Raw genomic sequence first — 143,255 nt, 5'->3', positions numbered from 1 at the left:
TTCTCCACACCCTCTCCAGCATTTATTGTTTCTAGATTTTTTGATGATGGCCATTCTGAACGGTGTGAGATGATACCTCATTGTAGTTTTGAATTGCATTTCTCTAATGATTAATGATGTTGAGCATTCTTTCATGTGTCTGTTGGCCATCTGTATATCTTCTTTGGAGAAATGTCTATTTAGGTCTTCTGCCCATTTTTGGATTGGGTTGTTTGTTTTTTTGTTATTGAGCTGTATGAGCTGCTTGTAAATCTTGGAGATTAATCTTTTGTCAGTTGCTTCATTTGCAAATATTTTCTCCCATTCTGAGGGTTGTCTTTTGGTCTTGTTTATGGTTTCCTTTGCTGTGCAAAAGCATTGAAGTTTCATTAGGTCCCATTTGTTTATTTGTGTTCTTATTTCCATTTCTCTAGGAGGTGGGTCAAAAAGGATCTTGCTGTGATTTATGTCATAGAGTGTTCTGCCTATGTTTTCCTCTAAGAGTTTGATAGTGTCTGGACTTACACTTAGGTCTTTAATCCATTTTGAGTTTATTTTTGTGTATGGTGTCAGAGAGTGTTCTAATTTCATACTTTTACATGTACCTGTCCAATTTTCCCAACACCATTTATTGAAGAGGCTGTCTTTTCTCCACTGTGTATGCTTGCCTCCTTTATCAAAGATAAGGTGACCATATGTGTGTGGGTTTATCTCTGGGCTTTCTATCCTGTTCCATTGATCTATGTTTCTGTTTTTGTGCCAATACCAAACTGTCTTGATTACTGTAGCTTTGTAATATAGTCTGAAGTCAGGGAGCCTGATTCCTCCAGCTCCATTTTTTGTTCTCAAGATTGCTTTGGCTATTCGGGGTCTTTTGTGTTTCCATACAAATTGTGAAATTTTTTGTTCTAGTTCTGTGGAAAATGCCAGTGGTAGTTTGATAGGGATTGCATTGAATCTGTAGATTGCTTTGGGTAGTAGAGTCATTTTCACAATGTTGATTCTTCCAATCCAAGAACATGGTATATCTCTCCATCTATTTGTATCATCTTTAATTTCTTTCATCAGTGTCCTATAATTTTTTGCATACAGGTCTTTTGTCTCCTTAGGTAGGTTTATTCCTAGATATTTTATTCTTTTCGTTGCAATGGTAAACGGGAGTGTTTTCTTAATTTCACTTTCAGATTTTTCATCATTAGTGTATAGGAATGCAAGAGATTTCTGTGCATTAATTTTGTATCCTGCTACTTTACCGAATTCATTGATTAGCTCTAGTAGTTTTCTGGTAGCATCTTTAGGATTCTCTATGTATAGTATCATGTCACCTGCAAACAGTGACAGCTTTACTTCTTCTTTTCCCAATTAGATTCCTTTTATTTCTTTTTCTTCTCTGATTGCTGTGGCTAACACTTCCAAAACTATGTTGAATAATAGTGGTGAGAGTGGGCAACCTTGTCTTGTTCCTGATCTTACTGGAAATGGTTTCAGTTTTTCACCATTGAGGACGATGTTGGCTGTGGGTTTGTCATATATGGCCTTTATTATGTTGAGGAAAGTTCCCTCTATGCCTACTTTCTGCAGGGCTTTTATCATAAATGGGTGTTGAATTTTGTCGAAAGCTTTCTCTGCATCTATTGAGATGATCATATGGTTTTTCTCCTTCAATTTGTTAATATGATGTATCACATTGATTGATTTGCGTATATTGAAGAATCCTTGCATTCCTGGAATAAACCCCACTTGATCATGGTGTATAATCCTTTTAATGTGCTGTTGGATTCTGTTTGCTAGTATTTTGTTGAGGATTTTTGCATCTATATTCAGCAGTGATATTGGCGTGTAGTTTTCTTTCTTTGTGAGATCTTTGGTTTTGGTATCGGGGTGATGGTGGCCTCGTAGAATGAGTTTGGGAGTGTTCCTCCCTCTGCAATATTTTGGAAGAGTTTGAGAAGGATAGGTGTTAGCTCTTCTCTAAATGTTTGATAGAATTCCCCTGTGAAGCCATCTGGTCCTGGGCTTTTGTTTGTTGGAAGATTTTTAATCACAGTTTCAATTTCAGTGCTTGTGATTGGTCTGTTCATATTTTCTATTTCTTCCTGGTTCAGTCTCGGCAGGTTGTGCATTTCTAAGAATCTGTCCATTTCTTCCAGGTTGTCCATTTTACTGGCATAGAGTTGCTTGTAGTAATCTCTCATGATCGTTTGTATATCTGCAGTGTCAGTGGTTACTTCTGCTTCTTCATTTCTAATTCTATGGATTTGAGTCTTCTCCCTTTTTCTCTTGATGAGTCTGGCTAACGGTTTATCAATTTTGTTTATCTTCTCCAAGAACCAGCTTTTAGTTTCACTGATTTTTGCTATTGTTTCCTTCATTTCTTTTTCATTTATTTCTGATCTGATCTTTATGGTTTCTTTCCTTCTGCTAGCTTTGGGGGTTTTTTGCTCTTCTTTCTCTAATTGCTTTAGGTGCAAGGTTAGGTTGTTTATTCGAGATGTTTCCTATTTCTTGATGTAGGCTTGTATTGCTATAAACTTCCCTCTTAGAACTGCTTTTGCTGCATCCCATAGGTTTTGGGTCGTCGTGTCTCCATTGTCATTTGTTTCTAGGTATTTTTTGATTTCCCCTTTGATTTCTTCAGTGATCACTTCGTTATTAAGTAGTGTATTGTGTAGCCTCCATGTGTTTGTATTTTTTGCAGATCTTTTCCTGTAATTGATATCTAGTCTCATAACGTTGTGGTCGGAAAAGATACTTGATACGATATCAATTTTCTTAAATTTACCAAGGCTTGATTTGTGACCCAAGATATGATCTATCCTGGAGAATGTTCCATGAGCACTTGAGAAAAATGTGTATTCTGTTGTTTTTGGGTGGAATGTCCTATAAATATCAATTAAGTCCATCTTGTTTAATGTATCATTTAAAGCTTGTGTTTCCTTATTTATTTTCATTTTGGATGATCTGTCCATTGGTGAAAGTGGGGTGTTAAAGTCCCCTACTATGATTGTGTTACTGTCGATTTCCCCTTTTATGGCTGTTAGCATTTGCCTTATGTATTGAGGTGCTCCTACGTTGGGTGCATAAATATTTACAACTGTTTTACCTACTTCTTGGATCGATCCCTTGATCATTATATAGTGTCCTTCTTTGTCTCTTGTAATAGTCTTTATTTTAAAGTCTATTTTGTCTGATATGAGAATTGCTACTCCAGCTTTCTTTTGATTTCCATTTGCATGGAATATGTTTTTCCATCCCCTCACTTTCAGTCTGTATGTGTCTCTAGGTCTGAAGTGGGTCTCTTGTAGACAGCATATATATGGGTCTTGTTTTTGTATCCATTCAGCCAGTCTGTGTCTTTTGGTGGGAGCATTTAATCCATTTACATTTAAGGTAATTATCGATATGTATGTTCCTATTCCCATTTTCTTAAATATTTTGGGTTTATTATTGTAGGTCCTTTTCTTCTCTTGTGTTTCTTGCCTAGAGAAGTTCCTTTAGCATTTGTTGCGGAGCTGGTTTGGTGGTGCTGAACTCTCTCAGCTTTTGCTTGTCTGTAAAGGTCTTAATTTCTCCATCAAATCTGAATGAGATCCTTGCTGGGTAGAGTAACCTTGGTTGTAGGTTTTTCTCCTTCATCACTTTAAGTATATCCTGCCACTCCCTTCTGGCTTGCAGAGTTTCTGCTGAAAGATCAGCTGTTAACCTTATGGGGATTCCCTTGTGTGTTATTTGTTGTTTTTCCCTTGCTGCTTTTAATATGTTTTCTTTATATTTAATTTTTGATAGTTTGATTAATATGTGTCTTGGCGTGTTTCTCCTTGGATTTATCCTGTATGGGACTCTCTGTGCTTCCAGGACTTGATTAACTATTTCCTTTCCCATATTAGGGAAGTTTTCAACTATAATCTCTTCAAATATTTTCTCAGTCCCTTTCTTTTTCTCTTCTTCTTCTGGGACCCCTATAATTCTAATGTTGGTGCGTTTAATGTTGTCCCAGAGGTCTCTGAGACTGTCCTCAGTTCTTTTCATTCTTTTTTCTTTATTCTGCTCTGCAGTAGTTATTTCCACTATTTTATCTTCCAGGTCACTTCTCCTTTCTTCTGCCTCAGTTATTCTGTTATTGATCCCGTCTAGAGTATTTTTAATTTCATTTATTGTGTTTTTCATCGTTGCTTGGTTCCTCTTTAGTTCTTCTACGTCCTTGTTAAATGTTTCTTGCATTTTGTCTATTCTATTTCCAAGATTTTGGATCATCTTTACTATCATTATTCTGAATTCTTTTTCAGGTAGACTGCCTATTTCCTCTTCATTTGTTAGGTGTGGTGTGTTTTGACCCTGCTCCTTCACCTGCTGTGTGTTTTTTTGTCTTCTCATTTTGCTTATCTTACTGTGTTTGGAGTCTCCTTTTCACAGGCTGCAGGTTCGTAGTTCCCGTTGTTTTTGGTATCTGTCCCCAGTGGCTAAGGTTGGTTCAGTGGATTGTGTAGGCTTTCTGGTAGAGGGGACTAGTGCCTGTGTTCTGGTGGATGAGGCTGGATCTTGTCTTTCTGGTGGGCACGTCCACGTCTGGTGGTGTGTTTTGGGGTGTCTGTGGCCTTATTATGATTTTAGGTAGCCTCTCTGCTAATGGATGGGGCTGTGTTCCTGTCTTGCTAGTTGTTTTGCATAGGGTGTCCAGCACTGTAGCTTGCTGGTCGTTGAGTGAAGCTGGGTCTTGATGTTGAGATGGAGCTCTCTGAGAGATTTACGCCGTTTGGTATTATGTGGAGCTGGGAGGTCTCTTGTGGACCAGTGTCCTGAAGTTGGCTCTCCCACCTCAGAGGCACAGCCCTGATGCCTGGCTGGAGCACCAAGAGCCTTTCATCCACATGGCTCAGAGTAAAAGGGAGAAAAAATAGAAAGAAAGAAAGAAAGAGGATAAAATAAAATAAAATAAAGCTATTATAATAAAAATAAGAAAAAAATTATTAAGAATAAATTTATTAAGAAAAAAAATTTTTTAATTTTAAAAAATAGATTTACTAATTTTTTATAATAAAAAATAAGAAAAAAATTATTAAGAAAAAAATTTATTAAGAAAAAAATTTTTAATTTTTTTAAAATAAAAAATATGAAAAAACTTATTAAAATTTTTTTAATTTTTTAAAAATAGAAAATAAGGAAAAAGTTATTAAGAAAACATTTATTAGGAAAAAAAGTTTTTTTAAGTAAAAAAAAAAAACAAAAAACGGACGGACCTAACCCTAGGACTAATGGTGAAAGCAAAGCTATACAGACAAAATCTCACCCAGAAGCATACACATATACACTCACAAAAAAAAGGAAAAGGGGAAAAATTAATATATCCTGCTCCCAAAGTCCACCTCCTGAATTTGGGATGATTCATTGTCTATTCAGGTATTCAACAGATGCAGGCACATCAAGTTGTTTGTGGAGCTTTAATCCACTGCTTCTGAGGCTGCTGGGAGAGATTTCCCTTTCTTTTCTTTGTTCGTACAGCTCCCGGGGTTCAGCTTTGGATTTGGACCCGCCTCTGCATGTAGGTCGCCTGAGGGCATCCGTTCCCCGCCCAGACAGAACCGGGTTAAGGGAGCAGCTGATTCGGGGGCTCTGGCTCACTCAGGCAGGGGGGAGGGAGGGGTACGGATGCAGGGCGAGCCTGCAGCAGCAGAGGCCAGTGTGATGTTGCAGCAGCCTGAGGCGTGCCGTGCGTTCTCCCGGGGAAGTTGTCCCCGGGTCACGGGAGCCTGGCCGTGGCGGGCTGCACAGGCTCCCGGGAGGGGTGGTGTGGAGAGTGACTTGTGCTCGCACACAGGCTTCTTGGTGGTGGCAGCAGCAGCCTTAGCGTCTCATGCCCGTCTCTGGGGTCCGCGCTGATCGCCGCGGCTCGCGCCTGTCTCTGGAGTTCGTTTAGGCGGCGCTCTTAATCCCCTCTCCTCGCGCACCAGGAAACAAAGAGGCAAGAAAAAGTCTCTTGCCTCTTCGGCAGCTGCAGACTTTTTCCCGGGCTCCCTCCCAGCTAGCTGTGGTATGCCGACCCCTTCAGGCTGTGTTCACGCCGCCAACCCCAGTCCTCTCCCTGCGATCCGACTGAAGCCCGACCCTCAGCTCCCAGCCCCCGCCCACCCCGGTGGGTGAGCAGACAAGCCTCTCGGGCTGGTGAGTGCTGCTCGGCGCAGAGCCTCTGTGCGGGAATCTCTCCGTTTTTCCCTCTGCGCCCCTGTTGCTGTGGGATCCGCGCTGATAGCCGCAGCTCGCGGCCGTCTCTGGAGCTCATTTAAGTGGCGCTCTGAATCCCCTCTCCTTGCGCACCGCGAAACAAAGAGGCAAGAAAAAGTCTCTTGCCTCTTTGGCAGCTGCAGACTTTTTCCCAGACTCCCTCCCGGCTAGCTGTGGTGCGCTAACCCAATTCTTTCTTTATGCCTGTCTCCTTACTCCTTGAAGAAGAAACCATCAAATTCATCTCTATATCCTCAGCATCCAGCAAAGACCTGGAGCAGAGCAGGTGCTCAGAAAATACCATGGGGAAGGGCCACACTAGAAGCAGATTTTTAAGAACAAGGTGGAGATAGCCAGGCAGACTCAGGCCCCTTCCAGGTTAAAGACTCTCCCACTAAGTGCTCGTATACCACGCTGGGTTGCTCGATGAAAGGCAGAGCTGGGCTTAGGCCTGGGGAAGCTTGACAGGCTACTGTTGCTGCAGGAACTTAGTGGCTGGTTTCCTCCGCGGGGCTTCACTCTCCCCCCTTCAAATGGAGCCTGCAGTCCCCGACCCTTGGGTACCTGAAAGGGGATTAGGAAGAAACAAATCCTGCAGGGATCAATTTGCAGGATCAATCTCTTGCCCTAGTCATACCAGTCTCCTAATTCTTTAAGCATTCTAATCTTGTCCCCATCCTGAGGCCCTAGCTTGGTATAGTTTCTCTTTCTGGAACATTCTTCCCTGCACTTTGATTTGGCTAACTCTTACGCATCCTTAAGTTCTACTATGGGGTCTTTTCCTCATAGGGGATTTCCTTGACACTTCCCTCCCCACTCCCTGAATCTGAATTGGAGTCCCCTTGCTATACACTATCAAAGCCACTTTATTTTTTTTCAGAGCATTTGTCACACTTTGTAATTCGAGATCAATTTGGGGAATAATTTGCTTTATGTCTGTCTTTCCCAGTAGACTGTAATTTCATGAGGTCAGAGATTGTGGTTTTTCACTCTGATAACCCCAGTACCTAGCCCAATGTCTGACACATAGTATGCTCAACAAATGTTTGTTAAATAAATGGATAAAATTATGAATAAATGAACGTCAAACTCTAAAGTCTTTGTTCTTTCCATCAACCCATGCTTCCTTTGGTGCTTACTATGGCACCTGGCACATAAGTGAAGTTCAATAAAAATTTCCTCCCTTCCTCCCTCCCTTCTTTTTTCCTTCCCTCACTGACCCATTCCCTGGGAAACTTCTGCTTAGATATGCATCTTCTCGTGCGAACTTCAGACACTAAGACTCCAGATGAGTCAGCGGGAGAAAAGAGCGTGGCTGGGCCACCCCAAGCTCAGAATAGGCCAAATTAGGAGGCAGACAACAGGCTACCTGATCCCCAGCATCTCCCACTTCCACCAGGCTCAACTGTAAGTGTGGGCAGATGCCAAACCACAATAGGTTCCAGTGTCCAAGGCTGAACCTTCACCTAGCAACCAAGGCTACACTGAGGGTAGAGACTCAGGTGTACGGGGCAGGTAGGGTGAATAACAGGAATATTAAAATGTCTCTCTGGACCACCCAGTAACCCCAGGGGAAGCTTGTTGACCTGGCTGGGGAACTGCACTCCACTCTCCGTCTAGGGGGGAACTCTGTGGGGTCGTCTCTGGAAAACAACTGGGCAGAATGTCCATATCACAGCTTTCAAAGCAGAAAAGGACATGGGGATCCACCTAGTTCCACTCCATGTCCACTGTCACTGGTACCCGATGCCCCAAACTCCTCTACAGCTTCCCCAGCAAGTGTTCTCACAGTGTCTGCTTGCACATCCCCAGCCACAGGGCACTCACTACTCCTGAAGAGGGAAAAACCTGGACCCTCTGCTATTTCATCCAGGTATCTCTTTCCACTAGACCATGCAGTCAAAGCTCAGATCCCATCTTGGGGATGGCCTTGGTCCAGGGTACTGGTCTGTCCCTCAGTCAGGGGATATGGAGGTGTGGAGGGCTAGAATCTTTTGTCAGACCTCCAAAAGTTCGATGGACTTTGCTTAGGACCCTAGTATAGAGGTCCAGCCAGAGGCCAGGCAGAGCGGACTGTACAACCTGCCAACCTGATGGGCAAGGTGCTTATAGACGCAAGAGCTTTTTGAGGGTGGGGACAACATCTCTCTTGTTCACCATTCCTATCATGTGGCTGTTGCCCAGTAAAGGATAGGAGTCAAGCTGTATTCATCTTTGTGACCAGCACAGTGCCTGAGCTTGTCTGTCAAATGAATGGAGGGATGAGTTCTCCTCCTTGGGTAAGTTACTTCACTTCTCTGAGATTCATTTTCCTTATGCTTCAAATGAGCATCATAATCCTTGTCTCACCTAGCTCCTGAGGACAGTCATTGAGAGGGGGAATGCAAAGTCAGTTGGCATACTTTGGAAAGGATCTGAGAAATCATTGGTATTATCTTTCCTTTTATCCACCTTTTATTTCCTTCTATTTGCAGAGGAATGTCGACCTCTTCTAACTGGTCCTCCTGTCTCTGGCTCCACACCTCTCCTCAGCAGGACCTCCCTCCCCCAACGTTCCTCCACCTGAAGCTTACAGGGGTCCCCCAGCCATGAACAAAAGACTCCCGTCTCAAGGGCCCTCTTCCACCATTCTTGACCCCGTAGTCTGGCTTCAGCTGCCCTTGCCCCCCCCCTCATTTCTGGAAGGGTCTGGTTTCCCACTGGGCCCTGGAAGGTATCCCTAAAGCTATTCTTGTGAGCCTCAACAAAGATCACTTCTTGGCAGCTACCACAGTAGTTGATAAGACAGGAATTGGGATTTGTCACCAAGAAGGCTAAAGCTATAAGCAGCCTGGAACTGGAAGGAAGAGTGTGTCAGCTCAGAGATCAGACAAAAATAATCCTAGCTATCGCTGAAATAAACTTCTCAAGGAGAACAAAAGGGACCCCCTTGGAGAGAGAATTTAGCACAAGATGAACTTTAAGAGTGCATCTCAACAGTCTCCCTGCCTCTGTGCTGGGCTACCTTGAAACCATCTCAGACTAAGGAGATTCTCTGCACTGTTTACAACTTGGCAGTTTAAAATAAATTGGAAACAACCTAAACAGCCAACAATAGGGGGTTGTTTAAATTAATACAGCTCACCCACAGGATGGAACACTGGACGTTATTTTTTTGGAAGCTCCTTAATGGCATAGTATATATAATATATAATATAACATCATAATATATGAAAGCCTGAAAAGAAATACACTAAAATGTGTACACTGATTTCCCAGGATGGTGGAGTTAAATATGATTTCTATTTTCTTCCCTGTACTGTCAGTACTTAACAAATTTTATCCATTAAATATATGTAATATTGAAGTACGGATCCAGGCTACAACATGAATGTACCTTGAAAACAACATCTGGGGGAGTGGCTTCCCACAAACTACAAAGCAAATACTCAGCATATCTCTACTGGGTACCTAGGACCGAAGTAAATGATGAGTCCAGTGCCCCCGATGGATCTTGGGAGTGGAGGTGGAAAGCTTATTTGGTAGAGGAACGAGACTAGTCCCAGCTCTGCCTTGGTCTCCCTGAGTTACCTCGGGGGCATAGTACTTGAAAACCCCAAATTCTCAGAACTGAAATGGGCTCTTAAATACCCTCTAGTCCAAAGAGCATGGATAAGTGCACATGGGCTATGCCTCCTCTCTCCCTCATCCATGGCAGATATCACTGGTCCAGTCATGGAACTCTTTCTCCCTTATTACAGATGTCCTCAAAATCTGCCTCCAGACAGTGTTTCAGGTAGCCAGTGCCTATTGTGCAAATTTTTATCCCTAATCTATAAAGAAGATGTGATATATATACACAGTGGAATACTACTCAGCCATAAAAAAGAATGAAATCTTGCCATCTGCAACAACATGGATGGACTTGGAGGGTATTATGCTAAGTGAAATAAGTCAGACAGAGAAAGACAAATACTGTATGATATCACTTACATGTGGAATCTAAAAAAGGCAACAAACTCTTGAATATAACAAAAATGAAGCAGGCTCACAGACATAAAGAACGAACTAGTGGTTACCAGTGGGTGGGGAGGGGCAATGTACGGGTAGGGGATTAAGAGGTACAAACTATTAGGTACAAAACAAGCTATAAGGATATATTGTACAACATGGGGAATATAGCCAATATTTTATAACTATAAAGGATATATTATTAATTATTAATATTAATTAATTATTCATATATCTTATAACTTTAAAACTGTGAATCACTACATTGTACACCTATAAATTATATAATATTGTACAGCAACTCTACTTCAATAAAAACCCTTTTATCTCCAGGACTTGCATGTGGGACCCCTACATCCCTGACCAATGTGTGTTCCACTTACTATCTCCCTCTCATAGTACTTCTCTATACAACTGGGGTTGGGAGGCAAATAAAATAATTTATCTGAAAGTACTTTCTAAACTGTTAAATGTAACAAATATATGTGGGAGAAGGATGACTGTTATTATAGAAATTTGGTGACTTATCAGTCCATATATATTTCAAGTGTCCAGGCTGTGTAAGGCTTTCTGGAGGATGAGAAATACACAGAAGAACACATGATTCTAGGAGAGAAGCTAGTGAGCAGAGGTGGCCAGTGAGAACGGATTCCAGACATGCAAATAAGCACCAGGCACAGGTCCAGTATCTGAAACAAATCAGGTGGTGCGTGAGGATTTGCTGTTTCTCTGCTTTGTTTCTTCTTTGCTTTCTGTCTCAGCTTTTCATGGTCATGACTGCCATAGGCTGGGGCCATTCTGGAGTTCTGGAAGTATCTGCTACAGGAAATATACACATAAATTATTACAATTTGAAAGTTGGAGTAATTTGTATATACTTGCAGAGAGATGAATACACAGCCACCAGACTTGTGGCTCCCACTCTGGGCCAGCCCCATTTCTTCTGGGCAGGATGCACCACTCCTTTATAAATTGTTTTGAAACATCTTTATGGTTTGTGAATATTTGTCTGCATAGGGAGCTTTGGTAATATTGTGGGTGGTGTCCTCTCAGAAGTGTTTGGTAAATGGCTGAATCCCAGGGCGTGCTTCGAAGGCACGTGCAGCCTTTAGGGCAAGGCTCACCAGACACAGCGGGCACCACCACCCATGGCGAGCAGAGGGTGTCTCTTCTAGACCAAGACTCTGAAAGGTGGGAGGGCCTGGGCCCTTCTGCGATAATAGAACAACATCTCCCACAGCGCACTGGGACCTGATCCCCAGCGTGGGAGCTTGAGCCTCAGGCTGTTTCCTGTTTTCTACCTTCCCTTCCTTTTCAAAGGCCTTGGCATTCTCATCTGCGACATGGTGATACTGACACTGCCCCACAGGGTAGCTGTCAAGGTCCAAAGGAGAAGGTATCTAGAACAGAGTACAGGGCTGCCTGTGGAGGGGCCGCAGTAATTGACCACTTCCTTTCTTTTCTCCAGGGACAGAGCCACTCAAAGGCCTTTGCTTCCCTAAACTGCAGCCTCACTCTCTGAGAGAGCCAGCCAATGGACGTGAGGAAACCAGCAAGTTACGGTCAGGTCTTAGTCAAGAGAACTTACTTCCACTGCCAGAGGCTTTTTTTTTTTCTTCAGAGTTTTTATCAAGAATGAATGTTGAATTTTTTCAAAGGCTTTTTCAGAACTATTAATGTATTAATATAGTAGTTTATATTAATAGATTTTCTACTATTGAATCATCCTTGCATTTCTTCAGAAGCCCTCCTTGGTCATAATATTTTCTTAATGTGCTGTTGAAGTCTGTTCACTTAAGTTTTATTTCAGATTTTTTTGCATCAATATTCATAAGTGATATTCATCTGAAATATCCTCCTTTTAAAACTATCTTTATCATATTATAGTATATATCATATCATATTTAGATGTTAGTGTTACACTCACTTTGTAAAAAGAATGTGGAAGTTTTCCTTCATTTTCTCTGAAGCAATTTACGTAGCACTAAGGCTATCTGCTCTCTTTTGCAGGATTTCCCTATGATATCATCTGGTTCTACTGACTTTTGTGGGATCTAATAATTTCCTTTAATTCTATTATAACTGCTCTGCTTATGCTTTCTATCAACACTTGGGCCCATTTTGGTAAGTTGTATTTTCCTATGAAGTGATGCATTTCATCTAGGTTTTCTAATTTATGTACATATAGTTATACAAAGTAGTCTTTTATTACCTTTTAAAATTTGCTGTGTATTAATAGTTATTTCTTTCCTGTCATTTCATTTGTGCTTTTTCCCTTTTTAAAATTAAATTTGTTAATGGTTCATCTCTTTTGTTGATTTTTTTCAAAAAACAAAGATTTTGATTTATTTAATCTCCTGTTTTTCTATTTTCTGCAGAGGCTTTGTTTTTATCCACTGCCCCACTCAATCTCTCCAGCTGCCTTTGAGGCAGATGTTATCATTAGCTCCATATTAGGGATGAGGAAGCTGAGGTAGGTCAGCAAGGTGAAGTGACTTGCCCAAGGTCATAGCTTCCACAGACAGCTCTGTCTGTCTTGGAAGGCCAAGCTTGCTTGGCTCATGATGCCACATGAGAGTCACAAGAGAGTTCCTGCTCGCTGAACTACTATGTTCACAGTAGCATGAATGGGGGTGATCAGGAAAGCCTCCCAGTGAGGCCCTGGGTCCCATAGAATTCCCATAGAGCTAAGTAAAACAAGGGAAAGGAAGCAAAAAGGCAGTCCAAATATACATGGCATGATGGGTTGAACACTGAGTAAAGCATCAGTCATGGACGGAGGCTACAACTTTTGTCCCTACAGCCGTGTAACCATAGGTGGTTTACCTTACTTCTCTTCGTCTCAGTTTCCTCATCTACTAAATGGGTCTGTTATAGGATCTTTGTATAGGGCTGTTATGAGAATTTCATGAGCTAATACATGTAGAGCTCTTAAAATAATATCCGGGTGATAGTAGACATCTCAATAAATAGCAATTAGCACTATTACTTAACAGAAGAGGGAAGATCAAGTGAGGTAGGTTATAGACTGGGGCCAGGTTATAGACCATCATGGATGCCCACTGTCTAAATTTGGACTTTCTCTTATAAATAATGGGGAACGATTGATGGTTCTTGAGTCAAGGAGTGTCATGAACCAGAGCTGTGTTCTAGGATGACCAGAATAGCAGAGTCATTGTACAGACTCTCCTAGAGAGGACTGAAAATTATGACATTTTCCTGATGTCCAAAAGAGATGGGAGCAATTAGTACTTTGGGGATTTGGTGGGGAGGAAGCAGGAGTAGCCTGAGTACCTGAAACCTTTGCTCTGGGATTTGGTCTCATGGGAATGAGACAGCCTGTGAGTGGAGGCGTCTCTGCTCTCTGTGCCCTAACCCTACCACTCCCTCCCTGACTATCAGACACTCAGGGAGCCTCATCCCTAGGAGACTGGCTGTTGGAAATGTCATGATGTTTGGGTGCAGGGAGTTGCGAGCAAAGACTTAGTCCCCCTAGCTTAGGCCACCAGCATTCCTAACCTGGATAGTGATACCGGACTCTGTGTGTCTATCATTTGCCAGTTTACACTCAGATATTGCCTCTGCTCCTCCCCCCACTCTGTTCTGTGTCGGGTTTGGCCAATGGGAGGCACTGGTGGGAGACTAGAGGACAAGACTAATTAGGTCTTTCTCCGCCTCTGTTTCTGCCTGGGGTGGTGGCTCTGGCAGTAGCTGTGTCTCCTCTGTGCTCCATCTCTCACCAGACAACTCTCTGTGCTTCTAGCTTCCATTGGATTGGCCCAGCTTCCAGGTTCAAGTAACACCCCTTTTCCCATTGTTCCCCCAGCCTAGGGGCGATAGCTGTCTCCTGCTGCTGCTAAACTGTGGGCTGCCTCACTCTCTCTTGTTTGGCTTCTCAGCTTTTCTGTCCTCTATGTAACCCAGTCCCCATGTTAAATTCCCTCTGTTTGGAAGACACAGAGTGGGTTCTGTTTTCTTAACTGGACTCTGCCCAATATACCTTCCCTATTGGTCTCTCTGAGTTGGCTCTTGCCTTCTTCCAAATCATCCTTTCCACAGAAGCCAGAATGATCTTTCTAAAATGCAAATCAAACCATGCACTCCCATGTACAGAACCTTCCGGTGGCTTCCTGTTGCCCTTAGATTCAAGTCCAGTCTCTGCCACGGCTTTCATGAGCTCTACTTGTCACATGTCCTCCACTAGCCGTCTCTTCTGCTTTCACTATGCTCTAACCACATCGGGCTTCTAAAACACTCCAAATGTTTCCAGCCTCAGGGCCTTTGCCCATGCTGTTTCCGCTGCCTGAAACAGTCTTCTCCTCCACACCCACCCACCCCACTTTTACCTAATTAATTCCTGTTCATTCTTCAGATCTCAGTTTGTAACTTTTTTCCGGTAAGCCTCCCTGGCCCTCCAAGATAGATTTGTTCTCCCTATGCATGCTTTCATTATGCCCCATCATTTCCCATTATAGAGCTCACCACAAATAACTGTAATTAACCATTTGACAGATTTACAACCTGTCTCATCCTCTACTGTAAACTTCATAAGGGGGAGGGGCCACATTTCTTTTGTTCATCACTGTATCCCCTGTGCCTAGCGTATAAGAGACACTCAAAAATATTTGTTTGGATGAAAAAAATGACCGTCCATCTCCGACTTTCCCAATGAGGTCAGGATGGCAGGGCCAGCTGGGCCTTTTTCAGCTTTTTGATTTTGCCCTGCCTGCTGAGGCCTGGGGCAGACAGGGTGGGTGCCTGGCACCTGACAGCAGGAAAGTCCTCTGATCCTTCTTTCTCCCTCTCAGCGGTAACTGTTTCCTGACTCTCTGGGAGAGAAAGAAGCTGGCAGGGTCCCGAGGCTCAGCTGACACTGTGGGACCCTAGACAGGCCTGGCTTCTTAAGTTCCTCTCCCAGTCTGGAGAGGCAGCTGGGAGCACCTGAGGGAGGACAAAGGAAGAAAGCTTTAAGAGCAATTCAGACAGGGCTTCTGAGTGTATGTGTGTGTGTGATTGTGAGCATGTGTGTATGAGCTCCTGTATGTCTCTTTGTGAGTACTTGTGTCTCTGAGAAGGGTTGAGGTGTGTTGGCAGCTGCATGTGCAGGTCAGTGCATGGGGGGAGCAAGACCTCATGTGTATGTGTGTGTATGTGTGTGACAGTATGTGAGTGAGGGCATGTGTGACTGTGTGAGAGCAAGGAGGATGGGAGGGAGGGAGGCAGGAAGATGGGTGAGAGGCTGGCCTGTTTGCTGTCCCAGAGAGTTTGAATTATGGAAGGTTGGTCACCAACAAGAGGGGTGCTTCTGCCAGAAGAAGGTGCTGCTGCAGCGGGGAAGGAGAGGAGAAGAAATATGTTGACTTCTCTCTACTCCCCTTGTTGTGGCAAAAATAGAAATGAGACTTTTCTGATAAACAAGGAAAATAAGGAAACAATAAACAGGCTGGGGAAACAGCATAAACAGGCCTTAAAGAGTTAAGCAATCTTGGTTATTCTTTAGCTGTTACTACTAACAAACACTTGTAGCTAGACTTGTCCTTCACAAAGCTAATTACTCTCTGACTCCATATGAATTACACTCTGCACCTGGCATTCTTCTCCCCCTACACTCCCTTGTAGCACTCTTCATTTCAGAAAGGTAACAGGCCAAAAACTTCAGGGACACCAGACTCGGGTGCTGAGCCACCTGACACCAGCTTTGGCCGTGAATTTACAGAAGAAAAGGAAAAAAATGCAAGACCTTCATTACTCTGAGCCTTATTACCTACCTCAGACCATGAGCCCTGGCTATAAAAACCTTTCCCTATTCCCCAGGGAAGGGGGGGGGCACAGTCCTTGAGGTGCTAGCCTCTTTGCCTGGCAAAGAATAAAACTACTCTCTCTTTCCTCCAAACTCTGTCTCTGTGCTTCTATTCGACATCAGTGCACAGAGAGCCAAGATTTTGGCATCACCTTCCCATCCCCTGCAGGTGCCTCCCATTGACTGAACCCAACAAGAGCCAGAGGGCCAGGCAGACAGGCGATGTAGTCCCTAAGGGTCAGCTGCCCCCTGCTTCCAGGGGGTAAATAGCAGGGGAAAGAATATAGCTGGGAGAGGGGGTGAGGAACCAAATGGAGTTAATCAAAAAAGGCTTGCTGGAAGAAGTGAATTTTGAGGGAGAGGACAGGGAGCCAGCCCCTGAGAGCCTAGCAGTTGAGTTCAGATTGAGTGGCATGAACAGGAAGTGTCAGGTTTGGGCCACTAGCCTAGTTCTGGGCAGGGTTGCGTAGAGGTCAATAAATGACACCATGCAGTCATATATTTTGGGGGAAGTTCTGGTCACTGTGCAGAGAGGGAGATGTCAGGGAACGCAGGCAGAGCTGTGAAATGGGGTGGGGCAGCTCCCTCCAAGAGGGAGTCATCAGAGCAAGCCATCTGGGTGGGCACTGCTGGGCTGCACAGGGATTGCTCTCTCTCTGAATAAGAGCATCCTCCAGAGGTCTTAGAAAACCCTGGAATGCCAGCCAGAGAGAGCAGTACACGGTGGGAGATGTGGATGGAGCAAGTACATTCAGTTTCTCTTTGCTGCCCCGACACTGAAGTCACTTTAGGAATAAGACAGACTGGGACCTGGGACCCTTTACTGGAGTGCTTGCATCTGGGTAAACATCTCCTTGAGCAACAGAATATAAAGAAACTATAAGGGACTAAAGATAACTGCATGCAAGCACAGTTGGGGAAAATTATGAACAACAAGATACAAAAAGGCCAAAACCCAACTGCCACTTCTGAGGTGCTGGGAGCAAAAGCAGGGTACTGAGAATGATCCCTGCACAAAGCACCACCAAGGGGGTGGGCAGACCACCTAAGCCACCCCTCCACCCTGACCCACTGATTCGCCCCACCTTCACGCCATTTAAGTAACCAGCTCGCCCCGCGCCGCCCAGGGAGCAAGCAAGGGCACCTGTTACCTGTTCTTGCTCCTTCGTGCTGCAGCACAAGTCCCAATAAAGCCTTGCCTGAATTTCTTGTCTGGCCTCTTATCAATTTCAAACACTGAAACAGTCACCCATGAGAGGGTGTGGGAGCTTGTGCCTGGAGGAGATGGCCTGCTGCTAGTGAGTCCACGCAGAGCCAGGAGTCAGGGAGCCTGGCTTCTGGGACCGGTTTCGCCACCGACTCTGATCTTGAAAAAGTACGTTCTGGCCTTTGAACCTCAGTTTCTCCATTTATAACAGTGAAAGCTGTTCACTGTTATACCTTAACGGGTTTTATAAGGAGGAAAGGGTGAATGGATGAGGAAGTATTTTTAAAACAATGAATCACCAGGTCAATGGGAAGTATGGTGAGAAACAGTAATAATGCTGACAGGAGGCCCTGGGGTCTCTCTGAGCAGGGGAACATATTTGTTCACCAGATGAATGAATGCCTCTGTATAGACACACATTTCTGTGTGTACCGAAACCTGAAGTATTCATAAGCTCGAACGCTCTACAGGGGTGGGAACATTTTGATCTGGAACGTATATACACTCTTGGGTGGGCATCTCTGTGAGAGCTGCAGTGTCTGCAGAGGGAGCAGCCTGGAGGAAAGAGACGCAGCCTGCTCAGAGCCAGCCCCGGATGCACACACTGTGTTCGGTCTTATTGAAAACCTCACTGGAAAAAGCCAAGTGGCAGGCAGGGTCCCACAGCCAATTCCATCCTGCCTTAGCCGCTCTTCTTCCAGTTTGCCTTTGAACTTCTCTGGGAAATACATTGCCTTACTATGAGTTGAGGCCCTACCTGGGTTTGAGGAAGAGGGCTTAGATGTGAAAGTGAATGAGATATCATGTTATAATCAAAAGACCACTGGACCGGGAGGCAGAAATTCCTTTCCACTCCTGTTGTGCCATGTGACCTGGGCTAAGTTCCTTGCCCTATGTGGGCCCCTGTCTGAGAAGGTAGGAGAAGTTCTAAAGACCAAGTGAGCTGAGAGCAGCTGAGACTATCACACAGTGAGGCCAAAGAAACCAGAATGTCAGAGTTTGGAGCAGAGAAAGGTTTATTGCAGTGCCATGCAAGGAGATGGGTGGCCCATGCCCCAAAACCCCAAAACTCTCCAAAGGGTTTCAGCAAAGCATTTTTAAAGGCAAGGTGAGGGAGGGGTGTGGTTGGTTGTTGCAAACTTCTTGGTATAGGAATCCTTTGTTTTTGCAGCTGTCCATGTAGGTTAGGTCAGGTCACGATGTTCCTGCAAACCTCCAACAAGACAAATGTTATTCTCTGCTCTGCAACTTTTAATCTCTATATGGATGGAAAAGTGTTATGCCCTTAAAGGCCCGAGCCTTGAGAATGGGCTATCCTGTACATTTCAGGCTATAGGCAACATTCATAACTGGAAGCAAAAGCAATAGAATACAAAGGTTAAAGTAAAAGAAACAGATCTAATATGGAGTCAGATTTATTCTTCCCTATTACAAGACCAGATGGGGAAGGGCCTGGAATTCCTGTCTGAGAAGTGAGGCAGGTGAAGGTGAAGGGGAGCCCTGGACGCATTTGTCGAGGCGGGGGGTGGGTAGTACCTGCTGCACTTAGGAAGATGCGAGCTTCAGCATGGCCCCTACTTCTGCCTGAGTGCTTGTCTGCTGGAGATGTGGAAAGGGAGTTACTGTCAGACTGTGGGCTCTGTGAGAGGCTGAGAGCTCCGGGGGAAGGCATCCAGAGCAAAGCCCCATCAGACTCCCACACTAGCCTTTCATTCCCTTGGGGATGCCATCTGAGTCACTGACTGCTCCAGAAATTGGGCTTTCAAACTGAATATTCAGACTATGCCTGTACACAGGCAGGCTTCCCTGCTGCCCTCCTCTTCCACCATCTAAGCAAGTAGCCAGAGATTCTTCAGTGCTCCCTCCACTTCAACACACTGCCTCCCCAGAGAGGCCTGCTCCTCTCGCCCCTCAGTGTCCTCTCCCCCTCCACTAGGGGCCTTATCAGCCACATGTGGTCTCTAGGCCATACAATTTGAGGCTGAAAAGGGGTTCACAGATCATCTAGGATAGTGGTCCTCAGTCTTGCTTGCACATTGGAATCATCTGCAAAACTTAAAAGGAATACTGATGCCTGGGTTCCACATCCAGAGGCTCTGATGTCATTGGTTTGGGATATGACCTGGGCATCCAGTGATTCTGATGTGTAGCCAGGGCTGAGAACCACTGATCCAGGGTTTCCTAAACATCCCTGATGATAAGAATCACCTGGGGTACTTGTTAAACGTCCACATTTCTGGGCTGTACCTCAGAATCTAGATGGACCTCTTTCTGACTGGATGTAGGATTAGGGTTCACAGCATCCAGGCAACTCCCTCTTGCTCCTTCTCTTCTCCTCCCCAGAGATGAGCCTCATGGAGAGCTCTGTGTGCAGGTTGTGGGTGAAGAGTTGGTGCGGGGGCATCTCACAGAGCCATTTGCCTTGGACTGTTTTATGGTAGAATGCTCATTGAGCAAGAAGCAGATACTCAAAGCCTTAACAACCATTAAGTATAGATGAGGTCTCAGTCCTGGGGGATGCCCCCTTCCACTTTTTTAACAGCTGCAAATCCCAGGATGACCTGGGCAAAAAAATAGGAGAAAGGAGTTGGAATGGAGCTCCCAATAAATCTAGCTTTCCCCTCCTGCCTTGGAAGAGACAGTGCTGGGCAGATAAGCAGGAGATTGGGTGTAGGGGGAGAGAAGTTAGGAAGAGGGAGCGGGAAGAGGAGGGGTAGGTGCAAGGTGCAGGGTGGGCACTGGAGTGTGTCCCCATGGGGTAGGCATTGGAGACACAGAGCCAGAGGCACAAATGCCAGTGCCTGAACCTGTAACGTATCCCTTTAATATCCAATGCCACAGAGAAATGCAGAGTGGCAATTTTAGGGCTAGCCATAGTACATTCTCAAAAAATATTTGTTCAGTAAATGAATATGCCAAGCTTTAGGGTGCTGAGGACACATCTCAGGGGCAGCTGTTGAAAGGCAGGCTGGCTGAGCTGAGCAGACACTCCCCCTTCACCAGAGCCCATCTGCTTTGATTTGTTTCATTTTTTTTTTCTGAGTTAGATTTCATTGAACCATAGGATTTTTTTTTTGAGTGTAGAAACCACAGATGTGTTCTGATGTTTTCATATTACAGATAAGAGGAAATTGAAACTTAGGAGAGAGAAGGGACTTGACTTGGTCACACACAGTCAGTGAGAGAACAGGTGCTGGGGCCATGGCTGTGTGAGGTCTAGATTTCAGGCTCCCTAAAGCTGTCTGAGGGTGATCTTCACCAGCCCAAGCCTCCCTCACCCAAACTTCTGTTCCTCCGTCTTCAGTCTACTTAGATAACCTGGGGACTGGGAAGAAAACATAAGGGAAGGAAAGGAAGGAGGGATGGAGGAGGAAGAGAAGGAAGAAAGGAAGGGTTCCCTGCACTGTGTTTTCTGAAAGAAGGGGAATTTGGGAGCAGAGAGTATTAGAAAAGCAGGGTTGCCTTGAAGAACAGCATAGCTCTTGGAGGAACTTGCAGAGAAATGCTGTTCTTCAAGGCTGGACTAGAGAGTAAAACAAGGTGAGACTGAGAAAAAAAGAATCAAACTTAATCCTGAAGGGTCCCAGGCTGAACTCCATAATGGCTCAGGGCACTTAGCGGTGCCTCTGCTGTGGTGTGAGACAGTCAGGAGCCTTGGGCATCTGTGGGCAAATAAGTCCATCTGTAGACAGATAAATTGGACTTCATCAAAATTAAACACCTCTGTGCATCAAAGAACATTAACAGGTAAATGAACAGATTCCTTATAGATTGAGAGAAATACTTGCAAATTATATATCTGATAAGGATTTAGTATTCAGAATAGAACACTTACAACTCAATGACAAAAAGTCAAATAACCCAATTCAAAAATGGGCAAAGGACGAGAACAGACAAATGGCAAATAAGCCCAGGAAAAGATATTCAACACCACTGATCACTAAGGAATGTAAATCAAAACCACAGTGAGATACAACTTCACACCCACTAGGATGGCTATAATTTTCTTAAATAGGAAAACAACATGTGTTGACAAGCATGTGGAGAAATAGGAATCCTTGTACACCGTTGGTGGGAATGTAAAATGGTGCAGCCTCTATAGAAAACACTCTGTTGCTTCCTCAAAAAGTTAAACATAGCATTAACATATGACTCAACAATTCCACTCCCAGATATATACCCTGAAGAATTAAAACCGGTATTCAAATAAGCACTTGTTCACAAATGTTCATGGAAGCACTATTCACAACAGTCAAAAGGTGGAAACAACCCAAATGTCTATTAACGAATAAAGGAATAAACAAATTGTGGTTTATCCATACAATGAATTACTATTCAGCCATAAAAAGGGAATGAAGTACTGAGCTATCTATCTATCTATCTATCTATCTATCTATCTATCTATCTATCTATCTACCTATCTAGGAAACTTGGATGAACCTTGAAAACATAAGCTGAGTGAAAGAAGCCAGACTAAAATTCACATAATTTATGATTCCTTTTATATGAAACATCCAGAATAGGCAAATCCATAGAGACAGAAAAGAGATTAGCAGTCACCAGGGGATGGAGGGAAGGGTGACTGAGTAGTGACTGTTTAATTGATATGGGATGTTCTTCTGGGGTGATAAAATTTTGAAATGCAAGAGAGGTAGTGGTTGCACAAAACTGTGAATGCACAAAATGACAGAGTTGTACATTTCAAATCGTTAATTGTATATTATGTGAATTTCACCTCAATTAAAAAATCATGAGAGATCACAGCTGTCCTCTGTGAATAGGTGACATGCCATCTGAGCAGTCAATTCCTCAGATCTAGTATTGTGTGGCCTTCTGAAGTCCTGAGCAACACATTTTCTTTTTTTTTTTTTAACATCTTTATTGGACTATAATTGCTTTACAATGGTGTGTTAGTTTCTGCTTTATAACATAGTGGATCAGCTATACATTTACATATATCCCCATATCTCCTCCCTCTTGCATCTCCCTCCCACCCTCCCTATCCCACCCCTCTAGGTGATCACAAAGCACCCAGCTGAGTAATGACTTGAGGACATAGGGAGGGGGAAGGGTAATCTGGAAAGAAGTGAGAGAGTGGCATGGACTTATATATACTACCAAACGTAAAATAGATAGCTAGTGGGAAGCAGCCGCATAGCACAGGGAGATCAGCTCGGTACATTTAGCAACACATTTTCTACACACTCCAAGCTTAGCTTGATAAGCAATAGCAGTTATAAGAGGCAAATAGTGTTCCCTAGTTAACCAATCTGGTTATATCCAATTCAAAGTATGAAAACTAGGGCCACCCGTGCCTTTCTCTTTGTTGTTGGAACCCCAATTTTGTTCACGATATTCAACTTCCTCTGCATGGTCATGTGCTTCAAGAGATGGGTTCTGATTGGTCTAAACCTATCATAGAGGCTTCAACCCCTGGCCTATGATTGACTTAGCCATGGGCATGTGACACAGTTCAGACTAATGAGATACTTGGGGAAGCCTAGTGGGGGCCCTTCTGGGGTTTTCTTGCTTTATAACAGAGCTACATGGGAAGAGATGATCTCTCCTGTCTTCTGTGGGTTGCTATTCTACTGGAAAGGATATCCAGAGCAGTGGCAGCCATCTTGCAACAAGACTCAGGATGAAGCTACCACACGGATCAGAGAGGGGCCAAAGAGAACCACAGGGAGGTGAATCCTGAAATCATCTTGATACACACCCTCATCCTCTGTAGTAGACTGAATAATGGCCACCCACAGCTATCAAGTCCTAATCCCTAGACAAAGGATCTTTGCAGATGTCATTAAGTAAAGGATCTTGAGATGAGGAGATTACCCTGGATTATCCAGGTAGGCTCTAAATGCAATCATATGTATTCTCATAAGAGAAAGGCATAGGGAGTTTTGAGAGATACACAGAGGAGAAGGCAATGTGGAGACAGAGGCAGAGGTTGGACTGATGAGGCTATAGGCTAAGGAACGGCAACATTTGCCTGGAAGTCACTAGAAGCTAGGAGAGAGGCATGGAACAATTCACCCCCGGAGCCTCAGGAGGGAATGTGGCACTGCCAACACTTTGATTCCAGACTTCTGTCTTCCAGAGAATAAATTTCTGTTGGTTTAAGCAACCCAGTTTGTGGTAATTTATTATGACAGCCCTAAGAAACTAACATCCACCCCCACCCACCCACCCCATACACTTTTTACTTCCCTTGGGCTGATTCTCTACTGACTCATCCCAGCCTGAGTAGAGGTGGCCTCCCCATCAGCCCTGTCCCCTGGGCCAATTTCCCTGTGGTTGCCTCCCCCAGCTCCTGCACTTCATGGTAAGCTGGACTGTGCCAACCAGGACTGGTGCGGAGGATTGTAGTGAATCCTTCCTGCCCATTCCCCCACCCGTAGCCAACCCACCCAACCCAGGAGCCCCTGGTGGCTCCACCGTTTTATGTATGTACACACACTTAAGCTCCTGGCCTTCCATGGCCTCCCATTAGCTTCCTGGCACCTGACCCATGGACTATCTCCTTATTTGTTCCGAAAGTCCTGCTCCTCCATTTTCTCCCTCTCCCCACCTTTTGCCTCCCCAGGAACACACCTCACCAAATCCCAAGAACTGATCCTGTCCACCGATTAGAAAGGACTAGACACAAGAAGTGGGTTCTGGGGGTGGGTGGAGGGAATAGGAGTAGTCTGCCTTCACCAACCAAATCTACCACCTCCCTTCTCTGGATCCCTGGCTCTTCATCAGTCACATGACAACTTTGGAATCAGGCAGATGTGGGGTTTAAATCCCACTTCCCCCATTTAGCAGCTGTGTAATCTTAGGCCAGTTCCCTAATCCCTCAGTGCCTCAGTTTCTTCATCTAAAAATGCGGATAGCAATATTGTTAAAAGATCTTTTATCTGGAGTGGCTGATCCTTCCTTTGCTGCATTAACAATATTTCCAGAGTTGAGAATGTTTACTCCAGAACAGAACAATGTTTTTTTAAAGAGACAAGAAAAAATGTATTTATATATGCATAATTTTTGTTAACTGTGAAAACACATAAAGAACTTTTCACTGTCACCACTAAATATGCATTACCCATGAGACTGCCACTGTGGTATCACTGAGCTTGAGTGCCATCCACACTATTCTGTCTGCATTACATGAACTGGGCCACCGTGATTTTAACCAACATTACACACCATCATCGTGTAATGAATTACAGTGATCAATAAATCATCATTGGATTATTGTGATGGTGTTGTTTCTTAAGAAAAATCGCTATCCATTAAAAAACATCCCCTTATAACAAGTCTTTTGCCGTTGGGTTTAGGTTCCAAATTGGTGACCTTCTACGGGGCTCCCTTCTTTCTAGGATGGTATCAAGGTAGAAGATTCAAGTTCCTGTACATAAAGTCCCCAGTCAAGCACCAGGTCCACGGAGCCCCTTGGCACACGTGAACCCTTACACTGAGGAGGAAGGGAGGATCTGCCTGGGGCTGCCCATTCCCCTCACCCTCAGCGCTCCTCTTTCCTGTCTCCTCCCCAGTGAACAGCAGTGGCTGGTTCCGCCCTTCAGGCTTGATTCACAAAGTGAAGTAAGTATGAAAGTGGGTTATAGAGGACCAGCCATGCAATGAGTAACTCCCAACAGGAAGGGAGCCATAGGCTCACCTTCACCCTTTCCCTGGATGTGATAGTTAATCTTATGTGTCAACTTGACTGGGCCAGATATTTGGTCAAACATTATTGTGGGTGTGTCTGTAAGGGGTCTTCGGACGAGATTAACTTTTGAACCTGTAGACTGAGTAAAGCAGATTGCCCTCCCTAATGTGGGTGGACCTCATCCAGTCACTGGAAGGCCTGAATAGACCAAAAAGGTTGCCACACCCCCTCCCCTGCCCTGGGAGTAAAAGGGAACCCCTGCTCAAAAGCTTGAGCTGGGACATCAGTCTGTTTTGGCCTTCAGACTTGAACTGGAACATTGGCTCTTCTTGAGTCTCAAGCCTGCCAGCTTTCAGAGTGGCACTTATATCATCAGCTCTCCTGGTTCTCAGGCCTTTGGACTCGGACTAGAGCTAGCCATTGGCTCTCCTGGGTCTCCATCTTGCTGATGGCAGATCTTGGGACTTCTCAGCCTTCGTAATTGTGTGAGCTAATTCTTTATGATAAATCTATCTACCTATCTATCTAGTTATCTACCTATCCTATTGGTTCTGTTTCTTCAGAGAACCCTTACTAATATACCAAGTCCCCCATTTCCTCTAAGACATAGACTCCCTTCCACCTTGGCAGTCCTAGGATTTAGGATCAGGAGATCTGGGTTCAGATTCTGACTGTACCACTATTCTGCTATGGTTACTGGGACAATTCATTTGCTGTCCATCGCTGGCCTCAGTAGATTAGTCTGTAAATATGGGAATAATAATACCTGCCCTGCCACCTTGGTGGGCTATTGATGCAGCCAGGCATAAGACAATGGCGGATCTACAATAATTGGCCTCATGGAGCCATCTTCCAGGGACTTGGGCCCAGATCTTTCCAAGCTCCAGCTACTAGGACATGATTCTGCACTGAGTTTGCCTAGCAGGCAGCTCTGACCCTGTTCTCCAAATCAATTCATCATCTCTCTCTCTCTCCCTCCCTCCTTCCCTTCCCCCACCTCTTCAGAGATTTGCTCAGCCCTGTCACTCTGAGTGGGCCAGGTGGTCCAGCCTCTTGACTCACAAACCTGTGAATGAACAGTATTTCCAGGCAGCCTATTTGCATTAACCCTCTCAGTAAGATTGTTATTTGCTTCTAATTGCCAAGAATCCTTCCTGGCTGTTTCTTATTAAAGAGACATTATTTGTTTAACACCCAGAAGGATCTGGGTCCAGGGAGCCCTGGAGGTGTTTCTAACACTTTATTCTTCTCCTCTTTCTCTCCATCTCTCTCCCCTTTTCTCCTTTTCCTGGGTCCTCTCTTCTGTTCCTTGTAAAAACCATCCTTGGCATCTGTAAAAAAAAATGGCCCAGTGTTGGCAGTGGAGGGAGACTCACCTTGGGGACCTCTCACTAATTACTGCTACCTCTACTCTCTCTGGACTCCTTACACACACTGGTGAGACCCAGTTAATGCTTTGGCCTGTAGGGGGACCTACAGGCCAAAGCATTAACTAGCATTTTTACAAATTATTTATTTATTTATTTATGGCTGCATTGGGTCTTCGTTGCTGCGTGCATGCTTTCTCTAGTTATGGTGAGCGGGCTTCAGTAGTTGTGGCACACAGGCTTAGTTGCTCTGTGGCATGTGGGATCTTCCTGGACCAGGGATCAAACCTATGTCTCCTGCATTGGCAGGCAGATTCTTTTTTTTTTTTTTTTAATTTATTTAACTTATTTATTTTTGGCTGCGTTGGGTCTTCGTTGCTGTGCGTGGGCTTTCTCTAGTTGTGGCGAGCGGGGGCTACTCTTTGTTGTGGTGCGTGGACTTCCCATTGCCGTGGCTTCTCTTGTTGGGAGCATGGTCTCTAGGTGCATGGGCCTCAGTAGTTGTGGCTTGCAGGCTCAGTAGTTGTGGCACACGGGCTCTAGAGCACAGGCTCAGTAGTTGTGGTGCACGGGCTTAGTTGCTCCACGGCATGTGGGATCTTCCCGGACCAGGGCTCAAACCCGTGTCCCCTGCATTGGCAGGCGGATTCTTAGCCACTGCGCCACCAGGGAAGCCCCTTTATTTCCCTTCATTCTCTGCCCTCAGTGTAGATAGAATGTATAGCTAAGGCTTTCCTACAGGTGCATGGATAATAGCAGAGAAATGACATAAAACTGCATTATCTGGCTTATAAAAGAAGCTATCCCTGAGGCCCATGCCAGTCCCATTTCAGCTCCTGGCTTGCCTCCACAACATAGGTGCCGCCCAAATGCCCATAGATCTGATAGAGCTAAAGAGGTTATGTCCTGCCAAAGGGCCATCTCTAGCAGTTTGGGTTTCTGTATCAGAATCTGCCACTTCTCCAGATCAATGACCCCAGAAGTGTCTTCTTTCTAGGAGAGAACACACCCACATATGGAGTACCTGAATGCAACACAGTAACCCACGATTCATACATTTAGCACACATTTGGCAGACAGAGGAGCTGTCCTTACATTTCTCTCCTTTTTCTCTCTCCTTTATCCCTCTCCTCACTGCCACCTTTTTACCCGGTATTTACCTTGTTTCTCGCATCTCACCCACAAGAGCAAGATCATTTCTGCTTCTGCCTTCTGATGGCCTTCCCAGTGCTGGGGTGGGAAAGCCTTCCCAAATGTCTTCTGCTGCCCTCAGTGGGTGGCCCAGTTCAGGTGGTTGGCTTGCACCCCTTTCTCCAGGGTCACAGATCTGCCCTGTTCAGCTGATATTCCCAGTCATTTGCTCAAAAGCATGTGCTGACCACCCCCCCCCATCAGCCCAGGCCTATGCTAAGTGCTGGGGACTTGAGGAACTGAGTCCCAGTTCCTGCCTTTCAACAATCCATAGTTGAGAAGACAGGCACACAAACAGTCAATAAAAATGCAGTGTCGCCAGTGTCATGTGAAGGCAACACAGGGGCACCTACCCCAGAATGGGATTGGGAGGAAGACAAAAGAAGGCTTACAGGAGGAAATGAATTCTGGCTTGAGATCTGAAGAAGGAATAAGAGTTAGCCAGGAAAAAAGGAAGAAGAAGGGCTTTCCAGGCAGAAGGATCTGCATATTCAGAGCCAAGGAAGAAAATGAAAGCACGACATATTACAGGAACTGCAAGAGGTCGAATGTGGCCGGAGCAAAGAACATAAAGGAGGGTAGTGATGGAGGAATAGGCACCTGTGCAGGGGCCAGTTCTGGTATGTCACATCAGAAATCTGAGATTTTATCCTGAAGGCTTGAGGGATCCACTGAAGGACCAACTTCATGGACCCTTGACTTTGGTCCCAAGGCAGAGAGGGTGAGTGACCCAACTGGCCCTGTGCCCTTGAGAGTTGCACACCCAGCTGACATGGCAGAATGGCCTAGAGATGAAACACCAGGGCTCTGGAACCAGACTGCCTGGATTGGAAAACCTGCTCTGCCACTTAATACATAAGTGACTCTGGGAAATTTCTTAAATCTCTGTAGACCTCAGTTTCTTCATCTATAACATAGGGATAATTATAGTACCAACCTCAGAGGGCAGTTGTGAGGGTGAAATGAAATAATACATGTAAAGCGCCAGGCACCTCTGAAGTACTTGATACATAGTAGCTATGATTTTTGATTTATTACACACATAAATATACTCTCACTATATGCCAGGCACTGTTTTAATTATTAACTAAATATTAACTCTGTTAACCCTCAAAACAACTCTATGATGGCTGGCTAAAATGAACTGCAAAAGCTTCTGGGAAAATAAGACTGACAAGGACAGCAGTTGGCCTGAAACTGAACAGAGTTCCCATAAGGATGGGAAGTCAGGAGCAGTGTGACAGTCTCCTGAGAACAGAAGGTTCTGGCTAGACTGGTGTGACACGTGTGTGTGTGTGTGTGTGTGTGTGTGTGTGTGTGTGTGTGTGTGTGTGTGTGTGTTGGGGGAATGGGGCTGTCATGAGAGACAGTGCCCTGTACCAGGCCAATCCCCTTCAGCCCCAGAGCCAGCTTGGCCCGCAAGTAAGAGAACAGCTGTGGAGCTGTGGAAGGGTCTCATGTGAAGAGTTTTAAGCTCTGGAAAGAAGAGGTCCCTTCCCTATATAACCTGGCTGGGCCTGGCCCAAGTGATGGGTGAAAGCATACCCCTAGCCCTGTCCCCTGTCAAATGTGGTCTGTTTAGAAGGCCTAACCTGGGAGCTATCTGGACCAACACCTCATTTCATCCTGGAGAGCACTGCCCTCCTGTCTCCTTCTCCACAGCCCTCAGCTGGCCAGAGGCCCAGGCCCCCTCCCTTCCCTCTCACAAATAGGCTGCCTCTTTCCCTTACAAGGCAAGTGGCTGAAGACAAGGACGTTGCCAGGGCCCTGCAAGGGGCATGCAGAGCAGCATCCAACGTAAGCCCTGTCACCTCTGTTAGGGGAGCCGACCACATGTGTGATTTACCCCCGGGTTAGGGCTACAGGGTGGTCTGTGTCTGGACCCAGGTCTCCTGCCCTCCTTCAGCCCCACCAGCTCCCAGACAAGCAGTTCAGCCAGTACCCACGTTCTGAAGGGCTGTAAGTGCCTGCCTGCCTCTGCCCTTGCCCTGTGACTGGTGGACTGGTGTGCCCACCATACAATCTGATGCCAGCAGAGGCACAACAGGACACACCATAACCCAGTAAATGAGGAAGGGAAAGGATGTATGTTAGAGACTCCTGTGTGTTTGTGCAGGGACATGTGTGTCTGAGTGTGTGCACCTGTGTATTTGTGTCTGGGGTTGTTCTTCTGAGCCACTGTGTGGACACATGCTTGTGTTGCCCTGTGTTTCCATGCATAACCGTAATCAGCACATATTTTCTTCTTCTTTTTTTTCTTAAGTATAGTTGAATCACAATGTTGCGCTAGTTTCAGTGTACAGCAAAGTGATTCATATATATATATGTATATATATATATATATTCCTCTTCAGATTCTTTTCCATTATAGGTTATTACAAGATATTGAGTATAGTTCTCTGTGCTATACAGTAGGACCTTGTTGTTTATCTATTTTATATATAGTAGTGTGTACCTGTTAATTCCAAACTCCTAGTTTATCTCTCCCCCCCCCTTTCCCCTTTGGTAACCATAAGATTAATTTCTATGTGTGTGAGTCTGTTTCTATACTGCAAATAAGTTCATTTGTATCATTTTTTAATTTTTATTTATTTATTTATTTTTACATCTTTATTGGAGTATAATTGCTTTACAATGGTGTGTTAGCTTCTGCTTTATAACAAAGTGAATCAGCTGTACATATACATATATCTCCATATCTCCTCCCTCTTGCGTCTCCCTCCCACCCTCCCTATCCCACCCCTCTAGGTGGTCACAAAGCACCGAGCTGATCTCCCTGTGCTATGCGGCTGCTTCCCACTAGCTATCTATTTTACATGTGGTAGTATACACAAGTCCATGCCACTCTCTCACTTTGTCCCAGCTTACACTTCCCCCTCCCCGTGTCCACAAGTCCATTCTCTACATCTGTGTCTTTATTCTTGTCCTGCCCCTAGGTTCTTCATAACTATTTTTTTTTTTAGATTCCAAATATATGTGTTAGCATACGGTATTTGTTTTTCTCTTTCTGACCTACTTCACTCTGTATGACAGACTCTAGGCCCATCACCTCACTACAAATAACTCAATTTCATTTCTTTTTATGGCTGAGTAATATCCCATTGTATATATGTGCCACATCTTCTTTATCCATTCATCTGTCGATGGACACTTAGGTTGCTTCCATGTCCTGACTATTGTAAATAGAGCTGCAATGAACATTGCGGTACATGACTTTTTTTTTCAATTTTTGAATTTTATTTTATTTACTTTTTTATACAGCAGGTTCTTATTAGTCATCAATTTTATACACATCACTGTATACATGTCAATCCCGGTCGCCCAATTCATTAAAACCCCACCCCCAAACCCCGCAGCTTTCACCTTTCGGTGTCCATACATTTGTTCTCTACATCTGTGTCTCAACTTCTGCCCTGCAAACCAGTTCATCTGTACCAGTTTTCTAGGTTCCACATACATGCGTTAATATGCGATATTTGTTTCTCTCTTTCTGACTTAGTTCACTCTGTATGAGAGTCTCTAGATCCATCCACGTCTCAACAAATGACCCAATTTTGTTCCTTTTTATGGCTGAGAAATATTCCATTGTATATATGTACCACATCGTCTTTATCCATTTGTCTGTTGATGGGCATTTAGGTTGCTTCCATGACCCAGCTATCGTAAATACTGCTGCAATGAACATTGGGGTGCATGTGTCTTTTTGAATTATGGTTTTCTCTGAGTATATGCCCAGTAGTAGGATTGCTGGATCATATGTAATTCTATTTTTGGTTTTTTAAGGAACCTCCATACTGTTCTCCATAGTGGCTGTATCAAGTTACATTCCCACCAACAGTGCAAGAGGGTTCCCTTTTCCCCACACCCTCTCCAGCATTTGTTGTTCGTAGATCTTCTGATGATGCCCATTCTAACTGGTGTGAGGTGAAACCTCACTGTAGTTTTGATTTGCATTTCTCTAATAATTAGTGATGTTGAGCAGCTTTTCATGTGCTTCTTGGCCATCTGTATGTCTTCTTTGGAGAAATGTCTATTTAGGTCTTCTGCCCATGTTTTGATTGGGTTGTTTGTTTTTTAATAATGAGCCGCATGAGCTGTTTATATATTTTGGAGATTAATCCTTTGTCCATTGATTCATTTGCAAATATTTTCTCCCATTCTGAGGGTTGTCTTTTTGTCTTGTTCCCTTTGCTCTGCAAAAGCTTTTAAGTTTCATTAGGTCTCATGTGTTTATTTTTGTTTTTATTTCCATTACTCTAGGAGGTGGATCAAAAAAGATCCTGCTGTGATTTATGTCAAAGAGTGTTCTTCCTATGTTTTTCTCTAAGAGTTTTAGAGTGTCCAGTCTTACATTTAGGTCTCTAATCCATTTTGAGTTTATTTTTGTGTATGGTGCTAGGGAGTGTTCTAATTTCATTATTTTACATATAGCTGTACAGTTTTCCCAGCACCACTTATTGAAGAGACTGTCTTTTCTCCATTGTATATCCTTGCCTCATTTGTCATAGATTAGTTGACCATAGGTGCGTGGGTTTATCTCTGGGCTTTCTATCTTGTTCCATTGATCTATGTCTCTGTTTTTTGTGCCAGTACCGTATTGTCTTGATTACTGTAGCTTTGTAGTATACTCTGAAGGCAGGGAGTCTGATTACTCCAGCTCCGTTTTTTTCGCTCAAGATTGCTTTGGCTATTCGGGGTCTTCTGTGTCTCCATACAAATGTTAAGATTTTTTGTTCTAGTTACGTTAAAAATGCCATTGGTAATTTGATAGGGATTGCATTGAATCTTCAGATTGCTTTGGATAGTATAGTCATTTTCACAATGTTGATTCTTCCAATCCAAGAACATGGTATATCTCTCCATCTGGTAGTATCATCTTTAATTTCTTTCTTCACTGTCTTATACTCTTCTGCATACAGGTCTTTTGTCTCCCTAGGTAAGTTTATTCCTAGGTATTTTATTCTTTTTGTTGCAATGGTAAATGGGAGTGTTTCCTTAATTTCTCTTTCAGATTTTCATCATTAGTGTATAGGAATGCAAGAGATTTCTGTGCATTACTTTTGTATCCTGCTACTTTACCAAATTCATTGATTAGCTCTAGTAGTTTTCGGGTGGCATCTTTAGGATTCTCTATGTATAGTACCATGTCATCTGCAAACAGTGACAGTTTTACTTCTTCTTTTCCAATTTGTATTCCTTTTATTTCTTTTTCTTCTCTGATTGCCATGGCTAGGACTTCCAAAACTATGTTGAATAATAGTGGTGAGAGTGGACATCCTTGTCTTGTTCCTGATCTTAGAGGAAATGCTTTCAGTTTTTCACCCTTGAGAATGATGTTTGCTGTGGGTTTGTCGTATATGGCCTTTATTATGTCAAGGTAGGTTCCCTCTATGCCCACTTTCTGGAGAGTTTTTATCATAAATGGGTGTTGAATTTTGTCAAAAGCTTTTTCTGCATCTATTGAGATGCTCATATGTTTTTTCTTCTTCAATTTGTTAATATGGTGTATCACATTGCTTGATATGCATATATTGAAGGATCCTTGCATCCCTGGGATAAATCCCACTTGATCATGGTGTATGATACTTTTAATGTGTTGTTGGACTCTGTTTGCTAGTATTTTGTTGAGGATTTTTGCATCTATGTTCATCAGTGATATTGGCTTTTAGTTTTCTTTCTTTGTGACATCTTTGTCTGGTTTTGGTATCAGGGTGATGTTGGCCTCATAGAATAAGTTTGGGAGTGTTCCTTCCTCTGCAATTTTTTGGAAGAGTTTGTGAAGGATTTGTGTTAGCTCTTCTGTAAATGTTTTATAGAATTTGCCTGTGAAGCCATCTGGTCCTGGGTTTTTATTGGTCGGAAGATTTTTAGTCACAGTTTCAATTTCAGTGCTTGTGATTGGTCTGTTTATATTTTCTATTCCTGGTTCAGTCTCGGAAGGTTGTGGTTTTCTAAGAATTTGTCCATTTCTTCCAGTTTGTCCATTTTATTGGCAAAAAGTTGCTTGTAGTAATCTCTCATGATCCTTTTTATTTCTGCAGTGTCAGTTGTTACTTCTCCTTTTTCATTTCTAATTCTATTGATTTAAGTCTTCTCCCTTTTTTTCTTGATGAGTCTGGCTAATGGTTTATCAATTTTGTTTAACTTCTCAAAGGACCAGCTTTTAGTTTTATTGATCTTTGCTATTGTTTCCTTCATTTCTTTTTAATTTATTTCTGATCTGATCTTTATGATTTCTTTCCTTCAGCTAACTTTAGGGGGTTTTTGTTCTTCATTCTCTAATTGCTTTAGGTGTAATGTTAGGTTGTTTATTTGAGATGTTTCTTGTTTCTTGAGGTAGGATTGTATTGCAGTAAACTTCCCTCTTATAACTGCTGTTGATGCATTCCATAGGTTTTGGGTTGTTTTGTTTTCATTGTCATTTCTTTCTAGGTATTTTTTAATTTCGTTTTTGATTTCTTCTGTGGTCTCTTGGTTATTAAGTATTGTATTGTTTAGCCTCCATGTGTTTGTATTTTTTACAGTTTTTTTTCCTGTAATTGATATGTAGTCTCATAGTATTGTATTCGGAAAAGATACTTGATATGATTTCAATTTTCTTAAATTTACCAAGGCTTGATTTGTGACCCAAGATACGATCTATACTGGAGTATGTTCCATGAGCGCTTGAGAAGAATGTGTATTCTGTTGTTTTTGGATGGAATGTCCTATAAATATTAATTAAGTCCATCTTGTTTAATGTATCATTTAAAGCTTGTGTTTCCTTATTTATTTTCCTTTTGGATGATCTGTCCATTGGTGAAAGTGGGGTGCTAAAGTCCCCTACTATGATTGTGTTACTGTCGATTTCCCCTTTTATGGCAGTTATCATTTTCCTTATGTATTGAGATGCTCCTATGTTGCGTGCATAAATATTTATAATTGTTATATCTTCTTCTTGGATTGATCCCTTGGTCATTATGTATTGTCCTTCATTGTCTCTTATAATGGTCTTTATTTTAAAGTCTATTTTGTCTGATATGAGAATTGCTATTCCAGTTTTCTTTTGATTTTCATTTGCATGGAATATTTTTTTCCATTCCCTCACTTTCAGTCTGTATGTGTCCCTAGGTCTGAAGTGAGTCTCTTGTAGACAGCACATATACGGGTCTTGTTTGTGTATCCATTCAGCCAGTCTATGTCTTTTGGTGGGAGTACTTAATCCATTTACATTTAAGGTAATTATCAATATGTATGTTCCTATTACCATTTTCTCAATTGTTTTGGGTTTGTTATTGTAGGTCTTTTCCTTCTCTTATGTTTCCTGCCTAGAGAAGTTCCTTTAGCATTTGATTCATTGTCTACTCAGGTATTCCAGAGATGCAGCATACATCAAGTTGATTGTGGAGGTTTAATCCGCTGCTCCTGAGGCTGCTGGGAGAGATTTCCCTTTTTCTTCTTTCTTCGCACAGCTCCTGGGGTTCAGCTTTGGATTTGGCCCTGCCTCTGCACATAGGCCGCCTGAGGGCGTCTGTTCTTCACTCAGACAGGACAGGGTTAAAGTAGCAGCTGATTAGGGGGCTCTGGCTCACTCAGGCCAGGCGAGGTGGTGGAGGGATGGGTATGGAATGCGGGTGAGCCTGCGGCAGCAGAGGCCGACATGACAGTGTGATGTTGCACCAGCCTGAGGCACATCGTGTGTTCTCCCGGGGAAGTTGTCCCTGGATCACGGGACCCTGGCAGTGGCAGGCTGCACAGGCTCCCAGGAGGGCAGGTGTGGATAGTGACGTGTGTTTGCACACAGGCTTCTTGGTGGCTGCAGCAGCAGCCTTAGCATTTCATGCCCGTCTCTCGTGTCTGCGCTGATAGCCGTGGCTTGCACCTGTCTCTGGAGCTAATTTAGGTGGTGCTCTGGATCCCCTCTCCTCATGCACCCCTAAACAATGGTCTCTTGCCTCTTAGGCAGGTCCAGACTCTTTCCTGGACTCCCTCCCAGCTAGCTGTGGCGCACTAGCCCCCTTCAGGCTGTGTTCATGCAGCCAACCCCAGTCCTCTCCCTGGGATCTGACCTCTGAAGCCCGAGCCGCAGCTCCCAGCCCCCACCAGCCCCAGCAGGTGAGCAGACAAACCTCTCAGGCTGGTGAGAGCTGGTCGGCACCAAATCCTCTGTGTGGGAATCTCTCCACTTTGCCCTCTGCATCCCTGTTTCTGCGCTCTCCTCCATGGCTCCAGAGCTTCCCCCCAACCACTCCCCCCACCGTCTCCACCAGTGAAGGGGTTTCCTAGTGTGTGGAAACTTTTTCTCCTTCACAGCTCCCTCCCAGTGGTGCAGGTCCCATCCCTATTCTTTTGCCTCTGTTTGTTCCTTTTTCTTTTGCCCTACCCAGGTACATGAGGAGTTTCTTGCCTTTTGGGAAGTCTGAGGTCTTCTGCCAGCGTTCAATAGGCGTTCTGTAGGAGTTATTCCACATGTAGATGTATTTCTGATGTATTTGTGGGGAGGAAGGTGATCTCCATGTCTTACTCTTCCGCCATCTTGAAGCTCTCCCCCATATTGTGGTTTTAATTTGCATTTCCTTAATGACTAGTGATGTTGAGTATCCTTTCATGTACCTTTTGGCCTTTCATATATATACTTTGGAAACTGTCTATTCAGGTCCTTTGCACATTTTTTAATTGGATTGTTTGGTTTTTTGCTGTTGAGTTGTATGTGCTCTTTATATATTTTGAATATTTACCCCTTATCTGATATATGGTTTGCAAATATTTTTTCTCATTCTGTAGGTTGTCTTTTCACTTTGTTGATTGTTTCTCTTGATGTATAGAAGCTTTTTAGTTTAATGTAGTCAAAGTAAACAAGTCAAACTTGTTTATTTTTATTTTGTTGCTTGTGCATTGTGTCATATCCAAAAAATTGTTACCAAGACCAATGTCAGGATGATTTATTCCTATGTTTTCTTTTAGGAGTTTCACATTTTCAGGTATTACATTTAAGTCTTTAATCCATTTTGAGTTAATTTTTGTAAGTGGTGTAAGTTAGGGGTCCTGTTTCATTCTTTTACATGTGAATATCCAATTATCCTGGCACCATTTCCTGAAGAGACTATCTTTTCTCTATTGGGTATTCTTGGCTCCCTTGTCATATATTAGTTTACCATATATGCTTGGGTTTATTTCTGGCATCTTGATTCTTTTCCCTTTTTTTGGTCTGTTTTTATACCAGTACCATACTGTTTTGATGATTATAGCTTTATAGTACAACTTGAAATTAGGAAGTGTGATGCCTCCAGCTCTGTTCTTCTCTCTCAGGATTTCTTTGGCTATTCAGGGTCTTTTGTGGTTCCATATAAATTTTAGGAGTGTTTTTTCTACTTCTGTAAACAGTGTTATTGGGATCCTGACAGGTATGCATTGAATCTATAGATGACTTTTGGTAGTATTGACATTTTAACAATATTAATTCTTCCAATCCAAGAACTCAGGATACCTTCCCATTTATTTGTGTCTTCTTCAATTTCTTTCATTAATGTTTTATAGTTTTCAGAGTAGAGCTCTTTCACCTCCTTGGTTAAATTTATTCTTAAGTATTTTAATATTATTGATGTTATTGTAAATGGAGTCAATTTCTTTCTTTTTCAGAAAATATGTTGTTAGTGTATAGAAATGTTACTGATTTTTGTATGTTAATTTTGTATCCTGCCAAAATTATTGAATTCATTGATTAGGTCTAACAGTTTTCTGCATGAGTCTTTAGGATTTTCTATATATAAAATTATGTCATCTGCAAATAGAGGCAATTTTACTTCTTCCTTTCTAATTCTGATAACTTTTATTTCTTTTTTGCCTAATAACTCTAGCTAAGACTTCTCGTAGTATGTTGAATAGGAGTGGTGAGAGTGGACACACTTATCTTGTTCCTGATCTTAGAGGAAGAGCTTTCGACCTTTCACCATTGAGTAGAATGTTAGCTGTGGGCTTTTCATATATGGCCTTTATTATGCTGAGATATACCTCTTTTATGCCTAATTTGTTAAAGATTTTTTATCATGAATGGATATTTTATTTTGTCGAATGCTTTTTCTGCATCTATTGAGATGATCTTATGATTCTTTCATTCTATTAATGTGATATATCACATTGACTGATTTGTGTATGTTGAGCCATTCTTGCATCCCAGGGATAAATCCCATGTGATCATGATGCATGATCCTTTGATGTGTTGCTGAATTTGATTTGCTAGTATTTTATTTAGAATTTTTGTATCTATATTCATCAGGGATATTGGCCTATAGTTTTCTTTTCTAGCAGTGTCCTTTTCTGGTTTTGGTATCAGGATAATGTTGGCCTTGTAAAAGGAGTTTGGGAGTACTTCCTCCTTTTTGGTTTTTTGGAAGAATTTGAAAAAGATTGGTGTTAATTTTTCTTTAATTGTTTGGTAAAATTCACCAATGCAGACATTTGGTCCTGGGCTTTTCTTCATTGGGAGATTTTTGATTGCTGATTCAATTGTCTTACTATTAATTAGTCTATTGAAATTTTCTATTTCTTCCTAATTCAATCTTGGTAAGTTGTATGTTTCTAAGTATTTTTCTATTTCTTTTAGGATGGCCAGTGTGTTGGCATATCATTGTTCATAGCAGCCTCCTATGATCCTTTGTATTTCTGTAGTATTAGTTGTAATGTCTCCTTTGTTATTTATAATTTTGTTGATTTGGGTCCTATCCCCTTTTTCCTTGGTTAGTTTAGCTAACAGCTTGTCAATTTTGTTTATCTTTCCAAAGAATCAACTGTTAGTTTGGTTGATCTGTTCTGTTGTTTTTCTGTTCTCTATTTTATTTATTTCTGCTCTCATATATATCAGTTCCTTTCCTCTGCTAACTTTGGGCTCAGTTTTTTTTTTTTCTTTTTCTAGTTCCTTAAGGTGTAGTGTTAGGTTGTTTATTTCAAATCTTTGTTGCTTCTTAATGTAGGTGTTTAATGCTATGAACTTCCCTCTTAGAATTGCTTTTGCTGTATCCAATAAATTCAGGTCTATTGTATTACCATTTTCATTCATCTCAAGAAAGTTTTTCATTTCCCCTTTAATTTCTTCTTTCATCCCTTTTTTATTCAGCGGAGTGTTTAACTTCCATGTATTCATGAATTTTCCAGTTTTCCTCTTATTAACTTCTAGTTTCATGCTATTGTGGTCAGAGAAGATACTTGGTATGATTTCAATCTTCTTGAATTTGCTGAGTGGTTTTATGGACTAATATATGTTTTATCCTAGAAAACGTTCTATGTGCACTTGAGAAGAGTGTGTATTCTGATGTTGTTGGATAGAATGTTCTATATATGTATGTTAGATACATTTGGTCCATAGTGCTATTCAAATCTGCTGTTTCCTTATTGATTCCTTATCTGGATGATCTATCCATTGTTGAGAGTGGGGTGTTAAAGTCCCCAATTATTGTTATATTGTTGTTTATTTCTCCTTTTAGCTCTGTTAGTTTTTGCTTTATATATTTAGGTGCTTTGATGTTGGGCACGTAAATATTTACAATTGTTACATCTTCTTGATGGATTTGACCCCTTTATCATTTTGTAATGACTTTGTCTCTTTTTACTATCTTTAAAGTCTATTTTGTCTGATATAATTAGAGCTACCCTGATTTTCTTTTTCACCATTTTCTTGAAATGGCTTTTTCCATTCCTTCACTCTGTCTATTTGCATCTTTAAGGCTAAAGCAAGTCTCTTGTAGGCAGCATATCATTGGATCTTGTTTTTGTTTTTTTTTTAATCCATTCAGCCATTCTATGTCTTTTGATTGGAGAATTTAATCCATTTACATTTAAAGTAATTATTGATAGGTAAGGACTTACTGTTGTCATTTTGTTCATCGTTTTCTGGTTGTTTTCAAGATCTCTTGTCCTTTATTGCTTGTCCTGCTATCTTTTTTCCATGTTTTGATGTATTTTGGTATTAGTATGCTTTGATTTCTTTATCATGTTCTTTTGTGAAATGTTCTTTTTGTGTAAAAACCTGTAGAGGTTTTTCCCTTGTGGTTACCATGAGGCTTATATAAAACATCTTAAACTTGTAATACCCTATTTTAAGCTGATAATAACTCATGGATAACAACTAGCTATGGTTATACTTACTACATTCATTTTTTAACTTTTAAACTGGAGTTGGAAGAGAATTATGCACCACCATTACCAGTTACAGGATCTAACTTGGGATGTCCTATTCAAATAGAACTTGATAATAATACTCTTTTTTCAAACTGAAAATGTAATGGTTTGATTTTAGACCTTATAAAAGTATCTTTGTGTCAAATACACCCCATTAAAGCAGTCAGAACAAAATATTCCTGGTGTCCAAATGCATTCATCTAAGCAGCCAGGTCAAGATGTTATGTATGTGTGTGTGTGTGTGTGTGTGTGTGTGTGTGAGCCTCCGAGTGAGTCACTGGCTACATGCTCTCTTTTATGAACATTTGGGCCAGTCCAGGTACCTGTAGGCCTGGGGGCCTTGCTCAGTGTACACAGAGTGTGTCCATGTGGAGAAAGGTGCCCATTGCCATTGCCTACAGCAATAGCCTTGTCAGAGTGACTCCACACTTGACCAGGGTGTGGAAGTGAGGCTAATCCATGGGAAGAAGAGCTACTATTTGTACTTCCCTCCTCACTGTCCAGCTAGCCTTCCCAACAAAATCCCTCCAGTGGGAGGTCATAAAATGCTTCATAAAAGAGAAGGAAGCCTGGGGCCAGTTGTTCTCAGACTGTAATCCTATTAGGGAGAAATGGAATTGAGGACTGTGGGCCTTGTGGGACCCCAGTCTTCCAAGATTTTAAGACGGAGAGAAGCCAGGAACCCAACCTCCTCGAGTGTCAGCACTGGCATCCTGGGCAGTCTGGAGGAGCTGGGGCTGGGAAGGTAGAATAAGGCTGGTCAGGCAGAGTGCAGGCAGACCTAAGGTAGGACTGGGCTGACAATGAGGGCTCAGTCCTGGGCTGAGGGTTCATGGACTGGGCCAATTCAAAGATGAGACAGGCTCCAATGTCCTTGACCATCCCTGCTGTATCCTTGCTATGGGTGGGACCCTTAATTCTCCTGCCTAGATGATTGCAGTATCTCCCCTGATCTCCCTGCAGCTCTTCTTGCCCTCTCCAGTCCACAACCCACACAAGCATCCAGAGTGAGCCTTCCAAAACACAGGCCCAATCTTGTCACTCCCAGCCTGAAACCCTCTGCTGGTTCCCTTGAGTCTATGGCAGCAGTTCCCAAATTATGTGGCCTGGGATGATCATTGGGATCTGGTGACAAAAGGGGTTCCAAGGGCAAATAAATTAGGAGAATGCTTCCTTCAACAAAGTAAAACAGGTGTCTTTATTGTAGAGCAGATCAGCATCTGTACTATGCTAATGTGTATGTCATCTACCACATCTTTCTCATAGGACATAGTGTTCAGCAGAACGCAGTTAGAGAAACACTGGCTCTACATGCCATATACGACCTGGTGCTTGCATGTACCTCCAGCCCCCTTGTCTTCACTCATGCTGTCCCCTAAACTAGAATGCCTTCCTTGGCCCTCCCATTGCCTGTCTAATTCATACTCATCTTTGAAGACTTTTAGACTGTGCCTCCTCCAGGAAGCCTACCCTGGCTTTCCCCACCCACTCCGCATCCTCACTCTCCAGGCTGTGCTTATCTCTGGCTTGTGAATTACTACCATGTATTGAAACAATTTCCATATTTGCCTCCTTCATGGGATTTTGAGCTCCTTGTAGGCAGAGTCTGGGCTTTATTCAACTCTGGGCCCAGAGCCCAGCACAGGGCCTGCCAGTTCTCAGTGAACGCTGGATGGAGAGAAGGGACAGAAAGAGCAACAGAGAAAGAAGGAGAAAGAGAGCTTAAGAGGAGTAGAAAGAGGGAGTGAGAGAGCAAAAGCAAGTATATGAAAGCTTTTGTCAGGAAGCACTCAGAATGCCCCAGGTTCTGTGTGCCAAGCTAATGGACTTTAAACAGAAGAACAGTACATTATATAAGATGCTCTATGCAGCTTTGCTAGAAATGGCTGATTGCTCTTGGCTTATTGGCATCCAATGAGGCTGCAGCCCACACACAACCTTTCCACTCAAGCCAGCCCTCACGGGCCCTTCAGCACACCCACTGCCCAGGTAAGCCTCAAGCTCAGCCCTGCCCTTGTCCCTGAGTCTGCTCTGGCCTTTGGGGCCTCTTTGGCTCTCCCTCCCTGGTTCTTTCAGGACCTTTCCCTGGAGTGGCTGTGAGTGGTTTCTTTCCTTCTGGATGCGGGAGCAAGATGGAGGGGAGATAAGAAAAGGCTCAGCGAGTGTTGGGAAAGGCAGTCTCCTGCAGCTGTCCACCTCCCACCCCCGCTGGGCCTTGGACCTGGAATACTGTGCTGGGCTTACGGCCTTGTGAGGGGCTCTCTCTCTGTTCTGGGTTTGATGTAGATTCCTTTGTTCTGCTTAAGCTCCCACATCAGTGGTCCTCAGGCACGCCCCCAGCTTTCTGTATTTCAGACCCTGGAGAGGGAGAGGGGAAGGATGTTGTCCTTCTGCTACAGCACGAAGTGGGGCGCCTGTAGTCACATTGCATGAGTTGGCTGCAGAACAGAACTTCCGGCCCTGGGGGACCCACACTCTGCAAGTGCCTGGATCTTGTGCAGTGTCTTTCTCCTCTGTTGCTGTAAGTAAAACCTGGTGTGCCTGTCCTCTGTTCTCAGCAATCTGGAATCATGCACTGGCCTCCTCCCCCAGTGGCACTTATTTGCCTTTTAACCTTGGCCGCTCAGCCTGAGCACCCTGCGAACAATGACACAGTGAGACCCCTTCGCACATTAGTTGGTGGTTTTCGCCCTTTGTATGTGGACGAACCAGGACAATACAAGGTTGAAGGCCTGGGAAGCCCCCACTCAGAAGGAGATGTCACCTCAGATGTCCACAAAATTCTTGGCTACGTTGACAGGGCAAATCTGTGACACTTTCCTGGAGGCTGTCTAGGATGAGGGCTGCAGTCTGGGGAAAGGCTGGCAGGAGACCGTGCCTCCGACTGCACCCCACCTGGGAGCTGGGTCTCCTGCCTGGGCAGCACCAGCCTGCTGCACCCCCTTGCTGAGGCTTACCTCCTCGCAGGAGGCTGGTTGGCAGTAAGCTCACGCAGCTGCTCCTGGACACCGTCTTGGGGCTGAGATCTTTGTACGTTCTGTAAGTTCTTGATCCTATCCACCCTTCTCCCCACAATTGCTCCAGCCAGGGAACAAAGAATCTGGAGTGTGTGTGTGTGACTTTGTGTGTGCCCACATGAGTATGTGTGTGCAACGCACATGTCCTTGGGCATGTGTGTGTATGCACAGGCCTACCTGCACCCAGGAGAGGGCCAGGGTCTTCTTCCCAGGGAACAGGAGACCAGAAGCCCCCAAGTCTACCCCCTGGGACTGGTGGAGGGCGTGGAACACGTACCCTGGTTCAGCTTCCTAGACCCTGTGGGCTTGGAGGAAGAGCCGGGTGTGGGGGTCTTGCTCAGGGTCATATAGTTCAGAGCAACAGAGCTAAGACCAGACCCCCCTACGGCTCCTGCTTCATGGAGCAGTGTTTTTTTTCTACTACCCCAGAGCAGAGAGAAGCATCTCCATCCTGCCTATCCCTGGAGCACTGATGAAGCCCACAGGAGCCAGTGGACAGAGTGAGGCTTGGTTGGATGTAAAGGGCCATGTGGCTGTGAGAGGTGACTCTGAGGCACTGTGTCTCCCTGGGTGTCTGGCAGAGTGTTGAGCCCCAGGAGGGCACTCAGTCCTGTCTACTTGCTTGCCACCTTCTAGGCACCTGCTCGACAAGTCTCTCCCTACATACTGCCCCTTCTCTCTTCACCCAGCTGCCCAAGCTTCACTGTCTGGGAGGGCTGCTCCTTCAGAGCTCTGAGAGCAGGGCTGCAGGGTACAGTCGTTTCCCTACAGCCCTTCTTTTCTTCTCCCTTCACCTTCTCACTCTTGATCTCCTGGCTTTACAGACTTTGGTCACACTGGCCTTGGCCAGTTAACCCCAATCACGGCTGGAAGGCTTTGCGTTAGACCAGGGGTTTTCAACCCTGGCACCACTGATGTTTCAGGTGGAGAAATTCTTTGTTGTGGAGCCTGTCCCGTGTCCTAAGCAGCAGCATTCATGGCCTCTCTGTGCCATTCTGTGTGCCACTAGCACACGCCTCCCCTCTGCCCCCTGGTTGTGACAACCGAAAGCACTTCCAGATATTGTCAAATGTCCCCTGGGAGGCAAGATTGCCTTCCGTTGAGAAGCACTGGGTTAGAATGAAGGCAGCTACTGTGGTTCTGCCTCCCTTTCCTGGGGAGGCCTTCATGTGGGTGGTGAGCTAGTCCAGCTGCAAAGCTCCCAGTACCTCTCTGAGGCCCCTTCCCTGCCACGTTCCTTGCCTGATTGGCACTAAATCCCATAACTCCAGGGCCAACATTTGGTGGCTAGGCCTGGGCACTCCCATCCATACAAGTCCTGAGGACTCAGAGGTGGCCTGGGGTGAGAGCCGGTAGGGAGGGAAGGGGGCAGAGGCTGGCGGAAGACACTGGGACTCGCCAGTATAGCAGTAGCGAAATTGTATGTGTTTGTAATGCCAAGCCCTAGGTCAGTGCACCACTTACTTTTTGTACCCCAGCGGGTGTTTTTAAGACTTTGCCTATCCTGCTAGGTGTTCACACCACGGCCGAGCCCGACAGCTCCTGGCTTTCTCCTCTCGAGGCTCTTTGCCACCACTGTGGGCAAGACCGGTGCCTCTGGGTGTGTCCCTGGGTTCCACCCTCCAACTCCTCTGCCATCGGGGACCTGGAATGTGACAACGTCAGTGGCCCAAGCAAGTCCATTAGCCTCCCTGCCCTTACTGCCCACCCTGCTTTACTACCCCTTGGGCACCTTCACCTTTCCAGTCCTGTGCTCGCGTGGCAGGAGTAGCCAAGGTTTTGAGTTTGTTTTTCCAGGGAGTCTTGGAGGGACCTTGGCAAGTCAGAGCTCTGGGATGTTCTGGCCGAAGGGCCCTTGGAGAACTGAAGCCCAAATCCCTTACTGTGCAGATCGAAACGCTGAGGCCGAGAGAAGGGGAGGGACAGAGACTCAGTGGTTGTGCTTTGTCGAGAACTGATGTCTCTTGGCTCCCTGGCCATGACTTTAACCTTCTCTTTCCAGGAGTCTTAGAAACAGCTTTCTCCTAGGGTTTTCTGCCTCCAGACCCTCCCCTTTCTCCCCTCCCCACCACCACGCTGCCAGGTTTATCTTCCTTAGGCACAGCTTTAGTCAGACTCGTCTCCTACTCGAAAACCTTCAGTGGCTCCTAGGGAGTTCAAAGCAAATCTCCCTCTGGGCATGTAGGGGCAAGTCTCTGCTCCAGACCCATCCCCTCCACTCTCCCTGCCCCCACTGTGTTCTCCTGCGAACCCAGTTCCTCAAGTTCCTCAGGTTCAACCCCGTTCCTCAAGTTCACCTCCCGTGCTTTCCTGACTCCAACCCTAGCTCACACTCTTCCCTCCTCCATGGTACCTCCTCCCATCCTCCTGGTATTGTCCCCACCTTTGCAGTTGTACCCACTCTTCCAGCCTCTTCCAAATGCTACCTTGAAATGAGGCCCCCTCTGCACTGTCCCATTAGGATGAAACCTTGCCCTCCTCTAAACTCTGCCACTTGGCACGTCTCCTGTGTGTCCTTTCATGTTCTAGTCCTGTCTGAGTCTGTTTCGCTGGCCTGTATGATGGGTCTCTAAGCTCTCAGCACATGGGACTGCTGTGAGACTCAGACCAAAGCGGCCTGTGTAGCATGAAAGTGTTTGACCACGGTCTCCATCATCCTTCCTCATCTCACAATCCCCAGCGGCCCAAGGCCTCAGCTGGTGAGGTGCCTAACTCAGTGATCCTGCAGCTCTGTGCACTGTACCACCGCCCCCATCTCATGGGGGGACAAGAGCATGCAAATATTTCCGAGGGGCTGGGCCTCTCAGACCTGGACAGAGTAGGATGTAAGTTTGCCATTCAGGTGTAAACAGTGAGATACACAGTTGAGGACAGACCTGGCCTGGGACGGGGAAGACGGTAAGAGGAATCTGGTGCTTGGGGCTCAGGCCCATTTCTTCTCCTTCCACCTGTAGCTGGGAGCTGGTCTCCGAAGGAGGAACTCAGCCCTGCTGTTTGAGACAATTTGAGTCCTTGCATGTCCTCCCCAAAGTCTGATTCAATCTCCAAGCCTCAGGGGAATCATTTTAGACAGCCCCTGCTTCCAGGCAAGATGCTGCCAGGTAAGTGGTGCTTTAGTGATCCACAGAATGAGGAAGTGCTTCCCAACATCCAACCCCAATCTCTCCAGCCACTCCCTAGACCTACTTCCTCTCTTTCCTTCTGGACATGGAAACTTCTAACCACCCCTCCGGGTGAAGAACAGTCTCTGGCATTTGAGGCTCCTTCTTTGACTGGGCTCCGTCTTCAGCCCTCTCGCTCTGCCAAGTTTATTCCACTGCGTCAACGCCCACTGCCCTGCCCAACCCCAGTTCCTCTTTGGTCTTTAGAGTCTGACAAACCAAGGTTCAAATCCAGGGTCCCTCATTGGCTAGCTCTGTGACCTCAGGGAGGTCCCTTCACCTCTCTGGGTTTCAGTTGTCCTCATCTGTAAAATGGGGCTATTCATCACAGGAGTGTTGTGAAAAGTGAACGAGCAAATACACTTAAAGTACTCAACCCAGTGCCTGTCATAATCAAAGCATACTAAGCACTAGAGGAGGAGAGACATGTAAAGTATGTAAGCGGTGCTTGGCATATAGTAAACATCAGCTACTAGTGTGCTGATACCCACCCCAGAGTATTTTGGAAACAAATCAAGTGTACTTTATGGGAAACAGTGCAGATAAAAGGCTCTCCTGCCTCACTCACCCCCACCTCTCTGCCACCACCGAACTGACTGAGCTCTTCTCACCCACCCAACACTGAATCACACAGACCCAATTTGTTCAAATCTAAAACTCCACCACTAACAGAGAATCCCTAGTTGAGTATAATGTTGGGCAAGTGCCCTCCTTCACCTCTCTAAGCCTCAGTTTCTGCACCTCAAAAGTGGGGATAAAAGTGTACCTACCTTCAGGGTTTTGTGAACATGTAATGAGAAAACAGGTAGGCGAGCTGTGTCAACCACACTGAAGAGGGAGGGGTTGGGTTTCATTTCTGTAGTTCCCCCTCCTCGCCCTGGGCCCTGCCTCCCTTCTCAGCACCTTGCCCCCCCCACCCCCCATCTTTCTCTCCCCTCATCTCTGCTTCCCCTCCTCATAAAGCTGTCACAGGCCAAGGCATGGCCATTTCCTCTGCCTGCATAAGCAGTGCTTGTTTATGCTGGTGTTTTTCTGTGACCTCTACAACATGTCCCACTCCAGGGACAAGCTGGAGCCACCGGTTCAGCTGGCTCCCCGGGGGGCTGGTTGGAAGGAGGCCAGCCTCAGGTTGGGCCCAGCTCTTCCCCGGCCCCTCAGAGGAGAGGAAGCTGGGAACCAGGGGCTCTGCCTCCCAGTCAGGAGCCTGGGGCGATAAATCGCTCTCATTTGCCAGCAAGAAGTTGGTCCAAGGCCATAGGAGCCAGTTAGAGGCCCTGACAGGAACGTGCTTGCCTCTCTGGACTAGGAAGCATAGCTGGGGTGGAGCTGGGAAATGAGAAGGGGTGTCCACAGTCACTCGTGTTCAATGCACCCAAAGTGAAGTGTAGAGACGGCCACCCAGCTGCCCAGGCCTCAGGACCTCTCTCCCCCAGAGCAGAGATGTTTTTACTCATTTATAGCTTCTGCGCTGCCCTCTGCCAGGGCCAGCTTATTGTTAGTTGTGTAGGTCCAGCATCTAGGGCCCAAGAAAATGTTTTAATTTTAATTTATTTTAACATCGGAAGAAAAAAAATGAATATAATAACAGTGAATATATAATGATTAGTTCAGCCCAGAGAATATTTGAGTTTATACCAATGTAGTTGTAAAATATATTTTAAAATATTGTTTAGGAAGGAAGGGCCCACGAAGGCAAAAGTAGGCAGGGCCATGAAAGCTCATATGCGGCCCTGGTCTCTGCTCAATCACAGACCTGCCCCGTTGGCTTGAGACACCATCTGCCTGTCTAGAGGCTGTAGCAGCCCAAGGCCACCCTAGCAGCCCTGCCCCTCTGCCCTGCGTCCTGGGCTCAGCTTTCCTCAAATGCTTTTCCTCCCTTGTTCAACAGCTCTCACACCTTCCACTCCCGGTTCCCTCCCCACTGTTCTGGCAGACACACTGCCGCTACCAGCAAGAGGTGGGCGCATCCTCTGCCTTCACTCTGGATGGCAGTGGGAAGAAGACAAGCTTGGGAGTCTGGGCGGAAGTTCCAGCTCAACTGCTTGCTTGCTGTGGACCCCAGGGCAAGTCTCCTTGCCTCTCACTCTCAGATCTCCATCCAGGGAAAGGGCATGCTAACACCGCACAGGGGACTTTTGAGGTTAAAGGATATCCTGCGTGGGAAATACATGGCACAGGGCCTGGTATAGAGTCAGTGCTCAGTATCCACGTGCTCACTCCTGGGTGGCAGAAGTTTGATGCCATCCTCACTCACTCTTTCCCAGGTTCCTTTGAGCTCCAGGGCCCCTTCCCATCCTCACAGCCCCCATCTCATGTTCTCTCATGTCTCCCTGCTCCTACACACAAAGATTTAACTGCATTCAGCACACCCTCCCTGAGCTCCCTGACACTGGCTCTTCTAGACCAGATCCGGTGCTGGCCACTGGGGCTACAGAGATACCTCTCACCTGGTCCCTGTCCTGGATGTCGCAACCTAGATGAGATGAGCTTGTACATTTGATGTTAGTTTTACGTGACAAAATTCCACTCAAAAAGTACTTCGTGAGCTCAGGGGCAGGTTGGTTGGGAGAAGCTGGCTGAGCCTGGAAGGGGGCAAACCTAGTTGGTGGAGGGGTTTGTAGCGCAAGGGCTTGGAGTAAAGGAGGCTACACAATAAACAGTGATGACGTGCTCCCTTTCTGCCTAGGACTGTACTGGGCATTGTGCTGGGTATGTGGGTTCCTCGCAACACCCTAGAGAGGTAGGCATTCCTGTACCCATTTTACAGATGAGAAAACTGAGGCTCAGAGAGTCAAGTTCACACTGCCAAGAAGTGGCAGAACCAGGACTTGAACCCACTTCTGTGTCTCCAGATGCCTTCCCTGGGCCTCCCTGCCTCCTCGAGCTGGGCACTATGAAGGACTCAGTGATGAACCCCACCAGGATCCTGATCCCAGGTGCTCCCAAACTACTGGGGATACTGGAAATGTGACTGGTGCCCAAAGAACCCTAAGAGGAGGCATCAGCAAGATGGAGGTGTTAGATGCAAAGGGCAATGACAACTCAGAGGAGGGATAGAACAAACCTTGCTGGAAGTTTTGGGAATGACTTCATGGTGGAGACATATTGGAATTGAGTATTATTGCCAGACTGGTGAGGTTGGACGGTGATAGCACTTTGCAATAATCAACCTACCTTGCTAAGTAATTCACACATCTCTCTGAACCTCATTTTAGTTATGTATGGGGAAACTGGGGCCCTGAAAGTTTAAATAACTTGCCCACAGCCCCACAGCTAACAACTGCCAGAGCTGAGACTGGAACCTGGGTCCTCTGAGTCCAAGACAGTCCTACCTCCACTCCTGGCAAAGGGAACTAAGGGAGCATGCCTGGAACACGGCTGGAGAACAGAGGGTAAGGGGTAAGAAACTTGGTGGACAGGTCAAGGCTGCATTGTGGGGGGAGGGGAAGTGGAGGCATTGACAGTTTTTGAGTCAGAAAGACAGGGTGACACTCGACTTTAGAAAGATTGACCTGCTACTGGGTATAGGTGGAAAAGGGTGGAAGAGGAGAGACAAGAGATGAGGGCCTCTCCCGAATATCCAGGTGGAAAGGAATGCAGTGTGAACTGGGCTCCTGCAGACATTGGGGCAGGGGCTGGAAGGGGGGACACCGTGCGAGGAGACTCAACAAGACGTGGCTACTTCCCCATTAGGCCCACGTGATCTGGCCCTACCTCTCTGACCCCATCTTCTCCCACTCTCCCCTGCTCCTTGCACCCCAGCCACTCTGACCTGGGAATGCCAACTTTGTCTCCACCTTAAGGTCATTGTACTTGCTCAGTATTTCTTCTGCCCAGAACTCTTTACCTTAGATCTTTGCAGAGCCCATTCATTTTCCCCGGGTCTTGGCTTCCATGTAACCTGCTTAGAAAAGCCGTCTGTGACCACCCTATTGGAGTAAGTGCTCAGTCACTACTACCTCAGCCTGCTTTATTGCTTTCATCACCCTCCCTCCACTCACCCATCTACTAGAATGTGCACTAAAGGCAGGTGAGAATCTTATCAGTCTTGTTCACTGATGTATTCTCTGTGCCTCAGCAGAGTCTGGCATAAAACAGACGTTCCACAACTACTTGTTGAATAGCAGAATGGGTGAGAATTGGAATGGATGGATGGATGGATGCATTGGTTGAGAAAGAAGGAGGGATCATGGCTGATTTGGGGATCTGAGCTGTGCAGCCAGGAAGATAACATGTACCACGAATTGAGACAGAGCAGGCAGCAGGGAGAAGACTGTGTGTGGGAAGATGGTGAGTTTGGCTTGGGCCTGTTAAGTTTGATATGCAGGTGGGGCCTCCAGGTGGAAAGGTCCATTCATGCAGTGATAAATACTGGCCAGAGCCAAAGGAAGCGATGGAGATCTTGGTAGTGACGGGGCGGGGGACGGCATCTGCACGGAGGTGTAAACTGAAACAATGGATGTCAGCGAGGCCCCAAATGAGCAAGGTGAGGCAGAGAGGACAGGATAAGGAAGGAAGGCTTCAAGACAATTCTCAAGAAGGAAGTAGAGTGAAAACCAATCAGTAGTTAGGATATAAAGAGGTCAGTAGGATATTTAGAGCCTGGTGAAGAGGTAGGTGTGTCCAGAATGGTGAAAGCCGAGGTTGTGGTGGTCTGGGAGCCAAAAGGGTAAGTAGGGCCTTGGTGCAAATCAGGAAATGATATGCATATGCACCCCACTCCTACCCACCCAAGCCCAAGCCTTCCACGGAGTCTGGCAGGGAGGCGGCAGGACAGGGGAGACTACCATTTATTCATGTCCGCCATGTCCTAGGCACTGTGTAGCCATATTCACAATCGCTTGCTCATTTAACCCTGATGACACGCTTGCAAGATACAAACAATCACTAGCCTTATCTTCTGTGAGGAAAACCAAATCAGAAATGTTACATGTGCCACTTAAGGTCACAGAGCCAGATGATGATATAGCTAGTTCTGAGCCTGGGTTTGTCTACCATCTACCCTCAGCCACTCTGGCAACAGGGCTCTGGAGACTAGAAAATAACAGATTGATGCTCGTGGACAGATCGTTCAGTTCCCATGTGGGATTCACCCACAACCTGGTTTCACTGGGTCAGGGGAAGCATAAGAGTAGAACGTACAGGCAATGGGGTTGGGAACTTGAGGGTGAGAATTCTCTGGCACCAGGGAAAGGCCAACTCAAGGTGGATCGAGGTACAAGACTGAGGGTTAGAAATGGCCACAGGTGGTGCCTGCCATGTGTGGGAGTGAGCGGCCTGGGCGGCCTCATGATACCCACTCCGATGTCTATAAGCCATGGCAGTCCATTCACAGACTGCATGGTGGGCCAGGCAGAGATGCCAGGATGGAGGGATGGAAGCCTCTGCTTTATGCAGGGGGGTAACACTAAGGCCCAGAGAAGCTCCCCTGCTTGGTACTACCTCTCCTAAAATGCCAAACATAGAGGAGCCACACTGGGCAACTGGTCCAGGGCCTCAGAGTCCAGAGCTGAAACACGGGGAATTCTCTGGCCCTTCCAAGGACCTCCTCCATAACTCTTTTCTGTCTCCTGGCATTTTCATGCCACCCATGGACAGCATGCTCAACCGTATCCTCTGTACCGTCACCACGGCCTCCTTCCATGACCAGGTGGGGCAGTACCTGTGCCAGAAGTTCCCCTGGCTGCCTGCCTTGAAAAGTACTAGCTCGAGCTTCACGCCAGTGTCCCCTAACACCAGAGCTGCTTGAGTGATCTCCCATCCTACATCACACACGGGGTGCCTTTGTTGTTTTCCCAAAGTCAAGGGGCTGACAGGTTCTCTGCTCCACCTCACTCCCTTCCAGGTTTAGCCAAGACCCCCAGGCAGCAGCAGTGAGGAAAGGCCAAAGGCATGTAGGTACAGCTGAACCCAGAAGAAGAGATTGGAAGAAGGTGACAGAGAAATGGGACTTGACAGACACCCTGTTCACACTTACTGAGCCAGACTCATGATGCGGTGATGACTGGACTGTTTGGCCCAAGAGGAAGCTGAGGTTCGGAGAAAGAGAGAGAACAGGACTTGTTTGCCCCAGGCTACTCAACAGCACTCAAAGGATGCAAACAGATTGACTGCAAAGCCTGTACTCTCTCTCTAGCTGCCCCTCAAAGCTTGGGGATTTTATGGCTACAGCAATGTGGCAAAGAAAGCAGGAAGTCTATATGAGGGGCCTCTCTTTGCCGGCCACTGGAGCCAGACCAGGGGCTGCCTTGAGGCACTGAGACCTGTATCAGGCTGGCTTATGGGTAGAACAGGGTCCCCAAGCCTCTTGAGGCTGGGTCTCCACTCTTCATCCTTCAGCTTGAGCCATGTGCAGCAGGGGAAGAAAGGACAGTATAGCGAAGGCATCCCTCCATAGGGCTATCGTCAGGATGCGTGAGGTCGTGTTGGGGGCTGCTCAGATAGGGGACCTGGTCAGGTCAGGGAATAGGGTTTGCGGCTTCTGCCCAAGCCCTGGCTTCTCGGAATCATGCCTCTCCCAGCCCCAATCATCTCCCGAAGAGAAAGGCTGAGGCCCTTCCCCATTTCTCCTGCGGCCTCCCCCAAGTCCTACGTTGGTAACACTCACAACCTCTGACCCTAACACCGAAACTGCATTGTAATTTGCCCTCTGTCCCTGGCCCATCGTCTCAGCAAAGACAACCACACAGACAGAGTGCATCTGTAGGAATGCTTTATTGTTCCACTGGGGGGGGGGGTCACATGGACCATGCTCTCCACCTCCCCTGTCTCATCTTAAGTGCCCTTCCCGCCGAGGCTTTCCAGACCTCTGCCCCCACCCAACAGATTATGGTACACTCATGATAGAATACGTGTGTGTGTGTGTGTGTGTGTGTGTGCGTGTGTGTATATATAGATGTGTGTGTGTGTGTATATATATGTATCTATATATACACAAATACATTTTTTATATTCTGACTGTACAGTATTTACAGGTACAAATAAAATAGATAGGTTTAAACATTACAACTGACTGGCTGGAACCCATCCCACTCCAGTTTATTCAGCCAAAAATAATAATAAAGCACCAGCTGGCGTTTGGCATTTGACTTTGCACGTGAACCAAGATGGTTGGTGGGTGGGATAGGTCAGGTTTGGATCAAGCCCCAGCAGGCTGAGATGACATTATGCCCTTCCATCTGACTGGCTGGCTGCTTGAACCAGGGGCCAGGTCTCTGCTGGAGGAAGGGACTGTCATATCAGCCTGCTACCGCAGGCAAGAAGAGCAGGAAAGGCGACACGGACACAGATAGTGTCTCCTCACCACCATCTGCTTTTGCTCAGCCCGTGTGGTGGGAACGAGGCTGTTTACCCTCTAGACATGGCAGTGCGTGGCCCATGGCTACACAGGACCCCAGGGAGTGGCAGATAAAGTATGGGGCCCGAGTCAGGGGAGATTGGTTCATTGGTCTCTTGAGATCTGAGAAAGGAAGGTTCCCCCCACTCTCACATCCCAAGCTATCCCAAATCGTCATGTCACCTACTGGGACCCATCAGTGCCCCCTCTTTAAATCAGCCTCATAAAAATCAGCATCATATTTACACAAATCAAACAGCTCATGGTGGCTGGGGCTGCCCTGTGCTCTGCCCCTGTGCCCATCCACTCCAGTCCAAATTCTCTGCAAAAACCAGTTTAGGACCAATGTTGGGCCCAAAGGCACTACCAGAACGTCCTGTCCACACTCAGAGGGGCCCTAGCACCGAACAGGATGGCTTGGCCTCTCAGAATGGCAGAGAGCTAGGAGCACACACTACTCTCTGCCTCCTCACCCCGCAGGTGGAGGAGCTGGGAAGGCTTCAGACTGACTGGTGGCTCCTTGGACTTGAAGGGCAGTAGCCGTCTTCCTGCTCCAAAAATGACTCCTCTCTCTCGGGAGGGCAGAACACAGGTTTGCGGGTGGAGGTGGAGTGGAGACAGGACACTGAAATTCGCTTTTCCTTCCCTGTACATGTGGAGGAGCTTCAGGAAGTAAGGGCGACCGTGTGGCCTTGCCTCTACCCTTGGAAGCAGCGTCCATCCGGGGGCTGCTCTGCTCTCATTCCCCCTCACTGCGTTGGTGCCAGGGGGCCTGAGTGGTGCCACTCTGGGACCAGGCCAAGGCTCACAACTTTGTCTCAGGGCCAGCTGCCTGCACAGTCGGGAAGGAGTCCCGGATCTTTGCCACCTCCATGGCGCACAGGTGCCCGAAGACTTTGTTGTACCAGTCAGGAGAACGGCCCCTGGGGAAGTAGAAGCAGGAAGGCATGAGCCGTGGGCTCTTTCCTGGAGCCCTTGCCAGGGACAAGGAAGACAGGACTTGCTCCCCAGGATCAGGGGCACGGGGTGGAGGTTGGGGGGGTGCAGGGCGGAGGTGGCCTGGTACCTGAGGTCAGCGCGGCAGATGTGAGTGAGCCGGGAGCGGCCCAGGCCGCAAGGTTCCATGAGGTACTGGGAAGTGAGCATCAGGGCCCGCACCCCCGACTCCGGCACGGGTTGCTCAGGATCCAGGGACTGAGAGACGAGGAGGCAACCCCCACGGGGCAGGTCAGAGCGCCACATCCTGTGGGGAAGGGACACACACATTCAGCTTCCTGGTGCCGGTTCCCACCCCACCTCCCCAGTCCCCCGAGTACAGCAGGGTGACAGCTCAAGCGCCTCACCGGAGCACCACAAAGTCGCGGCAGGGATGGGGTGCCATGCTGTCGGTGACGTAGTGGTACAGCTCCACACCCGGCATCAGGGCTTCCAACACCTGGGCCCGCAGAAGGTCCTCATCCCAGAGGGCCCTCTCCCGCAGGACACGGTGTAGCACCACGGCCGGGGGGGCAGCCACTTCTGTGGATGCCTTCCACACACACAGCGGGTGCCCGTCTGGTGCCTACAAGCCACAGGAGTGGGGATGGGGGAAGCTGTCAGGGCTGGAGAACCCCCAATCCACCCCTGGGCCCCGGCCTGCCCTCACTCCAGCCCCCGGCAAGGGAAGGCGGCAGGACTGCTCCGCTAACCCCAGCCAGAGCCAGACAGGCCAGCCCTGTGCTCCCTGTCCTCTTTCTCCTTTCCAGATTTCTCTCCTCCGCCTGCTCAAGAGCACAGAGAGATGACAGGACACACATTCTCTGAGGCCTACTAGGCTCTACCAAGCAATGGGCACAGTGCTTGGAATTTCCGGAACTGAATATGGTGGTCATCCTCAAGGAACTCCCCATCTAGTGTGGGAAGCGGAACACGTGCATGGCAACAAAAGCTGCCACTTCCTGAGCCTTTTGCATGTGCCAGGCCCTGTGCAAGCTTCTCACCCTGACCCTGTAAGGAAGCTTTTACTATGACCGGTTTATCCATGGCAAACCTTGGGCTTGCAGTCTTACTTATAATCAGAATCCGAGAAAGAACATGGCTAGTGCCAAGAGAAGGACAGAGAGAAGTCACCTCCAGCCTGGGGCACGACTGGAGGCTCTGAATGGAGGAGGGGCATATCAAGCTGGGGCTGAAAGTGGGTGGGGAAATATAATGCTTGGGGCAGGTGCTTCCAGGCAGGAGGACAGCGACAGCAGGGGCAGAAGCACAAAGGTGGAAACGTGAGGAGCTCAGCGTGACTGCAGTGCAGGCAGGGATGGCAGGTGAGGCTCTGAAAGTAGTGACATGTCTGGACTGGGCTTTTGGGAAGATAATTCCGGCAGGTGCTCCCTGAGGGAGAGCCCTGGTCTCATTTGCTTCTCACTTCCTTAAGGTCCTTGCTCTGCTGGCTGACATTCTCCAAGTATCAGGCGGAAGCACAGCGAGACAGGCGGGGGCAGCTCCTTCCTTGAGGATCCCTGCACACAGCCTGCACTCTGCCCTCTCCCGGCCCCATGGCCACCCTGGGCAGTGTGGTCCTCACCTTCTTGCAAGCCAGCTCCGTGTGCTGGGGCCCTGGCACACTCATCCAGCCCTTGAAGCGCTCAGCGGCATCGCGCAGCAGCTCCTGGATGCTCTCTTCCATGTAGAGGCTCAGGCTCATGCCAGAAGCTCGGGCCTGCCGCAGCTCAGCCAGCGCTGGGCCCGGAGGGCTGAGCTCAGCTGCGCTGTAGGAGCCACACAGTTGTAGCACCATGTCCTGGGGCACCTGGGAGAGCACACACACACCAGGCTGGGGGCCATGGGAAGCAGCAGCGTCAGGGACCCCCAGTCCCAGAGCCCACGGGGTCTGCCAGGTTCATTTTAAGGGACCAGAGAGACCTGGCTACTGCGGTGTGGTAGATGAAAAACTTTGTAGGGGAAGAGCTGAAAGTAGGAGATTGAAGCATATGTGTCAAGATGCGCCCTATCCCTGACTTAGAGCGCAAAGGTCAGGCATGTTGGTTCCGCCGGGTCTGGGAAGTAGGCACCACGGCCTAGAGTGACTCACCTGGAAAAGTTTCTTGCAGTCACTGATCATGTGTGACAGGCCCTGGGTGGCAGCCATGTTCTCACTCAAGTCCCTAGGGCCTGGCCGGCCAACCAGGCTGCGTTTGCTCTTGATCCTGGAGGGAAGGGCCAGGAAGAGAGGATGGCACGAGGGCACAAGACAAGCTCCCCAGAAGCCTGTTTGCCAGTCCTGAACACAAAACAACCTGCTGCCCTTTTGAAGACCCTGCTTCACAGCATCCAACCAGCCCAGGGCCCCTGAGGAGTCAGGCTGACCCCTTGTGGTGATGCCTGGGAACTGCAGTGCCAATCATCCAGGGCCAAAGAGCCAATGGGGCCCAAACCCTTCCTGCTTGGCCCTGCCATGCCTTGCCCTGTTTCACCTGGGGGAGGGGTTATCCTTCTTGGAGACGTTGAGGTGGAAGATGGAAGGTGCCAGGCACACAGCCAGGTTACCAGCTGTCATCTGGTTTTCCTCAGCAGAGGCAATGTCGCTTAGGAAATAGAGCAGGGTCTGTAGCACCTCTCGGTTCTCATCGGGGAGCAGCAAGGTGGCGGCTTGCGCGGCTGCCAACCATTGATCCTTGGGGAGGACTGTGAGGAAGGCAGACAGAAGGGCTTCCTTATTCCCCAAGAGCCTCTGGCAGCAAGCTTCCTGCTTCCAGGAATGCAGAAGGCACAGTGTTCCCAAGGGGAAGTTGGTGAGGGGGAAGGTGGACTCTGGGAGGTCTCTGGGTGCTAGATCAAGCCCGGCTGTAATGTGAAGCATGAGCTCGGGGAAGTCCCCGCCATTCCTCAGGGCCTCAGTCCATATAATGGGTTTGGGGAATAGAATGTGGTCTCTCTCTAAGGACCTTTCCAACTCGGCATAGTAAATCTTCCGCTGAGCTCATGGGCGCAGCTACACTTGCCTGCACAAGGTTTATCTTCCACAAGCCCTAGGATTCAGGGAGGCCGAGAACCTGGCAGGTTACTGAGGGTAGGTGCAGGCGACTCACGCTGGTAGATCTGTAGGAAAGTGGGAGTGAGCTTGCTGGTGAAGATTGGCTCAGGCAGGTCCCGGAAATACTGCTTCAGCAGGTCAGCCACATCATAGGCAGACTGGCCCTCGTAGCAGACGTTGTCGGGGGAGGTCTCATTCATTTGACGCAGGTTCTGGATCCTGGACTTCACCCCGGACTTGCGGAAGATGCCCACCTGGCCCGTGCAGGGGAGGGAGAGAGGGAGACATGCAGGGGTGGGAGGGAGACTGTGAGGCCAGCCCTAAACCGGGTGTTTTAGGAGTGTAGGCCACCCCAGAGACATCCAAGCCTGGCAAGCTTCCTGCTGGGCAGGGTAGGAGAGAAATGGCAAAACCAAAGAGAAGGGTTTTTATAGCCTTGGGACCAAGGAGAAAGATGGCTTTAGTGGAGATGAGTAGGAAAACGAGGACCTAGGCTAAGGCGGGCTCCTGGAAGGTGGGGGCTAATGCGCCTGGGCCAGAAAAAAGCTGGCACAGAGCCGGGCAGAAGGGAGCTTTGAGTCCATCCTTGTTGGGCCTTCCTGAGGATAGGAAAAGTCTCTGGTGGGCCAGCCCAACCCAGGGGGAAGGCCACAGCAGCTCCCCTCCCTAATCCCTCAGCCTTGGACTTCCTTCCCATCACCATCTCTCTTCGTGCTCCCCAGAAGGCCTCACCTGGTCCAGGCACTGGCTACGCAGGTAGCGCATGGCTTGCTGAATGCTCTGGGGTAGTGGCTGGCCTGTGCGCTGCACATGGATGAGGGGCGGCACCCCAAACACATGCTGACCCCGGTAGTCCGGTGTCTTGTTCCTCTTCATGAACTTGGGCACTGACCTGTTTGGGGGAGGGACAAAAGATCAGGAACAAGGATGGGGTAGGCCCAGACACAGCTTGGAGACTCTGTCTGCAGTCTTGGGGGACTCAGGTGTGGGTGAGCAGGGTAAGAAACATGCCATCTCCCCGGAGTCAACATTCATCGAGCACCTGCTCTGGGCCCAGTCCTAGGGAGTCCCAGAGGAACACAGGGAGCTCTCAGTCTGGTCAAGGAGATGACTGCATTGACAGGCAGTGACAATACATGTGGCCAGAAGTGGGCCAAGAACTTAGGGGAGGACCCACGAGGGAGGGGAATTGTATGTACCTAGCGGGTCAGGGAAGGCTTCAGAGAGAAGGTGGAAATTCAGCTGGCTCTTAAGGGATGGGTAGCCCTTGTCCCAGAGGATAAATGGGAAAAAGACATCCCAGGCAGAGAGAACAGCATGGGCAAAGGCAAAGAGGCAGGAACAAGAGCATGGCGCATTCAGAGAAGGGCGACTAGTCTGCTAGCCTGTATGGTGGTGTCGCTTGGGTATGGCGGACTACAGAGCCTGACAGATGAGGCGGGGTTGGAACGTGAAAGGATCATGATGGGAAGGAAACTGGACCGTATTCTTTGGCAATGGGGAGCCACAGGAGGGTATTTGTTAGGAGAGTGACCACCAAAGATGCGTATTAGGACAATCTCCCTGGTGGCAGCATGGAAATTGGGATGGAGGAGGTATAGCTGGGGGGCCTGGGGTCCCGACTCCCACCCCACCCCTCCTCATTCATGGCACACACTCATGTGAATCCTATGTGCATCCCTCACAGACATACATTTGCCACCCAGAGCCACGCTGACCTCTCCAGCCTCCTGGCACATCCCACCACTCCATTGGCCTAGGGGCTCCACCTGCCTGCACCCACCTTCTGAGGGTGACCCTCCCAGGGCCCTGGAGTGGGGGCAGAGAGGGATCCAGGACTTGGATGAGCAGCTGGGCGCCCACCATGGCCCAGGACTCACCAGACCCAGCCCTGTTTGTGGGGGACAGTGTACTTCTCCATGAAGGCGGTGAGCCGCAGCAGTGAGCCCTTGTGCAAGAGGTGGATCTGGCTGGCAAACTGCCGGTTGATCTCCAGCGACTCCGAATTGAGGCTGGGCCGGTGGGAGTTCTGGAAACTGTGCCAGCGGAGCTTCCTGGTGAGGGGTGAGGGGGTAGAGAAGGCCAGAGGAGCAGGTTTCAGTAAACCTTAGTAAAATTGTGTTCTTCTGGTCTTTTTATTTTTCCCCAAAAGAAAAAATATACAAGGAGAAGGGACCACTGTCAGCATTGATGCTGGGCCCCAGGGTGGAGAAAGCTTAGTCTTGGTTTCCAGGGCTGCACAGAGGCCAGATCCTGTCAGGAAGGGTGGCACAGAGCTCAGGCCCATCTAGTGCCAGCAAACAGTATCAGTCCCCCTTCCCTTCAAGACTGCAGTGGAGGGGCTGCTCTGAGAAACCCAGAATAGCGAAGCTGGGGATCAGAGACCATCTCCTGTGATGCCCTTGATTTACACATGGGGCAACTGAGACCCAAAAGGAGTCACAGTTTGCGCAAGGCCATAGCAGAGGCAGGTCCTGAACCTCACATCCCAGATTCCTGAGTCCCATTACTCTTTCTATTTCTCTTCTGGCACTGGCTGCCAGCTGGCAATCACTCAGCCCCTAAGAACTTGCCTCTGCGCCTTGTGATGAAGAAATTGGCTTGGGGGGGTGGTGAGGAGGGAAAGAGGAAGGGAAGAGAGAAAGGGGGTAGGGGGAGAGATGAAGGGAGGGAGGGGACAGGGAGATGGGGGAAAGAGAGAGAGAGGGACAACAGAAGCCCTGCCCCACCCCTACCCTGAACTCCCACCTGCAGGGTCTGGTAAGTGAGGCCCCAACACCTGAATCTCGTCGTTCACGGGGTGCTGATGCCTGGAGTCCAGCCGGGGACCCTGTGGCCTCGGTCTCGTTTGTGGAGTTCCCGCTACTGTCCAGCTCACTGGAGGAGGCCACAGTGTCAGAAATGGAGTGTCCTTCTTCCACAGACAGACTGGAGGCAGAGGTGGGTTCCCCGCCTGAATTTGCCTCCTGCTCATGATCCTGGGCCAAGCCGGGAGCCCCGGCCTCTGCCAGTGCCAGGAGCTCAGCCTCAGCTGGGGCCTGAGCCTGAGCCGGGACTCCTGGCTGGACATCCGCCTGGCCCAGGGCTAAGGACTCCCTGAGGGCTGGAGCCTCTCCCTGGGCCCGAGCCTCATCGGTCTGGCCTTCCACTCCACCGGTGGCTATTTCTACCGATGAAGCGGCTTCCTCCTCTTCTTCCTCTTCCTTATCTCCAGGCCCCAGGTCTGGGTACATGGCCTGAGACCAGAGCTCCACCCGCTGCTGCAGCCCCCACACGTGCTGGAGGATGTCATCCAGGTGCGTGTAGCTGTCCCCAACCTCCTCCTCCTCTTCAGCCTCGGCACCAGCCAGGACAGGCTCAGCTGGGTACAGCTCAGGCATGTTGTCATAGGTGCTGGCGTGGCTGCCCGTGGAGCCACAGGAGCCCCGGCGCCCTTCATAGCCCCAGCAGCTACCTGGCTGCCGATCTGCCAGGTGGTGTCCGTCCTCAGGGCACAGGCTCTCAATGGACAGGGAGCGAGGGAACGTGCCTGGTTTGTGGTCCCTGGGCACGTGCACCAGGCAGTCACCCCAGTGTGCCCGCCGAGGATGCTGGAATGTGGCCACAGGCCAGGCCTCCCAGGCCCTCTGAGTCTCAGTGCCACCGCCACTGGCTGAGGTGGCCGCCCGGTTCTTGGCCCTGTAGAGGAAGCCACGGCGACTTCGGAAAGAGGCGGCTTTGGTGGCCTTCTCCGAGGTGGCTGAGCTGCGCTCTGGCTCTGCTTGCCGGCTGCCACCCTTTTCCTTCCGCCTCAGAGACTCAAGGTGCTTGAGGAAGCTCCGGGAACGGTGCTTCTTGGCTTTGTCCTGTGGAGTCTCCCGGTTCTGAGTGGGGCTGAGGAAGGGCCGGCCACTCGGGCTGGGAGCACAGTCTAGCAAGGGCAGGTCCACTGGCCCGGGCGGTAGGCTCACAGTGATGGCTGGCAGGGAGATGGCACTAAGCTCAGTGAGGACGCTCTCACAGCTGGAGGTCACTGGTAGGCCAGGGCTCGGTGGGGCCAGCAGGTCAGAGGAGCCCACGTGAGACCAGCGCTTACTTTCTCGCTGGAAGGCCCAGTGGTTGCTGATGGTACAGTGCTCTTCCTCCTCTGAGTCTTCATTCTGGGAAGGGCGCCACAGGGTGGGGTCAGAGATGTCCAGCCCACAAGCCCTTGCTTGGGCTCCACCCTCTGCCTCCAAACTCTTGGGGGACTTTGGGGCAAAGGGCCCTGCTCTCTGGCTGAGAACACGTCCTAGGAAGGGGAACTGGCTCTGGGATTGCCAGAAGAAGCTAGGAGTCATGGAGGAAGCCCAGATGGAGGGTAGTGGTCATCTGATCAATCAAATTCCTCCCCATTTTACAGATAGGGAAACCCAAACAAATAAGAAGCCACTTGCCCAAGGTCATACAATGTCTGCAGCAAGTCAGTGACAGAGCCAGAGCTAGAATCCAAGCATCTTGACCTCCTGTTCTCAGCAGCCTCCCAGTGAGTCTCTAGGCTATAGTCTTAGATTAGAATCCCAGAATGGCAGAGGTAGAAAGGATATTTTAGATTTTCTAGTTTTCTAATTTGCAAAGTGGGGAAACTGAGGACCAGAGAGGGGAAGAGGCTTGTCCAAGGTCACTGAAAAGTCAGTGCAAAGCTGGGACCAGCCGCCAGGTGTCTCCTGCTTCCCGGGCCAGTGCTCTGGCAACTTGGAGATGGCAGGACTCTGGTAGAAAAAGCTCCAGAGAAAAGCCACAAAGCCTGACCCCAGGGAGGGATGGGTTCATCCGGCCCACATTCCAGGGCTACATGCAGACCAAGAGCCCTCTCCGTTTCTACAATCCCAGATTGGCCGAGTCAGAAAGGCCTTTGGAGGCTATTAATGCCACCCCCAATTCACTGCAGAGATGGAGAAAATGAGGCTCAGTGGGGTAAGACCTTGTGGGGTGAGGTTAGGGATCTTGACTTCTAAGACCATATAGGCCATGATTTTCCATCACATTATTCTGTCTTTGCCCCCTAGTCAAGGAATTTTTGCCATCACAGAGCAGGCAGTGTAGGCAGATGTATTTCCCTGAGGGACGGCCATCACTAGGTCAAGTTATTAGTAAATCCAGGAGGGAGGGGTGGGCTGAGGGGGGTGGGTAAGGCTGCGGGCCAGGGTACTTGTTCTCACACCCCAACTTTGAGACCAGGCTCACCAAAACCCAGCAGCCTCATACAGCCCCCTACACCCCACTCCCAGGCTGGAGCAAGGCACCACTCCAGACAGCCCAGACTCACAGGACACTGGAGCTAGTTTCATAAGTGGTTTTTGTTTGACCTGGGTTCCCCATGGTACCACAAGACCACAGAGCCTACCCTTGTCCTAACTCACCTGCTTGCATTGAAAATGAACCTCCAGTTTCATCGAGGCACAACTGTTCAAGGTCATCAGCCTCCTGCAAGGAAACAAAGCAGGGTTCACTCAAGGGTCCCAAGCCCCAGAGCCTGCAGGGCATAGCCTGCCAAGACACTCCCAAGATGCCACCCACTGCTTTGCGTGCCCAAGACATCAAAACTTCTCCCAAGTCCCCGTGTTCATGAAGGTTTCAGTGCCAGACATGATGCTGTGGAGATTATGGGCTCTGCCCTCTGGGAACATATAGATGTGGAAAAACCCACTACAGAGATGGGACATGTTCAAAAACAGAGTAGGCAGAAGGCACAGCAGGCACACAGAGGGTGGGACAAGGAACTTCCATGAAGGCAGGGGAATGCAGTCAGGGAAGACTTGCTGGAGAACAGAAATAGGATTCAGAGGGACAGAGAAACAGGGACTCCTATACCAGGCTTCGATCAGAGCCTGTGACAATGTAGAGAGGGAAACGGTCAGTAAACAGACCAGTGTGTGTGTGAGGGGAGGACTGAGGCTGATAAGGTCAGTCAAAGCCAGGTTGCAAAAGGCCTCAGGTGTCATGCTATAAAAGCTTTGGACTTCTCCCTGCAGACAGCGAGACATTTGAAGCAGAGGAGCACCCACTGGGAAGCTGACTCTGGTGGCTATAGGGAGGCTGGATCAGAGCACGGAGGGGAATGCAGAGCCGGAAGGCAGGAAGGCCAGTCAGGAGGACGAATCCAAGAAGTCGTGGTTTGGCCTCAAACAAGTAGAGAGGGGACAAATCAGAGGAATGTTTGGAGGCTCTAACTGAAGGGAAAAAAGAATCAAGGCTGGACCTTGGCTTTCTAGTGCCTGGGTGGGTGAGGATGTCACAGATACAGTAGACAGAGTGAACAGCATGACTGCAGCAGATGAGCTTTGTTAATAGGCAGGCTCCTCCTCTGTCAGAGGGGACAAGGATTGCTTTTTCCCATGAGGAAGCCCCAAGCCAGGCCCTTGACCTCCCAGGTCTGGCCCTTAGCATCCCTACCTGCACAAGGCCCCCAAAGAGTCCTCGTCCAGAAAACCGTGGTCCTTCTTCACAGAGCCAATATCCACAGGAAACGAACCTTCTGTATGGCAGAGAAAAGCTAAGATGAGTTGAGGGTGGGAGGTTAGAAACTCAGTGCCAGCGACCCTTGAGCGAGAAGAAGGGGGCCCAGGAAGCGGGGAGGCAGGCAGGCAAGAGCTGAGCAGGAGAAAGGCTGCAGCGAAGGAGGGGCCCAGGGAGCTCATGGCTGGCTGTTGGGGGAAGGTCAAGGAAAGGATAGGAGAGTCAAGCTGGACAAAAGGACCCATCAGTCAGTTTTGGCAGGTCCATGGGGGACGGCAGGCTCGAGGCCCTGGGTGGCTGCCCAGAGCCCATCTGGGCTCCTCCAGTCCCCTCTGCATCTTGGGCTGCTCAGACAGGGAACCTCTTCCCTGACCCAAGGTGAACCGGGGAGACCAGGGAGAGAGCAAGGACAGCGTGCAGCCAAACAACACCTCGCTTCCCCTACTGCTCAGAGCAAGGGCACCCACTCCCTGGGGTCTGGGAAGAGGATGGGAAAGAGGAAGGAGTGGGGGAAGAGGAAAGAGCATCCCCAAAATCCCACACCTCTCTGCCTTACTGGTAAAACAAGCCCATGGACTCATTTACTACTATTAATTGAGCATCGACTTTGTGCCAGGCACTGGGGACACAACAGTGAATGAGACTAAAATGATCCAAGCCTACATGGAGTTTACATTGTCACAGGGGCAACAGACAGTGAACAATATGTGAGGGAAACAAACTATGCAGTTATAAATGCTAGCAAAGACATGAGCCAGGGTGACGGGATAAAGAGAGGCCTTGCTAAGGTGGTGACTTCTGAGCTGAGCCCTGAAGAGCGAGAAGGGGCCAGCCGTGCAAAGAGCCTGGGAGAAAGTCCCAGGCAGGACCGAAACTAAGGCTCCAAGGAGGGCTAGAGCCTGGCGTGAGCAAGTGGTAGAAAGCAGCCCGGAGAGTAGTGAGCAAAGGAGAGAGAAGTATGTGGAAGCTGGGTGATGCAGTCTCGTTGGTGGGAACAAAGTGCTGAGGCTCACTTCATTCTGGGTGTGCTATGAAGCCAGCGGAGGAGTAACACAGAGCAGAGTAACCGAGTAATGTAGGCAGGCCTGCACTCCCAGGGTCCCTCCAGCTGCTGTGCATTCAGAGTAGAGGACGGAGCACAGAAAGGAGGCTGCAGCACTAGGCCAGGCGAGCGGGTCACACCGATGTGGCAGTGAAGGTGGTAGGAAGTGGATGGATTCAAGATATATTCTGGAGGGAGAAGGGACTTGCTGGAGGGTTAGATAGGTGGACAAAGGAAAAGAGGAACGGAGGATGATGCCTGGATGTGGGGCTTAAGTGGTGGTGGTGCCATCTGGCGGTGACATCTGAGACGTCTGTCAGACAGCTAAGCAGAGATACTGAATTCGGAGTCGAAGAGATGAATCTGGAGCTTGGGACTGAGGTCTGGACACAGAGGCATTGGGGAGTCATCAGAATATACATGGTACTTGGACAAGGATCTCCTGGGAGAGAAATGTCGAGCGAGAAGAGGGGCCAGGACGGAGTCCTGGGACACCCCAACAACTAGGAGCAGTTAGAGGAAGCCGAGTCAGCTAAGGAGACTGAGAGCGGCAGCCAGAGAGACAGCCGGGAGAAGAGGGCATTCTAGGAGCTGGAGTGGCCAACTGTGCTGAATGCTATTGAGAGACTAAGTCAGGACTGAGAAGCGACCGCTGAATTTGACCACATGGAGATCCCTGGTGAGCTTGACAAGGGCTGTTTTGTTGGCGAGGTAGGGATGAAGCCAGGGTACAGTGGGGGTGTGGGAAGAAGAGGGGAACTGGAAACAGCAAGTATGAACAACTCTAGAGAAAAACAGAAAAATGAAGGAAAGCAAAGAAATAAGGCCATGGGGAGGGAAGGTGAAAGCAGGGCTGCCAGGGTGCACCCTCCATGTTGCATCTATGTAAATAGCGTTCTCAGAAACAGTACAAAGCAGATGTGGTGGTGCAAAGCAGCGGCCCGGCTTGAGACACGGTACTTTAACACATGGGTGACTGCAGAGCTTGTGAGAGCTGATAAGCATGCAGGAGAGAGGCCAGGATGGTGTAGGAGAGAGGTTGTAACTACGGGAGCAGGGCCAGGGTACGCAGCTTCTTGTGTGGTTGAAGAAAAGATCTGAGGGACCCCATTTTCCAGCTGAAAAATGGAGGGATAAGGCAAGTTTGGGGTGGGGGAGGGGGAGCCATTGAGTGGCCTTACCTTCAAAAAGCTGAGCATACTGAGGGAATCCTGTCGCTCGGAGCCACCTGCATGCTTTTTTGGCCTCAGCTTCTAAAACAGATGAGGGGGAGAGAGACAGAGAAAGGAGATTAGGGGATGCTGACGCCAAGCCACCCTGGTGTGCGCCCCTGCACCTCCAGTAGGGAGGTACCTATAGCTCTGGTGACCTAGCAATGACAACAAAAGCACAAAGGGGCTGGCACATTCACTCCATGTCACAGCTAGGATTTCCCCTCTGCTCCCCAAACCCTACTCCCGGGATGTGCTGGGACACCTCTCTTATGCTTCATTACCTGCCTGTCCCAATCCCCCTCCCACTCTCCCACCCCTGCCCAAGAACAGGACCACCAGCAGCAGCAACTCCCAGGAACATCTGGGGTCAAGGAATACTGCCAGGGGAAGAAACCACTGCTGTGTCTTCACCTCCCACCACCCCCGGGGAGCTACCCCCTTCCATGACCCAGGCAGACCATCCTAGTACAGCTGGGGATACACAATGTTCAACAGCTATTATTCTCTCCTATCATCATACCTAACATTCCCCAGCACTCTGATAAGCCAATCTCATTTAACACACACCATAAGCTGTGCAGATTTTAATATGCCCATTTTACACATCTCCAAACAGGCTCAGAAAGGAAGGGCTCGTCTACAAGTCTCGCACTTGACAAAGTACAGTGCAGGGGCCGGAGTCCAAGCTCAGTCTGACTCCTGCTCAGGGTTCCGACCTCTTCTAACATGGCAGCTTCACCAGTGCGCTCCCTCCCCCACCATTCACCAAGTCCCAGCCCTCCCTCCCCACAGGGCCTCCCAGGACTGTTCCGGCACTCTCCCGTGGCTTGGCCTCTTTGTGGCACAACTCAATGCTGCTTGCCAAGCTGACAGTGCTGGCCTATGGGAGTCTTGGAGGGCAATGGCTGGGTTAGCCTCCCACCTCTGCTCTGAGAGTGTCTGGCACAGGGTGGGGCACCCCTGCCAGCCTCAGTGGAGACTTGCAGCTGGACTGAAGCCACAAAGGAGGTCCTCCTGGCCATGGTAGGCTGAGTACCTGCGGCAGAGCCCTGGGACTACCCAGTTCCCTACCCAGGTGGTACCAGGAAGCAGTGGGGCTGGGAACATGGGACCTGGCATTGTGGTTGGGGGCACAGAGAGGCTGCTGGCTCAGCAGAGCTTCTCGGCCCACGGAGTCCTGCCCCCAACATTTCTTCTACTTCCTTAGCGCCTGTGACCAGGAGACTCCAAGGAGACTGGTGGGATATCTCCAAGACAGGAAGAGCTCTCTCCCCAGTGCTCTCCCACAAGGAAATCCAAGAAGAGATTCTGGCAGCCAGGAATCATAAGTTAAAGGACAAGAAGGCATTTCAGAGATGCTAGGTGGGTAGACAAGGGAGGGAACAGCGCGGGAAGGTGGAAGTCGGTCAGAAGAAACAACAGGCTCCTCAAGGGTCGCACACTAATGAGGATTCGATGGGGAGAAGAGAAGGCTCTGAAGCTTTTGGAGCCCCTGAGGGCTTTGGGGGCAAACGGGTGGGGCGGGGATGAACACTTGTGCATTTCTGAAAGCATGTGCGTTGGTCGCTGCTGTCCCAGCATCTGTCTCTGCATGTAACTGTAGCCAAGTTTGCTCATGTCCACGATCCACATAGATCAGCATGGGACCATGAACCTGTGCACACTCCCCCACAGGCCTCTGGGTCTGTGCACGCACCTGCACCTGCATCTGTGTGCACATGTGTGTGTTTTATGTCACTACAACCTTCTAACCTACGATAGAAATCTAGGAATCACCAGGACCTCTGAGAGGTACTGGAAAGTGTTTGTTCCCACAGAGCCCAGCTAGCAATACCTCAGCCCCTCTGGCAGGGGGCAATGCAAGCCCAGGAAATGATCCAGGTCTCTAGGCCGGTGATGATCTCGGAATGTGGTAAAAGTAGCCCAAAGGGACTTCACACCAGCCCAGGCAGCATTTGAGGGACATGGTTTTGCTGCTAGGACAGTTGAGCCGGCTGCCACAGCCACTTCCCTGTCTCCTGCTCCTACCATGCCCCCGGGAAAAGGCCCATCCCTGTCCTCAGAGCCCCTCCAGGCAACCAGCTCTGCTTTCCTGTCATTAGGACAAAGGCGAGGTGCCAAAGGAAGGACCAGGTCCGAGTTTCCAGAAAGGCAGACACAGAAGGAGACAGTGACCTCTAAAGGGCCACAGGTCTAGAATGGCCACCCAAGGCAGGGGAGCCAGTCCCCAGGAACAGGTCTGCATGTCAAGAACACACCCTTGAAGACCACTGCAGCCCTCGGTCACTCATGGCTAGAGGCAGAACAAGGAGGACGAGGGGGAGGAGAGAGGCATCTGACTGCCCTTCCTGAGCCTGGAGGTGGCCGAAGAGTGCAGTGATGAAGTCCTGATCTTACACATCTGTGCCTCCTGCCTGAGTCACAAGTCCCTTGGGAGAGGGGCAGGCTCCCCACTCCCCTAATGCTCGGCAGCGGCCCTGGCCAGGGTTGGTGGGAAGGGGACCAGCTCACTCAGGTGGGCGCCAAGTTTTTTCATTCCTATGTAGAGGCCTCTAGCCCCTGCTATTCAAAGCGTGATCCCTGGACCACCAGCACGGGCATCACCTGGAAGCTTGTTAGAAAGGCAGAATCCCAGACCTACTGAATCAGAATCTACACTTAACTAGGTCCTCAGATGACCTGCATGCACATTAAAGTTTGAGAAGCGCTGGCATAAATCACCTAGCTCAGGGCTTTTCACCCTTGGATGCACGTTAGAGTCAGCTAGGAAGCTTTGTAAAAATACCAATCCCCTGGGGCCCCGTCCCCGGAGGCCCGTTTAATTGATCTGTGCTGAGACTCTCCAAATCAGTATTTTTTAAAAGCTACAGTATGGACTGGAAAGGGCCCAAGGGACTTTACCAAGTCACAGAGTTAAGTGTCACAACTGAGACTACGACCCTGATCTTTTCATTCCATGCCCAGCGTTCTTTCCGCTGCATTATGGCACCTTCCTTCAGACGCCAGATAAACAAAGGGCTTAGACTCAAAGGAACCAACTCCAGGCCCCCAAACTTTTTTCTGCCCCTTCTGGTCTAGTGGAGTTACAAGTCTGAGTTCCAATCCTGGTTAGTCACTAGCTCTCTGACTAGCCAGTCACTAGCTCTCTGACTTTGGGCAAGTTGTTTAACCTCTCTACGACTCAGTATTCTCCTCTGTAAAATGAGAATAATAGAATCCACTTCTAATAGCTACTGAGAACATTAAATAAAATACCGGAGAGAAAAAGCACCTGGCACATTGTACCAAGCATTCAACAGAGAGTTCCTTCCCCACACTGACTGAAGGGTCCTAAGGAAAAAGAGAAAATGGGAGAAAGAGACTCAGCTAGTGTTCTCTTCTGGGTCTGGAAAGTGGCTGCATCTATATCTCTGTCAGAATTGGAGCCAGATGGCTCAAGGAAGTGAGATTAAGAGGCAGAAGTTTCAAAGAGGCCACAATAGCTCCAAAAGACAAAGGAGCCAAGGAGTTAGAAGCAGGGCTCTGAATGAATCCCCAGCAGCCCTCTCTGGCAGGAATCTGGAGAATGTAATGGGTTATTACCCAACAGGATGTCAGGAACATTGGCTCCTGACAATACACCACCTCGTGGAAGGCTGAGAGGCCCTGAGGCTCCCTCCCAGATGGAGCAGTCAAGGACGTAGGTCTTGGTGATTAAGGGCTGAGCTAAGGTGCTTTGCTTTGTCCCTCCCGCCCATCCCAGCCTGCCCAGGCCGGGGCCAGGAGTGACCACCTACGCCCAGGAGAGTCAATCCACCTGGGGCTGGGGCCCAGGCAGCCCAGACTGAGGATTGCCTTATGTGCCTGGCGGGAAGAGTGACACTGGGCAGGCTGAGGCGAGTGATGGAGGAATGTCTGTGGCCCCTGGTCCTGCCTCTGTGTCCAGATGTGCAGATTCCAGCAGTTTCAACCACTATGTTCTGCAGGCCATGTGCTGGCCAAGGCTAGGGTGATATGCCAGGACAGGTCAGGGACAGCACTCAGCTGGCACAAGCTGGATTCCACTGAGATTTAACCCCAGACTCTCTCCCTGGGGAGGAGCCCAACTGATCCCCTTAAGGGTTGGGGGAGACAACATACTAGAAAGCTCCAGAGTCAAATCAGGCCTCAAGGGCCACACCCACAGGTCTCCCAGAGGGAGTGACAAAGAAGGAATAGCCGAGCAGCAGCGGCTTGTCTCGGGGGTCAATGACAATATCTACACCTACACTGCCACAGGCCACGTCCAGGGATCCTCTTAGCATGGCACATTTTTCTATGCAAAGATGGACAGAATGAGGAGAAATGCAGGGCTTCTGTTTTTGAGAAATGCTACATGAATGAGGGAAGAGTTTATGCACCCAGGAAAAGGGCAGCAATGTTTTCCACTGAGGAAATACAGTAATGCTCAAAGATGATAACTGAGTTGGAGAAAAAGCTTTTTCCAATCACACTGACTCCCCCACTTGCTGCCTAAGTCATCTTAGGCAAGTTGCTTTACTCTCTAAGCTTTGGTTTCCAAATCTATTAAATGGGGACTAACAAGTTTCCTGCCTACCTCTGAGGTTACTGTGTGCATTTGGTTGGCTTCTGTCTGGTTTTGAAAGCAGCTCTATGAAAGTTATCATCAGAGAGGGCTGTTTTGTTAAGACGACTTGAACTTTGTATTCACAGTCTTTAAAGTCCAGTTCAGATTGTGTCCTAGGTGTAAAGTGAGAAAGTAAGTGAGCTAGAAGGAGAATAAAAGGCAATGGGCAACAAAGCTGCCAGAGCTCAGGCCTCAGCCAGCCACTCTCTTCCCTCACCAATCCCCCCCACTTCTCTTCACACCACTATTGTGGAACTCAAGCCCTTTACACCTTTTGGTCACTCAGTGGGCTGTGAGACAGCTGCTGCCCAGGGCCCGGTTCAGCCTGCTCCCTCCCAACTCAAAGTCCAGCTCAGTCCTAGGGACCAGGCAAGATACAGGGCCCAGGACAAGCAATGGGCAGATGTCACAGAGGCCCAGATCAAAGTGTCCTTGTTACTGCTGGAGCAGTCACCTCTCGACTCAGGCTACACATTATAATTTGGGGAGCTTTAAAATGCCAGTGCCTGGGCCCCAATTAAATCATGACCCATTAAATTAGACTCTTTAGGGATAGAGTTAGTTTTTATGTTTTTGAGAGCTCTCCAGGTGATTCGAAAGCATAGCCAGGATCAAGAACTGCTGCCCTAAACAGACATGACCAGCTAAAAAGCCACAGCACAGGTCTTTAGGAAGATTCTAGCTGGAGGCTATACTCAGGCCCGTTCTCATCACTGGCCTGTGTTCTCTCTGGGCCCAATGAACAGTGATCTGAATGCATGTGGTAGGACAGGAGAGGGCACATCTGTGGGTGTTTGTGAAGGTAACTTATTCAAAGCTGACTTATTCCATGAGGCAGCTTTCAACAAACGTGTTGGTTTCCTTTCCCTTACTTAGTTGCCTATTTAGAAAGGTGTCTCCCCCGTGGCCCTCACCGCAGGATGGGTGTCTCCAGCGTGATCTCTCTCACCTTCAGTGAACCCAGAAGGTAGAGCCAGTGTTCAGAGGGGTAAAGAAAGACCTGGGAGGCAGCTGTCTATGTGACAACCCAAGTTCCGAAGGTGGGCTGTGTGAGGCCAAGCTGGTAGCCAAAGTAGGCAGAGGGGCCGCCTACCACTCCAGGTCCTGCTGCTGCACCTGGGAAATGCCAGGTTCTGGCAAACAGCTTCTCAGATCATTTCTCTTGGTTGATGCAAGTCTCAGTTCCTCTGCCCACCCCCACTCTTAGAGAGGGACCCCGCTTGAGGAGGAGATGTTGGCCTTCCAGCAGAGGGCTCATATCTCAGTTGGCCCCAAGTGCTCACGACCAGCTCCTTCCACCCTCCCATAAGGTTACACTAAGGGGCCTTGGCCACGAGAAGAGTGCCCACCCAGCCCCGAGGTGGTGCTTCATTTGAATTTGCACAAAGGGGTCCTCGAGTTTGGTAGTGACCCTGGCATAGGTGCTGCCACAGGTGACCACCTGGCTATGCCATCTCTCTCTCTGGGGGACTGAAGGAGAGGAGTCTTCACAAGGGCCGGTACTAAGAGCTGTCATGGATGCCACGACTGCCAAGCCTTCCCCTCCTGACCTTGAAGCGGACATTCAGGGGGGTCTACCATGCACTGTCCGCTGGGAGGTCAGGTGCACCCATCATCTCTCCTGCTCCTGCTGCTCTTAGGTGGAATCACAACTTTAACTAGATTGTTCCAGGGGAGGGAGGGAGAGGGAGGAAGGGAGACTGAGACCAAAATAGCTCTCATCCCACATTCCAACCCTCGCAGGAGGGGAGCCGCAGCAAGGGCTGCCGATGTCAAGCGGCCGAGCTAGACAGTGCTGGACACTGACCAGCCTCTGGCTTGTTAGGTCAGAACTCGGGGCCCCTGCTGCACCTGTTTGGATGCAATCCTTGGTCTCTCATCTGGAGCTACGGTGGGATGACAAGGCCCTGGGCCCATGTGAGCAGCACTTTTGGAGCCTCCCCATCACAAGTGGGGCACCACCGAGGCAAAGGGCCCAGGAGAATACAGTACCGTGGGACTGGGTGGCAACAAAATGAAGACATCGAATCTTCTTGCTCGCCAGTAGCAGGTTCACACATGCGGCCCTCCCTCCTTAACACTCCATATCCATGTCATGGCCACAGGGCCACAGGGATTCTCAACCAGAGACAATTTTACCCTCCCCCCGGCCCCAGGAGACCTTTGGCAATGTCAGGGGACATTTTTGGTCATCACAACTGGGGGAGGACGCTGCTAGCATCTGCCGAGTAGAAGCCAGGGATGCTGCTAAACATCCTACAGTGCAAAGGACAATAAAAGAAAGGCTGACTCCAGACCTGAGGTGTGAGACCAGGAGGGGCAGTTCCCTTCCACCTTACCTGGGGGCCTCAGGTACCTCCAGGCATCCCCAGCCCACCTTGGGGATGTCCTGAGGAGTGAGGTGAAGAATGGATACAGTGTTCACTGGAGGTCCCTTGTCCTTGGACACCGTGGACCCCTTGCAGGGTCAGCCAAGGGGACGTGACAGTTCTCGTTTTTGGAGTTTTTATAAATATGGAAGTGACACAAGGAACCCTCCACTGTGTTCCCACACACACACACAAACTGTGGCCTGAGCTCTAGTATGCAGCTGTAAATGGAGGAGGGTCATGAGGGCCCTGTGGCTAACCCAGACCTCTGGCTTGCTGGGGCTGCTTGACAATTTGGGTCCAGGGTTGGCCCAGCCTGTGGTCTCCTAGGCAAGCACTTGATGTAGCAGAGCCAAAGCAGGCAGCTGACATTCCTGCTTGGCCCAGGGCTTCCTTGTGAAAGCGAAGGTCAAAGCTGTCACGTGCTCTGCTGCAGTGGCTCCATTAGCTTTCTTGCCCTCAGGGGATCCTGTCCCAGGTGCTCTGACAAGGTCATGGTGACAAGGAAAGACAGGTGTTTTAATAATCCACGTGCTACTCCATCACTTCCAGTCTGGAGCCTGGAGGCAAGAGATGCCAGCCTAACCGGTCTGGGGCAGATGGAACCGCTCTCCACTGTGGTATGGGTGGAAAGAATATTGGATTGAAGGTCAGGAGAACTACATTCTGGCCTTAGCTCCACTAGGAGCTTGTCGGGTGACCTTGGGCAAGCCAGTACCTCTGTCTAAGTTGCAGTTTCCCATCTTCTAATGGCCACTCACCAAAATCTAGACCCGGAACAGAAGTATGTGTAATTGGCAGTGGCTGGCTCGGTAGAGAGGGGAGCCTCTCCTGCACGTTCTCTTCTGGGAGACTCAAGAGAGGACCCTCTGTAGGGACCAAGAACAAACCCATCTTTCCCTCCCAATCCAGCTCTCCTGATTTCCTGCCTCCAAAGGCACCAAACATCGAGGCTTAAACCTCCAGTCAGCCTGGTCTGTCCTCTCTCCGCTCGTGTATTTAGCCACCAACTTCTATCAATTTTTCCATCCAATGGTCACGGTTTCCCATGCCCAACCACGCCCTAGACTCTCATGCCTGGATTACTTCAGCCCTGTAAGTTCCCAGCCTCCAGGCTCTTCTTTCAACAGGTCGTCCTGCCAGCTTCTTCTCCCAAGAGCCCAGCTCTGACCTGGCCGCTCTCCTACTCTGCAACCTAATGGGCTCCCCACTGCCCACTGCCCACTGCCCAGGGCAGATGTCAGACTGTTTTCCACCTCCACACTCTAGACCCAGCCTGGCTTGAAGCTGCAAATTCCTATTACTCATCAAGATGGAGGTCAAACACCACCTCCCATGAAGCCTTCGTTCCCTGACCTCTCACCAGCCCCCTACCACCCAATGGCTTAGTTAAATTAAGTGGCCCCCAGGGCATTTCCCGTACCTTCTTGGCAGCACATAACTCTGTCTCCCCCATTCAACTGGAGCTCCACCGCACTGGGGTCCTTTGGGTCTCAGTATCCCCACTGCTGTGTGGTATGGGCTACTGAATATTCTTGCAACACCTAGATAAGAAGTCCTGCTTCCCAACTCAACAGGGTGCAGACCTCTGACTGCACCCCCTCCTCTGGTATCCCCATAGTGAGGACACAGAACTGAGCACAGACCTGCGACCCAGCAGACTGGCTGACTGGCAACCCACCTTGCCCCAGGGCAGAAACCACATAGCCAGGAACCAAGACCCAGAGATGTGAGAAGGGAAAATGAACTCTGCCTGAGGGTGGAGGCATTCTGGCCTCAAGGAGCATTTAGTTCTCCCATCCCAAGCTCCCGTGAGGGCATCCAAGCTCACCTGAGAGAAAGGCTATGTGCCATCTCCTGCTTCCCTTTCCTGGCCTGCAAAGTCTTGGCGCTCGCCCGTTTTGACCCTGGGCCACCACATCTACATCCCACCCCCACTTCCTAGTCCTACTTCCCTTTCCTTTTGCTGAGGCCAAATATAAACTCCCATGCAGGAAATGCCTTGGAGGAGCCTGGCCCCACCCTGAGATCCAGAGAAAATTGTCTCTGACAGAAAGGAAATGGGCTTGAGAGAAGTAGCCTCCTCAGGTGGGGCCTGCTCTCCCTCTGGAAGCCAGCAGACACAAGCCCGCCCCGGAGCCCCGCAGCAGCCAAAGGGAGGGCCAGGACGAGGAGCACAAAGGAGAGGGTCGGGGCAGGGGTGATGACAGGCATGCTCAGGCCATGGTGGGGTGAAGGGAAGGAGAACCCAAAACAGTGGTCTAATGGCTGTGTTAAGACCTCGGAGCATAGAGGTTCTGGGGTACAGTGAGTGGGAAGAGTAACAGGCTAGCGATCTGAAGACTTGGCTTTTAGTCTTGGCTCTGCTACTTCTCAGCTGTGGCTGTGATCATTATTGATAACAGTATTTATGATACTAAATGTAATTATTAAGAATAATTCATAATAGACACTAATATTTACTGAGTACTTACTATGTGCCAGACCCTGGGCTAAGGACCTTACACCGATCGTACCGTATAAGACTTAACTTCTCTATGTCTCGGTCTCCTCATCTGTCAAATAGCGTTACGATCATAGTACCGACAACATGAGGTATTTGCAAGTATAAAATGAGATAATAATAATAACAGCCAAAGAGTACAAGTCATCATTATGTCCCAGGCATTACTTTAGGTACTTTTTAGATGATTTATGTTACTGAATCTTCACAACAGCCCTGTGACGTAAATGCTCTGACAATATCTCTATTTGACCAATGAGAAAATTGAGGCCCACAGCTATCAGGTAATTTGCCCAAGATCAGCAGTGAAGAAGTGGTGGGCCAGGATGCACATCTAGGCAGTCTGGCTCCAGAGTCAGAGCCACTAAGTTAGAATCCTCCTCATTAAATAGGAGAAATCGCCTAGGCTATAGACACAAAAAACATATACCAGGGTTTTTGCAGTATGAACCCTTAACCTGAAGTAAGTTCAGAGTAGTGGAGAAAGCACCTAATCATCCCATATCTCTTTGGTCTCCACAACAGCCCTGTCCAAAGCAGGTCTGCCGCACAAATGGGAAAACTAAGGCTATGGAAAGGTCAAGTGGCTTCTACTGGACTACGGATGGAGCCAGGAGCCTGCCTAAATACCCACCGCCCTCCTGTTGATCTGTTCCCATGTCAGCCTCCCCAGGCTCTCCCCTCCAAATCCACTCCCCCTTGGTTGTGTACTTATTCAACCACTATTACCTGAGCACCTACTCCACACCAGGCCCTATGGTAGGCACCAAGGTCTGAAAACTGGACAAATGTTGAACTCTCCTGGCGTACTTGGCCAGAGCTGCTACCACGCCCATCCTTCTCAGGGAGGCAGAGGCTAAGATGGAATGTCCTCTGAAGCACCCCCTGGAGCTTGTTTGGAGGCAAGTAACAGAGAATGGGCTCAAAAGCAATGGAGCTGGCAACTGGTACAGCCTGAGGGAAGGACGCCTGCAGCACCCAAGAGCCCTGAGGTGGGAACATTGTGGGGAGGACTAGAGTTTCCAGACAAAAGCCCACCACATACATACCCAATTTTAGCATGGGCCACACCAGCTGGAGGGCTCACAAAAGTGAATCCAGACAGCCTCCCGCCTGCCCCTAACCTTCTAAATAATGCAACCTGGTTGTGGAGATAGCTCATTAAAATGCCTCTTCTCCCCCTGATGCCACCCAGCAGCCTGCTCTCCACCCTCAGTGCTGGAAAGTGCTAACCAGGCAGGCCTGCTGCTGACATCGGAACAACCCCCAAATCCCTCCTGCACACACTCCCCCACCCCAGCGCAGCTCTGCTTTAGAGCATGGGTACCCAGCCCTCAGTGTTTTCTCTCCTCTCCATCTGTCCACCTCGGGGGTCTGGGAGCAGGCAAGGACCTGGGGACTGTCTGCACAGCAGTGACTGATTGCTGGTGGGTGCGGGGAGCAGTCAGGGGTAGAAGGGAGACCCAAGCTTCGGGTCTTGCCTCCCAGCCAGGCATCTGGGAAAGGCAAGGGGGAAGCATGACACAGTCACTAATGGTGTGGGTGGTGGACTCAGACTGCCTGTGTCCTGATCCCAGCTCCATCACTCCCGAGCCGCTGGAGTGACCTTGAGGAAGTTCTTCTTTTAACCTCTCCTTGCCTCGGTTTCTTCATACATAAAATGGGGGTGACGACAGCAGTACCTACTTTGCTGAATTGTCATGGGAGCTAAGTAAATTCAAATGTGCCAAAAATTGAGAAGAGTTCACTATTATTCTTGGTGTTATCATCATTACTACAGCCTCTTGCAGTGTCCTAAATGCCACTAAGGAGGCCAGAGGAAGGGAACCCTGTAGGCGGGCATGGCCAGGAAGAGCTTTTCGGGAGGTGGTGGAATCTGAAGTGACAGAAAAGTCCAGACCTACGCCCAGGACGTGGCAGGTTTGCGCACAGCATGTCCCCAGGTCAGTGAGAAACAGCAAAGTGACAAGGTGGCAGAAAGTACTACTAAACAATAATAACAGTGAGAGTACTGTTTATATTATTGGATTTAATATTCAGCAACCCATGAGGTAAGTACATATCTCCATTTTATAGCTGACAAAATGGAGGCTCACAGAGATTACGTAATTTGCCCAAAGTCACCCAGCGCTGCATTATACCAGAGTCCCCACTCTTCACCATGACACTCTCCTGCCCCAGGCGCCGTGTGTACACTTCGGGGGGTGTTTTGCTTCGGCTCCACTCTGGCCACTTTCCCACATGCCCCTCTCTGTTGTTCCCATTTAGAAGGCCCTACTCAGGTGAGGGCGGCTCAGACCAGATGTTTGGGGCAAGGTGCTTCCCAAACTTGCTGCCCCTGTCCCTCCTGACTTGACTTCAGCCTGGAGCAGAAAAGGTGGCTGCAAGTGCCTATCTCACACCTCAGACAGGCCTGCCTTTGGCCAGCCCAGATAAAGGACAGGAAATCCTCAGGCACCTCCCCTGGAGGTCACTCCCTCTACCATGGGAACAGAGTTGCAGCTTGGGCAGAGGTTCCTCTGTGGTGGGGAAGCTGCCAAGTCAGCCCCAGCTGCCCTGGCTGCCGAGTGTGGTTTGGGGGAAACAGGGAGGGCTGAGCGTCAGAGACCTGGGTTCCAAATCCTCCCTCCCTGGAGACTGTGCCCTTCCTCTCTCTGGGCCTCAGGTGGGGATCAGCCAGGATCACACCGGGGGGCTCACACTGTCTATCTGACTGGGCTGCTCTGAGAACAGAATGGGATCGTGGAAGTGAAAGTGCCTTGGAAACTTTAAAGAAATGGGAGGACGTGTCAATGTCATCGTCATCAACTGCTAGAGGCGTGGCTGAGTTGGTGTTTCTCCCCGTCTGATTCACCCTTCTAGGCCCCACTGTGGGCATGGCTCGGACTCATTTCCAGTTTCGATGCTCCTTAAAATATCCCCTTCCTCCACCCCCCGACCAGCTCAAGAGGCAAAAGCAAGTCACAGGAAAGTGGGCTATACGGGCAGCCCCCACACAGTACCATGCAGTCGGCCCATCCCGGTGAGCACCTCCTCCCCTCAGGCTTGCCCTCTGCTGTGGGAGCCCTGAGGAGAAGGCCCTACCCTCCCAGGGCACCACAGTCATGGGAGCTGGCTGGACCGGAATGACAAACAAATCAGAGAGAACCGTATGAGGTGTTTGCACCCAGGACTCCTGGGGTTCAGAATCTACCTGAGATTCTGGAGTCAACCAGGAAAAGGTAATGGAGAAGTCTTCTGGAAAAGTTCAGGCTACAGAAAAACAGACGAGAGTGAGGGACTTCCAGAGCCCCATTTCATGCCCCAGAGGCACAAAGGGTAGCATGTGCAAAGGACAGTAATGAGGCTGGGAAGGGGACTGGTCCCAGGTCCCCTGAGGGGCACTTGGAGAAGCTGAGGCTGTTTGGCCTAGGGAAAACACAGGGGGACTTGGGCTCTGTCCTCAGACATCTACAGATCAGAGAGAACAGATAGGGTCTAAGTGGTCCCAGGGGGCAGAGCTGGGACTCAGGGGTAAAAGCCATAGGGAGACAGAGATCAGCTCAACATCAGAAAAAACTTTTGGAGATTACATGGATGTAAGCAACTGCCTTGAAACATTGCACTCCCAGTTATTGAAGATGGGTGACAGGAGCTGCACAAGTACTTGGAGGGGGAAGACCCGAGCTTCAGAAAGAGAGTCAGACCCACTGCCCTCTAAAGGTTCTTCTTCCCCAAGCTCTGCCTGCTTCCTACCTCTGGGGTACTGTGGGAGAAGCATAAAGGTGACTGGAGCTGGCTAGGCCCTCGGCTGATTCCCACAGAGACCTGGGATCTCAGGAGCACCTTGGGCTGGTACTACCCAGGGGGAGCAGGTCACTTATTAACTTGTGGCTGAATGGGTCAGAGGGTGGCCACCTGAGACAGATGGAAACATGAGGAGGGGAGAGAGAGCAAACTGTACAAAAGCCCACGCTCAAGGAAAACCCAAGCTCTGGCAGTTCAAGGCCCGGCCAGCCCTAATTGACCAGCCGGCTAAGAGTATTTAGTGATTGGCCCTGGCAGAATTTGAAGCCAGCTCACCTTTGCCTTGTGGATAAGAAAATGCTCTTGACTGGAAACGCATACTCTCATGGCTAAAAGGAAGCCTGGGAGACCACTGAGTCCATGCCATGGGCCCTGCATTTTAAAGATCTAGGCCCAGAGAAAGCAAATGTCTTCTCTGAAGTCACTCATGGAGAGGTAGCTATAGAGAGACACAACCAGAAGCCAGGTTTCCTGACCCTAACGTAGGCCCACAGGGTTCACTAAATGTTGGTTCCTTCTCGTCTCACTGAAACTGCAGAAAGCTTCTTGTGGTCTAGAGCTTTCTAAATTGGACCTGGGTCCTAGCTTGACCCTTCCCAACTCCCACTGCTTGTCAAGATACAGGTTCTCTGAGGAAGGTCTCCTCCTCCACTATGGAGGTCTCAGGCCTCGTGTCCCAGCCTGGTGTGAAGGGACCTACAGCGGACTGAAAACAAAAACACACAGCTCCACCCCACCCCCAGTAATGGCAAACCCTTTGGGTGGGCATTTCTTGCTCTTTCAGACTTTCAGATTGAATCAGGGAGTCAGCTGCTCCTGGAAACACCCCAACCCCCTTTTGACTCTGATGCCTAAAAAAACCCAAAAAACTCCTACCCCACTGTCCATCTGAATCCCTATTAACTCAACTCCCTGCCCCTCTCTATAATACCACCCAAGTTGCTTATGTGTCCTTCAAGCAATGTGAATGACTACTTCTGTTTGCCCAAGGGAAAACAGAGGAGCAGAAGTTTAATTGGCCCCAGAAGTTCCCATGACTGAATGTTCGTTAATGTCCCCTTGGGGGAAGGTAAGGGCTCAGAAATGGGGTCCCTTTAAGGCCTGGGGTGGACAAAGAGTTAGTTAATGGCCATCCCTAGAGGTGACTTTCCAAAGTGGTTATTATGTGGCTCAATCATTAACCAAGCAGTGGCAGGACCCCAGGCTTGTTGGAAAGGAGCCACTTCTTTCCCAAGGACAGCCCAAGAGCAGGAGGCTCTGGGGCAGCGAGGCCTGGATGAGGGAAGCTCTCTCTCGGCTCCACACAGGGGTGGAGGAGGGCTGGCCCGGATATGGAGGAAGTCAGCACACCCTTACTGGAGTGGGAGGGAAAAGCGAGACAGTGAGGGTTTTTATCATGAATGAGAGAGGAAGCTCCAAGCTGGGTCATGGTGATTAGATGACAAGCTGGGAAAGACGCTCATCCTGAATGCATCCTGTTTTGCTCTGAAATGGAACTGGCCTCAGGGGCCAGGGGCAGGGGGAGGGGCCAGGAGGCAAGCAGCCTCCCAGGAATTCTCCCAGGCCTGCCGACCTCAAGATCCTGGGTGGCCCTGGAACTGGGGAGGCCAGCAAGAGAGTCAGAACTCTCATTTACCACTAGAAAACCAAGGCACGCATGTACTTTCCACAAGAAGCCTCCACAAGTCAGCCTTGGGAGCCCGAGCCCCAGAGCCAGAGCTTCAGAGATGGCAGCAGGCACTGTAAAACAAGGGGATAGGGCTCCATAATCCCTCCAGCTCAGACCTTTCCTGGGCCTCTCTTTCAAGGTTCAGCTCAAATGTCACTGCCTCTGTCAGTCACCTTCCCCTCAGTCAAAAGCCACTGCTCCCTGGTCAGGCCTCCCAGGGCAAAATACCCTCCTCAACAATTGGAAATATGAACACTGCTAGGATATTTGATGATATTAAGGGACTGTTTTAAAGTGTGATAGTGGTGCAGTGTCTATCATTTGAGTCCCTATCACTCATATATATATATATATATATATATATATGACTATTTATAGATAAATCAAAAGGTGTCTGGGATTCATGTCAGAATAACAAGAAAGAGAATGAAGTAGATGGAGGCATATACAGGGAAGGATTGGCCATGGGCTAATGGCTGTTGAAGTTGGGTGACGAGCACATGGGATCTTATTACATTAATCATCTCTACTTTTATGTATGTTCGAAATTCTTCATAATAATTTTTTAAAGCCCTCACCGAGGTAAAGACTTAGTGTGTCGTGTATCATTCATGCCACTCACCCCCATCTACTAGATGGTAGGTTCCCTGAAGGTGGAGGTTACACTTTGTGTCCTCCACAAGACCTAGTACCAAGAATTTAATGGCTAATAATTTATATAGCACTTGGTAGTTCACCAAGCACTTAGCCATGGATCCTCTTGTTTAATCCAGTAAAGTGGAAAAAGTGGGGAAAAACCAAGAGACTGAGAGATTGAGTGGTGCAGCAGAGCCTGGATTTAAACCTCCACGAGTCCTGCTCCCAGTCCCCAGTTCTTGGCCCCGCAACATGCTGGACTCCTGAGGAACTTAACCTCCAGTTCTGCAGTCCCTGAGAGGTCGCGGGTAAATAGGGACAGCAACAGTGGGCATGCAAGTTCCCAAGGTGGAAGGCTGGGCAAGAGGAGACTCAACACACAAACACAGAACTTCAGACTGGTGACAAGGGCCCAGATTGGTGCCTCCTGTCCACTGATTCAAATTTACTAGGACCCGCTCCCCCTTAATATACACACAAAAACCAAGGCCCCGGGTCACAGATGAATAAAGCCGTAATAAACACTTGACACCAACAACTGTGTTTCCAGCCCTGTGCTCAACTCCTCTGTTTAGGGTTGTAGGGTGGGGGAGTTCACACATCCCATCCTAGAGCCCTTGCATCTTTCAGATCCCCTATCTTTACTTTATCTGATAACAGCCTCCCAAAGGCCCAGGGCCATGACACTCAATCTTACCCAAACTGGGAGTCCAAGAAAAAAGTTCTCCTTATCCTATTCAAGCCAGAGGCAACTCCTTCTTCCAGTGAGAGACCCCATGCCCCACCTTCCCCAAGAAGGTGGAGGCACAGCCTGCCTTTGTTAAACCTGTCATCTGTTGAACCTGAACTTTCCAAGGCTGGAACAGGGAGCTCCAGGAGTCTCCGGGCAGAAAAGCACTGACCGCTGCCACAGCAGCCCCATTAGAGACTCGATCCTCTCCTCCCTTCGGGACTTTCTTGCTTTTGTGTTGCTGCTGTTATCCCTATACCCGGATCCAGGGGTCCTCTGCTCCCTCCTCTCCAATCTATAGCCCTAAGAATGGAATTTTTAAACCTCAAGAAGACAGAGAGTGTCAAAGTTTGGACTTCTCTGTGCCACTTCCTTCACTCCTCTGTTCAAACTCAGGAAGTGTTGTCTTCTGTCTTCCCCGCAAGACTCATGCCCCCCGCCCCCCCGCCCAGGACTCACACAGGGTACACAGCCCTTTAGTGCAACTTCAGCCTCTCTTCTTGCCCTAAACACCTCCAGATATCATCTCCCTCTCCTCTCCAGATCAGGGAGAGGAGCTGCAGATGCACAGAGAGGTTTAGCATACTGCTCCAAGAATTGCTTACGGAGTGGAGAAAAGGCAAGCAAATAGGGGAAACCAGACTCTATCCATGTGGTGTTTTCTAACTACAGAGGTCCAGGGAGTAGAAATTCCAAATCCCAAATCCAGAAAATAGTTGGACAAAGGCCAAATCCTGGAAATGAGGACCAGCCCAGAATGTCCAGCGATATGGTAGCTGTAGCTTTAGGGTGAAAGAATCTTCCACCCCTAAAACCATCATTCCCATCACATTCTTTCCGTTCACTCCATCAACCACTCAGAAACCACCTGCAGTCACCACCTTCTCTACGCCCTTGGGCTGCCTGCCTTCTCATTCCCCCCACAAGAACTGTCTCTCTTCTATTCCAGGAGGATGAAAGTGAAGGGAAAATTCAGAGAGCAGTAAGACAGACGGTGGGTGGGGACATCAACCCCTAGAGTGGGGGCGGGAACAGGTCCACAGCAGGAGTCAGGGTTTGAAAATAGCCCTGGGTGTGATTCATCACCGTCTCCTTCGGGGTCGGCAGACGTGGGTGCTCTGAGTGAGATGGAGACAAGCCAGGGCCCTCCAGCGCAACCTCTGGGGCCCAGGGCTCTGCGTTGGCCCCACCACTCCCCACCAGTCTGGCTGCTGTCCTGCTTGCCCTCCCCACCACCACTAGTTTTCCAGCTGGCTTAGCTGCATAATCACCACAAGGCTCTCCATCTGCATAGCTCCTGTCGCCCCAAGCATCTCAGAAACAACCCTTTACCTGCCAGTTTAAGAGCCTGGACAAGTCACCAGATGTCAGGGTGGAAGAGACTGGCCCTTTAGATACCGAAATCCAGCCCACCACCCAAGGTGCAGTTGAAAACACTGTGGCCCACAGAAGTAGCATGACTCGCCTAAGGTCACATGAATTAGTGGCTAAGCCTTGGTTCCCCGAGTCGTAACTCAGTACTTTAAAGAGCTGGGGAGAAGAGAAATGGAGGAGAGAACCTCAGACTATCTAATTGGGAAATCCCAAAAACTTCCATTAAAAGGCCTTTGCTCAGAGGTTCTCTAATCTAAACCCATTTTGGACTTCATGGGGAAACTGAGCCCTGGAAGAAACGACTTATCCAAAGGTTTTCGCTTGATCCCCGCTGCCACCTCAATACCAGGAAAGTCCGGGCGTTTCTCAGAAGGAAGGCAGTGGCCGACGGGAAAGCCCATGCTGCCCAACCAGGGGCTTCCTGGAAATGCGCTCAAAGCAGAGGAAGGAGGAGAGGAGAGGAAAAGCGGCGTGACCCGACCGCAAAGCCCAAGCCCCGCTACCCCGCCCAATTCCAGCCCGTCTCCGAAGTCCCTGAGCTACAGCTCTGGGCTCCAGTCAGGCCCGGGGGTAATGGGCGGACAGCCGCCTTCCACCACCCCACTCCCGAGGCTTCCTAGGGAGAAGCGCGGCTGGCGGGCTCCGGGGGTCCCCCAATTTCGGCGACACCGGCCTCTAATCCTGGGGACGCAAATGGCTCGGCTCGCTCCCTCTGCGTCTCCCGTGGACGCCGCGCAGCCGAACCGCTAAGAGCGGGGGCCGGAGCGCGCCGGAGAGGCGAGGCGAGGAGAGGCGAGGCGAGGGAGCCCCGGCCCCCCGCCGGCCCCGACCTCCCCCGGCCGTCGCCCCAACTCCCACCTGGAGGCCGCGTCCGTCGCTTTGGGTTCGAGACCCCGACGCAGCTGCCAGCGGGCGGGAGGCACGCGCGGAGCCTGGGGTTGGGCGGGGGTAACGGTGCCAGCCAGAGGAGCAGCTGCCGCGGCTGCTTAGCTGTTGTCAACCCGCGGCCACTCTCTGCGCAGGTGGGGAGGGAGCAGCGGCGAGTCGGGTGGCGGGGACGCCCCGCCCACGTACAGGACCTTCGACCAATGAGGGCGCAGTCCGGCCCACCGAACTCCCCAGAAAGCGGCCCAAATTGTGGTGGGCGGGGCTTTGCCTTCGAGTTCTTCCAATCCCCGCGCTGCTGCCACTTCCTCCGGTCACACCAATGCGGGGGGGGGGGGGGCTGGGACAAGGCACAAGCCCAGGGCCAGCAACTAAGGGTGAAGGAACGGGGTGACCGGGCACGCAGACTAATATCTATTGAGCTCTGTAAGTGACTGGCACCGTGGGCGGTGGTGGGGGGGATTTAAATACTTACGCCATGTGCACGGGAAGGTTCAGTGGCTTGCTGAGGATAATTTACAGGGAGTTCAGAAGACACAACTTTGGTGAGATCTCCGATTAGTTGGGGCAACCAAGAGAACATTAGATATTTGAGAAGGAAGTTGCCATTCCCACCTTGTTCAGGCCTCAGCATTCTGCAACTCCCCCACTCTCTGCCCCGTGTCCAAACTCTACCTCTGCGGAGAAATGCACGGAAAACTTGGGGCATTTGCATTAATCATAGTAGTAGAGGGCTCCCAAGAGTTGTGACAGCAAGTACCACCAGAAAGCCTGTTTAAATTCAGTAAGAAACCGAGTGTTAAGATTTGATTTCTCTCTTGCCTTTCCTCACAAGGGTCCAACACAAGTTCACACTTTGATTTCATTGTTGACTTGGGGACTCCTATTAGCCAGGGATGGAAATATCCAAGACCCCATGCCACTCAATCACCATCCTTCACATTTACAAATGCAGAAACTAAGAAGAGATGACTCACTCAAGTTTTCCCAGCAAATCCATGGCAGTAACAATACCTGCACACCGGTTTTCTAATAGATGGGAGATTTCATACCTAACAGATGGGAGAAATGAAGCTGAGATTCCTAGAAAGCAGGGACTGCATCCAACTTGTTGCCTAGAGTACCCAACACTGAGGAGAGCAAAAATTAATGTTTCTTAGGACTGCAACTTTCTTAAGGTCGTCCGAGGCAATGGCAGAGCCAGACCTAGCCCCAGGTGACCCCTCTTGCCTGGCCTTCAGTACACTAGGCCAAACTGGAATTCTTCCACCTTCCTTCCCTGCCAGCCCTGATGAGAATCAGAGGAGAAATGGTGAAGCAAGGCTACCTCCAGTGTGTACTCCTCTTTTCCTCTCAATGGCATAACCGCACACAGCTGGCACTTTGCTCAAGATGAGCCATGTCCCCTTGGGTCTTGGATGTGGATGAGGCCTGTATGCCAGAACTCACTCCTGGAAACAAAATCCTACCCAGAGTCAGAAACCTTTATGATGGGTGGGAAGAAACCTTTATGATGGGTCACTCAAGATGACCTTCCTGAGACTGGGTTGCTATATTTGTAAGTATCCCTAAGGCTCTGAGTTGGAGCCAAACTTATCTTGCTTCTGGAAAAGGCTAGAAGAATATAAGAGTGTGGGTCCTGCAATGATCCTAGAGCTTCCCTAAGGGCAGGAAACCATGTCAGAGCAGATTCCATCCACTCATGACACCAAGCACAGTGCCTACAGTAGCTTCTCAATAATGTTTGCTAATGGGTGAATGAATGTTAAAAGATACTCAAGGGACAACCATGAATAAATAGGATCAAACAAATGATGAGCAAAAAACCCAATTTACCTTTTGGTATATACATTTAACTGAATCAGATATGATGGGTTCTGAGATACCCAATTCTTTAAAAAAAAAAAAAAAAAAGGCAATCAAACCTGAAAACTGCAAAAGGGAAAACTACAGGAAGTACAAAAACTACAAAGAGTACAAAAACTACAAAAGGAGCAATTGCTATAAATAATGAGAACAAGAGCTTCACAGTGCCTGGCATAGACTAGGCACTCAATAAAAACATCTGGTAATGAGTGAACACAATAGTCAGCGAAAGCTACAATCCTAATATTTGCCATGCACATTGTGACATTCTGAAATGGCCCAAGCAATGTCTAGGCTATTTCTCTGGATGTTTTTTGATCTTTCCCGTATCCCATGAGCTTCAGAAAAGCAAGGAGAGCTCAGCCTCGTAAGAAAAACAAAGATAGTTCATCTCCTTCAACCACCAGCAGCCCTTGTTCCCCAAGCCCCCTAACCCAACCTAAGCCAGAGTCTTGCATAGAACAGATATTCGGTAATGGTGCCTGGAAGATGAGAACATGGTACCTTTTCACAGGTTCCTTACTGGGCTGCATCTTGAATGACTCTAGAGATAACTGGAGCCTCCAGGTCTTTGCCATCCCTTTTTCCATAAACCCCCCTATTTCCTGTGTGTCCTATAGTGCTGCTGCTGCCCTGGATGTCAGCTCAACCATCAGGCAGAGAAATGTAGAGTCTTCATGGGGGTAGGCTGAGGGCAGGTGAAAAAGCCTCAGGGTGAATGCGTGTGTTTCTATGCCTGAGGCACGGGGCTTCCCTCATTCTACCACTACCACAGCCCAACTGTGTCATACAAAAGGCAGTACAATGGATTCTGGAGCCAGACAACCTGGGTACAAAGTGCAACTCTGCTACTTACTAGCTGTGTGACCTTGGGCAAATTACTTTCCAACTTTCTGTGCCTCAGTCTCCTCATCTGTAAAGTATGGACGATAATCATAGTCCTGACCTTATTCTGCTGCTAAGCAGATCCACTGGACTAAGTGACACTTAGAACAGTGGCTGGCACCTAGACAGTGCTTCTAAGTGTTAGATATGGTGACAGAGGCACTGAGCAATGGTAGAGTGAGCCCTGGATCAGGAAGTAGGAGAGTTGGGTGCTAGTCCCAGTTCTACAGCTTTCTGGCTGTGTCACCCAGGGAAAGTCATTGTGCCACTCCAACCATCAGTTTCTTCATCTGTAAAATGAGGGGAGAGTACAATCCCTAGTGGGCAAAGTTGAGACAATGGATGTGAGGCTGTACTGTAAAGGGTGACAGGTGATAGGATGGCACTGAAGGTGTTGCAGAGCTAAGTTTTTTGCCAGGGCCAATCAGCTCTTTCCTTCTAGGCAGTGGCACAGAGAAACTCTGTATGCCCTTACCCTGAGCCTCACTCTGAGACACTTGCATCCCAATAAGCACCCATCTGAGGACTTACAACAGTCCCTACACCCCTCCCTGCCCAGGATGGGGATTCCTCAGGCTGTTGCAGGTAGACCCATAGCCCCACTCCAGAATGGCCCAGGGTAACATCAGGTAGGAACCCAACAGACTCTTCCACTACTCTTTTCCATGCAGCTAAAGGAGCAGCAGCAAATAATTCCAGGGAACTCAGTTGGGAAGAAAAAAAGAGGAGTAGGAGCTGCGAGGGGAAAATCAATTACACTCAGACCAGCCCTGCCCAGCACAAGACCATGGGTGCCCTGACACACGCACTCACACTTGCACACATATTCCTGCAGGCCTCATGGAAAGCCCACCCATCAGGCCTGGGAGGGTAAAGGACCGCTCCCTGGTGGTTTAGGGCCCCCACCCAGCCTCATGAAAAGGGGCTATTGATCAGGCTGCCACAACGTGGGATTGTGACAGGTTGTAAAAAAAAATAAATTCCTGAGGAGCTGTGGCCACGTCAGGGGGGTGTGCACTAAGGGGGCAGCTGGAGTAGGGCCAGATGTGGGGAGGGGAAAATGTAGTGGTGGGAGGGGCTTGCAAAGGTGAGGGGCACACAGACACCTCACTGAGCACTGCCAAGTGGGGGTGGGGGACAGAGAGCTATGCCCTGGGAGGAGCACAAAGACCCCCTGTCAGCTCACAACCCAGGGGACTGCCGTGGCTGTGCTCACCCCACACCCCAGAGCACTCCGCAGCGGGGAGCTCTGTGCTGGGCTGGGAGCCCTGGGCTGGCTGTGAGGGGAGCTGGAGCACTGGCCAAGCCAGGCACAGGCCAGGGGAGTTTCAAGGGTCACTTTTGCCCTTTCTGGGCTCTCCCTCCTTGAGCTAGGACACAGAGGCACTCATTCCCTCCCGCCTGCCTTCTGCAGCCATCAAGAGGAGAGTGTTGGGGCAGCTCATGACTGCCTCCAGACATTTGGACTAGGCAGCTGGAGGCAGAAAACCCAGGCCTACTCAGTCCCTGTCCCCGGCTCTTCCTCAGACATCCAAGAGCCTGTCTCCCTGTTCCTAACAAACACCAGATATAGTGTCAGCTTGATGGCATCCTGCAGCATCCACACAACAGACCCAGCGATGGGCCCCTTTCACACCCAGGATAGGACCCCTGCCTGGCTTTACTGGCCTATCTCAAAGGAGCTAGAGGTTTTCTGCTGCAAGCAGATGGTGCACCACCCCACAGCACTCTCCCCACCCCCCACCCCGTTCCCTTGGGGAAGTCGGCCTGCCTTGGGCCAAACGAAATAGGTGGGGTCACACTGGGCACGGACACCCGGAGCAGGATGTCCACCCCCAGCCCCCACACCCCACGCCATTCCTGTCCTTCAGAGGAAGGTCACGGTATGCTGAAGGGAAATGAGCAAAGGCAAGCCCACTTCCAGCTCGAGCCCCTCACCTTGCCCCGCACCCTTCCCATGCACACATACAAGCAGCTGAGGTCAGAGGAAAGTCCCTCTAACCTCCCCAACAGCTCCCTCTGCCTGATCTAGTTTCAGCCCTCAACTTGCTCCTTCCTGTCTAGGCTCAGTTTCCTCATCTGGAAAAACAGGGCTGGGTCCTGGTTTCTATGGTCCCTTCTTTCCAGATTATTCTCTGCTCCTGTGAGCTTCTCTGTGTGTCCCCAAGGGGTGGGGCTCCCAGAAACCCTACATGCATGGGGCTTCTGCAAAGGAAGGGGTGGTGGGGTGTGAGGGTCCTCTGAGGATGGGGCTTAGCAGGCAGCCAGGTGAGAAAGAGCAGAAGAAAGTGCAATAAAGGAAGGGGTAGGGCTGAGGTGAAATGCAGAGAAAGTGAGGGGGCCGAGGCCAAGCTGGTCCAGGTGGCTGGAGACCCGTCCTCTGCCTCCAGTGCTGTCCTCAGCTCACCCTGCAGCAGTAGACACCCAGAGCCCCTGAACAGAGCTCAGGATCCTGCCCCCTTGCCTGGGACCCTTCCACATGTCCCTCCCAGGAAGCAGCTCCCAAGACAAACTCTGGGAGGGTGAGGAGGAGATGAAGGAGGAGGAGAGAGGGGGCTCTTCCTTCCCACCCACAGGCTCCACCACCAGCCCACCACAGCCTGACCTCATGCTGCAGCTCACAAAGTTGGAGGGCTGCTGGGGTGAGGGGGAGGATGGGGGCGGAGAGTAGCTTTTACAGGTCCTGCCCACAGCCTGGCCCAGACCAACCCTGTGATTGTGGGTCTCTGGGGCTTGGCAATCTCAATTCAGACAGACAGTGCCTGTCCGCTGGCCACCCAACCACCCTGCCTCCTTCCCCTGAAGGATAGCCCTTAGAGGCCCCAGGATGACATCAGAGAGGGCATGGGATGTGTGATGTGGCTCCAGGGCCACTCAGCAAAGGGTGTGGGTTCTCCTTGGCCTTGGAGTCCCTATCTCATCTCAGTGGGCCCTTCGGCAAGCACAGCTCTCCCCCTCCTCAATATCCCTACACACACACACACACACACACACACAAATAAAAGTTCTGATCTGACCCTGAGCCAGCACCAGGGCTCCCCTACGCATACACATCAACCTGTCAGTCAACATGGACATCCAGGCACTGACAGGGGCTTGCGTGGGGAACAGGGTAGATAGGCCCAACAAGGGTCCCTACCTTCCTGGAACTCCCATGCCAGTGCGGGAGGCAATAGCAGCCCCAGATGGAGAATGCCCAACCCAGGCAGGTGGGCAGCCAGGTTAGGTCCCAGAGGACAAGGAGACAGGAGAGGACAGCAAGGCTCCCAGGTTGCATATCTGATGTCTCTGGATCAGCTGATTCCCAAGAAACACCAGGAAAGCGGCTTCTGGGTCCCACTCTCACCAAGGCTCCTGGATCAGGGGCCAGGACACTGCAACTCTGGCTTCTACCCTGCTTCTACCACAGAGATGCTGTGTGACTGGACTGAGAGTCTTGCCCTCTCTGGGCTTCAGTGTCCACATATATACAATCAGAGGGTCTGATCTGAGGATCTCCATAGCCCCCATCCTTCAATGCATTCAAGTTCCATGACAAATCTAAACTTGGTTTGCTATTCCCTATATGCCTTTTGAGTGGGAGCAAGGGGGAAATTACCAGGGAAAAGGAACAGGCAGAGCCTGGAAGGTTTTTTTCCGTGCTCAAAGAAACATATATTTTTTCCATTTTAAAAAAGACAAAGTGCCAGGCACTCTTGGAGGCCTGTTGGAGTGTTAACAGGCCCTGGGATGGCGCTTTTAGGCTTTACCAGCTGACTAAAAATGTGCTGCCAGGGTGGCTGGGCTGTGTCACGCAACTAGGGGACAAAGTGGGGCAGGAAGGGGCCCTTGGGGTGACGGGGAGTGTAGGGAGCTACCGGCTAGGTAGTAAGACATGGAGACAAAACGTGGGATAGAAGGATGGACAGATATTCGAACGAAGAGGTAAAAATACAGACCGAGGGTCAGACATATAGTGGAACAGGAAAACATAGAGGAGGGTGCAAGCGCCACACCAGAGGCAGCGACAAAGAAAGTGCTGGAGGAATAAGGGGCCAGGAACATACTGTTTATTAAAACTGCCTACTATGTGTTAATAACCATAGCAGCCTGTTTTTGTTCTTTCTGAGAGGAGGATGCCCACACAGGGAGAGAGGTGGGTAGCGACGAAGCCAGTCAGACCATAGGGATCAAAGGATGCTGCACCCAGGGACTGAGAGAGCTGGCTAAGAATTAGAAGCAAGCAGGCTGCGGGGGTGGAACGGCTGAAAAAGGGGGCTGCCAGCCAGGGGCGGGGTTTAGGCAAACGGACAGATGAAATCCATGAAAACGGGACTGGAACAACAGACGAGGCGGCGAGGGGGCCGGGAGTGCGGAGCCGGCGGGTGGCAGCACGGGGACTCCGGGCTCAGTGCAGCCGAGCCCCGACCTCCCGCAGGGTCCGCCCGGCTCTGATCACCTGGTTTCCAGCTCGGCGGGTCCCAGCGGGTGTCCTTCACACCCCGCGGCATCCACGTCCGGAGCTTCGGGAGCCGCAAGGCCTGTCCCCAGCCCTGCGCCTGGGCCATGAGTCCGCGGCGGCTCCGGCGCCTCGGGTGGAGGCCCCAGGACTGAGCCCGCGGCCGGGCAGCGCCGAGGAAGGGAGGGAGGGGCCGACCTAGCCCCGCCCCCCAGGGGCGACTAGAAAGTTCCACGCCCCCACCTTGAGCAGAAACTCCCCCTTCTCTGTCCTACACCAGCCTCAAGTCATTTAGCTCCACTACTCTGCCTCCCCATCGCCATCGGGCCTCCTCTCTGGGGTTGGAGTGCCCCTCCGGCCTTCTCCATCCTGGCCGCCTATCTGAGAGGTGTCTCACAAGCCACACCACTTCTCCCACCCCAGTTCGAGATAGCGAGGGTCTTTTTAGTCACCAGGTCAGCCCCTCCACCTCCTGTCTACTCGACATCTCACCAACCACGTGACATGACGGAAGACCTTGTGCAACATCCAGATGGAGAAGGAAACAATGGCTCCTGCCATCTTGGCCGACTGACTCACTCCTGGGCCTCCTCCACCCCCATAGTTCTCATTACCCCCCCACCCCGTTTTTTGTCTGTCTGACAAGAGCAACGGACCCTGGGTTCCAACAAGGACCCCTTGAAACCCTTCTAGTGCCAAGAATATCCTGGACCTTATGAGCAGAAGCATTCCTTAAAGACGTTCTTGTGTTACAAACCCAAAACTGAGGCCCAGGAATACAAATGACTTGGCCATCATCTAAGCAGGGGACAATTATCTCTCTGTCGCAGGACAGTTATGAGGATGTAAAGGGGCTGATCATGGTACCTGGCACAGAGTACAGTCTCCATAAAGAAAGGTTTGCTTTTATTCTCAAAGAGATCAGCACTGGGCATCCACCACCAAAAAAAGCCTGGACCCAGGACCCTATATTGCATAACCCATTCCCTTACCCCTAACCTCCATCTATGCAAGCAAACTTACATTACCTAACTTGGGAATGGTGGGGAGTCCCATCCCGCTTTGCTGACAATGGAGGGAAGGCAGTAAGATGCCAGCTCTCAGACCTGGCCATTTCCATTCCACTTGTGGTGGTGGCTAGTAAGGGAGTGGACAGTCTAACAGTGGCAGAATAACCTGGGCCATTTTCCTCTCTGATCCTCAATTTCCTCATCTGCAACATGAAGATAATAATCCCATGACACATGAGAATAAGGATAAGGGGATACACAGGTGAAGTTCACAGCCCCTCCCTCTACTGTCTCCTTCCCTTGTGCCACAAGACAAGGGCTGAGCAAATCCATTTGTGAGGGACAGGCTGGGAAAAGGAAGAGAGGTTTGTGAATTGATTTGTGCTTATTTGTCTGAAATTTGCACCCATTTTTTACAGACTCAGTGGCAGAGCTGGAAGGGAATGCGAGATTAACACGTTGATGATCTCCATGTCATTTGCCCTTTCCCAAGGCAGTGCTGGCACACAGTAGGTGTTTACAAAATATTTATTGAATGAATGTATTCTTCACATGGGGAAGAGAACTTGCCCAAGGTCCCACAGTGAATTCATTTCAGAATTGAGACAGATCTCCTGTCTACTCCTTCCACTAGGCCATTCTGCCTCATGGAGTTCTTTTTGTTTTTCTCTCATATGATCACAAATCAGTGGGGACCCCATTCCTCTCTCCTAGCACGCTCTGGCCTATCAGGAGTCCCCATTCTGGATTAGCTCAGCCAGGATAAACAGCCATCAGGAGGCCCCTCTCGGTGCCCAGCTTAGTGCTGCCAAGCCTTTGACTTTTGAGTTTCCAGCAGCCACTACACAGCGCCTGCCACAGGGGCAAGTTCCCTTCTGAGGAAACGGAGGCCCTGGTCGGCTCCTTCCAAGCACAGGAGTTTCCCTTTTGCTCTCTGGTGGGGCGGGAGTGCAGGATACAGCCCCTTGCAGCAGCAGCCTAGAAGGAAGGGTGGCAGCAGCCATTTCCTACCCTGCTAAGGCATCTTCCTCCCTGGCCAGTCCCTCCCCTATTTCCTGAGTTCCGCTTCTTGGGCTCCAGCCAGAACAGTAATATGAAAAGGCTCCAAAGTTTAACTTGAATCATAGGACCTGGGAACTGGGAAGGACCCCAGAGGTCATTTATTCCCACCTGCTCCCCACTGCAGTAATGCCCTCTGTTAATAAAGAGGAGGGGGCATCTGACTTAACCTCTTACAGCTTCAACTTCACGCCTCATCACATGGACAGGATGACACCCACCTGACAATGTTGTTGTGGGAGGAAATGTGAGAATGGATTTAATAAAAGCTAATGTGTATTGAGCACTAACTATATGACTGCCATTGTTCTAAGTGCTTTTTGCATACTAATCTATTTAATTCTTACCACAACCAGATAAAGCAGGTAATCATAATCATCATCATCACCCCCATTTTACAGATGAAGAAACTGAGGGACGACAAAGATAATGTAACTTGCTAAGTTCACACAGCTAATAAGTGGCGATGGTAGAATCTGAACCCTGAACCTCAGTTTTCACCCATATGATGCAGTGATCATCCTTACCCCAGAGAATGATGCATCATAAAGGTCCCGTGAGCTCACATGTGTTTGTGTGGCTGGAACTTTTGTACCCAAGGACCCTTAAGGCTGAGGGGGAAGAATGTGTAGAACCCCGGGGGCTGAAGATGTAACCTGAAGCTTTGTCTCCAAGCAGGGAATGTCTTTAAAATCCCTGCTCTTAAACATCTACTTGAATTTTCCAGTTAACTCCAGTGTACATCCATATTGTTTTCATATAAAAATGGGTGTTTTTCTCCTTTAAGCCTTTAAGGAAAGTTGACACTCCTGGGAGATGAGCCCCATTGGTCCTGTGCATCCATATGCCTCTAGGCCACCGCCTTTGACCCCAGGGGTGCCAGACACCTGACACATGGTAGGCCCTCAGTCACTGAGAATAGCTAACAACATTTATGAGGCACTTGTCATGTGAGTCAAAGTTCTAAGCACTTTCCACGTACGACTGTGCTTTAATCATCGTGACAACTCTGTGAGGAGGTCAAGTTCTTATCGTTGCCCTCATTTTTGGCGGGAAAACTGCAGCACAGAGAGATTAAGTAATTTGCCTGAGGCCACACAGTTGGGAAGTGACCACTGGGCTTTAAACCCAGACAAGCCTGTCAGCTTTGGCTAGTAATCACTATACATACTGCCTCTCCAGCCACAACAGAGCTTCTCACCCACACATCTCTACAACTTCAAACCAGGAAAATTCAGTTGATTCTTAGCAGAAGCAGACCTTATTCCAATGAGATGAGCAGCTCCTTGAGGGCAAAGATGTAGGGTCTCTCCCCCCCAACCCAGCCTTCCCTAGATCGATGGTAAGCCAGGAGCTGGGCTGTGCAAAGGGCTGGCTCCCCATTCATGTGTGGCAGCTGACTGCTTCTTGGCTGGTGGCAGTCTCTTGGACCCAGCACCTGTTGGGCTGGTGAAAGAGCACTAGCATTTCACACAGGAGTCCTCTGCCACCCTCCATAGCAAAGATCCAACTTCAGAAAGGGCTGCCCGTCATCTACAGGGACAAGTTCACACTTTTAAGGTTGGCATTCATAGTTCCACACAAGCTCACCCAGCCAAAGCAGCTGGCCTTCCCAGAACACACTAAACGTCATTAACCCTCCCAATGTGTTACATGTGCTCTTCTCTCACACACACACACACAATGCTTATCCTTATTTCCTTGACTCATTTCACAAACGCTTACGTGGTGCTTTCAATGTACCTGGCACTACTCTAAGCTCTTTGCACATTTTAACTCATGGACTCATCACAGAAACCATGTAAGTACTATTATTATCCCATTTTACAGATGAGGAAACTGAGGTACAAAGAGATTAAGGTATTTGCCCTATCTCCTGCACCTGGCAAAGTCCCACAGATCCTTGTAGCCACTCCTATGAATAGCATAAGCCATTCCCTTTCCAATTGCTCCTTCAGCTCAGTTTCATCAGCAATAATTCTATATTGAGTTGAGTTATCTGTATGTCTTCCTGTCCAATAAGAGTTTGGATCCTCTGAGACCAGGGACTGTGTTTTATTATTTATGGCATATCCATTGATCAGGAAGGAGCTTGGCACAGAGTTGGCACTTAGGGAATATTTGTTCAAGGACTGAATGAATGACTCAGAAGCAGCCTTGCCCAAACTCAATGGTGGCAGAAAGATTTGGAGTCTTCTTTCCCCAACATCACTGGGGTAGAGGAACGTCAAGATGGCTCGGTGACCAAGCATGAAATGCAACCACATTTGGTGAGAGGGGAAGAGAGAGAAGGCCCTTCCACCCTTCCGTGCCCTTTGTGTGGTTGACTCAAACCTGGCACCCTGACCACAAACCCATTTGGGCTGATGGGGCATCTACATCTAGCAAGCCACGAAAGCTGGCAGCTCTGGGGTCTGCTCCAGAGAACTGACCTCACTGGCTTCTGTTTCCCTCCCAAGGGCCCCATGACTCTGTGCAATTCAGAGGTTCATATGGAAAAGAGCAAAGGGTTTAAATGTCACCCCAGGGAGTTGGGGTTTGCTGCTATGGGTCTCAAACATTATGCTTCACCCAATTTGCTCTATCCTTCCCATGCTGGCCAAATGCACTCTGTGGACAACTAGAGGGCAATTTGGGCACAACTCTGGCCTCAAGTCCTGGTTCCACCATTCAGTAGCTGTGTAACCGTTGGCAAGTTATTGAACCTCAGTTTCTTCACCTAGAAAATGGAAATATTTTTTTTTCTGCCCCACAAACCTCGAGATAATGGATCTGAGAGCACTTTTTAAGTGGAAAATGACCAGATGTAGAGAGAATAGCGGTGGAGTGCTGCTTGGAGCAGTGTTCTGCAGCTTCCCAACTGAAGGCAGAAAGGTGAAGGATGGAGCCTCAGTCTTTCCCGTCTCCACCTGGCTGTGTCTGACTATGGCCCAATCATTAGCCTTTTCTGGGCCTCAGTAAAATGGGAAGGATCGTTCCTAGGTCCTTGCTGCCAAGTCTTAGAAGAGTTACTGGATGGGCAGCAACAGTGTATATGTTCTACAGATTTTATCAGCTCCAGAGAAGGGGCCCCTAAGAACTGCAACTCTCAAAGCAGCCTGGGGTTTGAACTCCAGCTTCAACACTTACTAGAAGACACATCATATCACTTTTCTGGGCCTCAGTTTCCTCACTATTAAAGGGAGACGGTAGCACCTACTCCCCGAAACTGTCATGTGACCCAAATGAGAAATCACTGATAAGATGCACTTGTCAGTGGCAAACTCACCCCTTAGCCTTTCGCCTGCCTGGCTATTTCCTTCCTGTCCTTGTGTCATGCAGGCTGCTCAATTTAATGTCTACTAATTCTTTTTGCCTTTATCTGGGAAGTAGTTACAGCACCCACCCACAGCTGCCCCTACTCCCACTCCTGGGCCTTAGCACACACCCCTCACCCTGATGGAACTTGCAGAAAGCCTTCCTCCTCTCCCCATCACCTGGCAAGGTGCAGCACCACCCCACAGGAACACGGACTCTGCAGCCTGGCTCAGGGATCCAGGGCTCGGTCCATTTGAGCAGCTGGCCTGGCCATGAACAAAAGCAGCTTTTGTGTCAGAGAAGGAGTTTGCAATTTGGCGGCGGTGGTGGGGTGGGTCAGTCATCTGCCTCCTGCATCATCACTCTTGTGTGACTTGCCACGAGGGCTGGCAAGCCATGGCAGTGAACAGGCTTTGTCTGCATCTGTCACTTGGTGTGTTCCTTTGGGATTCCAGGCCACTGTGTGACAGAGTGCCCAAGTGGCTGGGGCCTCCACAGAAGCCCAGCCTGGAGTTGATGGGCCCTCAGAGAGCATCTGCTCCACCCCCTCATTATACAGATGGAGATCCTGAGGCCTGTGCAGGGAGGGGCAAGCAACTCAGGGCCCTGCACCCAGGTTTTGCCCTTCAGTATTTGCCCCTGCCTTGCCCTGCCCTGCAGATTCAGTCATCTTCCAGAGGTCTTACGGGTCTGACTGGCTCAAACTATCAGGTCAGAAGGGACTCCAGAGAAGTCCCATAGTTCTCTAGGAGGAACATTTCTCCTCTGTGTGGTATCCTCAGGTAACCCATGCCAAAGTCTGAAAACAAAAGCTGGCCATGCGCAGGTTCTTAGATAAACAGTGGTGAGTCTTGAACAGAGGGGGGGCGTCCACACACATAGCAGTGAAAGGGATGGTGAGCTGGGCTGTCCCTCTGTACTTCCCTGACAACAATGCGTTGGAAGCCACCCTGCTGTCCTAGAACCCTGCAGGAGAAGGAGCCTTGTGAAAATGCTCTCGCCCGCCAAGAGTTCAATCAGAAGGCCTGAATGGCAGGATTTAGCCCCACGTCAGCTGCATCCCCCAGACTGGAGAGCTCAGGGGAAGGGACCACGTCCCTTGTCAAAACAGAACCCCAAACCCTGTGTAGTGAGAGGCTCCATGAGGACAGGGCCTTGTCTTGGTGTCTTTTTTTTTTTTTTAATTAATAGCTACTTTATTTATTTATTTATTTTTGGCTGTGTTGGGTCTTCGTTTCTGTGCGAGGGCTTTCTCTAGTTGCGACAAGCGGGGGCCACTCTTCATCGCGGTGCGCGGGCCTCTCACTATCGCAGCCTCTCTTGTTGTGGAGCACAGGCTCCAGACGCGCAGGCTCAGTAGTTGTGGCTCACGGGCCCAGTTGCTCCGCGGCATGTGGGATCTTCCCAGACCAGGGCTCGAACCCAAGTTCCCTGCATTAGCAGGCAGATTCTCAACCACTGCACCACCAGGGAAGCCCTGTCTTGTTGTCTTGAAGTCTGGGGTGGCCCCAGCCTGATAGGAGGGTCCAGAGGGGCTCTTCACACTCAGGGCCCAGGGGCAGGGCCTCTGGGTCAGGGTCCCCTCCCCTCCTGCTCACCCCTCCTTTCCTGGCTCTTCTCCGCCCAAGCCTGGATGTTCTATGTTCTAGTTTAACCAAGGAGGCTGTTCTCTTTGACCAAGTTATTGTCCTCCATGCCTGGTGGTGCCACCCATGCCCCCTTCTGCCTTTGACTTGCTATATAACCTTTGGGCATGTTACTTGCCCTTTCAAGTCTAATGATATCTTCATCTGAGCATAAAAAGTTAGATGGACTAGGTCAGCAGGCTTGCAAATTGTGCCTCCCAGTGGCTGGGGAGGAGCCTCAAGGCCTACCTTGGGGATGTTGGGGGAGGGAAGAACGAGGGAAGGCTGAGCCTGGAAGCTCAGGTTCCCATCCCTACCCCACCTTGCTTCAATCAGAGCCATGCTGCTTTTCATCTGTTTTATACATTGAGCTTCCACACAGGATTCAGTTTGGGGGAAAAAAAGTCTGCGTCTAAGAAAAAGCAAATGGACTAGACATGTCCTTACACCTGGGCCTCAGTTCCCTTCTGAGTGATCATTACAGGCCATAATACAAGTCAAACCTTTAGAGCAGTGCCCAGCACGTAATGATGATGACACTAATAGCTACCATTTATTGAGCACTGTATGCTGGGCATCGCTTAAAGGCTGTACCAGGGTCAACTCATTTGTTCCTTCCAAATCTTCTCAAGAAGGCACAATTGATATCTTCATTTTACACATAGGACACTGAGGCACAGAGAAGTTAAGGAACTTGTCCAAGATCACACAGCTAATGGGGGGTACAACTGGGATTCGAATACAGGCATTTTGGCTCTAGTGCCCTCCTTCTTGATCGGTCCAACTATTGGTTCTCCATACATATTTAGTTATTTTTGTTATTCTTATGGTTATTTCCATTGGTATGTTCTCTTACCCTTCATCTGAAAGTTGCGCTGAGTTCACCTCTCAATGTGACTGTGCACCTAAAACCAGACCGTGGCTGTAGAGTGGGTGCATTCCTGTTCTGGCAGCCAGCCAGGCCAGGCTTCAGGGTGCCCTTGCCCCAGATCTGCAGAGATAAAGCCTATGGTCTGGGGCCACTTCCCCAAACAGTGGGCAGTGGGAAAAGACTGAGTTTGCTAAGAAAATAATGGACTTGAGGATATGGGGAGGGGGAAGGGTAAGCTGTGACAAAGTGAGAGAGTGGCATGGACATATATACACTACCAAACGTAAAATAGATAGCTAGTGGGAAGCAGCCGCATAGCACAGGGAGATCAGCTCGGTGCTTTGTGGCCACCTAGAGGGGTGGGATAAGGAGGGTGGGAGGGAGGGAGACGCAAGAGGGAAGAGATATGGGAACATATGTATATGTATAACTGATTCCCTTTGTTATAAAGCAGAAACTAACACACCATTGTAAAGCAATTCTACTCCAATAAAGATGCTAAAAAAAAAAAAGAAAGAAAAGAAGAACTGGCTCGCATGCTCAGAGCCTAGAAGAAGCCAGGGAGCAGACCGGCGGGAACCTGTAAAGTGGCTGGATGTCCCACAGGTGACAAGGCTCTGCTGACTTGCTCAGTTCAGCCCTTACTGACCCATCACTCTAAGTGTCCTCCATTCGCCCAGGTCAGCCTTCCTTCTTATATTTCTTCTCCTTTTTCTGGCCCCCTCTGTTTTTCTCTTCCTCTCCCCTCCCTCTCCTTGCTCAGCAAGGCTCATAATAACTTGCTAAACCACAACCCTCATATTTCTTATATTTCCACTTCCCAGGGAAATTTCTCAGCTGGTCCTGACTGATTCTCCTAATTGATCCTCCCACTCTGGCCACATTCATCTCTTCTCGGGCCCCACCCATCTTCCCCAGGCTGGATCCCCTAACTTGAACCCTTCGGCCCAAAGCCTTGCTCCTTCTCCCTACCTTTACTTGGCTGTCAGAGCCACTAACTCCCTGGGTGAGTCCCTTCCCTTTTCTGGGTCTCAGTTTGTCCATCTGTTAAAGGTTGAAGGGGAGGAGTGATTGGACTAAATGATATCCGAGGAGTTTTCTAGCTTTAATTTCCAACCCTTTTATATCTGGTCCATTTAGAAAATTGAATCTTCTTGGCCACTTTCCCCTCTCTCTCTCTCTCTCTCATTTATATCTATGTATATGCACACACACACACACACAAATGTGTCTGTGTGTGTGTCTGTGTGTGTGTGTGCTGAGAACTCTGAAAACACCACTTAAGGCCAGAATCCGAGGAACTGGGAGCTGAGGGAGGTAGGGGGTGGGAACAGGAGTTGCTGAATTTTCAAAGTAGAGCAGCATTTTAAAAGCCAAGTGACTTTAGAAAAATGGTCCTCTCGGTTGAGGTTGAGTTTGGCTCCAGAGGAAGCTCAGGGAACTATGTGCCCAGAACCAGGGCAGGAGCAAAGCACTGACTCCGCTGGGTGTGGTGCACCCCCTGGGCTTGAGCTCCATGCCTGCCCCCCGCCCCACCTGACAGTCACCACTTGCCTGTTCCAGACAAATCATCAGAACTAGGGGCAATGGGGACCCAGTCCCAGATGGGCCAAGGTTTCTGTTCTCAAGGTGCTTACAGTCAAATTGCAAAGACAAGCATGGAGATAAATAGAGCATCCCTTAGAGTTTCCAAAATGCTTTCATTTCTTTTGTCTCATTTGGTCCTTACAACAACCCTGTGAGATAGCAGGAGAGGAACTGTTATCCCATTTTACAGAACAGAGGACTGAGAGTCAAAGAGAAGACAGAATTCACCCTAGCTGATCTGACCGGCAAGTGGAGAGCTGAGACACAGACCCAGGTGTTTAATTTCCAGAGCCAGTGCTCCCTCCAAAGCATTATGCTCTCTCGCGTTTTCAATAGCTTTGACAATAGAAGCTTTCTGGAAACTACCGGAAAAACTTCCTAACGGTGGCTAATTGTCAAAAGTGGGAGTGAGGAGTTATAGGACTTTGGCTCTCCATTTTATATCCAGATATTCAGGTTAAAGTTTTTCCTCAGAGAATGTAGTTTATTTCGAATCCTTATGTGAAGGAAATAGCTCCAACACAAGGCAGACAGTATGCAGAGGATTTGAAGGTGGTGGGGAGGGGACACTATTTGAACTGGCTGTCAAAGAACGGCAAAGGTCTGAACAGATTGAGATGGGGGTGAGGAGACTCAGAATCCCAGGGACCACAGCAGCTCTCCAGCCCAGCAGCTGTTGCTGACTTCTGCGACAGCAGCCCTGCCTAGAAGGAATTTTTCCTGAACAATTAGGTGCATAGAGTGGGCAGGATTTCCTGTTTTCTTTCCTTTCTTCATTTTATATTGTGAGGTACCTGGCCCTGAGTCCCAGCCTTGGGAAACACCTGCTTCACCCACCCGCCCCTCACCTGGAACGTGATCACAAATTGCCCTGGAGATGGGCCAGTCCAGCCAGACCCAGGCAGAAGGAGCCCTAGGGACCAGGAGGCTTACAAACAGAAGGGGGCCCAGCCAGGCCTCCCCACACTGCTTTTCACTAAGGTCCAGGATTCAGTATCAAACTCTCAGATGATCAGATTGATCACATTTTTGGAAAAACAAGGTCAAACAACTTTCCGATTAAGGGCCATACAACCACAGTGTGTAGGAGATGGAAGGGCCTTAGAGGTCACTCTATCCAATCCCCTCATTTTAATGATGGGGAAGTTGGGGCCCAGAAAGAGAAGACACTTGCCCAAGGTCACAGAGCTGCTAGCCACCAAGCCATCGTGCCTGATTGTAACTTTAGCCCAGCTGACGTGTGACCCTTGCTGTGTGCGAGCCAGGCCTCCACAGGGCTCATCGGCAGATATGAGAAAGCAAGCACATCTGGTCTTTGGAGACTGGAGGTATACAGAGACACATCTGATACTTCCATCACTCTGCCCGAAGCTGCCTATACACACTGCCTCCCTGGAGTGGGGGTGGGACTCCAGAGCCATCCAACCTGGGCCCTCCCCATCAGAGAGGCCCAGGGGATCATTCTTGAGGCCTCAGCTCCTGCCTTCTTAATCTCAAGTCAGACTTCTGGACTGGAGAAAACATCTCTCCCTTCCCCCACTCTCCTGCTTGGACTGGTCATGATGGTCACTTTTATAATCATTTATTAACTATTATTTGTGTATTGCCTGGGAGCTTATAGAGCTGTCTCACTCCCACTATCACAGTTAGTTCCCACAACAACCCAGGAATTGGGTGTTTGGATCTTTATTTTCAAACTGAGAAAACTGAGGCTCAGAGAGGTGATCACACAGCTGATAGGTGACAGAGTCAGAATTCAGACCCAGAGCTGTCTGAGTTCTTCAGAAACTGAGCCCTTTTCATCAGCCTAAAGCCACCTTTTTCACTGGTTTCTTGGGAAGGATGGATGGGCTGATAGAAGGATGGAGCAAACAGTTCTTGAGCACTCTCTCTGTTGCTGGCTATGTATTAGGCGTGAGGATACAGAGAGGAATGAGACAAAGTTTCTGCCCTCAGGGAGCCTACCAGTTCAGTGAGTGCTTCTCAAACCTTTGCACCAGGGTACCCCCAAACGACTGAACAGAATGAACTCATTCCCCACACAGCCCCAAGGAGCCGGGGAGCCCATGTAGCCAGCCATAAGTGAGAAATTTCTTGGAAGTCTCCACTTTTATCTTACAAATTCATGTGAATTTTGCATGCTATTCCGTTACATATATTTATGCTTGTTTTAATTTAAAAATGACGTTTTCCCCCCAGATCTTTTAGGGAGAATGAGCTATTCCATACAGATGCTCTTGGAAACATCTGGGAAGAGGTTCTGCTTACCTCTGACCCAAGGGGACACAGAGACCCCTTTGAGAAGCAAGAGAGAGTAGCATGTTTTTGTGTGGTGAAGGTTAAGATTTTGGTGAAGAGGCTATATGTGTGTGTGCATGCATTTACACATGTGACACATATAGAAGCTCTGTGAACTAGCCATGCTCCTCAGCCCAGAAACCAGAACTGGAAAGGACACTAGGTGTTCTGGAAAGTTTTGTTTTTTTCCAAAAGACCTTTTGCTTTGGCCATTTTGGTAACTGTGGTTGGGAAACAAGATGGCACCACCTCCCAGCAACAGAGAGCTGAGAGGGGAGAAAGTCAGGCAAATTTACAGCAGCTCATGTGGGGCAATGAAGTAATTATCCCGTGAGAGATATTTAGGGACTGGCAAAGTGCTTCCCTGCTTTTGCTGGTTTTCTCAAGACAAGAAGCATGTACTTTGCAAAGTCTGAATGCTGTTCTGCCATTTGCATGTTTTGTTAATGAATTAATGAATTCATTATTCATTCTGGGGTTTTTTGCTTGGTTTTAAAGGAAGGTTCTAAGTGCCAGCCTACTTTGATGATCCTCAGGGAAACAAGAAAAGGTGCTTGGACCTTCTCTTGGGCCATAGGTTAAAGGGAACAGGGCATCTCTGGGGGCCAGATGTGCTGATAACAGCAGTGAGATCAAAGTATGATCAAAGCGCCAAGTGGTGGATGTGGGGGGTGGGGGGTGGTGGCGGGGAGCATTGGAGATTCTGAAACAACTGCCCCTCCCCTCCTTAAGGGTCTCCTTTGGCCGTTTTCTTTTTCCAAACGTTGAAGGGTTTTGTGTTTTGTTTTTAATAAGGAGACCATTCCCTTCCCCTGTGGAATGTATTCCCTGAAATATCCTGCTCCGGGGGCACATGGACACAGAGTTGGAAGTCTCTGTTCTCAGGAGCCCTACTGCCTATGTTTTCATTTTTCTTCTTGAAACGTAAACCAAATCAACTCTTCCTGTTTCTGGTTTGGGGATGTGGAGGGTCACACAGCAGGGACCCTCTAGCAAACAGGTCAGAAGGGGCCTCTGAAAGCTGCCCCTTGGCTGCCCTGTCATAGGAGGAGGGCTATAGGAATGGAATTTAGTCCCATGGAAAGAGGAGGAGAACAGCATCCAGGCTGTGATGAGGAAACAGCTCTGCTTCCGATGCCAGTTTGCTCTCCTTTGCCTTTGCCCTTAGCCCAGGCTGATGAAAGCCTGGACACCACGGAGCTTTCACCAGCTGAGCTGCTGATCTTCAGCACTTGGGTGCTGTCAATTGGGAGTAAGTTTAGGAAAGAGTCATCAGGACTGTGAGAAATTAGGAGTGGGAGCTGTTCATTCTGTGGAAAGACAGATTCTGGGAGGACATTATACATGAGTGGGGACTTGGGTTCTGGTCTCAGTTTTACTGCTAAGTGCTGTCTGCTGTTTTGCAGATCACCTACCTTCTCTGAGCTTCAGGTTCACCAACTGCAATGGGAGCATTGGACTGTATGAGCTACAAGGTTCCTTCCATCTCAGACTTTGGGAAATTCTAAATGCCATCAGATTGGTCATAGGGGAAGAAGGAATAGAACAACTTCCATGAGACTCCAAGGGGTGAAAACAAGACCACTGGGTGGAAGTTGTGAGGCAAATTCTGGCTCCATATAAAGAAGAACTTTCAACCGAGCACAGGATGAAAAGGGATGCTTGACGATACCTGGAGAGTTTGGTCTGAGCCTGACTGGGCACATAGCAGGAATGGTATAAAGGGAGCCTGTTAGCAGGTGAGCACTGGACTAGAGCAGTGGTCTCCAATATCCACTTTTATGTGGCCAATTTCAGTCTCCAAATGAAACCTTTATGGAACTTCCAAGAGGTGAAATAGATTTGGTTGAGTGAAGCAACCCCCCCAAATCTGTCCTCTTCTCACATCTCCCAGTGAATCTCTGGGGACTCTAGTGTTCCTCGGGACTCAGTTTGTAAGCCACTGATTAATATGAATATGGTCCTTAAGTGCCCTTCTTGCCTTAAGATGTAGGCAACCTCCAAGTTTCAAGGGTTTGGTGGAAACGTGTTTTACATGAATCTGTACCATTGGCTGCAACTGTTAAGCCCCTCAAAGCCCTGTCTCAAGACAATTTGTCATCTGGAGCCAGTGGGGGCTCTGTGTTCATCTGTAATAGCTAGTTCAGAGCTGAAGTGACAGGGAAGAAAGTCTGCTGAGAAAGAAGTCACTAGTCTAATTACCAGAAGTTCCTTTGCTATGCCATCAAAAATAAAAGACAGTCCTTGGCAGATTCGTTGTTTCTGTGAGGCCCTGTGCTTAGTTCTGGGAATACAGAGGTCAGTCAGATATAGTTATTGTACACGAAGAGCTCATGGTCCATGGGAGATACAGGAAAGAAAAGAAGCAAATGCAGAACTGCATGATGTGTTATAATAGAAATATGGACAAGATGGGCTTGTCCAGAGGACCAGAAGACGGCTTGACAAGCGAAGTAGGGGGACTGGCAAAGACACCCACAGTGGAGAGTCCAATATGAGAGTTCATTGTATGCATAGGGAATTCTGAGTTGTCCCATGGGGCTCGGAAATATGGGGATGTGGTGTGAGATGAAGTAAGAAAGACAGGTTATTAACTTGTCAAGAACCTTGATTGCCAACACAAAAAATCTGGACTTTGACCAAAGGCAGGGAACAATCAAAGGTTTTTGAGCATGACCAAATTTTTCTTTTAAAGAGAGAACTCTGGCAGCAGTATGGGAGGTGGATTGGAAGGGAAAGCATGCTGGCAGGGAGACCAGTTAGGAACTGTAGCAACCATCCATGTCAGAGATGCTAAGGGCCGAGATGCAGGGCTACGGCAGCGTGGGGGGAAAAGAAGGGGCAGATTTGAGAAACATTACGGAGAAGTTTCATGGGCACGATTTGGTGACTGCATGGTAGCGAATGAGATAGGGAGGAGCCCAGGCGATTTCCATGATTCTTGCTTGAGTGACTGGGTGGATGATGGTACATTAACCAAGCAAGAGAATCCTAGAGAAGGAGAAGGTTTCCAGGAGAATGATGAAGAACTATGCTCTTTAGTGTTGAGTTTGAAGGATTCATGTGAGCTTCTGGTGGAAGCGTCCAATAACACTTTCCAGACCTGTCATTCCATCTGCAACTCCCATTCCCTCCCCAGCCCCTGGGTAGCTGTCCCATGCCACACAGCCCTTGCTCTGATCTTCTGGATTGGCCCAGGCTGTGAAAATGGCCAACTAAGCTGTGCCTCAGGACATTTGCTTGGCTCGTATCGGTAAGCCTGGGCTTGGCTTTCTGTTTTGTACTCCTGACAGCAAGCATCGGGGACCTGGACTTCCCAGCCCATTTTGACCCTAAAGGAAGCTGTTACTCTCCTCCGTGGGTCTGGAAATCCTTCCCCTATCCAAAAGAACATCTTGAAACTGCCCTTTTCACTGACCCTATCCCTGCCTCTCCCTCCTTTCAGCCTGACTCTGGCAGGGACAGGGGGTGGAGGACGACACAGAGTAGAGTGCAAAGGACCTTGGGACCTTCTAGTTCAACCTTCTCATTTTTCATACAAGGAAACTGAGGTCCAGGCAGGGGAGGCAACTAACTCAAGGTCACAGAAGGAGTTAATGTCAGACTTGGGATTAGATCTTAGAATTTTCAACTCACAGTCCAGTGTTTTTTACCTTGGCTGAATTCACTGCAGACCATGGTTGAAAGATTTCCTGTCTCAAATGATAATCAATTCCAGATACCCCCTAAGTCGGTTTTTATACTATTCCAAGTTGCTGGGTAAAATATCTGTCAAATGCTAGATAAGCTATGCCCTGCAAACGTTCTTCATAAAATGGCAAATGTTAAATGGCCAGATCTGTCAAGAATTAGTTACAGTAATGATTTGGTCATTTTCAAAAGAGAGGAAGTTAATTGAATTATTATTATTATGATGATTTTCATAGACTCAGTGTTTTGGTCTACTGTCCTCTTGAGCCTTAGAAGTGACGTCTAATAGCAACTTAAATAAATGCATTTAAATAAATGTATTAGTTTCTATTTTTTCCCTTTTAAACTAGTCTCTCTGCCCTCTCAGAACTGGAGGGAGGGGTCTGGGCAGCTGATGGACAAAGTCTGGTGCTGAGTCCAAGCCTGCAGCCAGGCTGGAGCCAGTTGGGTTGGGGAGCCAGGGCTCTTGTTACAGGCCAACTATTACCCCACAGGTCGCCTCAGCCACTTCAACAAGAGAGCTTGAAGAGAAGCCCTGAATGGCTCCAGGCAACAAAAGGAGCCTTGTGCACTGGGAGCAAGGGGCCTCAGGGAGGAGTTGGTGCAAGGGCAATGGGAGGGGAGGTCAGCCGCCTTCTCACCTCTGTGGACTGCTGGGAAGGGGAGCTAATGAGTTAAACAGAAGTGTAGGGTCTGCAAGTCAAGAAGTCGTTGAATTTCAGAGCAGCAAGATACCTTAGAGGTCATTTAGACCAAACTCTTCATATTATAGTTGAGAACACGAAGGCCCAGAGAGGGGAAGGGGCAGGCCCAAAGTCACACAGCTGGTCAGGGGTAGAGCCAAAACTGGAACCTAGAACTTCTGGTGCCCTAGTCAAGTGTTCTCACTTCAGTACCTGTGAGGCAGTTCAGAATTGTGGATTTTGTTTGGAGGGAAGGGGCTCCTTTTAGGTTCCAGAACCTATTTCCATCTCAGGAGCAATTCATCCCTAAGTAACACAACATAAGGAGTATGGAGTGATGCAGGGAGCCCGGGAGCACCGAGTGAGTCTTGGCGTGAGCTCCAAAGGTCTAAAGGCCTTCTTGACCTGCCGGTTTGTGTTACCGCTACCTCTGTGGTTTCCAATGCTGGGTATATATGCATGGGATGGTTTGGAATGATACACTGATGTTTTGAATTGTGATAGATATATGTTGAATTCAATATGCATTAGGAAAGCTGTAACTAGTACCTCAACCCCTCATTTCATAGATATTTACGGCTTAAAGTGAGGTTATTGTTTAAAATCGGGTTGAGTTAAAGAAACATAATAAGTACATAATGGCACAGGATAAAATAATGGCAAAAATTGTGAAGTTGGTTCACCAATAAGTGAAATTTGGGAAACATTGTGCTAGTAGATTCTTGGGCCATGATAGCAGGACCACCAAAGTTTATTCAGGCTATCCTCCTGGGCCTGGGCAGCATTACATATGTTGAAGCCAGCTGGACGTTCCTAATGTTCTCCTGTGCAGATGGTGCCAAAGGTTTGCTCTGTCGGTGAAACCACTAGGACAAAAGCAGTAGCATGGTGGCAGAGAACCCTTTGATTGACTAATCTTAATAGGAAGAAGATTACATATGAAAAGCATACTCAATTATCAGCTTTGAGTCAGCGTACTGGCTTCTCCTTTTCTAAAATGTCCCTGGGCTGTCCTCCCCTCCACCACTTCTGCTCTACTCTGGTGGAACTTGTAAGAATGGCATATGAGAACACAGCAGGCTCAATGTACAGATAGAACACTGAGAGTTAGAAAGGGGAAGGTTCTTAAGATCATTCAACCATGAGTCATACAGTCAAGACTGGATCCCAGGTCTCTTGATTACTAAACAAATGCTTATTCCACCAGTGCTCCACATTTCCTGCCCCGTAATTCCTTCTCCATTGCCCTTTTTGCAAACTCCCCTCAACCCTACTCCCAGCCCAAATCAGGCATCTACAGCCTCCACTGAAGTCTTGGCTAGTACAGCTCACTTCCTTTAGACCTTCAAAATTCATCAAGGGCCCAAGAAGCTGGTAACATTGGTCACATCCAAGAGGATTGCTGGGTGGTGGAGAGACAGAAGTGGGAAGATTTTTATTTTCATACCTCTTGAATTTTAAAACAGGTGAAGTCATTACCTAGTCCAAAAAAAAATCAATAACTAAACAAACCAAGAGTTCTCTCCCTCCTTGAGCTATATCTCAAAAATAATCACGTTTGCTCAGCACTTTGATGTTTTAACGCACTACCTCTTGCAATCCATGCAAGACCCCCATGCAATAAGCTCCATTTTACAGATGTGGACGTTGGTCCAGAGAGAGGAAGTTTCATGCCTGGGTCCACGCAGTGAATTGGTTATGAAATTTGGTATACAATCCAGGTCCTTTGATTTTCAGTGCCTCGCTGTTTCCACTGCCGTATCCACATAAACTCTTAATTTGTGCCAGATTGTCTTTGGATCAGCCTGAGACAATGTGTTCACACTTGCCCTTAAATAGACATTTTCAAACTTTAACCTAAAGAAGTAGCACAAAAATCAGTCCCAGCTCAGTTCTGCAGGTGGCAATCTCTTCTGCCTGACCCTGCCCTCTAAAAGACACTCCTCTTTCCTCTAGAAACCACAGGCCACTCAGCCACCTGGTGCCCACCCGCCCGGGATTCAGCACTGGCAACTCAGCCTGACACAGACATTCTAATGAGGCAACTTGGCAGCCGCTGAGAGGGCTTTTGTCTGGGGGGGGGTCACTATTTCAGGGCCTGAGGGTTTCTTTTTAGCCTTTGCAGCTGGTGTCTCTGAAATGGAGAAGTTTGTCCTTCCCCCGGTATGGGCAGCCCATAGATCTTGTGCCCCCAGAAGTCTCTGTTGCAAAGCAGGAACTGTGCTCAGCAAGAAGCCCTGGAATGGTGATAGGGGAGGCTTGGGAGGGGGTGTGGCACAGAGAAACAGATGTGTGCTGTATGCTGATCAAAGCAGTGTTCCTGCTCCAAAATAGGTCCCCTCTCATCTGCTGTCATGGCAATGTAAATAAACACCTCGCCCTGCTGGCTCTTCTTCTTTTTCAACAGCCACCACCCAAGAACTCAGGGTCCTAGGTGGAAAAGTCCTTGAGAGGTAACCAGATCCCCTCTCTGCCTCCTGGTAAGACTGTGTCCAAACCAGCTCCAACAACTTGGGGAGGTGCTCAGGAGCGAGGGCTCGGGTTGTCTCTTCCAACATCTTCCCAAGATGCCTCGCACAGGCGCTTAATATGCCGCTTCTTAATTGGTGTCTTTCTGTTTCCGTGACCTCCCCAGCCCTAATTGCTGTCTAGCAGCCATGCTCATTCAAGCCCTGAACTCATCCTGATGAAAACCTGAAGCCAGTGGAAATGGCTGAGATCGGGCTGGAGCCAGGAGGATGACCTAGATGACCTCAGCAGAGCCTGGTTGATGCCAGGGGTCCAGGCTCTGGCAGCAAATTCATTCCTGGCCAATATCCTTCTTTCTCTTCCTCCCCAAAGAAGTCATCCCCCTCTAGACAACTGTGCCCTCTTCAATGGAAGGGAGTTGCTCCAGAATGCCACCCACTTGTCCACACCCAAGTAGGACACCAGAGGCAGAAGGCAGATAAGAAGCCAACCTCAAAGAAACTTGTTAGAGAGGAAAGGGAAAGATTTTTCTCCCTCAAGGCTATATATATATATATATATATATATATATATATATATATATATATATATATCCCTTCAGTCCTAACTAACCCTCTTGGTAGACTTCCACACAAGGTAAGCATTGGAAATATCACACACTGAACTCCAAATGCCAAGTCTCTTTCCTTCACCCTCATCTTACCTGTTCCCTTTCCCAACATATCTCCCACCCTAATATACTTCCCAGTAGAAAGAAGGCATCTGAGAACAAGGGAAGCATATGGGTGGCTGCCACTTGCTGATAGCTCTGTAGGGAGATCCTCCCCTGGCTCCCTGACTGGAGAAAACCTGAGAAATACAGAAGTTCTGCACACCCACTCACTTCCAAAAGACCAGGCTGAGGAGCCCAGGAAATGCCCACTGGAGGGAGACAGAGAACATCTCCAGCTTCAGCATCTAGGACATCGGCTCCACGGTCCAGGGACCCGATCAGCTAGTCTGTGAGGACCACTGAGAAGCTCAGTGCCATTGCATGCCACTTCTGAGCCCTACCTCATGCACTTACCGGCATTCTTCCTCCCCTGCAGCAATGGGAAGCACTGTAAAGGAAACAGAGAAGAAATTAAGGCATTGCAGAGCCCCACACGATATCAGAACTGGAAGGAATCTTTGAAGTCAGCAAGTTCAATCTACCCATTTTACAGGAAGACACACGGAGGCCCACAGAAAAGGAAAATGAAGTACAAGTAGGGAGCAAAGGGGAGCTTAGAAGCCCAGACTCCTGACTGCCCACTCCATACTACTTTCTCCCACTCCACTGGCTGACTCCTCTGGTTCATGTCATTCTCATGGAATAAGAGCACCCCCAAGTCAGGAGATGAGAGGCAGTCTGTGCAGGTCACAGTACTGTTCCAATGCCTGACAATAAGAATTATCAAAGAATCAGTCAGCATTTGCTTGGAACATGCCATCCTTGGTATAGCATCAACCAGGTTAGAAGCAAGGTATGTTGGTGGGAAAAGCAGTATTTGGAACTGGAAAGCTGAAGTTCAGGGCCACCTTCCCTTATTTATTGGTTATATAACATTGGACATCACCCATAACCTCTTGGAACTCAGTTTTTGTATCCATAAGCCTAGGATAGTAATAATCCCAACGTCACAGATTTTGTGAGAAATTGATATACACAAAAGCATTTTTAAATGATAAAGAATATTATAAATTAATTCATTCAACAAAAATTTATAGAGCATCGATGCCCTACAAGGCACTATAATAGGATGCTAAGGATATAGCATAGATTTAGACAGATAAGGCCCCTGTCCTCATGGAGCAGGGACAAACAATAAATAGGTAAACAAATAAATCAATAAGGAAATCACAGACATCACTAAGAACCAAGAAGGAGAAACTTTAAAAAACATGATGAAGTAGAGAATGATAGGGTAGACAGAAGAGGCGGGGATTGCTTTAGAAAAGGTGACCAGAGAGCATCTCTCAGGGGAGCTGAACTTTGAGCAAGGCCTGGATGACAAGAAGGAGCCAGCGATGTGACAATCTGGGTGCAGAACATTCCAAACAGAGGTTAAGAGAGTCAAGGGCCAAATTATGCAGGATTTTGAAGGCCAGGGTGAGGATTTTGGCTTCGATTCAAACGATGGTAGGTAGCCATTGGAAGGCATAGAACAGGAGAATGGCAAGATCTGACTTCCATCGTAGAGAGATCACTCTGGCTGCTGTGTGGAGAATGGATTTTGGAGCTACAGAGGAAGCAGGGAGGTCTCTTAGAAGGCTTTTGCAGTGGTGCAGGTAAGCAATGTTGGTGGCTTGGGCTAAAATGATAGTGGTATAGATATGAATTCAATAGTTAAGGAAAGAAAGAAGGGTTCCTCTTAGAGGTAGAAGGGTTGTCTTGCCTATTCTCCTGCCTTCATGCAGCTAGTCTCTAAGCCAACCAAAATATTATAAGGAAAGGGGTTGCCATAGTACTTTTTATCTGTCTTATCCCTGCACAATGATTGCCACACCAGGTGCAGACACTTGACTACAATGATTTCTAGTCCCAGGAGATTAATCTCAGCTCTAGATCACTCTGAAATGACCAAAAGTCAGATCCACCCTTGTAGGCCACAAGACAAAATCTGGTGAATCTCCAACCCACAATTGGCCACAAGAGAGTGTAGGGGTAGGAGGTGTCCCCCCTGAGTGTTCATTGGAAAAATCCTCAAGGGATGTTAGTGTGAGGGAGATGGACAGTTCTAGAACGAGATAGGTGTGAAGAGAGGGGAAAGACCAATCGAGAAAGAAAGATATGAAATTCTCCTACAGACTCCAAAGTGGACCCATGATTAAGCAAGTCAATATAATTCTCAGTGGTGGACAAAAGGGGAGTTAAAAAAAAAAGGCTGAGGGGGTGGGAGGGAAGGTGGAAGCAGGGCCTTGTGAGGTCCTAAATGTGACAGTTCTGGAAAATTAGGAGACGAACTGATGGGTAGGGCACACTGTTACTCTGCAATCCTGTTCTATTCTTATTAAATTCCCTCCTCTCCCACCCTACCCCCTAACGCACCATAGGTGTAAGAGAATTAAAGATCGTTCAGGAGCTAATTAAGCTTTAAATTTACACAGGGATTTACAGGTTACAAATAAGTAAACGTGTTTGACTATCACAGACATGGTAGGTTTTCTTATACTCATGTGACACATAAAGAACATGAGGCCCAGAGAAGATAAATGACTTTCCCAAGGCCACACAGCTAGTACATGGCAGAACCAAGTTTACAGTTTAGGCTTATGGGGCTCCCAGTTTTATTGCATCCTATTCTTTTTTTCTCTGGGTCCAGGATAACCTGGCCTAGACCAGGACCATGAAACCCACTCGGCTTTGGGCCCTGATCCTGGTGCCATTTTGGTAGCTGAGAGGCTTACAGGGGAAACTGAGGTATGAACTTTTACATCTGAGAATTTTGCTACAGCGGGCGAAGGTTCTTTTTGTTTCTGGGTTTTAGAACATATTCCTGTCATGTGGAGATTCTGGACGGAGGAGCCAGGAGTCCAGCAGTTGCAGAAATAGGCACTCTGGAGCAAGGCCGGGATTGGTGGTGACAGTCTTCCCATCTAGTGGGTCATTCATTCATTCATCCATTCATTTACTATGAGCCTCTAAGGACCAGGCCCTTTGATAGGTACCCAGGGATTCAGATAAATTAAACATGTTCCCCGCCCTTGAGGAATTCACAGCCAGGTGGGGGCAAGGGGGTAGGCCACAAGTACAAATCATCACAATTCCATGTAAGTACTGGAAAAGAGCATGGCCGGAAGAGCAGAGAAAAAGTCAAAGAGGTGTGGAAGCGTGAGGTTTAAGGAAATGTGTATAGTCTGGCTGGAGAGCAGAGTGCCAGACAGAGAGTAAGAACTATGTGTGGAGCAGCAGTCGGGGCCAGATCATGAAGAACCTTGTAGGTCAATGTGATAGAACTTGAACTTTATCCAGAGCCCAGTGGGGAGCTCTTGAAGGGGCCTAATCAGGGGAGTAACAGAGTCAGGTTTATGTTTCAGAATGTTACTCTATCTGTTGAGTGAGGAATTCATTGGGAATGGGGGTGGGGAAGGTTAGGCAAAACTTGACACGGGGAGGCTGGAGCAGATAGGGTCAGTGGCCTTTGGGATAGAAAGGAGGGGACCAATATATGAACTGTCTATATAATGGAACCACAGTAAATGACAGGATGTGGGAGGTGAAGAGAGGAGTCAAGGATGAGTCCAAGCAAGGTTTCTGGCCTGGGCAACCAGGTGGATGGAGGTGTTATTAACTGAGGTCAGGAACAGAGGAAAAGGCCTGGTTGGGGGTAAGTGGGAGGGGAATCTTCCTTTTGTAATGAATCTCGCTCTGAATCTCTTGGATTTGAAGCCTGTGTGCAGCATCTGCTCAGAACTATGCAGTAGGCCCTGTGGTGGACCTGCAGATACAAACTTGCACAGAAGCAGATATGGGCCTTACGCTTGAGGTGCTTGCCATCTAGTGGGAGACAGAGTGGCTAGACAGAAAGAGACAGATCCAGAGTTTTTGACAGAAAAAGGGAATCCTGTTGAAAGAGTGAAAAAGAGAGAGCCAGAGCCCAAAGGGGGATGGAAACAGGAAGCTGGTTGCTGGGTGAGAAGTTGCGGGATCTGAGAGGGGTGGTTGGAGTAGCAAAGGCTACTGACAGGCTTTGTCCAGACCTGAGGAGTCCTCAGCGTCATTGGCGGGTTTGGAGCTTGTTCTCCCAGCATCCTCTATGCCCAGCCCTTACCCTGCTATCTGAGCGCAGGCTGGTGGGGACTTTTCCTCCTTTCCTTGCCTGGCTTCCCTGCTCCCCCTCAACCCCTGGCCAGCACTGTGCCACAGGCCCCAGCCTGGGGCTGGTCATGAGAGCACGTTCTTGACATTCCAGCCTCCCCCAGCCCTCTCAGCTGGGCCACACAGAGCCCTATTCACAGCCTGACTCCTCCCTTCCTCCTGAGTGGGCTCTCACTGCCCTCAGGCCCAGCCTGTGTGTTGCCAACACAGACTACGGCCACTGTGGGAGGCAGGCTCCCCTGATCCCTTGGTAGCTGATTCCTCTGTCTCTTGGGGTCTCTCCGTCGGGAGAAGGTGCAGTGGCTTTGGCTACTTGTATGTGCATGAGAGTACATGTATATTCTATGCACTCAGCCAACTTCCTCTAGGCTGGGCCTGAAATAGAGGCTGTGTCGGACTGGACACAGGGGTGGATAAGACACAGGTTGGGTCCTTAAAGGAGTTCATGGTCCAGCTTGTAGGTCGCTGGGTACGTGGACTGCAGTGTGCGTGCTGGGGCTGGATTGAGCCTCGGTTGGAGCATTAGTGTCATGGTGTCGCTTTTAAACCCCATTCCAGTGGCCTGGGAACATGTGCTCATGTTCAGGGTGTGATATCTGCTGCGAGTGAGGTGCTGCAGCCCTGAGGGATGCCAATCGCTCCCCTGGGAAGGACAGGGGAGACATGGTTTAAAGTGGGACTGAGTGACAGCAGGCATTCTGGGCCTGACCGCATGCCTTTGACGAGTTCTTTGCTGGGCCTCAGACTTGTTGCCTATAATAAGTGGGTCCCTGACCATTCTTATCCTTTCATCACAAGGAAGAGGGTGAGGGACAATCCCAGCTGGGAAAAGACACTGGAAGAAATGACTTCAAGAAGACCTTTGTAGAACTCAATCTGGGACAGCACTTTGAGGAATCCCCAGAGGGGATTTTTTTCCCTTCTCTGGGGGTGCGAGCTGTCCCAGACTAGCTTGGAATGTGTGAGCCTCTCAGAAGTCCTGACTCTCCTTTCCCACCCACCAGAACTACCATGGTCTAATACCCCACTCACCCACCCCCAAGAGGGGATCTGACCTGTAGCCTTAAGAATGCTGATCTGTATATCATTTTATAACTCACCCTGTGACAGATAGCCTGCTGCCTTGGGCTCTTTTTGCCTTGATTCCTTCCTGCCAGTCCTGGTGGGGTGTCCTTTACTCCTTCCCCACTCCCCACTCCTCACCTGGCCTGCAAGGCCACTCCAGGCCTGGCTCCTTGCCTTTGGGCCCCTTTCCCCCCAGCCTTCTCCAGCCTCGTGCCCTAATGCCCTCCCCTCCTCCACAGCAGGCGGAGAGCCCGGCCAGAGAGAGGAGAGAGAGTGCAGCTGCAACCCCCAGGGGTTCTCTGGATAATCTCAGGAATGTCACATCCCAAAGACTTAACTTTCCCACCAGCCAACAGGGACCCTCCTTCCTGCCCAGAGCTTGGGAGTCCTTCTAGGAGAGGGGCCTTAGATGGGGTGAGTGCAGGAAGGGACTGGAGAGAGGAGACACAACGATTCCAGGGTGGAATGGGGCCTCTCTTCCAGACTCTGAACTAGTTTGGCCCAGGGTGGGAGTAGGGGTGGGGTAGGAGGAGTGAGGGGAATGGCTTAAACAACTCACTTTCAAAGCCTCAGGGTAGTAACATCAGTGTTTCCTACTGTCTTTATCTCCACAGGATGTCCCCAAATCTAGGCTCTCCTCAGGCAGGTAGAATTTCTCCCTATTCTATGGATGAGGAAACTGAGGGCCCAAGCTATGAGCCCAGGATCACCTAGAGTAACCTATAGACTATCTTCAAATTTAACTCAGATTTTCTGAGTACCTACTATGCAGCAGGCACTTTCACATATGTCACCCTTGCAATCAGTTTTGAAGTGGAGACTCTTATCCCCATGTTGTAGATGAGGAAACTGAGTCTCAGAGAGGGAAAGAAGAGGCCGAAGCTGGGCTTGTGGGTCAGCATTCCATTTCCGGCAGCTACTACATTGTATCATTATACCGCATTCTTCTCTCAACTCTCAGGGGGACCCAAGCCAGAGTAGCTGGAAAGGCCAGGGAATGTCCTCAACCCATGCTCATTTCCAGGGCCTCAAGCCCTATTCCCCAAATGCAGAGCTTCCTTTCCTCTGTCCCTTGGCAGCTGCAGCCTTGGAGCTGCTGGTCTAGCTGGACTCCAAGGTCCCTAGCGGCAGCGGCAGCTCAGGGGTGGGCCAAAGGGATGCAGTCAAGGAGCTCCACTCCCCAACCCCACTGTGAAACCTCTGACCCCACATCCCAGCACAGGCTGCCTGAGCCGCTGCTCCCTGTTATTTTTACTAGTGATTTGGAAATGCAGGCCAGGCCTCCAGCTCTCCTCCAGCCCTAGGAGCTGCTGGGAGGACCAGCCTCCAGGGCAGGTTCATTTCTCTGAACCTGGGCTCAGCTCCACTCCCCAGGGACCTTGAGTAGAAATCACTGACATTTGGGAGCAGTTCTTTTTTTCACTTGGCTTAAAGGTTCAGAGAAGAAACGCACAACCTAAAAGTTGAGAATTACGTTTTATTTGGCAGTCTTTCTGAGGACTTCAAGCCTGGAAGACAGTTCTGAAGGACTGTTCTGAAGAGGTAAGGGAGGACCCTGGATATATAGGGGTTTTGCCACAAAGACCAGGTAGTTGGAACATCAAAGGATTACCGTTAATTAAAGAAAACCAGACATCTCAAGTTAATGCATTTAGCACTTTTCTATGTATGGGAAGATGCAAGAGTCTTGCTTTTTTTTTCAGTCAACAATATTAAATATAATGAGAGTACCGGAGCTGGAAGGACTTTCAGAGATAAATCAATCTAACCCCCTCATTTTATAGGTGGAAAAAACTGAGGCAGAGATTACATAAACATAGTGGATAGAACATGGGTTGTGGACTTCGATTTCCTGCATTTAAAATCCCAAGTTTATCACATAATAGCTGTGTGACCTTGGATAAGTTTCCTAAAAGTTCTGTGTTTCAGTAAAATGAGGATGATGAGAATAATAGCACTCACCTTGAAGAGTGATTGTGATGGTGAAATGAGTTAATATATGTCAAGGGCTTGGAACAGTGTCTACCACATACTATGTGCTCTATAAATGTAGCTAATATCAGTTCTAACTTTCTATAGGGCTTTGGGCAGGGAAAAAAACCCTGGCACTACCAATCTGCAGGCTTTTCCACTTCTTCTGCCTCCACCAGCCATATCATCAGGCCTGTCCTCTACCCCCGGCAGCCCCCACTCATACTCCTTTTGGTACCAAAGAAGCTGAAGGCAAAGTAAGAATTTGTGTCCAACACATGAGCCAGAGTCAAAGCCTTGCTTCCTACTCCCCATCTTACCTTGCCAGTGCCCATTGCCACCTCTCCCACTCCCCAGAACAAATATTGTACAATCTCAGATGGCTCTTGAGCAAACCTCACCAATTGTGCTGAGATGAGGCAACTGGAGGAGAGGGGGCAAGGATTAGGAGTCAAGATCAGGCAAATTCTGGAGGTCCCCACCCCCATCCCCAGGCTGGGCCCACTTTCAAGATTGTTCCAGCTGTGCTGTCTCAGGAAGTACCCTGCTCTCCAGTTTAGCCATCCTTTTGCCTTGAGGACTAGGCGGTTTTGCGCACACAGGAGCGGGTGCTTGAGAGTGTGCCCTTGGGTGAACTCAGGAGAGCCCTTGTGCACATCTGCAGTCATATGCCTGGCTGTGTGAGCACATGACTGGGGAAAAGCATGGTGTCGCTTGTTGGACCATAACTGGGTGGCCAACCTTGACAAAGCTTCCTAGTTTACAAGGGAATTTTCTATCTGTGATTTGCTTTGTCTCCCATAGAAGCAGTTAGGTGAGACAGGGTTATTACCACATGCCTTTATGTGCATGTGTGTGGCATGTCCCGCTGGTGTTGCTGTTATATTCTACCAGAGACGAGCTGTGTTTGGATTTTGCCACAGAGCAGTAGGGAGACTACAGTCTACTACACAGACCATGTGTGGATCCAGCTATGTCCTGACACCGTGTGTGACCTTGGGCACATCTCTTCCCCTCTTTGAGCCTCAGTTTCCTCATCGGTAGTTTGGAGGGAGGAAAAGGGATGGAGGAACAGATGACCTCTATGGACCTTGCCATCTCTGATATTGTGTGACTATCTACCTCTGTTATAAGGGGAAAGAACTGAGGGCCAGCAGGGAGTATTGTCCCTCTCAAAGTCACCTAGAGGTCATGGCTGAGATGGAGCTCCAGCTGGATTCTCTACCTGTCAGGCCAGTACCCTCCAGGACTTGATATGCCCACCTGATACAAAGAGAGTAATATGAGAGAGTATCCATGCTCTAGGCACTCGTTATGTGCATCACACCATGCTAGTTGCTGGAATGGGGCAAAAGGACACATCAGAGAAATGGTCCCGTGCGTATGCGTGTGTGTGAGGCTGGGGGGACTCGCATGCATATATGGTGCTCTGCTGAGAAGTCATGGATACCTTCTCAACCCTCATTGGTGTCCAGGGAAGATACATCAGACACGTACGGAACTATTTACACTGGGTTCATCTCACATCCAAACGCCTTGCACCTTGGCTACCCCTAACCCCAGTGCAGCTCAAAGCAGTTCTGGGCCTTGGCCTGACCTCTTGCCACCTTCCCAGTATCACTGAGGTGTCACCCTTCAGCTCCCAAACAGGTTGTTTCTGGTCCTAGAGTCAGACAGGACCAGAGGAGAGGGCTGAAGGGGAGTTGTGCAAAGGAGCAGGCAAGACCTGAGACCTTAACCCTGGAGTTGCCAAACATGGAATAACCTTGTTCTTTGCTTTGATGCCCCCGGTGTACAGTTCTGAAATCTGTTTCCAACAAGTCATGTGTGTTGACCACCTATCCCACGCCAGGCACTTTAAAGACACAACCTCCCCGAATTCTCATAGCATCTCTGTGAGGCAGGCCCCGAATAGTGTCATTTTGCAGACAAGGAAGCTGAGGCTCAGAGAGGACTTGCTCAAAAGCACACAGCTAGTATGTGTGCTTGTGTGTATGGGGTGGGGGGCTGGGATTCTAAGTTTCTCTGCTTCCTCCCTCCTCAAACCTCCTCAGCTGATGGAGAGCTCCATGTGGTGCAGGATGCTGGGGGCTTGGTTTCCCTATTAGGACCACAAGAAGGTCGAATGAGACGTCTGAGATGGCCCTTTCAGCTATAGCAGGCTCGGCCACAGCCATGCCCCTCTCTGCAGGCAGCTCTTGCATTTGCCACAGCTCCCCTCCCGCACAGCCACGCAATTGCTCAGGAGGGGAGCCGGCTCAGAGAGGGAGGGTGGCTCAGAGCAGCCCATGCCCCTGAGGCCTCAAAGCAGCAGCGTTGGAAAAAGAGACACAAAACTCAAGGTGTGCGTTGGTCTGGCAGGCTGCCTCTTACCCCTGAGATCTAACCATGTGTTGATTCGCATCTGCCACAACACTGTGTGTGCACACGTGCCTTTCCACTGTGTGCATGCTTCTGTATGCCACCATAATTTTGTGTGTGCCTGCAAGCTCGTGCATGGGAGGGTATGTATTTGTGTGCATGCGTGCCTACCTCTGTATGTGCATGTGGGCACGTATGTGAGTCTACATGCTTGTGGATATGTAATATCTGTGTGTGCATATGTGATTGTGTGTGTGTTTGTCTCTACGTGCATATGTGTGTGTGCACACGCTTGAATGGCGTGTCTATGCATATGTGCGTGTAGTTGAGAGTGTGCAGAAACGCATGTGTAGGCTCCATCTTTACGGACATGCACATGGGTGAATGTGTGCATGTGCGCTAGTGTCTGGGACCTGGGATAGAGGGCCCTGACTTTCTCTTGGGGCTGTCCGACCCCAACAATTTCTAAGAGGCTGACATGGGTTGGGAGCATTTGCTGGGAGTCTGACAGATTGGAGTAATGAGCGCAAAGGGATTTAAATCCATGCCAAGCACCCAGAATGGTTCTCCAGAGAGTGGACAGTGGTACCAGTCTGGCATCCAACCTCACGGGTACTTTCACTTCCCGCTTGTCCTGTTCTTATCATTAGACCCATCTCTCATCATCCCCTCCCCACCCATCCCCCATCATCCCCTCCCCGCCCATCCCCACTGCCATCGCAGCCACCTTCCTGGCCTTCGCATCACTACTTGGGCCCCTCCACACCATTTCCGTCCAAGGCTGCTGGAGTGCTTTTCTTAAAACTGTCCACTTAATTATATCCTTACTTTACTGAAATCCCCCCATCCCCTAAAACAGCAGTCCCCAAACTCTGGAATTTCATGAACGAGGAAGAGAATTTTTAAATAAATGAGGAGGGGAACAGTCAGAGTGTTGCAAACTTTTTTATTTTGCTGAGGACAGGTATCTTAAAAATCTCACACTCCTATTTCATAAAAGAAAGATCATTTGAACCCCATCCCTGTAAGAAGGTCATAATAATCTCTAAATAAAGAATAGTCCTTTGAGTTGAATTAATTTAGCTTTCTGAAAACTGCACTGCATCAGCCCCATTCTTCTCCCGTTTTACTGCAGATGAGTGAAAAGCTCATTTGGGACCCTCACTAGGTGAGGACCATGAACCCACAGATCAATTCCAAACTCTATGGGAGGCAGCCCCTGGTCCCCTCTCTCTAGCTCCTCTCCTCTCGAACCCCACACTTAAGGCACATGATGAAACCAGCCCCTCCCCCAACCCAGAACTTGACTGCCTCCAGACTCTTGCTTATGAAGTTCCCTCTGCCAGGCATGCCTGGAATGCCCTTCCCCCCTTTTTGGACTGACAAACTTTTCTCTTCCTTCAAGCTTCAAGCTCAGCCCAAATGTGACCTCCTGTGAAACCTTTCCAAGTCCCTCCAAGGATCCCAGCTTGACTTTCATCCTGTCTTCTATACAGTCAGGCTAGTTGTTTAAAAGTCTCCCTACTGAGTTCAGCTGTGGGAAGCCATATACTGTCAAGAAGAGTATGGACTTACTTAGGAGTTCAGATCCCAACTCTGCCAATCATATCTGAGTGACCTTGTAAATATTTCTTAATCATTCACAGTGTCCATTCCCCATCTATAAAAGCAGGAAAACAATGGCTTGTGGTGAAAATCACCACCACAGTTTACGAACTGAAAGTGCCTATGTCTGATACATACCAGATACTAAATAAATATCAGCTCTCTGGCTTTTTAGAGCAGAAATCATGCCCTCCACATCCTCATGGGTGCTGCTGTGCTCGTATATTCCCCGTGTCCAGGATATAGCAGGCACTCAACAAACATTTATTGGCCGACTAACTGTCTACCATAGTGTCTGGCATATGGTAGATGCCTGATAAAGATTTGTCACTTTTCTTACCTCCTTTCTGAGGACAGAAGCCATGTCCCTTTTGTTTTTTTGTGTAAATCCTATGGTGCCTAGCACAGAGTAGGTACTTAATATATGTTGAAGGAAATTAGTAACAGTAATCATAATAATAGTTACCATTACTCATATGGTATGGATGCCACATGCCGCGCATTACGTTAGGAGCTTTACACATATTATCTCTTATATTTGAATACATTTAATATGTAAACAATAACACCAACCTCACCACCCTATAAGGTTGGTGTCGCTATTGTCTTTATTTTAAAGCTGAGGAAACAGAGGCTCAGAGAGGTTAAGAATCTTGCCTTTGTGACAAGGCCAGGGAAGCAACAGAGGTAGGTTTTAGAAGAAGAGCCAGCTAGCCGACTTATTTTCGTAGGAAAGCAGCAGAAGATCACAGAGCTGGTGACAAAGGCAAGACTTGAACCCAAGCCTTTCTAGCTCCAAGGTAGTCTCAGAAGCCCATCTGCCTTCCAGCCAGCACACAGTGGTCCCCAGCTGCCTCCTTCAAACCAGAGCAGTGGGCTGGGCCAGGTCTGCGTAGCCTCTTACCTTCACTTTCCTGAAGCAAGCCCAAAACACGTCCAACAGAGGCATGGTGGGGTGAGGGGAGCTCTCCGGGCCCAGCAGAGCTCTGCTGGGCACAGGCCTCTCCCTCTCTGGGGACCAGGCTACCCGGGACCAGGGGCTCGGCAAGAGCCAGCCCTAGCCCTGCGCTCCATCAGCCAGCTCAGCTCGGAGAGGGAGGAGGCGGAGAGCAGCGGCCTGAGCTCAGCTCGCCTGCACTCCAGGCGCCTCCTGGAGGGCCCGAGGGAGGGAGGAAGAGAGGCTGAGGAGGAGGGACCAGGAGGCGGGTCACTGATTCAAACTCGGCACCGTTAACCAGTTGGCTGGGACTGGACAGCAACGCCAGTTGAAATTCCCCAAACATTACAGTTCCTAAGCTTGGAGCGTCCAGCCCACTGTGGCTCACCCGCCGGTCCCGCCACCTGCACGCTGCCTCCTGCAAATGACACAGCAGCCCTTCCTGGGGGCCTCTGGGTAGAACCCAGACTGCACAGGGGCATTGGAAAGAGTGTCAAGGAAAAGGACCCAGGGAGGAGAGCCCTCAACCTGGGCAGGACCCAGGCTGGTGTGGAGACAGTCATAGAAGTGGAAAGTCTGTGGCCTTAGGAAACCTTCTCTGACAGGAGGCTCTGGGCCCTGGATCCCAGGGTTATTCTCCCACCCTGCTCTAACGTCATGAATCATGAGTCACTCTGGCACTTTGGGGAGGCCCCTTCCTTTCTGGACCTCAGTTTTCCCAGCTGTACAATGAGAGGCAGGCTCACAGGTTGCTAAGTGTCAAGTTTGTTGTATGGCTCCTGTTTGGAGTTAGGTACAGGGCAGGTCTGGAAGAAAATCCCTTCTGGACAGTTACTGCTCCTCTCAGAACTACTGTGCTGCCCCTGGGCATCCATAGGAAGTCAGGGAATGCCCCAAAGAGAATCCCAGCGCTCAAAGGTCATTTCCTCCATCTCCCTGCCTCAGGGCAACACAGCTCTCTCCCAGATCAGATAGCCTGGCTATATGTCCTTTTCTGAACATCTTCTAAGGTGATGATGTCTTCCCTTCTTTATCTACTCCCATGCTCAGAACTCTCCATATCCAGTTTAGCCTGGAATCTGATCTTAAACCCTCTGGATGCACTGAAGTCAGCTCTTTCAGTGGAAACAGAGTTAGCACCAGGCACTTCTAGAGGCTTTCTGGGCAGGAAGCCATTAAGAAGCAGTGATCCCCCCTGCCCCCAAGCCTCAGCAGGCAGGGTGCCATGGCTGGTGGCCAGAAGGCTCTCAGGGACCCCATGGCAAAGGGCCAGGCTTGGGTCTCTTGGGGCACATGTCATCACAAGTCCCAGAATAACTTACTCCCTCTGGCCTCGCTTCCCTTTCTAAGACTCTAGCTGGTCAGGCAAAGGGCCAAATCCTGGGGCCCTAGAAGATCTTAAGCCTGCTTTGAGCTAAGCTCTGCCTATGTTTGAGGACTTTCCTCATCTGTGGTTTGGTCCAAAGGTTTGTCTTGAGGGTCTGTAAGGATCCCTCCACCTCTGCTTACAACTTACTCTGTGGCTCTGTTTCCTCATTTGTACCCTGGGGAGGTTGTGATAACGAATCTCTCACCTTCTCTCTAGCCTCTGGGCCATCTCAGATGTTTGTTCTTTTGGGCCCTGTCAGAATGATAGTCAGTCAGAGGCAAGGCAAGTGGGTCCTTCCCACCTACCTCCAATTGCACACACGCTTATGAGGGGAAGCACCCTGCCTGGGGCAGGCGAGTAACACAAGGACCAAGAGTGGAGCAGTGTTCCCTCTTTGGAAGCGTATCTCCTCTTCCCCCACAGCCAGATGTTTGAGGATGGAGAGCCATGGAGGCTGCATGGCAGGAGCCCAGGCCTCCTAGAATGACCCCCTTCTTTAGATTCAGGCCCCTGGGGGGAGGTGCACCAGCTGTGCCTTTGGACATTCATTCAGGAGGCAATAATGCACAGCATACGGACCTGAGAGACCAGGAGACTTCGGTTTCAGTTCTGGGCCTCTCACACCGGTTCAGCCTTGAGGATGTTAGCATGCAGTGGTTAAGCCCACGAACTGTGGGGGTGGACTGCCTGGATTCAAATCCAAGTTCTGTTACCTTCTAACTGGGTGACCTTGGGCTGCCTTAGTTTCCCCAACTGTAAAATGGGGGATAATAATAGTACCTACCTGGTTGGGAGGTTTAAATTAAATGAATTAGAGCATTTAGTATAGTGCCTGGCATACAGTAAGTTCTCAAGAAATGTTATTTGGTATTATTGAAGAAGCTGAGGCTTTGGAACCAGACAGACTTAGATTTGAATGCTGGTTCTGCTACCCTCTAGCAGTGTGCCCTCAGGAAAGCCACCTCATTTCTGTTTCCTCATCTGTAAACTGTGGGTCCCCCTTTTCCTCACCACAGAGGCCAGACACAAAAGACTGGGAATTCCCTATCCATTCCTCTCCCAGAGACAGAATACTACCATTTTAAACGAGGAGTTCTGGCAGATGAAAGGCAGCTAATCATCTCTTTGCTACAAAATGCTCCTTGCCTTGGCAGGAATTTCCTCCTGCCCAAGGGAGGGGCCCAGGGATGGTTGGGAAATGGGATGGACACTAGGGTTCTGTGTGTCACAGGACCATTAAGGGAAGCAGCCAGAGACTGAGGCAGGCCTGAATATGATCTCCAGAAAAGACATTAGATGCCCCTTGGAGCAGTGAAATTCCTGCTGATATATATGGAATCTAAGGGAAAAAAAAAAAAAAGGTCATGAAGAACCTAGTGGCAAGATGGGAATAAAGACACAGACCTACTAGAGAATGGACTTGAGGATATGGGGAGGGGGAGGGGTGAGATGTGACAGGGTGAGAGAGTGGCATGGACATATATACACTACCAAATGTAAAATAGATAGCTAGTGGGAAGCAGCCGCATAGCACAGGGAGATCAGCTCGGTGCTTTGTGACCACCTAGAGGGGTGGGATAGGGAGGGTGGGAGGGAGGGAGACGCAAGAGGGAAGAGATATGGGAACATATGTATATGTATAACTGATTCACTTTGTTATAAAGCAGAAACTAACACACCATTGTAAAGCAATTATACTCCAATAAAGATGTTAAAAAAAAATAAAAAAGAAAGTCTGGTCTCCCAGTCACCAAGGCCTCGGGTGGGAAATACAGACTTCCCAGCTCAGGAACGCAGTGTCCCTGCCCACTGCCACGGTGGCTCTGCCCATAAGTAGGTCAGCTCGGCACCTCCTAGCTCCTGTGGCCCCTACCCCAGCCAGCTTGATAGACTGAGAGTCAGAGGCAGGGCAGGGGACATGAAATTCCCCAAGGACCAAGCTCTGCTACATTTCCTAGCCAGGCCCAGCAGACCTCACCTTGGGCCAACCCACTCCACCTCTCTGGAGAGGCCTTGGGTTTCACTTCTAAGTGTGATGGCCGCTCAAGGCCACCACTGGCTTGGAAGGGCCTCACAGGAAGTAGTAGCAACCAAGGGCTGAATCCCATGAGCATCTGATTATCAGCAGGGTTGTTGGTCATTATCAGCCCAGCACATGAGCAATTTCCTACATGAAATAGTGGCTCCAAATGCTCTGACAAAAGGGCTGCTGTCTTGGCCCCCACAGGTCAGAGAGAACCTGGCAGGCCTAAGCACAGGGTGGGAAATTTGGCCAGCAAGGGAGGGGAGGGAAAGGGAGAAGGAGTCACAGATGGGGGTAAGGGGACTGAGAAACAGGGCAGGAGAAAGAAGAAAAGTGGCTTGGAACAAGTTGTGGGCCAATGACACAGCGGAGACCTCCTAGGGCTCCAGGATGGCCCGTGGACATGACTCAGGGAGACCCTGTGTTAGTGGCAGTGAATGCTTTAGAACTTCTTTGCCAGGCTTGGTGGGTGAATGAAATTCTTTGTCATGGGATAATGGCTTCAGCAAACCTGGATGCCCTGAGAGATGGTAGGACCTGGGCAGGCACTACAGGGTAAGCCTTGCTACACTTGCAGGAAGGCAGGCAGAACGGGCTCTCTGGGGAGCTGAGGCGACAACCAGGAGTGGGGACTTTCAGGGGGGAAGTGGAGGTCTTCAGTCTCACACAGTGTCTTGGGGGAGAGCATGGCAACTGACAAGGAGTCCACGGGCAGGTAATGCGAAGTATTCTAGGGGGCGACTAAAGATGTGGCAGCTGGAGTGGGGGGTCTGTCTGCAGTGGCAGGATTCCAGCAGGGGAAAAAGGGCCAGACTCTAGTCCGTGAGAGGACCAGTAAAGGCAAAGCAGGGCTCAGCTCTCAGGTCACCAAGGATGGAACAAGGGATCAAAGTGGGGACTTGGTCACTGTTACTAGTCAGAGCCCTGTGACTTGGACCAGGATGCAGGGCCAGGGCCAGGCCACAGCAAGGCTCTGATGTTGACCCCAGCAGGTGCGCCTGGGGCTGCCCAGTGCCTGGATGAATGCCGGAGATGGGGCTCGGCCTACAGCTGGGATCAAAAGGTCTCAGCTATGCAGGAAGGAGATCAGTAGTGGCCGGGTCCTGGGCAACATTAGATAATAGACCCCACAGCACCAAGTCTAGCCCAGAAGTATCTGTCTCCTTGAGCTTGACATCACTCAGCTTGTGCAGCTTGACCCAGAGTCTGCCACAGTGGCCAAAAGGTCTCCCAAGAGTCCCAGGCTCAGGGAAAGCAAGCCTTGAGCTAAGAAGCTGTGGTCTTCTTGGTAATTTGGTGAACTCTGAGACCTTGGACAAGCCACTGCTGGGCTTCTGGGCCTTCATTTCCCCATCTACCATGCATCCTTAGGGCTGGAGGAAGAAAAATACATGGAAGGAGAAGAAACCAAAATAAGAGTAATAATAATGATGATGAAGATGATGAAATAAAATAAATAACAATAGAAAAATAAGAAGAAAGTATAATGACAAGTTCTAACAAAATAACCACAATCATAGCTAACAATGCATTAAGCACTTACTTTGTGCCAGACACCCCTCCAAATGCTTTTCATGGATTGCTTCATTAACCCTCACAGAACTCCTGAGTGGTAGGTAGAAATGAGGAAACAGAGGCAGTTCAGTGATGTTTGCCTGAGGCCATATAGTTGGCAAATCCTGGCAGGTTGGCACCTGAACCTGCATAAGTAACTCTTATGCTCAGCGGTCTCCCACAAGGAGGCTCATGGGGAGAATAAAAAAAAAAAAAAAACCCAGCTCCTCCCTCTAGCCCAGCAGCAGTTAGTAGGTGTGTCTCCACCAGTGGGCATGGCTTGGTTGTCATCCATGTTTATTTGTCAACAATAAACAAGTAAACATGTAATAAAAATAAAATAAAATGCCAGGTAGTGAGAGGGGCTATAAAAATACAACAGGGGAAGAAGATGAAAAATGATAGGGCTGGGAGGGCGGAGAGGTGGTTGTTTTCATTAGGGCGGTCAGGAAAGCAGGGGGAGACGTGGGGATAATGGCCCCTTTAAGGGCTGTTGTTGAGGCTCAAAATATAAAGTGGTTAATGACTGTGGAAGCACTTTGGAAATTGTAAAACTGCCCAAAGGGGAGGAGTGGTTCCTACTTATCCTTAGTGCCAGGAGGGTCTGTTCTTTGCCTTTTACTTTTTGTCTTAACAGAGACTCCTTTCTTTCTCCCAGCTCCTGTCTCAGGAATGTTTCCCTTCCCCTTGCCAGTCCCGTGATGGTTCCTTCCCAGATGCCTCCGAAGGTCTCTTTTATAAGAAGGACGCTTCCCAAGGAAGGAGGCAGAGCAGATAGCAGGGACCTGGGGTGTGCCGCCCGTGCGCAGGGGAAGTGGCACTCCAGAGCTTCCATCTGGCAGGGTCAGAGAGTCAGGGTGGGAGCAGGGAGGACAGCGGGGGAAGGACCCTCCCTAGATAGCCAGCGTGACTCCCGGGAGTAGAGTAGAAGAGCTTGAAGGCAGGTATGCGGTGGGCTTGTCCTTCCCATGGGCAATGGGAGTCCCCTCGCTAGCCATTAGGAACAGAAGCTCAAGTTTGCCTGTCTTTCCCCTCCCTGCTCCCATCACCCTGGGCTCTGGGCTCATGAACAGTAGTACTGACCCCTGGTGGCAAGGCCAAGCAATGGGTAGAGAGACTAATTTTCTCCTAAGTTCCTGGAACTCACTAGCAGTGAGCTCCTCAGCTTACAGATGGGGGTGAATCTGTACCCCGTTCAGAACGTCAGGCAGTCAGCAATTTTTTGAGCATCAGCCACCGTGGGTTTACCCAAGATGAATAAGACACAATCCTGCCCTCAAAGAGCTTGCAATCTAGTCTCAGGAACAGAACAGACATTTCTATTGGAAGGGAAGGAGCCCTAGGCTGAGAGGCGATACACGTACCTTGTAGTCCTAGCGCAGTCCCAAGAAGCTGAGTAATCTTGGGCAAACCTCTGCATCACTCCATGCCTTTGTTTCCACTTCTGAAAATCTGGATGACAATCTGTCTTGCTAGGATTATTTTTAAGATTAAATGATAGGATGGATGTCAAAGTACTGGGGATCTCTAAAGTGCCATGCAAATTGAAGGGGGTATTTATCCTGGTCTGAACAGCTAAGCTGGCTGTAGCTGAGGTTAACTGAGACAAGGAGAGTGTTGTGCTTTTCAACTCATTTACACTTTTTAAAAAAATTAAAATGGAATTCTTTATGAAAGCAGCTTGGCTTTCACAGCAACCTCTACTAAGTTAAACATTTAAATCAAATGCACAACTCACACATGGTTTTTAAATACACAAACAGATACAATTCTGTACTTTTCTCACTGGTCTTCAGCTGTTCTTAATCATGAGGATTAAAGCTAATGCATGTGAAATGTTCTTTGTAAATTGGAAAATGTGATGGAAATGTGCTATTACTATCAAGTGTAGGCTCTGTTACATCTCCTAGACTCCTCTAATTTGAAATTAGGCATTCCAGTAGGGCTTAATTGTCTGGCAGCTCAGGTCATTTTGGCATCAAAGGTGAGCGCATCTTGTCATAGTGTTAGGATGGGATGGGTTCCTTGGACCCCAAGCTGCTACCAAGCTGCAGTTGATTGGGTCATAGTGGGGAGGGGGACTGACTGCTTCCCCACAGACAGAGAGGCCCTCAGGAGGAGAAGGATTTTGATCTGGTAGCATAAAGAATATAAGACCTTCAATTCCCTCCTTGGCATTTGAAGTATAAAGACCAAAGAGTACAGGACCATCAGGCTTTAGAGACAACACACAGCTTCCTGTGTCCATGTCTGTGCTCAGACTTGTCTCTGTTGGGAAAGGATTGGGGAGAAGTGGAAGGAGACAGGTGAACTCTCAGGACCTCCAAGGCTTCAGGAACTCCTCACTAATCTCTCCTGCTCAATTGTTCTCTCTGCTTGCAACTTTCCACTTCTTCTGAGAAATTCTTCACCCTCCATTTTTTTAATGAAATCTGCCTAGTTCCAAATTAGAGGATTCTAGAGGGAAATGTAACGGAGTCTACATTTGACAGTAATAACACATTTCTGTCATGTTTTCCAATTTACAAAGAACATTTCACACTCATTAACTTGTTTCGTCTTCACGATTAATAGCTGAAGGCCAGTGAGAAAAGAATAGAATTGTATCTGTTCATTTAAAAATTGTGTGTGAGTTTTGCGTTCTTAGATACCTAGTACTACCACTGCCTCTCAAAACATACTTTCTGACCATAGCTTATCAATCCAGAGATGGGTCTAGGGATGGTTAGCTGACCTAAGCCTGGACCATCTAATTCTACCCTTTAACTTTTCTAACTGGAGCTTGGGAAAGGGATTCAATCACTCTCAGGTTATGTGAGGTACAGAGGCCATGTTATCATGTGAAGAGGGCCAGTCTTGTCTTCTGCAGGAGAGACTGAAGATGGCATGCAGAGAGAAGCTGATAAGTGAGATACAGCTAGATTCAGGTCCTGGCAGTGTTCAAGGGCTCTGATCCAGTGGTTCCTGAGGCCCAGCTGTATCCCTGTCTCTCGAGTTTGGTTGTTCAACCCTACATTACACTTTTTTGGCCTAAAGTTACTTTGAATTGAATTGGTCAATTTCTAACAAAATTCTCTGTCCTTGGTTTTTCATCCTCAAATCTTTTATAGGCAGCACTGTCAAGGAGCCCTGAGAGAGAAACCAAGGCAACTCACTTTTTGGGCATTTTCTTATTTGACATGTTTGCTACATTTGACTATTGATTACTTCCTCTCTCTTGAAACACTTCTTATGTTGAAGACTCTTCGTTTTCCTTAATCTCTTCTTCTGTCTCTGGTTCAGCCCTTCCCCATCTCCTTCAGGGAGACATCTTGCCCTGCCTATTCCACAACCACTGCTTTTCTCTAAAGTTCTATCCTAGGTTCACTCTACTCTCCCTAGATGACCTCACTCATTTTCAAGACATCAACCACAATTTATGTGCTGATGACTCCCAACCTTTGTTTTCAGGCCAGATCTCTCCCTCAGCTTCAGACCCATGTATACAGTTGTCTACTCAACACTTCTTCCTGAATGTGTCACAGGCACCTCAAATGCAACACATACAACATTGAACTCCTCATTTTGTACTTTCATTTATTCCTCACCTTAATGAATAGCACCCACACACAAAAACCTGGGAATCCTCCAAGCTTCCTCTAATATCCAATCACCATGTTCCATTGTTCCATCAGTTCCACCTGCTCTCTCAGTTTTTCAGTTGTTTTCCTTTACTTAGTGTTAATGGTAAGGGAGTTATCTGTACCAAATTAGAATTAGAAATGGTCCCCAAAATGCCTCTTCTTACTGACAAAATTGTAACACTTTGTAATTAGCTATCTGAGTTATTATCATGATTGGTCTACCAAACATACCACACACAACTAATTCTAGAATCTTCTCAGCCTCTCAATCTCTACCATCCTTGGGCTGGATCAGGCCTCAGCCTCTACCTGGGGTGGGCAGAGGGTTTCAAAGTGCTCTGATATGGAAGCATATCAGGCCACCATGAGGGGGAGGGAAAGTGTCAGAAGATAGGGCTCTAGACCCCACTCCTGCATCAACAGTGCTGATCAATTAGTTGATTCCTTGATTTATATACTGGGATCCAGGAAAATTTCATGGAATAAAGGGTTCCTACTGCCCAAGAAAAGAGAGAGAGAGAAAGAAGAAAGGAAGGAAGGAAGGGAGAAGAAAGAAAAATGAAAACCATTGAACTAAATATTGTAACAGCTTCCTAACTGGTCTCTCCACCTCCAGTCTCTACCTTTCCAATCTGCTTTCCAATGTTGCTTATAAATTTTTGTTTATGCAATAATGTTTTTAAACATTTTTAAAGGATAAATACTACAGAATATGGCTCAGCACCATTGACATTTTGGACTGGATTCTTCTTTGCTGTGGAAGCTGTCCCATGCCTTGTAAGTTGTTTAGCAACATCTCTGCCTCTGTCTGTTAATTGCCAATAGCACTCTCCCAGCTGCAACAACTAAAAAAAAAAATCTGGAGACATTGGCAAATATCCCCTGGGGTGCAAAATCTCCACCTGTTGAGGACCACTGCTAAAGAGTAAAAAGTGCATGTCCCCCTCCACCTCCTCCAATCCTACTCTCCTCCTCAGAGATGATTCTTAGTATCAGTTGATATCTGTCATTCCAGAACTTTTATATATGCAGTTGACCCTTGAACAACAGGGTTTGAACTGCACAAGTCCACTTATTCATAGATATTTTTCAATAGTAAATATTACAGTACTACATGATCCACAGTTGGTTGAATCATTGGAACAGCACATATGGAGGAACCGTGTATACTGAAGAATCACAAATGTGGAGGACCAACTATAAATTATACTCAGAGTTTCAACTGCATGAGGGTCGGTGCCCCTAACCCCAGCTCCCACGTTGTTCAAACTGTTACCAAACCAATCTTGGGTCTGCTCGCCTGCACCCAGTAAAGCCAATCTACTGATACCAGGTTGTGGTGAAGGAAAGTGCAGCATTTATTGCAGGGCACCAAGCAAGGAGTCCAGGCAGCTAGTGCTCAAAAGACCTGAACTCTCCGATGGCCTTCAGGGAAAGGTTTTTCAAGACAGGGTGAGAGAGGGAGATTGTGGGGTGCATGATCAGCTCATGGACCTTCTTCTGATTGGTTGGTGGTGAGGTAATTGGGAGTCAACATCATCAACCTTCTGGTTCCATTCGGTCTGGGGTCTACATGTTGGTGGGCACAATACAGTTAACTTCTTCTACTTGTTGGGGCTTTTAGTATCTACAAAATAGTTCATAGGATATGGCTAAGAATATTATCTATCGTCTTTGAGGAGTAACTAAAGGTCCTTGACTTTGTTTAATGGCTAAACTATTATTATTTTGTCTTGCTTTACTGTTTTCCTTTCTGCATTTTTTCACTTCTCTGATTAAATTTATTCTTTGAAACTTGGGGAAGGCCTAAGCGGCTAAAGTTTTTCTACAGACAAGAGACAGGCAGAGGATATTTGGGGGGTGGTTATTGTCCTGGGAGGGCCCCATAAGGTCCTGCTCAGTTACAAAAGGTCAACTGTACTTGCATACATATATATAAACATAGCAATGTGATCGTTCAAAAATGCAGATTTGATTATATTAGTTCTCTGATCCAGTTTCTCCCAAATAGTTTGTAGAAGAAAATGTAAAATACTTAGCCAGACATATAAGGCTTTCAGAACCTGGTTTCTTCAGGCTCTTTTCCTGTCACCTCTCCCTGTGGAAGAGCCTCCCACTATAAAGTCTGAAAACTCCATATACTCACCTTCCCCGCCTCCCTTGCATTTAGGGCATGGGCAGGGGACTGGAAGGGGTGTCTGATGGGTAGCTTCAGGGAAAAGTTTTCCTGCCTACTAAAAGGACACAAATGGAATGAAGTGGTCCTCCTGTTCTTCACTGGATGTAGCTATGCTTGCATGTGACAAAATAACCATCTTGCAATCCAGAAGAGAAATATTGTTGACAAAGCAAGGATGATAGAGAAGAAGGATAAGAAAACCTCTGGGTCCTTGATGACAACATTGAACCACTGAACTTACCTGGGAACCACCTTTGGACTTTTTGTCATGTGAGATAATAAACCAGCTATTGTTCATGTGTTCACGATACTTTTAGTTGGATATTCACTTACAATGGAAAGCATCCTAACTAATACACACCATACTCAACAATTTATAGTTGCCAGGACACACTAGTACGTGCCTTTGCGCGTGCTGGTTCCTCTGCCTGGAGTGCATTCTCCTGTATGTGCGTAACAAATACTCACATACCAAATCCCATCTTAAGTGTCACCTTCTTCACTATGAAGCCTTTCTAACCAGCCACCTATACCCAGAAATGGTGAACATCCGTCCTTCATGAATCTATTTAACCTTGCTCATATTTTATTATAAAATGTATCACACTGAATTGCAATTTATTTATGTCTCTCTCCCATTAGACTGAGATCCTTGAGGGATGAGATTATATCTGATTCCTTTCTAAATAAATGTGCTCATCACAAGACTAGGCATAGAGCAAGGGACTTAGTAAATGTTTACTGAGTAGATACATGGTTAGATGAATTAGTGAATGAATGAAGAAACAAATGAACTAACCAGGGAGGGGGGAATGGGGGATGGTAAATAGTCCATTTCTCTGAATTCCTTGCTTCAGCCCATGCTGGTTGGGACCCTCAAAAATCAGGAGAGGGGAGGGGTCTATGGATAGGAGAGGTCCTTACAGGACCTCTGTCCGTTCATTCTGCAGCTCTGCCACCGCTTCCCTGACCAGAGTAGGTCCCTATCCCTTTTATTTTCACTACCAGGCTCTGACTTTGAATTGAAGTAGAGGGGCATAGCAGTCAGCCCCTTGTTCCAGAAGAAGTAATCATTTCAAGGCACATGATTCCAACGAGGTCATCTAGCCACTTGTTCCTCAAAGTGCCCAGGAGTGTGTTAGAAATGCAGAGTCTCAGTCTCCACCCTTGACATTTGAATCAGAATCTGCACTTTAACAGGGTCCCCAAGTGATTCTTATGCACACTTAAGTTTGAGGAACATGGCAGTCCATCTCTCTATGGAAGGAACACGGCATTTGCTCAAATGCAAGCAAGTAGGACTTCTCGTATTCACCAAGACCTCTGTGGAAAACCATTCCATAACTTGTCTTCATCACAATCTTAAGATGTCTTTTCAACTTCTCTGTTCAAGGTGTTCTTCATAGCCCATCTACCGCCATGGTTTGCCATGCTCCAACCTGGCACTGTTAGGAACCGCCTGATAACTGCAGAGCCCAAAGGAGCGCACATGCTCAGCAATCGCTCTTTACATGTATCTGAACAAGCTGCCCTGGAAAGGAGTGAGCACTGGCTGAGGCATGACTCTCCAGGTCCAGAGAAGGAGAGTCTTCTAGGCTTTTCTAAGAGGATTGGCCTTCTAGAAATCCTGGGTAATACTAATAATAACCACCAGATAGTGATACTCTAAATATTCCACAACTGCTGTGGCACAAGCTCTGACCAATCAGAATGGACCCCATACCAGTGTGAACCCACTGAATATCAGACTTGACCATGAGTGATATTTGTGGAGTAGTGAACACTGTTGTAACCCCTTTCACATATCTTCTGTTGCTTGATCTTTACAACATCCCACAAGGCAGAAGATATCCATGTTTTTTGACAAGTAAAATAAGGCTCAGAAAGGTTATGCGACTTATTTAAAATCACAATAGCTGAAAAATGGTGGAGCCAGAATTTGAATCCATCTGTCTGCCTCTCAATTCTTTCTTTCCCCCACCATGCCATAATTCTTCCTCCCTTCCTTGCCTGCACACATATACCTCATTCTTCTAAGGTACTTGCTCAGTTTCAAGGACAGGGCATTCACATGGTGCCTAATTGGGGGAGCTGGAGAAGGGGACAGGTGGGGCAGAAATGTCTCCTCATATCACATACCAAATGGAAGAATTGGAAGAGACCGCCTATTCTGTAACAAAGAGACTATACTCTTGAGAGGAAAGAGGCTGAGCATGGTCCATAGAACCAGAAAGGACTCAAACTGCTTTTAGTGAGTCTCACCAGTGGTTTTACATCTGCGGAGCATTGAAGACTGGGCTGACTTTTGAGAGAATTGAAATTGCTTTATTCTGTGATCCTAAATTTTATATTCACTGTATTCCCTAAAGTATACCTTAATAAATATTTTATGACCAGAAATTTTTAAAAAATCATTTAGTTTAACATCTTTTCCTGTCACTCCCATTTTATAAATAAGAAAACAGTGACCCAGAGAGAAATGACCTGGCTGACAGTTCAGGTTAATGACAGAGCTAGGGCTTAAATCCAGGTCTCCTTATGGATTCGAGTCACGGCTCGCCCTATAATTCCATTCTGATCTCCTAGACATTCATTTCGCATAACAAAACAGGAGACTCCATCTATGCCATAAGAAGTACTTTTAAAAGGAGTCTTGCTCATTGCTCAGCGTTAATTGGAAAGGAATATTGCTGAAAAGGTCCTGGTAGGAGAATAAAAAGAAAGAGAAACACACTTCACAAAGCCTTCCACTTTCTAACCTTTTGGAATTTTAAATCCATTTGAGCCTGCCTCATTTTTATTCCTCATCTGGAATTTTCCAAAAGGGCATTTCACATTGCAGTCAATTATGTTACTTTTAATGCCACCTTGTATAACAATCAGACCATTCCATTTTCCTTACCCGTGGAGAAATGCTGACTTTTGGACAGTTTGCAGCTTTCTTCCTTGAATTGTTTTCCATTCCACCTTTTCTATCCTCCTTTCCTCCCCAGCATGTAAGAGCCAGACCCAGGGCTGATCAAGGGAAGAGAGAGGAAAGGAGAGATACAGACCCACAGCTCCAGCCTGGAGCCTTCTCATAGACCCAAGCCCCCTATTCTACGCCATAGGATAAGAATTCTCATATGGAGAGAGCAGAAGGGGCTCACAGGCAGCTGCAGAAAACCGTGCAGTATCAATCTCCCTCTGGCTCTGGAGCCTGGAATCAGGTTCATATGGCCTTGGAAATAATATCTGAGCTCTGCCACTCACATTCACCTCTCTGAACTTCCATTTCATCATGTATAAAATAAGAGTAAAAATGTGCATGGGGTTGCCATGTTGAGACATGGCAATAGCACATGTGAAAAGTATGTGGTGAATAGTATAAAGGAGTCACACTTCTGTGAGATGTGTCACATCTCTTGGTGTATATGTGTGTCTGCTGGCAGGGAAGTGGGATGGAACTGGGTCAAGGTTAAGTGAATCTCTTAGTCCTGTTCCAGGCTGACATACAAAAGGAGCAGTACCCTGAAACCTCACCTTACTGGGCTCGCTGCTGCCCCTAGGGGACCACTCCTAGTCCTCTGAACCAGCCCTCCTGGGGGGGTACATTTATATTTGGAGGGATGGAGGAGGGAGGGAGAGTCTGGCTATGAATCCCAGGACCCATTCTGAAACAAACACATACTGGAAAAATGGAGAGAGGCTTTCCCTTGGCTAGGTTGAGGGCAAATGACTTGTGTGAACTTTTTTAGATCTCTCTGCAGGCTTCTTGTTCCAGGAATTCCCTACCACCATTCTCCTTTCCCACAGTTAGGCAGGAAGGAAACAGCACAGCAGACAACTATATAGAACAGAGTAGAAATGATCTAAATATTATCAACATGTCCATGTAAAAGTTAAACTACAGATGGCAAAGTTGGGAAGAAATCTGAAGTAAAAGGTAAGGGAGGATCTTTTTTTTAAAACATCTTCATTGGAGTATAATTGCTTTACAATGGAGTGTTAGTTTCTGCTTTATAACAAAGTGAATCAGTTATATATATACATATGTCCCCATATCTCTTCCCTCTTGCGTCTCCCTCCCTCCTACCCTCCCTATCCCACCCCTCTAGATGGTCACAAAGCACCGAGCTGATCTCCCTGTGCTATACGACTGCTTCCCACTAGCTATCTATTTTACGTTTGGTAGTGTAATGTCTATGCCACTCTCTCACTTTGTCCCAGCTTACCCTTCCCCCTCCCCGTATCCTCAAGTCCATTATCTAGTAGGTCTGCATCTTTATTCCCATCTTGCCCCTAGATTCTTCTGACCATTTTCTTCTTTTTTTTTTTTTTTTAGATTCCACATATATGTGATAGCATATGGTATTTGTTTTTCTCTTTCTGACTTACTTCACTCTGTATGACAGTCTCTAGGTCCATCCACCTCACTAGAAATAACTCAGTTTCTTCCTTTTTATGGCTGAGTAATATTCCATTGTGTATATATGCCACATCTTCTTTATCCGTTCATCTATTGATGGACACTTAGGTTGCTTCCATGTCCTGGCTATTGTAAATAGAGCTGCAATGAACATTTTGGTACATGACTCTCTTTGAATTATGGTTTTCTCAGGGTATATGCCCAGTACTGGGATTGCTGGGTCGTATGGTAGTGCTATTTTCAGTCTTTTAAGGAACCTCCATATTGTTCTCCATAGTGACTGTATCAATTTACATTCCCACCAACAGTGCAAGAGGATTCCCTTTTCTCCACACGCTCTCCAGCATTTATTGTTTGTAGATTTTTTTTTTATTTTTACAAGAGATAAATAGACTGACACCAAGCATTGTACATGGATGACCACAACAAAAGCAACAATGATTGCAATTACCAAACATGAAACACACTCATACTATGTCATAATATTGACATTCAGTCCAGTAATCCTCCACTGTAACAGCTCCTTTACTTTGCAGTGAAAATTGGTTTGTATATTCTTTGCCTCTGAGTCCTTGTGGGATTTTTTTTTTAATTCAAACAGAAAGTCACAAAAATTATACTCATCCTCATCAGTTCACTCAGTCCCATGTAATTAATTTTTTTTATCTTGATCTTTTGTTAGCACTTTTATGAGTTCATCAGTTTTTCATTAGAGTTCTGAAAATGCTTGTTCATTCAGTTCAGCAGTATAGTCAGTTACCAGAAACCTGTACTTGTCAGAGTCTTTTCCATGAATTTCTTGAAGATGAAACCCTTTTATAGGAACATATTTGCAAAAGCATCAGAGTACACCCAGAACTGTCTGTAAATGACAAAAGACTTAAAAATGACCATGGTTAAAGATTTGATGAAAGTTCATAATAATGCAGTTGACAAGAAAATTAGTTATTTCTGAGATATACATTTTAAAGTAATAACTAGGATTATGACTTATAACATTATACCAGAACATATAAGGTTTTTAGAAATTTCATGTAATGTCTGAAACATTTATATTAACATATTTCCATACAAATAACCCAATGAAAGTTTAGTATTAGTTGTTTTGTTTGTTTTTTTATACTGCAGGTTCTTATTAGTCATCAATTTCATACACATCACTGTATACATGTCAATCCCAATCGCCCAATTCAGCGCACCACCATCCCCACCCCACCGCAGTTTTCCCCCCTTGGTGTCCATATGTCTGTTCTCTATATCTGTGTCTCAACTTCTGCCCTGCAAACCAGCTCATCTGTACCATTTTTCTAGGTTCCACATACATGCGTTAATATACGATATTTGTTTTTCTCTTTCTGACTTACTTCACTCTGTATGACAGTCTCTAGATCCATCCACGTCTCAACAAATGACTCAATTTCGTTCCTTTTTATGGCTGAGTAATATTCCATTGTACATATGTACCACAACTTCCTTATCCATTCGTCTGTTGAAGGGCATTTAGGTTGCTTCCATGACCTGGCTATTGTAAATAGTGCTGCAATGAACATTCGGGTGCATGTGTCTTTTTGAATTACGGTTTTCTCTGTGTATACACCCAGTAGAGGGATTGGTGGGTTATATGGTAATTCTATTTTTAGTTTTTTAAGGAACCTCCATATTGTTCTCCATAGTGGCTGTATCAATTTACATTCCCACCAACAGTGCAAGAGGGTTCCCTTTTCTCCACACCCTCTCCAGCATTTGTTGTTTGTAGATTTTCTGATGATGCCCATTCTAACTGGTGTGAGGTGATAACTCATTGTAGATTTGATTTGCATTTCTCTAATAATTAGTGATGTTGAGCATCTTTTCATGTGTTTCGTGGCTGTCTGTATGTCTTCTTTGGAGAAATGTCTATTTAGGTCTTCTGCCCATTTTTAGATTGGGGTGTTTGTTTCTTTAATATTGAGTTGAATGAGCTGTTTATATATTTTGGAGATTAATCCTTTGTCCGTTGATTCGTTTGCAAATATTTTCTCCTATTCTGAGGGTTGTCTTTTCGTCTTGTTTATGGTTTCCTTTGCTGTGCAAAAGCTTTGAAGTTTCATTAGGTCCCATTTTTTTATTTTTGTTTTTATTTCCATTACTCTAGGAGGTGGATCAAAAAAGATCTTGCTGTGATTTATGTCAAAGAGTGTTCTTTCTATGTTTTCCTCTAAGAGTTTTATAGTGTGCAGTCTTACATTTAGGTCTTTAATCCATTTTGAGTTTATTTTTGTGTATGGTGTTAGGGAGTATTCTAATTTCATTCTTTTACATGTAGCTGTCCAGTTTTCCCAGCACCACTTATTGAAAAGACTGTCTTTTTTCCATTGTATATCTTTGCTTCTTTTGTCATAGATTAGTTGACCATAAGTCATAAGTGCGTGGGTTTAACTCTGGGCTTTCTATCTTGTTCCATTTATCTATGTTTCTGTTTTTGTGCCAGTACCATATTGTCTTGATGACTGTAGCTTTGTAGTATAGTCTGAAGTCAGGGAGTCTGAGTCCTCCAGCTCCGTTTTTTTCCCTCAAGACTGCTTTGGCTATTCGGGGTCTTTTGCGTCTCCATACAAATTTTAAGATGATTTGTTCTAGCTCCGTAAAAAATGCCACTGGTAATTTGATAGGGATTGCATTGAATCTGTAGATGCTTTGGGTAGTATAGTCATTTTCACAATGTTGATTCTTCCAATCCAAGAACATGGTATATCTCTCCATCTGTTGGTATCATCTTTCATTTCTTTCATCAGTGTCTTATAGTTTTCTGCATCCAGGTCTTTTGTCTCCCTAGGTAGGTTTATTCCTAGGTATTTTATTCTTTTTGTTGCAATGGTAAATGGGAGTGTTTCCATAATTTCTCTTTCAGATTTTTCATCATTGGTGTATAGGAATGCAAGAGATTTCTGTGCATTAATTTTGTATCCTACAACTTTACCATATTCATTGATTAGCTCTACTAGTTTTCTGGTAGCATCTTTAGGATTCTCTATGTATAGTATCGTGTCATCTGCAAACAGTGACAGCTTTACTTCTCCTTTTCCGATTTGGATTCCTTTTATTTCTTTTTCTTCTCTGATTGCCATGGCTAGGACTTCCAGAACTATGTTGAATAATAGTGGTGAGAGTGGACATCCTTGTCTCGTTCCTGATCTTAGAGGAAATGCTTTCAGTTTTTCACCATTGAGAATGATGTTTGCTGTGGGTTTGTCATATATGGCCTTTATTATGTTGAGGTAGGTTCCCTCTATGCCCACTTTCTGGAGAGTTTTTGTCATAAATGGGTGTTCAATTTTGTCAAAAGCTTTTTCTGCATCTATTGAGATGATCATATGGTTTTTATTCTTCAATTTGTTAATATGGTGTATCACATTGATTGCTTTGCGTATATTAAAGAATCCTTGCATCCCTGGGATAAATCCCACTTGATCGTGGTGTATGATCCTTTTCATGTGTTGTTGGATTCTGTTTGCTAGTATTTTGTTGAGGATTTTTGCATCTATATTCATCAGTGATATTGGTCTGTAATTTTCTTTTTTTGTAGTGTCTTTGTCTGGTTTTGGTATCAGGGTGATAGTGGCCTCATAGAATGAGTTTGGGACTGTTCCTTCCTCTGCCATTTTTTGGAAGAGTTTGAGAAGGATAGTTGTTAGCTCTTCTCAAATTTTTGATAGAATTCACCTGTTAAGCCATCTGGTCCTGGACTTTTGTTTGTTGGAAGATTTTTAATCACAGTTTCAATTTCATTACTTGTGATTGGTCTGTTCATATTTTCTGTTTTTTCCTGGTGCAGTCTTGGAAGGTTATACCTTTCTAAGAATTTGTCCATTTCTTCCAGGTTGTCCAATTTATTGGCATAAAGTTGCTTGTAGTAGTCTCTTAGGATGCTTTGTATTTCTGTGGTGTCTGTTGTAACTTCTCCTTTTTCATTTCTGATTTTATTGATTTGAGTCCTCTCCCTCTTTTTCTTGATGAGTCTGACTAATGGCTTATCAATTTTGTTTATCTTCTCAAAGAACCAACTTTTAGTTTCATTGTTCTTTGCTATTGTTTTCTTTGTCTCTCTTTCATTTATTTCTGCTCTGGTCTTTATGATTTCTTTCCTTCTGCTAACTTTGGGTTTTGTTTGTTCTTCTTTCTCTATTTTCTTTTGGTGTAAGGTTAGATTGTTTACTTGAGATTTTTCTTGTTTCTTGAGGTAGGCTTGTATAGCTATAAACTTCCCTCTTAGAACCGCTTTTGCTGCATCCCATAGGTTTTGGGTCGTCGTGTTTTCATTGTCATTTGTCTCTAGGTATTTTTTGATTTCCTCTTTGATTTCCTCAGTGATCTCTTGGTTATTTAGTAACGTATTGTTTAGCCTCCATGTGTTTGTCTTTTTTACGTTTTTTTCCCTGTAATTCATTTCTAATCTCATAGCGTTGTGGTCAGAAAAGATACTTGATATGATTTCAATTTTCTTAAATTTACTGAGGCTTGATTTGTGACCCAATATGTGATCTATCCTGGAGAATGTTCCGTGCGCACTTCAGAAGAAAATGTAATCTGCTGTTTTTGGATGGAATGTCCTATAAATATCAAGTAAATCTATCTGGTCTATTGTGTCATTTAAAGCTTCTCTTTCCTTATTTATTTTCATTTTAGATGATCTGTCCATTGGTGTAAGTGAGGTGTTAAAGCCCCCCACCCCGATTATTGTGTTACTATCAATTTCCTCTTTTATAGCTGTTAGCAGTTGCCTTATGTATTGAGGTGGTCCTATGTTGGGTGCATATATATTTATAATTCTTATATCTTCTTCTTGGATTGATCCCTTGATCATTATGTAGTGTCCTTCCTTGTCTCTTGTAACATTCTTTATTTTAAAGTCTATTTTATCTGATATGAGTATAGCTACTCCAGCTTTCTTTTGATTTCCATTTGCATGGAATATCTTTTTCCATCCCCTCACTTTCAGTCTGTATGTGTCCCTAGGTCTAAAGTGGGTCTCTTGTACACAGCATATATATGGGTCTTGTTTTTGTATCCATTCAGCAAGCCTGTGTCTTTTTTTGGAGCATTTAATCCTTTCACGTTTAAGGTAATTTTCGATATGTAAGTTCCTATGACCATTTTCTTAATTGTTTTGAGTTTGTTTTGTAGGTCTTTTT

At 48.1% G+C, this 143,255-nt stretch overlaps 1 protein-coding gene across 5 annotated transcripts; it reads right to left on the bottom strand.

Annotated features, from left to right (window-relative positions):
- Positions 1 to 52,430: 52,430 nt before the first annotated feature.
- STARD8 (StAR related lipid transfer domain containing 8) lies at positions 52,431 to 123,147 on the bottom strand. 5 transcript variants are annotated; one of them, XM_082444928.1, is made up of 15 exons: positions 122,896 to 123,147; positions 111,216 to 111,249; positions 65,781 to 65,852; positions 63,495 to 63,576; positions 62,462 to 62,525; positions 59,829 to 61,219; positions 58,961 to 59,134; positions 57,813 to 57,972; positions 57,136 to 57,334; positions 56,521 to 56,731; positions 56,139 to 56,253; positions 55,632 to 55,856; positions 54,415 to 54,632; positions 54,138 to 54,314; positions 52,431 to 53,994 (listed from the first exon to the last, which is right to left on the bottom strand). In XM_082444928.1, the coding sequence occupies exons 1-15, from the start codon at positions 122,938 to 122,940 to the stop codon at positions 53,877 to 53,879; spliced, it is 3,285 nt and encodes a 1,094-aa protein (XP_082301054.1). In that variant the 5' UTR covers positions 122,941 to 123,147; the 3' UTR covers positions 52,431 to 53,876. The 5 variants fall into 5 exon arrangements, with proteins under 5 accessions (XP_082301054.1, XP_082301053.1, XP_082301056.1 ...); XM_082444927.1 differs by lacking the exons at positions 111,216 to 111,249; positions 122,896 to 123,147 and adding an exon at positions 91,561 to 91,666; XM_082444930.1 differs by lacking the exons at positions 111,216 to 111,249; positions 122,896 to 123,147 and adding an exon at positions 84,345 to 84,515.
- Positions 123,148 to 143,255: the final 20,108 nt, after the last annotated feature.

This window comes from Balaenoptera physalus, assembly GCF_965194825.1.
Source record: "Balaenoptera physalus genome assembly, chromosome: X".
NCBI lineage: Eukaryota > Metazoa > Chordata > Mammalia > Artiodactyla > Balaenopteridae > Balaenoptera > Balaenoptera physalus.
The sequence above is the reverse complement of the archived record's forward strand: the minus strand, read 5'-3'. Positions and strand labels throughout refer to the sequence as shown.

Coding starts and splice junctions, on each gene's coding strand:
- STARD8 (XM_082444928.1), bottom strand. CDS start 122,940: ATGCCTCTGTTGGACGTGTTTTGGGCTTGCTTCAGGAAAGTGAAG. Junction 62,526..63,494: donor TCTTTGGGGGCCTTGTGCAG/GTAGGGATGCTA, acceptor GTTTCCTTGCAG/GAGGCTGATGACCTTGAACA. Junction 56,254..56,520: donor AAGGATAACCCCTCCCCCAG/GTGAAACAGGGC, acceptor CCTTCCCTCCAG/GATCAAGAGCAAACGCAGCC.